The sequence below is a fragment of the Vanellus vanellus genome, assembly GCF_965231255.1.
Source record: "Vanellus vanellus genome assembly, chromosome: 1".
NCBI lineage: Eukaryota > Metazoa > Chordata > Aves > Charadriiformes > Charadriidae > Vanellus > Vanellus vanellus.
Window position 1 is genome coordinate 86,563,611 of NC_138905.1, and position 121,896 is coordinate 86,685,506.

Sequence of the window (121,896 nt, forward strand, 5' to 3'; positions counted from 1 at the left end):
CAGCTCATTAGAGTCATGCCATATTAGGAGATCTTTGATCTCTGCGATTATTGACCAGTGTGGGTGTGTGTGTATGCTCACGCTTATATGCATATGCATTAATTTGAGGTCTGTGCTTTTGTTCATGAGTATATGTTCTGATTCGGGATACTTTATAGTACGTCAGTGTGGATCTTACCATCTTTAAATCTGTAATTAAGTCACTGTTTAGTTATTTTGTTAAGTTACTCTGTAAACTTTTAAACCAGTTATTGATTGTGCCGCTAAGATTCAACCTCTTGACTTATATCAAATTATTAATACATTTTGAATTGCTGCTTAATCATAACTGTGTCAAATACTTCCTTCTGCGACAACTTGATATGTCCTGTCCATCTTATTCCCAAGCCGGACTAAAGCTTCAAGTGAGCACCACAGATCAGCAGTAAGGATGAAGGTATGTGGTGAAGCTACTGCAGGGAGGACGCCAGAATTCTTTTAGTTGGGGCTGGTTGTGAGCCCTGCACCTTCACCTGCTCACAAGCAGCAAAAGGGAGTAGATGGTCCTGTACAATTTGCAGAGAACCTCTGATTTCAAAATGTACAGTTACTCATTGTAAAGGGTTGCAAAGGGAGACAGTGGCAAAAAGCATGACTTTTCCTGTGGAAATGCTGCTGCTGTTGTAGTGTTGCCCAGGAGCTGTGCTGTTTTAAAGCAGAGGCATAACAGGAACATGTCCTTTCTGGGGGAGGTTGTCAATAATCTTTATTATTGGATGCTGCTGCTGTGTTACCTGTTCTGTCTATGACAAGAACTGGGCAGGGGGAAGGGGAATTCCTACCCCATGATGCAATTACCTACATGCTTCCACCTGTCTAGGTCCCCTGTATACAGTGCCCCAAACTTCCTAAACTTCAGTGTATGCTCTACTCCTATACAGGGTGCTGTTGCTGTGCCTTATTGTGGTGTCCTGTTGTCTTCTGGTCTGTGTCTGGTGTGGTATCCTAGTATTTTTTCACCGGCTCCAGACAGAAGCCAACTCTTCTTCCTCAAGCTAAGTCTCAATGCTGTTTCTCGATAATGGGCATGAGGAGTGGCTCAACACCAGACGCAGCAGTCCTTTAGGGCTGATCACAGGGTTGTTGCAGGCTGGTTCTTGCTGTTTGGAAGCTGTATCTGTCCAAAGGGAAAGAGTTCAGAGTGTTCTGGTCTCAGGTGGGTTTACTTCTCTGTATTTCTTTGACTCAGCTAATTCCTCCAGAACAGAGGCTGACAGAGATATCAGTGCTCAGCTCTGAGCACTGAACATATGCTTTTGCATAATGGAGAGAATGATGGGCTTGTGCTCAAGAAGTTCTCTACTACACATCCAACCTGACTGCAGAAGAATTTCTGTCCTGATCAATCAACTCCCTGCTCTGTCCATGTACCTCATGTTCAATAATTGGCTCTCTGTGATCCAAAATAATACCTTTGGTTTTGTTTCTCGTGCAATGTTTTACTTCTGCCTGACAGATGCATCATCTTGTTGTTCTAGCCTTTGGTTCATGACAAACATTTTTGAAATATAATATTCCTACTCTGCAGCCCTGCTTCCACTGTTCCAACTATGACCTCACTGCATATGCCTCTAGCAGTTGCCCAAAAGTACGAAGTGCTTGAGTTCCATCTGTCTTACTTGTCTGTCACTTCACTCCTGAGCAATGGCACCCTTGAACAGTCCGATTGCTCAAATATAGGATAGCTAAGCAATGACCTCCAGCAACAAACTGCCAATTTAATCTGACATCCTCCAAACAGCTGGTTTGCTGAGCAATTAGAAGTGCAGCTCCCTGCTTCTCTGCCCCATGCCATGCTTATCTGCCTTCCAACACCTGATCACATTTAGTTTTACAGATCTTCTGTGCGCTAGGCCTGGGATATTAAGAGCAAGTGTCCTTCTTCCTTTGTGACAACAGAGATGTAAAACTTCCTACTGCTGAAGATGCAAATATCCGTGACTTCCACACTCAGACAACTTCTATTCACAGTAGTCTACGTGCTGCAACAGCTCATTCCCATAAATAGTGACATAGATACCAGCAGGGAAAGGACAGAAGAAACCAAGACTTACAATTTTCAGCAAGCTGGCTGCAGTCACTCAGACACTGGTGTGATGGCTTTATAGTTTATTGGACAACTTTACAGTGATGAATGTAACAGGATGAAATTAAGGAAAGGATCCAGGCAGAATATCAGGCAGACGCTTACAGACGGAGAGAATTAAAGTAGTCTTCCTGAGGGTTGTGATGAAATCCTCACTAAGTGGGGCTTTGAATTAGGCTGGGCAACACACTGGGAAATATGCTGTGGGAGCAGTGTGTAGGACTGCTTAACAGGATTTTTTGATCTAACTGCCCTCTAGCAGGGCTCCCACTGGAATACTTAGCAGGAGGGAAAACTAGTCTTTGGCACTACTATGTTCAAAATATAATGTGACGCGGCCATCAAAGCACCTCAGCTGACAGAAACAGCAGAGGATCACCCACCTGGAATTGACACCATCCCATCATCCCAAGGACAAGAGCATTTCATAATTTGTTGAAGATATGATCCTTAGTTAGCTGGCTCTTGGATGGCAGTTGTGTGCATGCAGCCTTTCAGGAACAAGAAGTGACATGAAAGGGAGCTAGGATATCTTGAGAAACCCAAGTAGAATGTTGACAGCTGTGTAACATGTACTAGCAGAAAGTATGCCACGAACCACAAAGTGGGCCTCTTCTGCAGCCCCACGATTCTGCAGCCCCACAATTTCCTGATCAGAGAATGATGATTTCAATCCAGACTGGAGAACATGAACTCCTTACTAGAGGGCATTTGCAGAGAAGAAGGAATCAAGACATCCTGCCCTCACAGGCAATATTGGCAAATCAATCCTAAATAAAATGCACCGCAGAGGCTACTGGTACCCAACAGTCCTTGTCCTGGTTTGAGTGACATGGAACTAATTTCTCTTCTAATACTTGGGAAAATTGCACTTTTAGAAGAATCTAATGTCTGAATTTGTGAAAATATTTACTTTGTAGTCAGCTATGGTGTGTGGATTTCAAGTTCTCAGTGTTTTCGAGCTTGCCAGGTGCAGGGATGAGGAAGAGCAAGACCTGAGCACTTGATCCAAGCTGGCCAGAAGGATTATTTCATACCATCAACATCACATTCAATATAAATTAGAAAGTTTGCTGCAAAGATCGCTCTCTTCCTTGAGGGCTGCAATCCTGAGAACTTCTTGCCCCAGTGCTGGACCCCTGAGGCCTTCCCTTCCTCCTGAAGCCATAGCGTTTGCAGTGTCCCATGTTTACTGTCCACTGCTGAGTGCACAGCTTCCTACTGATATAATTGGCTGAGTATAATCTTTGCATATTCTGTATTGGTATCAGGATCAATATTGGTTCTTTAGTGCTATTAATGTTAATTATGTAATCTTACTCTATTAAGTCTGTTTATATTTCACCTGGCTTTCCTTGGTTTTTTCCCCAGCTGGGGAGAGGTCAAGCAAAAATTGGTTGTTGACCCAGCCTGAGCGTGCTGCTAAGAGCAAAAGCAGTGAAGAGAAAGCTTCTGTGGGAACACAGACAAGTATTACTGAGTAGGTAGATATATGAGCCATCATTTGTCTGTAAGCAGAAGGATCGGGTCTTTTCCATGGCAATCTCCTCTTGACATGGATTCTAGAGAAATGGGATGAGTTGTCCTATTGCACCTAGAAAAGCATACCTTGTGTTTCCAGACGTCACTTTTCAGTATAAATATCAGCATTCTCTTTATAGGTTCTTTTTTATGTTCAACTGATGATTGTGATCAGGGCAGTTTTAACCATTCAATAGAAGCCCGTCTTACTGCAACAGTGACCCTACCTAGTCCTCTAAGTACCTAATAATAGGACTCTGGAAACAGAAGAACTATACAATTTAATCCAAGCTCTCCATTCCAGCCTGGGAAAAAGAAGCCAAACCAAGATTTTATGCTGCAATCCAGATAACAACCTGTTTCATTTTGACTTGAGTCACATATGGGTGACTTTTCAGATCTTTGCCCCAGCAACCTTCAGAACAGCTTAAAGCAATGTGTTTCTGAAGTCAAAGAAGAAAAAAACAAAAGAAAAAGAAAGTATTTTGGGCTCTCATCTAGGACAGAAACATACAGATGTGAAATATATCGACAACACTCTAAGTCAAGCCCCTTACCAGCCCAAATATTCCCATAACCCTACAAGAATAAAATTATTATAATTAAGGGCTAATTTAAGGAATGTACAGTATTTACAGCCATTAAAACTACACAGAGGATACTAAGTAATAGGAGAACAAAGTAAAAGGAAGTAAGGGCAAAGCTAGGAGGAGGTTCTCAGGCTCTTTCCTATTGTACATAACTGATGGGTCCATTCATTTCCTCTGATAGCTTGAGTAGCAAATGGCATTCAGGGACTACCTAGATGTTCTCTTGATGACCTCTCTCCAGGGACTCCCATCACCAGCACGAGGTCAGAGAGGTTCTATCTTGTTCCACATAAAGTCTATTGCAGCTTATAAAGGGAGCTTATAGCAGCCAATGGGCCTGTCTCCCAGCTTAGCAGGAGTCAATAATGCCCTCTGTTCCCACGGATGCGGGAATTAGTCAAAAGCAGACAGTCTTCCTAGACTACATGAACAAATTTCATAAAGTAGAGTGCTTTCTGTAATATCAGAACAAGTCAAATTCAGTCCTCAGGCCAGTTTACTTCAGTTCAGGTATGAGCTGAGACGAACTAATGTCTGTTCCCAAGTTTTCATCCTCAAGACCAGGAAAGCTGATATCTAGAAGGATTTTGCTCAGACTGTCATTCATGGTGTCCAGAATCAGGCCCTCCATGAGTGACCGGTTTTCAGTAAAGCCAGAGGTTGGCAATTCAACAGAAGATTGCTTAGTATACTCATGAATAAAGGCTGGAGAGCTCGTGAGGGGGACATGCAGCACATCACTGGATTCTGTATTGAGCAGTTCCCGAGGGGACTCAAAGAGAGGATTCTTAAGGGGTGTGCTGTTAAAACCCAGCAAGTCCTGGTTCTCCTGGATGGGTGTGAACGGCAACTGAAGGGTTCTCACTGGACTGAAGTCCAGCTCCTGAGTGTCCTTGGCTAAAGATGCAGACTTCCATGAGTCAAGGCCCCCTAGTGGGGGGGTAGTAGTTGCCAAGACTTTGCTGGGAGTGGAAGAAACTGGCAATTTGCTGAACATCTCCTTGACTGGGGTTTTAAAGGGCCCCTCTTCCCCCTGAGAGCAGCTGAGCTGTGATACATTCTCAGGAGGTTGGTTTTCCTGCAGGAAGGGGCGGTCTGCCCCTGATCGGAAAGGGTCAAAGCCATTGCTTTCTGGCAAAACAAGGACAGGCTCTTCTGAGCAAGGCAGTGCTAGGTGTTGTTTCCTTCTGGATCTGCCCATTTCCCGCCTTTCCCGCCTCTTTATAACTAATGTGTCAGAAGCACTCTTAGATGGCGACTTCAGTATGGTGAATTGTTTCTTCTCCTTTGTGGATGAGACTGAGAGGAACAAGCCTGGCTCTTCCTTTACCGTTAGGGTTGAAGCAAATGGGGACAGCCAGTCATTCAGTTGGGAGCATTCTTCCTCCTTTATACAGATGCCCTCAGGGAAAGAAACAGATTCTTCATCAGGCTGGGAGCTGCCCTCTTTTAGGGAATGGGTTGGGGAAAATAAACCTTCATCACACTGACTCTCCTCCTTGACAGCAGCCATGGGTAAAGAGGATGACTCTTCTGTAGAGAGTGACATCTACAAAGAAACACAAATGATATGCAGTCAGTAAACAAGGATCTAACTCACCCAAAATCCAAATGATAGTGGAAGGAAGAAAAGAAAGACTGGCACTTAAGGACAGCATAACGGGTAAGAGGAGAATCTTCAGAAAGAATTAACTATAACAACAGATAAGAGTTTGATCTCTGTGTGAAGTAGATACAAAGAAGCCTACAGATCACATGGGAAGGATTTTAGCAAAGTGACTGGAAGTCATGCCCTTCAGAGCACTTCTGCTGTGAGCAACTTCTAGGAGTACAGGCAGAAGGACAGCTGAATATTTCTGGAAAAGTGTAACCCCCTTGATTCCTCCTTAAGCTATCTACGTGTGAAATAACAAAATGAATGAGGACAGCTTTCCCAGAAACCAAGGAAAAGAAAGGGAAAAAAAAAAATGAGGTTATCAAAAGAAAGAGCACAGAGGAAAGATAAATCATAGCAGGAGAGAACATAAAGCAACAGACGCACAAAGGAAAATAGGATTATAGTTAGACAGGAGGGAAGAAGTTAAAGTTTTATAATGTCTAAGTGTCCAAGAGCAGTCAATGAGATGCCAAGAGAAAGACCTGTTTTAATAGCAGTTTTGCTTGAGCCCAGAATAACTGAGTACTCCACAGAATTAGCAAGCAGCAGATACTGAAAACCTCTGGGAAGAGACTACATACAAATAAATGCTCTTTCAGAAGTTTCCTATGATACGTGCCTCTTCAGAGCTATCAAAAATCTAAATGTTTTAAGGGCAGAAAAAAAACATTTCTCCCATTCTTATTTCTTCACATCCAAGCAGTTAAGAAAAATTGTCTTGACCAATGCATAGAGCCCCCCCCAGTGAATTACAGTAACATCCTTATAGAAAGTCAACTAGCAGGTAACAGTCACCATAAAGACAGAAAAGGACAGCAAGGAGTGTCACTGGCTAGTTCCTTAATATGAGCTTAAAATTTCAGAGCACCTAGTAAAGATGCACAAAGGGACCATATGAAAAACAGGGTCCCTAGAAGGTAAGAGCTATAGAAAAGAAAAAAACCAAGAAAATACTCAAATAAACAAAAAACAAACAAACAACTTCCACACCTACCCCACCCCAGAAAAAAAAGAAGAACCAACCAACCAAAAAAAAAACTTCAAAAAAACCAGAAACCAACCTTTGGAGCAATACGCACACGCTTATTGCTCCGGAAAGTCTCTGAGCTGTTGAGCGATGCTCCCTGTGCCATGGATAGAGGAACCTTCACAGGAGGCTGCAAGACAAGAGGCTGACTCAAAGGAAACTGGATCGGAACCAGGTAGGAGTTGATGCGAGGAAGCAAAGGTTTCATCTTTCGGCCTGGAAGGAAAAAGAATGGACTTGATAGTCTCTTGCCTTCCTCTACTACCTCTTGAAAACCTGGCATCTAACAGGAAGTCCTTCTAAATGTCCCAAAATAAACATCCAATTGGAGACAGGGTCTCTGCTAATTTTAAGGACACAAATCCCAAGCCCGAAGGCCTGAGGAACAAGAAGAGAGTCCTTCATACAGATCCTAGCCCACAAGTTGGGGCAGGCTCTCCTCTCACTCCATTTGAGCACCCAGTCCTCTCCACCTCCCCTTCACATCCTTTCTCAGACACAGCAATACTGCCTTCAGCTCCAAATGTGACAGTAGGAAGCCTAAAAGCTGGCCAATCTGGATAACAATTTTCACTTTTATTCCTAAGGGAATCTGGGAGAGTACTCCAGATTTATGGGACTGATTCTCTTTGGCCTAGGCTGATGTAGACACTCACGTGCATTCTGGGGTTCAGTTTTGCTGCTGCTGTTGCTTCCCGTGTTCTTCTGGGGATCTGGAAGATGTCGCTTTTGCTGCTGCAGTCATTGCGATACAAGAAAGAGGAGAAGGAGAAAAGAAAGAGATTTAAAGAGAAAAATCCATCTTTATTCCGCTGTCTCATTCAGAACTGCAAATCCAGAAGCCTGTACTGCACTAATATAGAGAGAGCAGCTGTTAGCACCCAGCATTCATACTGGCTCTGTCTCTGCCACTTGCTGTTTTGCAGCCATGCCATCTCAAAGCTGTGTAGAAAAAGAGATGGCATGACAGATCTGCTCTGGCTGCAGATTCTACTGCAGAAGTGACTTGAGTTTGGTGTCCTCAGTGTTTGAGGGAAGGTGAATATGATAGCTTTATTGTATATTGGATCTCTATACAAACTATAGACCAGATCGATGTTCAAGTGGAATAGCAGAGTTAACAGAGGAATAAGAAGTCTAAGCAGATGGAAAGAAGGCCAGGGGTGTAGCCATGACGGAAAAGTGTTTGACTGGGCACTTTCAGATCTGTCATTGTTAAAACTGCTGAATGCAAGACAGACAGCAAACAGGTTTATCCTTCCGAGAGTCACAATGCTGCTGGGTTCCAAAATGAAAAAGAAGCACAGAGAGATCCTATTCTCTCTAGATCCGAGTCCCAGGACAGATTGGGACTGCTGCCAGGGAGATGAAGATTTTACCAGAAATCTCTCTCTGGCTTGTTCTCTGAAGGCTATCAGTGTCCATTGCAGCCTACTTCAGCAAGAGACTTCTAGTCACTCAAAGCTGTACAGCTCTACCAGCTGCAGAGAGAGCATATCATCTGAGGGCAATTAACCTTTTGTTCAACTCCTTTCCCCAAAAAGGATGTACATGGAGCTGTATGACTAGGTGCAGCAGCGACCCAGTACCCCTCCCCGAGCCTCTTGTCCTTTCCTTCCAGTGACTGGCAAGAGGAGAATGGAAGCCCAAGCCCCGAGCTAGAGGGCAAGTCTTACTGATTCAGAGTGCTCAGGCGATGTTGGTGACCCCAAGTCCAGCGGCTGGTGGCAGCAAGGCATTGGGAGGGAGGAAAATAAGATGAAGTTAACAACCAAAGGGAGAACAAATGGGACGTTTTAACCTTGTAGAATCTGAGCAAACAAGAGTCAATCTGCCCACCCACTGCAGCAAACACAGAAGAGCCTAAACATGTCTATACCAGACTCACAAGCTCTGTTTCTGCCACAGAATGGTACTTCCTAGAATATGTAGCTGGGATACAGCAATTTCCTCCTGTCTAATCAAACAGCGTAGGAACTCCTGGTCAACTTCAGTGGAATGGTTCTCACTAGGAATTTGAATCAGGCCCATGGAAAGAGGTTGAACAAGCTCACTATTACATTTGGCACACCACCTGAAGAATAAATGCACCCCACAGAAGCTCCAGTTCATATGCACAGCCACAACACCTTTTCTTTCAAATACAGAGTTTGTCTATTAGTCAAGAGAAGTGACTGAATCCAACTTCTACAAAAAGGCCGATATCAAATAAGCTTAACTTTCCTGTTAAAATCAGGTGCATCTGGCTAGTGTGGCATTTAGGAACTGGATAGCCTGTCCCATTTTTCTTTGCATTAGCACCTACCTTAAACACCTGGTCCAATGTTAGGCAACGATTTGCATCAGGGTGAATAGTCCAGAATGAGATTTTACCATTAGCAGATGTCTCACGGACAAACATATCATGAAGTGACAGGTTGTGCCGAATGGAGTTCTGGGGAGAAAGGAGTGAGGAGGAGGTTGAGAAGCAGTAGTTTTGTTATCAGCACGGCAAGGCCTACCTCAGACCTGACTGCACTGGAAGATGAATTACATCCCAAAGCACAGACAACATGGATCTTCATATTCACTGCATACCCAGCCAACCCTGTCATCAGTCTTTTATTCTATTTACTCTTGAGATCCCTATTCTTACTTCAGTGACCAAACAACCCATCACCTTGCCTGAGCAGAATGATAAAAGGAGTGGAAGAAGTGGAACAGGGAACTTCCGGAATGAGAGAATATTTGAGGTGGGGTGCTTAAATTAATTTCCATCTTGCTCTGCAGGCTGGGGAATAACTTTTCATTTTCATCCAGAAGGATTACAGGAATATCACCCTGTGGCCCACAGCAACTTGTGGGCCTGCTTGTTACCTTCCAACCTGGCTTAGCCACATGTTTAAAATATGGGAAGTGATCCTCAATCCAGGTATAGATGTCCTTCAGAGTCATACGCTTCTTCTCAGTGCTGTTGATGGCAAACTGGATCATGGCCATGTAAGAGTAAGGAGGTCGTTCTGATACTGAATCCTGCCACGAGGAGGATGCAGTGGCAGTGGTAGGAATAGCAGCAGCAGCAGCAGCAGAATCTTCTTCAGTCTGAGAGGCAGAAGGAATGACAGGTGAGCACTCACAAAGTTGACAAGAAGGGCCATGGAACACCCACGGGTCCTCCAGGTTCTGCTATTCAAATCAGTAAAGGTAAAACTCAGGTTACTTAGAGATGGTAATGCTTTATTCTTGCAAGTCTTCTGATCCACATGGATTACTTCCCTACCAAAAGTTTTAGCATATGCTTTGTTGTCTTCTCCTACTTACCTTGATTCTTTCCCGCAGAGGCATCTGGTTCTCTTTCTCTGTGTCTTGCTTCACAGAACAGGGACTTAGCCCATCAGATCTCATCTTCCCCAGCCACTGGATGTTAGTGAGACTATTGTCCAACACAGAGCTCATTGTCTCACCGCTGCCTGTTGGAATAACAAGCCCATAGCTCTGCTTACTCACAAGTAAACCTCTTCCCCCTTCATCTCAAGTGCCAAATAGAAGGCACACTTCTAAGAGGTATCCCTGTCTCAAGATAGGGACAAGATGGTATTATAATGCTAATGTTTCTTATGGAATTAATTCAGCCTTCAATTCCTGATTTCACATTAATCTGCTCAATTCCTGAAAAGACCTGCAGCCTTAAAAAAATTCAAACCAGACTACTTCTCTCAACCAAAATACGACAATGTTGATACAGCACTTCAAGAATTCAAGTATTTTTAGCTAAAGGATGAATCTAGTAAGTAGAGGCCATAGAAGGTGGTGAAAAACCCCAACTGAAAGACCCAAGTCAGAAGCTTAGATGTTTCCAGGTTTTTGAACTGCAGCAATGAAAACTAGCACAGTTTTGTTATATCTGGTGAGGCTGGTTGTAGCAATGCAGCTATTGCCGCTGTTTATGGGTTCCTGTCAGACAGTACTATACTGTGGAGTAAGATTTACTACAGCCCAAAAGCTACATAGTTATTTTAAGTTGCAAATACAAATTTGATCTGAACAATGCTTCAAAGTAAAATCCATCCCACTTGTAACATTTATTCAGCAGCATCATGAGACAGCCAAGGAGAAAACAGACTTGCCACTTAGTTATTAAAGGATGGGAATCACCTCATTTTCAAAGCTCTTGGCCCATGTTTGGTCAGTGACTAGGGTATTCTACATTAGTCTCGAATTCAGCCATAACCCTTTTGCTAAATGAAACTTAGTCTTTTGTTCTTCTAGGCTTGATTTCCTCAAGGCAGCCCTTCTTTTTTCCCCAGCACTAAAATTTTGCTTTGCTGTACACCGTTACATACTGTTTCTTCCACCAAAAGTGTATCCACTAAGATCCTTCAGATTTCTCTACATATGCATAGCTGTGTAGATTCTTAGAATCAAATCAATAGCTATTTCATGATTAACAAAAAAGTTTGCATTACTGCATACTGATACCCAAGCACTACACTCATTGGCCCATTTCACATCTTTTTGTCTATCTGTCAGCACAAAACAAAGGGTAAAGATTACATACTCTTGCTCTCCTGTTCCTGTCCAACCACAGGATCAATTCCTGAATGCCAGGGTGTTGTTCCTCCTGCAAGACCAGGTGTCTGCGTAACATTCTTCTCTCTTTCTTGACCATCTGCAGCCTTGGTTGCTGCACTGGGTTTCTTCTGTGATGGGAGACACTGCGATGGTGTTTGACCTGCTGAACGGGACGTGCCCCCACTGCTAATGAGAATGAACTTGTTGGGCCCGTTGCTGCCACATTCTTTTCCTTTTGCTGTCAGTGCCTCTATGATGCTCTGGATATCAGCATTTGTAGGGATGGCCACCACTTGTGTGTTGGGCATTGTAGGATGGTCAATTATCTTTATTCCTGCTGGGAATTTCTGCATGCCACGGTCCATTTTGTCTCTGTGTTGGCCGTTGTGTTGGTCCTGTTGGCTCTGCTCCTGCTTAGGAGTCTTTTCATTCTGACCACTGTTCTCATCTCTTGTTGAAGTACTAGATGTATCCTTCTGTGGGAGGGTCAGTTTTCGTCTTTTGAGAATTAAGGGCCTGCGAGGGCTGGTCCTCATTATTGGTCTGCACAGTCACTCTCCATTCAAAGGGACAAGAACAAATCCTGCAAAACAAAAGATACAACATAGGAGTGCAGAGGGCAGGAACAGCTAGGAAAGGTGCCACAAATCACCACGTGCCCCCCACAGAGCACACATTCTCAGCAACTGCTACAAAGCCAGAAACAAGGAAGGAAAATAAAAAAAAATGAAAGCATTTAATAATGTTGATGAGGCTATTAGCAAATAGTACTGTATCTCCTTTATTCACATCTTGTGTAAGCAGGACATGAGAGACATTTGCAGAGTAGATAACTTGCATCACAAGTTGGGAGCCATAGTGTATGTAATAATGAAGAAAGTATATATATGTGCTTTACAGAAAGGGAGACACAGCTGTAAAGCAACTTAAGTTGCAGCATCAGTCAGCAAGCTGGAGGGGAGAGAAGCTAGAACATAGAAATAACAGTCTCTATTCTTATATCTAATTGCTGTAATCAGCAGAGCATGTGACCTGAGAGAAAAAGGAATTTAACAGATGGTTTAAGATCTGGGAAGCAGAGATTGTTCTGAACCCTATAAAGGTACACAATAAATGCAGCAGAAGTTAGGTGCTTTAAAATAAATGTAAAGTAAATGCTTTAGTTATTCCTTTTGTATATTTGTCAAGAACCAGATAAATTCATCATTGGGCAGCATACAATTTAAATGTCAAACTTTTGGACAACAGACAGTCTAGATTACAGAGCAGAGGAGATAAAATTCAGAGGTACTGCTTTCAGGGTAAGACGCAGATGTCCCTTCTGAGAACACCACTCATAAATATTGTGCCATTCAAGAACTAGGTGGAGGCTGTCTCTTTCAGAAAACTATACTGGAACAAGAATACACAAGTTGTACTTATTGTTTATCATTTGGGATGGCTGGCAGAATAGAAGCAAGCAGCAAAAAGAGAGGCCTTTTGCATTGGCAGATTGGACTGGGCCAGCTCGTAAACAAGAGAATTGTCAGTAGGAATCACCTACATCGACACAAACCAGAAAGGGTCCAGCAGGTAAAAAAACCTAAGTTGAAGCCCTACATGCAGGTAACAGAGAGCTCTTCGACCGGGGAATTCCCAGCAGCTGGATGCCACCAATAGAAGCGTTCAGCACCACACAGGGTTGCAGCACCCAGGCACACACATGGCTCTTGGCGATCCGCTCCGCTCTCTTAAAGAGAGATGCCCGTAAGACAACGGCAGAAGAGCAACCTTTAGGCAGCCTCTAAAGGTTCCACTCTCTACAGGAGCAAACCACTCCCTAAGAAGGCCTCGGGCTGCTACCACCAACAGAGGCCCAGGAGAAACCCTGTGTACGCGTGGCCCGGGGTTGGTAACATGGGGAGCGTTAAAGGTCTCCCAGCTCCTTCTTCACCCACTCCCACCCCAGCCCTACCGCTCTCACCGGTGAGTCCGTCTGCTCTTACCGGGGCCCTCCGCCCCAGCCCGGGCCTAGGCGTCTCCCTCTCCCAGTCGCCAGACGCTCTCAGGGCGGCTCTCACTGGTTGCCGGGCCCCTGCCTCCCGCCTCCAGCCCCCGCGGGGAGGCACCGAGGAGCGGGAGGCTGCAGCGGGGGCAGATGCCCGGGGCAGGTCGCGACGCACCACCTCCCCCGGCCGGCCGGGGAGTACGGGGGGTACGGAGGGAGGCGGCAACTCCAGCGCTTCCGGACTCCACCACCGCTCCTCAGAGAGATCGTTTCCCGGTTTGAATTTGGCGCCCGGAGACTCGTTGGCATCACGTGTCGGGCTGGGCCAATGAGGTGTGGCAGGGGGCGGGGCACATCGGGCCAATCGGCTGCGGCGGCGGGGGTTACGGATGTACCCGTAGGCCGAGAAGCGTTGGGGTTGCTCAGGCGCAGGTGGGGTTGCGCCGGTCCCGGTCCCGGTCCCGGTCCCGGTCCCGGTCCCGGTCCCGGTCCCGGTCCCGGTCCCGGTCCCGGTCCCGGTCCCGGTCCCGGTCCCGGTCCCGGTCCCGGTCCCGGTCCCGGTCGCCGGGATAGCATTACCCCTCCTCGGGGAGTTTATTCAGGTGGCGCTTGAGGCGCGGGCCCTGCCTCTGGACGGCAGCCCCGGGAGCTTCTGTCAGCCGCACGGCCTCGGGCGAGGAGCTCCGCCGCGTTCCCGGGCACCGGCCGGCGGCCTCGGGTGATCCTTGGCGACGAGCCGTGGAGTTTCGCCGTGTAACGCGTGTGTCTGGCCAGGGGAGCTCGCGGGGCTCCCCGAGGAGGCAGCGCGTCAGGCTGCCACGGTCATGCGTGTTTGGTAAGAGAATGTGTTTCTTTAGAAAATATTCTCTTTAAAATTCCGCGTCTGCGCTAATCCGTTTGTGAATGGAAAATTAAAATTCAATGTCATTTCAATTAAAGCTAATTCATTCGGTTTAAAAAAAAAAAGGGAAAAAAAGCATGCAAGATATGTAGAATACGGGGGGGAAGTGTCAAGTATGTTTTGTATTTAAAAACTTAACAATTGCTGAAACTAAAAAGTATAGGTAGTTAGCAACTAGAAATTGAAAGGTTTCTGCTTATCTTGGCCCTACAATATATCTCAACATTACAAACCACTTTTACGGGTTAAATTGAAAAAAAGAAACCAGGTTTTTCTGATTTTCAATTCCTAAACCATTCTTTGTCTGTGACTAGACTAGATATTGAGCTAATGTGAAGAAATGATTTATTTAATTTTTTTTTGACGGCTGACTTGACATAGATGGTTCAGTAGGTCAACTGCTCCCATTCCATTTTTTTTTCTTCTCTCCCAGTGGTTTGAATTTCCTTAAGATTTCAGTGACCAAGTTCTGTATTTCAGTATTTTAGTCAGGCCTTATCACAGATGGATATCTTTCAAACTATTTCTAAAGTATTTTTATGAAGAAAAATGCCTATTTGACTTTGCCTGACTTGTGTATTTAAAATATGTATTTTCGTAAGAAACTAACTTTTTCCAGTAATGGGGAGTCTTGCCCAAAGGGCAGTCCAGAACACTTTTTGCAGCTGGGGCACTTATTTTGTTTGTGTCTCTGTCTCCCCCAATGTCTATCGGCTTTCATGAAGCTTTGGAGCATTTATCCATGTCGCTATGCATTTCTAAATCTACCTGAAATTCAACAGAAATTTAAAAAAATACTGGTAGGAACAGGTCTGCATAGAGGTGTGTACACTGTTCTGTTGCATAACTTTTTTACTTTAGTTAAAAACTAGATCTGAGCTTTCCAAACGAGTTTGTCTTCAAGTCCATTTACTTGCCTTCTACAGATTTGAGAGCGATTTAGCATCTCCTTGGGGTGCGTTCCTCTTTCTCCAATTGGCGCTAGCAAGCATCATGAGGTTTCTAAGAGGTTTTACCATATCTTTTGATGCCTCCGAAAAAGAAATGTACCCACAAGGCCAGGAAGGCAGAGCTGATATTCCTTGAGAGGCCGCGAGAGGGACCCGTCCATTGCTATGAAACTCCGCTACCTTCGGCCGAGAATCCAAGACGTGTTCCTACAAAACCCGTAGACCAGAACACCTCTGCTGCCTGGGTTGGTATAGATTATCTTTCCCCCTGCATCCCCCAGCAACGGTTTTCAAGTTTCTCCCGTATGTCTCAACGAAAAGCTATCTGTCCTGGACACCGAAAATTAGTAGCGCAGACCTGAATTCATTATAGCCACCTAAAGCATAAATAAATGCTTTTGAGTTGCTTCACGTTCTAACTACAACTACTAAGGTCTCGGTTATTTGAAGGCATAAAGCTGTGTGCAACGTGTACTGATTAATATGACTATTTGTCTTCTGAAAAATTAATTCTCATCAGGAAAATGCTGTTTTCTACGGCAATGGAAAACCCTGAACATAATAAATGTTAGGGGGAATTTTTTATTGGCTAGCTGCTTGAAATAACTGCTGAACTCTAAATGTTACATGTTAAAGTACTAGATTTTTTATTTAAACCTGACACTGCTATATTTAAAGAAAATAGGCTTTCACTTCAGGATTATTTGTTCTAACCTGCCCTCTTTTCCATTCTCTGTGTTTTGAATAGCTTCTCTCCATATCAGTCTTCTGATGAGCTCCTTTTCTGGTCTGAAAAAATATTCCAGGGACTATTTGCAGTTTCCTAAGATACTCCTTATATCATGTAATGTAACGCTTTTTATTTTTTTCAAGCAAATGGGTGCTGCAAAGACGGACTGTTCCTATACAACAATAGTCATCACCTAGGGGAGCTCTGTTTAAGCACTATTGCTGCTTGACTCTCTGCTCTTCACAAAGCAGGCTCAGGAAGTGTGACTTGAAACCTGCATGAAACATTACATTATTCCTGGTGACCTGGAGTTATTTTTGTGATACCTTAACCTTGCAGTAGAACATATCCACTTTTTTCCACTTTTTTCCACAATTTTTTTATATGCTTGAGGCAGTTAGCTCTATGGCTTCAGAAACATTAAGTAAAATAACTGCTGTGAAAAAACATTCTTTGTGTTTGGAAGAGGTGGAAATATCCACACCAGTACTTAGCTCTTTGATTCCAAACATCCAATGATTCTAAAATTTGTTTGAAGCTAATCAGTGCAGAAACTGTTAGATATTTTTCCATTTGAAAAGCCTGGTAGGTTTGTAAATTCTTGAAGCATCTTCTGCAGAGTTTTGTCAACTTGTTTCAGTGGCAACTGGTTTTCTGCTCCTCTGTTCTTGAGTTTATCTAAGTTGTTTGTTGTTTTTTTTTTTTTATACCTTCTTGACTGCTAGGCTTCCACACTGGTAAAGCCTACCTTACATGTTCTCAGAAGCCAGGAAGCCATATCCTCAAAGTTCACATAAATTCTTTTAAGTATCTGCCAGGATACAATTATCAGGGAATCATTTCTCTCTTTTCCTGCACAAAGGCTTTGCATTCAAACAGTTCAGCTGTACAGTGGACAATCACTATGCTTAATTAAATTGGACTTAGTTTATTGAGGGACTATGTCATAACTTATGAATGCTGAAAGGTATCTGTAGTTATCGTAGTTAGAACCAAGTTTGGTGTGCTCTCAGGGAAAGAAAATTGCAAGAAACAGAACCCTGGCTCTTTTTATTGATACCCAGGAAGATAAAGATACCGTAATAGAAAGATTTTCAAGTTTTGAGTAGAAGTCCAGAATCTTTCAAAGAAATATAGATGGTTGAGCTTTGAGCATCTTCTATCAAAAGCCAATTTAAAAGTGGCTTTTGGGTGATCTATTACTCTGGAATACAGACATTAACTATGTTTCAAAGTAAAGATGTTTTGGGGGAATATTCTGAAAGCCTTATTAACATAACAAGGTGATGGAGCTAAGTGGGCATCCTTTAAACCATTCCTTATTGCTCTCAGTTCAACCTCTACCTGTTCAGGGAGACTGAGGATGTAGTTCACTGAATCTATTCAGAGTTATAAGGCACAGAAAAAAACAGGATCCAGCTCTGAACTGTTTTAAAGCTGCAGGGGTTACAGGAGTAGACACCAGTTAAGACTTTTCTTTAAAATGCAGATCTTGAGTGCTTTGGAAGTTGTCAGAGAATACCTCACTTGCACCCCGATCCTTTTCAGAGAAGACTGGCAGAATGTGACATTGAAGTTCAGAGGTATCTCCTTGCTTAGCAGCTTGGTTAGTGACTGATTTGCTTTGCTGCAGATCAGATTACTCACTTAATGAACACGCTGAAAAAAGATGGGATAGGTGAGGGAGTAGAATCAGGTTGGCATTCCTTTGTCTGGAGAAAATTGTATTTGCGTTGTTTTGTTGTTGTTGTTTTTATTAATATGTCTTTCCCTTCAGGTGTGCCCACAATTTGAAACAACTAAGTCAGTGGTGTTGCAAACATGCAAGAAAAAGCATTGTGGTCCTCACAGACCCCAGAATCAGGATGCCAACCACAGTTGGCTTCAGGCAGGAGGAGCCTGTCGAAGAGCTATAGCCTGCAAATTTCCTCCTTTAATTTTTGAGAATCCAGAAGGATATGCAGTTCAGCCCTCAGATAGTCCGAATCGTTCAAGGAAGAACACACAGCACTCTCACAGCCAGCCCAAGAAAGGGACAGCAGCAAAAGCCAACATCCAGGTGAACAGCCCAGAGAACGGCAGAGAAAGTCCTTTGTTACCTACTCCCCAGCCTGTGGAGCCAGAAGTCTTTAGTCCACCAGATGTAGAGACTCCACAAACACCTTCCATAAGGAACTGGAGATGCAGCAGCACTCTGCCACAAAGAAGTAGCCATGCCTGGGATCCAGAAAAAGAGCTGGCATTCGGTATGGACCCCTGTGGGAAAGGGGAGTCAGCAGCGGTACTGGTTACAGATACTCCCGAGCATGAGTATGGAGTAAAGGTTACTTGGAGACGGCGGCCTCATCTGATGAAATACCTGCGGGAGAGAGGGAAGCTGAGCGCTGCTGACATACTGGTGAAGACGAACACCGAGCTCTCTAAGGAAACAGGCCAACGGCCGACCTGGTGGGAGCAGTAACTTGGTTACGTGCAAATAGACAATGTTACTTCTGAGGATGAAGAGGGGCGACAATTTAAGCTAAGCCTTGAGCTGCGGCTGGCTGATCCTCCTGAGAAACACCGCAAAAGCACGCGGGGGGGACGGGACACGTCTTCTTGGGGGTGGGAGTACGTTGGGCCGGGCTTCCTTGGGGAACGGGGTGGCTCTGAACAGAGCTTTCCAATCTACCTGCCGTCTTGTAGGGGCTGTTACCCCAACCCCGCAGGAGGTGGAGGGGCAGGAGCAGCATGGCCTGGCCCCGGCCGCCCCAGAGAGCGCCCCTCGGCCCCGACCCGGCGCTGCTGGCGGGAGAGACCCACCCCCCCCCGCCTCAGCCCGGTGGTGTGCACGGAAAGGCGGACGGGACGGGGCTCCCGCCCACCGCAAGCGGCCCTCCTCCTGCGCATGTGCGGGACTCGTCCCTCCCCCCTGAGGGGCGAACTGGCCAATGGGCGTGCCGCGTGCTGCGCCTCAGGCCAATGGCGCCGCGCTTCAGTACCGAGTTCCGTTGCCAAGGGTAGCGGCGGGGCCGGGGTTGGGCGTGGCGGCCGGGGCCCCATAGCAACGCCGGGGCCGGGCGCGGCGGCTGAGGCCGCATAGCAACGGCGGGGCTGAGGATGGAGACCGCGAGGGGCCGGGGCGGCCTCGCCGGCGGCAGGTGAGAGGGGTCCGACTCGGCCTGGCCCGGTGGGGTGGGGTGGTGGCACCGCGCGAGTGCCCGGCCAGGGCCCCGCTGTGCTGCGGGGCTATGTGCGGCTCGGCCCCGCACCTCCGTGAGGGCGGCCGGGTGCGGCGTTTCCCGGTCCAGTTCCACCTTTCGTCGGGCGGGCGCGCTTTCGGGGAGGCGGCGACTCCGCGAGCAAAACCGCCCTGGGCTGGGGCTGCCGGGCGCTGCCCTCAGCTCTGCCTCGCATCGTACCAGGAGCGGCGCCCCCGGCCGCCGAAGCGCCCCGTGGCGGGTTGAGCGGCCGCAGTGGGGCCTGGGCGGGCGGAGCCGCCGGCGGCTGTGAGCCGTCACCGCGGCTGCTTAACAGCCCCCGCGCGGCGGGGCCAGTACCCGCGTGGCAACGTCGCAGCTGCTTGGCCGGGCGCTGTGGCGACGGCGCCCCTGACAACATCCGCTTCTAGCAGGCGCGGAACAGCCGCGTACAACCCGGCTGTATTTTACGTGCTTGACTCTTCGAGGTTATATATTAACGCATCATCTAAATACTTGTAAACTAAAGTGGTTCCGCGGGGTCTCGGTCCGGCCTGCTTGTTTCTAGGCGTTGCTGTGAAGCGTTCTTGCAGTGTTCCTTTGCTCTTCCGTTCCTGATGAAGCTCTTGGGGGCATACGGTAACTCAATCCGCATGCCGTTGGCAAGGGAAGGAGAGGAATAACTGAAAGGAACTCAAGTGATGTGATAGGAGAAGCAACTGTGAACTTCGGAGGAGAGATTTTGGAAAGAGATTACGCCTGTGGCGCTTGAATAGCTCAAAAGCAAAATTATTTGAAATTAAATGTGAGGATGCAGGCGGGCAGTGAAAATGGGGTTTGACATAATTAGCGTGATTGTAGAAACACGGGAGAAAAATATCTTTTTGTGCCTCTGATGTCTGGACAGAGAAAGGAAAGGCAAGTAAAGAGAGAAACCTAAACTTTTAGTAGTTGAATTATAATGAACGCGGTGTAGAAGAGAAACAGTATTTATTTATGACATACACTTGGTAATTTTAGTTGAGGGTGAAAAGAGGCAATAGAGTTAGAAGGGATCCTGTTATCACTTGGGTCCACCAAATACACCGTGAAACATTAGAAGATTGCTTCTTTGTCCAGACCTTAAAGGCTGAGGTTTGTATACCAATTCTGGAGACAATTTTTGAAAAACTGATAACCAGATGCACGTAAATTTCCTTGCATAGATATGAGACGTTTAAGTTTGACAGAGTTGAAGCTACAGGAAATTATACAGCTTTTCTGATAAAAATTGTGCTGGCATAATTTCTTTCTGCTAAGAAACTTGGTTTGCATACTTTTATGGGTGCCTAACAGTTATGGCACTTCATGTGATAGCTGCTTCCCTCCCACCCCCAGTTTATTAAACAAACAATCCGTTTCCTTAACTTTCTTAGTCTCCATGGTTAAAGTAAGAAAACTAGAATATATGAGCTGAAATAAAAGTATGTAGTTTTAAAATAGACCCTTAAGGCCTATTATTTTTAGGAGTCTGATTCTGAACTTAGAACAATCAACAGCACTATAATAAATTGCAGAAAGATGAAAGACTGTATTCTTAAGAAGGATCATCTTTTCATGAGAAAAGAATAGTAAAGTTATCCATAAATCACTAATTTAGTCATTAAAGCTCTTGTTTGGTAAAATAATTGTTAGTTGTCCAAATGGGGTTGTATAGAAAAAGTAAATGTGATACATAAAAACTGGCAGTTTGTATCAATGAAGATACCACCTACCATCTTATAGAAGAAGGGCTCTGTAAAGTTTAAAAAAGCTGTACCTGAGAACCAGTTGGCAGTGCTTTTTTTCCTTTTTTTTTTTTCTCCTGAGGTGGAATACCTTTATTATTGAACAATATGTAAATTGCACATTATGATATCAAAAATGTTTTATTTCTGGTGGACAGAGATGGAAGGAACAAGCGAAAAATAAATGCATGTTGTTTTGTAAATGTGCTGTGGGATACTTGGTGATGGATAGATAGCTGAGGTCTTGGCTTTATCTTGGCTTTAGGCCATCGCTGAAACAGGCTGTCCCTTGAAACTATGGTGTTGTGTTAACTTATCACTTGTCCACTGACACTATCTTCCATTTGAGGTAGCTGCAGCTGAAATTGCTCAATTTCATTTTAAAGTTTGATTGACTTTCAGGTAGACATGGCACAACTATCTTAATGCTTTAGAAAATAATGTTGATAGTGCTGTTTCATGGTTTTGATAAGTGCTATACCTCCTGTTTTCATTTGGGAAAGTCCATGTTGAGACAACATGAATTTAATGTTGAATACAGTAGAAACATTCAGATAAAAGTCACTTTAAATCATTGTAAGTTTTTAAAATATTGAGAAGGGAATTTGGTTCTTACGGTAGCATGTAGTTTAGAGTCTTGGAGACTGAATTTCACCTCTTTGCACAATAATTAAACAGTATACAGGAATATTTAAAACTTCCCACATGCTACCTTCCAAATATGCTTCAGCTTCTGACTTGCAAATGTCATGTATAAAGAACATGATTTTCAAGGTACTAAAATCTTGACTGAGTCTACAGAGACTACAAAACTGGGTGTCAATTACAATGGTCCCTCCCATAATTTGGATGCTTCTTGGGTGTCTAGACATGCATGAGTTAGTGGTTTTCAGTTTGTGAACTCAGGAACTCTGGGATACTTCCTCAGTGTCTTCTAAAAATTGATGAAGAAAAAGGGCCTGTTGTCAATAAGCTCAATTTTCAAATTGAGCCAATGGACTGAAAAAGGTTCGAAAGTAATTTCATCTATTGCTGCTCATTCCATATATGAAAAACTTTAGTGTACTTGAGGTGTCAGGAATCATGGTGGCTACTGGGCTCGAGATTTTTGTATAAATGCACCTTAATTATAATTTTGGGGAAAAAAAGACAAAATGCTTTGCTAATGATTTTAGCTATATTTGTTATCCAGAGAAGTTTAAATTTCCTTTTAAAAGTCTATCAGCGTCTCTGTTAGTTCTTGGGTATTTTTATTTGGCCGTGGGTCACCTTCTTGAAATTAACAAACACTGTTTTGTAAATCCCAGGATTTATAATTCTGCAAATCTTATCCTTAGATAAAAGAGAATTGCCTTAATATCTTGTTTGTTTCATCCTTTTCAAGCCTGAACATTATAACCAAGAAATCTGTCCAAAATGAGACAAATCTGTAAATATTTTATAAATGTGGTTGAGTTGTACTCCTAGGAGTACAGTTTCAAAAGAAAAGAAAACCTTTTGTGGCTGCAATTTGATGCTGCTGCTGTCAGTGTGAATGAAGATGGAATCACCTGTTGTGGTTTAACCCCAGCCAGCAACTAAGCCCCACACAGCTTCTTGCTCACTCCCCCCAGTGGGATGGGGGAGAGAATCAGAAGAGAGAAAGTGAGGAAAAACTCATGGGTTGAGATAAAGATAATTTAATAAGTAAAGCAAAAGCCGCACATGCAAGCAAAGCAAAACAAGGAATTAATTCAGTACGTCCCATGGGCAGGCAGGTGTTCAGCCATCTCCAGGAAAGCAGGGCTCCATCACGTGAAATGGTTACTTGGGAAGACAAACACCGTAACTCCAAACGTTCCCCCTTTCCTTCTTCCCCCAGCTTTATATGCTGACTGTGACGTCATATGGCATGGAATAGCTTTTTGGTCAATTGTCCCAGCCATGTCTTCTCCCAGATTTTTGTGCACTCCCAGCCTCCTCACTGGCCGGGCGATGCGTGGAGCAGAAGAGGCCTTGACTCTGTCTAAGCACTGCTCAGCAATAACTAAAACATCCCTGTATTATCAACACCATTTCCAGCACAAATCCAAAACACAGCCCCACACTTGGTAGTATGAAGAAATTAACTACCCCAGCCAAAACCAGCACGTCACCTCACTTCCAATGATGTAGACAGCAGTGGCAACAGAGAAAAAGTAGGAACACTGTTACAGCTGTCACTAAACTTTCCAAGTACAACTTGAAATGCATCTGGTAACTGCAATTGTTAGAACAATGAAAGAGCAGTCTTAAAGTTGAACCTTGTTTCAACTGGATCTTCAGTTTCTAATAAGTTTTCTCCTATCTCTTACAATTTAGAATTTAGGTTATTGATGTCCCCTCTTTATAGACAACCATTATTTTTCTCTTCTGCTTTTTTTTTTCCCTTTTTTTTTTTTAACCACTGTTGGTATGGTATCTGTAGGAGGGACAGGTGCCCTGATTTCAACATAATTATGACTTTGTACGTATAAAAAACTTCCTGCAATCAGACTTTTGCTAGGGTAGCTCCAGACCCTTGTTTTGTCACTGAGGCACAGTTGGGTGATCTCCAAAAGAAAACTGTTGTGTTGTAATTGGGTCATGGGATGAATTCTCTTCTAAGTGGTTTTGCTGATATGCCTAGAGCTGTTGTCTTAGACTACTACTACTTACTCCTAGTATTGTTTAAAACGTATATTCTGTGGGATGTTAGAACTGTAACTGCCTGTGTTATTATTATAGAAGCCTGTGGCCACTTCTGTACTCCTTTCCCATTTAGCATTCTTGAGTGAAATCTGAGGCGAAAAAGAACCAGAGTCTAAATCTAGCAGTGGTATCTTGCAGAGTCACCTAGTTTGGGATGGAAATTAAATTTTGCTGTTTGTATCTCTTTAATGGCTTCCTCTTTTGATATTTTAAAAATAAAAAAAAAATGGACTGGGACTAAAAGTCCACAATCAGTTCTAGTGTTTCACTTCAGAAAACTTCATTTATGTTCCTTCCCTCATTTTAAGTTTGAAAGACTGTAAAACAAGTGCAATTCGTGGCATAAAGTGTGATAATGCTTATTTTGAGGGAACTTTGAATTTTGTTATCTTGTCTGGGTTAAGCATACTCTGTGCTATTTAACTGCTGACTGTTGCTAGGAGAATAGCAACTGCTTTACATTTCACTGGTTTCATGTTGTAATGGAGTATGACATCAACAAAGGTGACAGGCAAGGTTTAATAATTCACAAACAGAAGATCATAGGAGTCAGAATTCTAAGTCCCTGTGAATCTTGCTTTGCTCTTTCCTTGGGTAGAGCAATTCCTATAAATGAAATTACTTTGGGGATTTGGAGTGTGTAGCTGAGAGGAAAAGGTGGTGTTATGCTTATGGAATAGATGTCTCTTTCTTTTCCTTAACAGAAACCTAAGTTTCATGAAATTCACCTGAATAAACGTGATTTTGGAAGCGTAGCATTCTGTAGTTGTATTGGTGCTTAAGAGCTGAAAAGTCCTTACTCAAACTATATTGCGAATTTTTATCTTCCCTGTTAATGTCAGGATCACTGGGAGTCACCAGCTATGAACTCTTGAAGGAATGTGCCAGGCAGGAGATTCTTTGTCTCCCTTTTCTTACAAATATTGCAATAAATCCCCAGTTTTAAACCCCCTGTTTGGCTACACACTTAAAGAGAAGTTTATGTGCATATTCTTATTCTTATGGTTGTCTTCCTCTGTGCCACCCTCCCAGCATCTGTGATGGCTTTAGTGGTTAATGGCCTGTGTGGATTTCTGGCTTCTCTTGGCCTTTCCTCCAGGAAAAGAATGCTCCCTTCACTTTAGGTATGCTGTAATGAATTATTTGAGACTTTTCTGGCTAAGGAAAACAAGAATCTACTTTCTGTTCTCCCAGTATAGTATAGTAGAGAATGACACAGGCTTTTGTTTGCACTCTTCTGTATAGTCCAGATAGAAGATCTACTAGCTTCTGTCCAGAGAGTGCTGCTTTATTTTCATTGCTCTGTTCCCATGTTCCAAGTAGGAGGAACTAATCTTTGGTACTTAGTCGGTTTTTGAATGGCATGTGAAACAGTAAGCAGTACAGTAGTTAAAATAGTTCTGAGCTCAGAATTTAAACTTTTCATGATGCTTGTGTTCCTGTTGCATTTTCTTGTTACAGCCTGTATTCTTTATTGTCATCTAGTTTGTTCTTTCAGTCTCAGGCTCTAAACTATCTCCATTTATCTTGTGACCTCCAGAACCCAAACGAACAAAATCACAGAATCATGGAGGTTGGAAAGGGCTTCTTGAGGTCATCTGATCCAACTCCACTGCTCAAGCAGGGTCAGCTGGAGCAGGTTGCACAGGACAATGTCCAGTCAGGTTTTGAATATCTCCAAAGATATTCAACAACTCCACAACCTCCCTGGGCTACCTGTTTCAGTGTTTGACTGCTCTCCCAGTAAAAGGGTTTTTTTTTTGTGTTTGGATAGAATTTCATGTGTTTTAGTTTGCATTCATTGCCTCTTGCCCTGGCAGTATGCACTACTAGCTTCATCTCCTTTACACCTTCCCATCAGATATTTATGCACGTGGATAAGAAATCCCCTGAGACTTCTCTTCTCCAGGCTGAACAACCCCAGCTCTCTCAAGCCTGCCTTCATAGGACAGCTCCAGCCCTCTAAAGATCTCCTTGGCCCTGTTCTGGACTTGCTCCAACAGATCCATGTCTTTCTTGTACTGAGGACTCCAGAGCTGGATGCAGTGCTCCAGGTGGGGTCTCATGAGAGCGGAGTAGAGGGGCAGAATCACCTCCTTCAGCCTGCTGACCACCCTTCGTTTGATGCAGCCTAGGATACCGTTGGCCTTCTGGGCTGTGAGCGCGTATTGCTGGCTCATGCTGAGCGTCTCATCCACCAACACACCCAAGTCCTTCTCAGGGCTGCTCTCAATCCATTCTCTGCCCAGCCTGTATTTGTGCATGGGATTGCCCCGACCCATGTGCAGGACCTTGCACTCGGCCTTGTTGAATTTCATGAGGTTTGCGCAGGCCCACCTCTCCAGCCTCTCCAGGTCCCTCTGGATGGCATCCTTTCCCTCCAGTGTGTCGACTGCACCACACAGCTTGGTGTTGTCAGCAAACTTGCTGAGGGTGCACTCAATCCCCCTGTTCATGTTGCCTACAAAGATGTTAAACAGCACCGGTCCCAGTACCAACCCCTGAGGAATGCCACTCACCACTGGTCACCACTTGGACATCAAACCGTTGACCACAACTCTTTGCCAGTTCCTTATCTGAGTGGTCCATCTGTCAAATCCATATCTCTCCAATTTAGAGACCAGGATGTTATGCGGGACAGTGTCAAATGCTTTGCACAAGTCCAGGTAGATGATGTCAGTTGCTCTTCCCTTGTCTACCAGTGCTGTGACCCTGTTGTGGAAGGCGAACAAATTTATCAGATACGATATGCCCTTAGTGAAGCCATGTTGGCTGTCACCAATCACCTCCTTATTTTCCATGTGCCTTAGAAGAGTTTCCAGGAGGATCTGCTCCATGACCTTGCCAGGCACAGAGGTGAGACTGACTGGCCTGTAGTTCCCCGGTCTTCCTTTTTTCCCTTTTTGAAAATGGGCGTTATGTTTCCCTTTTTCCAGTCAGTGGGAACTCCACTGGACTGCCATGACTTCTCAAGTGTGATGGATAGTGGCTTAGCAATTTCATCCGCCAGTTCCCTCAGGACACATGGATGCATCTCATCAGGTCCCATGGACTTGTGCACATTCAGGTTCCTTAGATGGTCTTGAACCTGATCTTTCTTCACCTACAGTGGGTTGTTTTTCATTCTCCCAGTCCCTGCCTTTGCCTTTTGCGATTTGGGCAGTGTAGCTAGAGCCCTTCTCAGTGAAGATTGAGGCAAAAAAGTCATTGAGTACCTCAGCTGGGTAAGGTCTCCCATTTCCTCTATTTTCCCTAGTCTTCCTTTTATCACTGGTGTACCTATAGAAGCCATTCCTGCTTCCCTTGATGTCCCAAGCCAATTTAACTCTATCTGGCCTTTAGCTTTCCTGCCTTAATCCCTGGCCGCTTGGACAATTTCTCTGTATTCCTCCCAGGCTACCTGTCCTTGCTTCTACCCTCTGTAGGCTTTCTTTTTATTTCAGATTGTCCAGGAGCTCCTTGTTCATCCGCGCAGGCCTCCTGGCATTTTTGCCAGACTTCCTCTTTGTTGGGATGCGTTGCTTCTGAGCTTGGAGGAGGCGATCCTTAATATTAACCAGCTTTCTTGGGCCCTTCTTCCCTTCAGGGCTTTATCCCGTGGTATTCTGCCAAGCAGATCCCTAAAGAGGCCAAAATCTGCTCTCCTGAATTCCAGGGTAGCTGCTTTACTGTGCACCCTCCTCACCATCCTGAGGATCTTGAACTCCAGGAACTCATGGTCACTACAGCCAAGGCTGCCCTTGAGCTTCACATTCCCCACCAGCCCCTCCTTGTTCGTCAGAACAAGGTCCAGCATAGCACCTCTCCTTGTTGGCTCCTTTATTACTTGGAGAAGGAAGTTATTGATGATGCATTCCAGGAACCTCCTGAATTGCTTATGCCCTGCTGTGTTATCCCTCTAACGGATATTGGGGTGGTTGAAGTCCCCCATAAGGACCAGGGCTTATGAATGTGAGACTGCTTCTGTCTGTCTATAGAGGGCCTCATCCACTTGGTCTTCCTGGTCGGGTGGCCTGTATCAGACCCCCACTGTAACATCACCTGTCCCTGCCCTCCTTTTAATCCTGACCCACAAGCTCTCAGTTGGCTTCTCATCCATCCCCAGGCAGAGCTCCATAAACTCCAACTGGTCCTTGACATTGAGGGTGACACCCCCTCCTCGTCTCCCCTGCTTGTCCTTCCTGAAGAGCCTGTATCCTTCTATTCCAACACTCCAGTCATAGGAGCCATCCCACCACATCTCTGTGATGCCAATAATGTCATAGCTCTGCAAGTATGCACACGTCTTTAATTCCTCTTGTATATTCCCCATGCTACATGTGTTTGCATAGAGACATTTAAGTTGGGCCCCCAATGAAGCTGACTTTCTGGCTGGAATTCCTTTGTGCTGCACCCTGGGTACCCTCCTGCTGACTTGCAACCCTTCTCCAGGCTCTGGGCATCTATTACTGGTATTACCAGTATGGTACTGGTAGAAGTGGGGTGGATTGAGGTTCTTCTTCCCTGGCAACTTTAGTTTAACGCCCTCTTCATGAGTTTGGCAAGCCTCTGACCGAAAATGCTCTTACCCTTCTCTGACTGGTGGCCTCCAGTAGACCAGGTTTCTCACAGTGAGTTTCATGGTCTAAGTAGCCAAACCCCTGGCTGTGGCACCAACTCTGTAACCATTTTTTGATTCGCCACATCTGACTTGCCCTTTCAAACCAGTCAGTACTGGACTGCATCATTATTTACCAAGTTACATTTGACATGTGAACAATCACCACAGAATGGATGGATTTTCAAAGGAACTCCTTTAGGCTAACTGTAGTGTATTCTTGCTGAGCTGTTTTAACCTGAACAGCCTGTTACTTTCAGGTACGCTTCACTTATTATTAGGGCATTGTGCATTTAATAGCGTTATTGTGTTATGCTATATGGAGAACACGGTGCTGCAAGGATAGGTTTGGATTAAATTCACTGTTTTCTTGGCTTTAGCCAACAGAAATGATTATTAACCTGTTCATGTTTTATAACAAAAGATTTTTCTATAGAATATGTGTATCTCAGATAGTTGTTTGTTGTTTTTTTTTTTTAATTCCCTTCTTCAGCGTGGTATTCTTATTGCTGGGGAATAGGTTGGGAAGTTGTTAGGGCAGCTGTTTTGCCACAATAAAGGCAAAACATATACATGCATATGTATATGAAGAATATATATATGTGAAGAATTTTTATTTTTTTTTTCAGAGTGTCAGCCTTTTCAGATTTGAGGGAGGGTGTTTTCATTTGGGTGTTTTTGGCATGCTTCTAGTCCACGTGACTTTAAAGTAAAGTACCTGATAATTCCACAGTGAAGTCCCCTTTTTAAACTCGGAGGTAGGTAGAGGCAGAAGCTGTAAAGGACTAACTTGCCTTCGTGTTTCTTTAGGATCTTCTTTAGTAAGTTGTAAATCATTCAGATAGTTGCTGCAAATTATTGGCAGGAGCATGCAGTGTCTAGAGGATTCAGGTGTGTTTTAAAGTGGAGTAGGGCATACAGATCTAGATGCTTGTCTTTCTGCTCCCCCACCTCACCCTGGTCTGGCAGTTGAATTTATTGCTCTTATTAGTTCATTTTATACTTGTTTTCAAATATTCTGAGATAAGTTTTATTCAATCTGTATCGTATGGGAAATAATTTGTATATTAAAGCATATCCAAGACAGTCTTTATTCACAATAATATATTCACTCATTCAGAATTGCTTCCAAAATTAAGTGTTCACTGTTGCCATGTCATTGTTCCCATAATGTGTTCACGAGGTGGAAAACTTGCCAAACAAATTTTGTGAAACCTTTCTCAAAAGAGTATGCTATTGACATTAGAAATCTGTGCATGTTTCTCTGGTGGGGGAGTCAAAGGTAAAACTGGTTTCACTGGAGAAATGATTCTTTTTGTAAAAGAGCCAAACAGAGGCTAAAGCTTGCCCTTGTTGAAATACCAACTGCTTGAAAATAACTTATAACTGAAATGTTGATGCAGTTGAGCTCTGTGAAATGGGTGTGGCATTTTGTGGCTGATTCGCAGCAGATCCAGTTTACTTTGGAAGACTTACTGGTAGTTAATTTAATTATGAAGGAAAGGATATCCCGTGTTTGCAAAAAAACCCCACTTTTCTGCCTTGGGGAGGGCAGAAAACTTTGATAATCCCCACTCATATGGATGCTATGTTACTTATTTTCCCAGAAATGAACAATTACAGTTATGTCAGTTGCAAGGAAAGCAGATGAGGCTCCTCCCTTTTGTGGGTTGAAAGGTGCATTACAGTTAAATTTTGTTCCTCAGCCAGTTTCCAGAGACAGTATTGCGATTTTTGTTTGGAATGTGTCTTTTAAAAGATAATTATCTCTTTTCTACAGTTGCTGTTTTCCTTCATAGCTGTAGTTCAGATGAGGAAAACAATTCCCGGGGAAGTTCTTTGGAGAGTTAAGAGTTAAAACTTTCATACCAGCTGACTCTGCGTTTCTTACTGAAGTTGCTTTTACTTGTGCTTCTACAGCTAAAAATAAAATCTAGTGGACAAAGAATGTGCCACAAGCCACATTCTTCATATTCCCTGATTCTTAAGTTCTGGGACTATTGCTCAGACATTGCTGACAAACACTGTTCCTACCACATTAATAAATTGTCCTGCAAAAGAACAAGGAGTTATATGAGCTTTGTTAGACTCCAGATGGAAGCAGTCCTCTGTAGAGTGAGAAATGGAACGTAAGATATTGGGAAGTTTGGGACATTTGTGGAGGAAAATGGTGTCAGTTTATTGTGCCTTGGAGTTCTTTTAAAGGAAACAGAGCAATGGAAACAGTTTTAAGGATCTTAATTGTTAATGCATAGGTTCATATTCCCATCAATGTTGAAAGATTGTGTTTGTTAAAAGAAGGATTTATGTGTCAGGCTGATATAAAATATCAAGGTTGTTTGTAACGAGGCACGGTAAACTCAGAATCTAGTCTACTTTAAAATGAACTAAAACTTTCTGCTGGACGCTTTCCCTCAATCTCTCTGCCAAACTAGAGAGTATATGAATTTTTAGTATCTTCCCTAGCGCTATGCACAAACAGGTGATACTTCCTGAATTTCTCTCACCAAGAATTCAGTGCAAGTACAGTGCTAATACATGCTTTAAAGAAGCTTACAACAGTTAAAAAGCAAAACAAGCTAGCTTTCCTTCTCTTGGGTCAGATTTCCTTTTAAGGTTGGGGTGGGGTCTGTTTCTGTCAGCCAGTCTCACCTTCTGCTTAAAAGAGGCCAGAGAACCTTACTCTGTCTTTCCAGTGAATTCTAGATTATGTAGAACACTTTCTCTCTACAGGCTGCTCTTCCTGTGGCTTTTCTTGCTTCCTCAGCTTGTTGCCTCTGTCTCACCACTGCAACCAGTCAATTCTTTGCAAAACTAGTCCATAATAAAGGCAACCTTTTATTTGCCTCTTTACAGCTTCAACAGTCAGTATATAAAGGGGACTTAATGGGTCCCTTGATATAACTTGAAAGAAACAGCTCTCTCATCTGGGATAACCACCCCTGAAATCTGAGGTAGACCATAGCCTTACTCCATGGCAGCAGTTCTTAGATCAATAAAAAACCCTGTTGTTTTCTGTTAAAAATCCACAGCTCCATGACATATCCCAATGGTTAATTAATTAGTCACAGTGTTAAATAAAAAATTTATTTGCAGTCTGAATTTGTTTAGCTTCAGTTATGTATGACTGGATTTTGCTGTCTTGTCCTCTCTAATCAATAGTCATTTGTGGCCTCAAATCCGTGGAACACAGTGGAGTGTATTGATTAATTTTCTCTTGAATAAACTCTAGGATGCATTCAAATCTTGGTACGAGGTATATTTTCCAGTACTTGGTCAGCAGAAAGCTGAACCCTCTTCAGAATCCTTTCTCTTGTGTGGACCTCAGACAGAATGGGAAGACCCTTTTTAGACTGGTGGATTGCTTTCTTACCCTATTTTTTAGGTTCTCCTGTTTAATATCAGGCTTTTTCATTATTCTTAGAGTTGCATTGTAGTGTGAGTTTGTGTTTGGCTGGTTCAATGGTAATTATTGCCAAGTGCTTAGAACATAACTGGTTTAGGGTTTTTAAGTATAATATATTCAGGAACACAGAGAACTTGCAATGAAAACAAGAGCGTTAACTCTGTCTATCCATATGTATGCTTTACAACATAGTTTGTAATTCCAAACTGCAATGTGTTATTGAGTAATAACATGTCCATTCTGAAAGAACTGTCAATAGATGTAGTGTGCCTTTTTTGCAGAAATGAAAATAAGCTGCATAAAAATGAATTGCATATACGAACATCTGTTAAGTAACTTGTGAGTTATCTCGTAATTTTGGTTAGTTTGATATTCTGAAAATGATTAGGAAAGGCCAAATAAACACATCTATAATAAATTTGTTGTTCATATTCCTATTGCAACACTTAATTTGTGCTTATGATATGAAAATAAGGGTAATTCCGATTTCAGCGGGAATTTGAGGTGGTATCATTTAAAAATAAGACATTCTGCTTCGTGTTGGACTATGTTGAATCTGGAAATGGATCTGTGAGGAGAAACTGATCTGTGAACTCCTTTATGTCTCGCTGTCTTCTCCCACATTCAGACATGCTGTTTTATCTTCTTAGCTGAGTGTTTTTGTTAAATAGTTGCTTTCCCACCCTCATTTTTATGCTGTATCCTGGATAATCATTAGTCTTCACTTCTACATTACATTCTGGGTCATTTTTTCTTTCTCTGTGGCATGTGTCTGTTACCCATCATGCAGCTTTAATAGGAGAGCTGGTGGATGGTAAATGTAGCAGAGGAGTTTGGTGGGCAGAGTCTCATGTAGTCTGCTTTACGGGAACAGTTGGGAAGAGGAAGATCATTACTTGAATATTTTCAGTTCTTATTTATCAAAGGTAAATGGACGACTGGTTTGGTGGTGGGTTTTATTTTTTGTTTGTTTGTTTGGTTTTTGTTTTTCTGTTTTCAACTGTGGTGTAGCTACAGAAATGCTGCTTATTTTTCCTGTTCCTACTGGATATTTATTTCCTCTTATTGCGTGTAAACCCCTCAAATAGAAAAATAGAAAAGCATAGTGAAGAGCACAGTGGTTTTGCGTGGGCATGTCTGAAGAGCACTTAGATGTACTGCTCTGTGTAGTCAGTCCATCTGAAGGAGGATTCCTGTTGGAAGCCTGCAGCTGTATTAGCACACTACTTGCATTCCTTAGTGGTGAGCTGTGGGAGTGACTCTGGCACAACGTTTTCCTGTAAGGTCTGTAACAACACCAACCCGGCTGCGGTGGGTAGAAAAAAGTTTGAAGTGTGTGTATGTGTGGGAAGCTCTTTTTTGTCTGGTTATTATGTTACACTTTTATGATGACCAAGTGCTGGAAGGAAGGTTGCTCAGTTGCTCCGACTTTCCTTGTTAGGGTTATAGTCAGCACTGCCTGCCAGCTTGTGACTTCATTGGACATATCTGCATACCTAGACCAGACAGAGAATTTCCTGTTTAAATTGAAATTTTGGCTAGCCCTGCTTTTCTGCGTGCCATCGATAAAATATATAACGTTTGTCTGTTTCTTGTATTAAGTATCTTCTTTCTGATGCTTTCTCACTTCCAGAGAGGTCTTTGTCAAAGATGTGTACCAGGAAAAGGCACAGCTGTGGTGGGCAGAATATGTGCTTGCTTGTCAATTAAACTTTCCCCTTTGTAGTGTTAACTGCTCTAAATTGCACTTTATGTAATAATTCATTATTGTACAAAAGGAAATGCGAAGTCTGTATGGAACACAACTTGGATTGAAAAGCTGGAGTTCTTATGTAGGTTATCTATAAAACACTTATATAGTGAAATAATTATTTTTTTCTCTATAGAAATTAATATCAAGTATTGCAAATACAGATTCTCTCAGGTATTAACAGTAGTTCTGGGAAGTCTGGTAGGAGGAGAAAATGGTGTAGGTTTGACTGCAAGACAAAACCTAAAATTCTGATTTAAATTGGAATTGGGCATTTTATGAAGGAGCAGAGACTTTACTGAACTGGTGTCAACTGTGTTAAGCCTTGAGATATATTGTCTCATAGCCCACCTCAATAGCAGCTCATAATCTGTGCATCAGTAATGAAGCCTTTTTTACTTACAAAATGTTTTCAGAAAAGTTTACTAAGGTGATTGAACTACAATTTGGTTCTGTTTATGACAGAATATGAAGTATCATAGAATCATAGAATGGTTGAGGTTGGAAGGGACGTTGAAGATCATAGAATTCCAGCCCCGCTGCCATAGGCAGGGATACCTCCCACTAGACCAGGTTGCTCAAAGCCCCATCCAGCCTGGCCTTGAACACCTCCAGGGATGGGGCTTCCACAGCTTCTCTGGGCAACGTGTTCCAGTGCCTTACCATCCTTAAAGTGAAAAATTTCTTCCTATTTTTTAATGCCTTGTAACTTGGTCTTCTCATGGGATAGAAATTATGTCTTACAGTTGTTTTAAAGTCTTGATGGTGAAGTTATAGTCTGTGAATATCTTGTGGTCTTATAATGCAAACTATTTGCTAGCAATAATTAATTTGTTTCTTTTCCTTTCCTAGCATCTTTGAGGATGAAAGCATGAAACTACGACAGCTGAAACTAGAGAATCAGGTAAATGATAGTCCTGAAGTTGGTAAAAATAAGTATAGGAAAACAAGCATTAGCCATCTTATTGTAGGAAAGCAGGAGGTAAAAGCGTTTGTGTTTCCTCTTTCTCTTCCCTTTCCTGTCCCCTAAGTTTTTTTCATCATGGCCTGGCTTCTTTTTTTCATCTACTTTGTGATTCATTGCCCAGAGCTACATAAGGTATATTGCAACAGTGAATCCGGCCCACATTCTTTGACTTCTGTTCTGATATGCAATGTCAGGGAGACTTGACAAATGGGGGTGAAGTGCTAAAAATGCTTGGTCTAAAGAATACCAAGAAGAACTCATTGCTAACATTTTTCTTTAAAGATCTTCATGGCTTTCATTAGTTTAAGTCAAACTTGCTATGGCTTGTAGGCTTGGTTTCTTCGATACATTTATTTTTCATATGTCCTACTCATTTCATTGGGGTTGAGTCACCACAATGCAGGAATGAATGAAAAGAGAGGAAAACTGCAAGGAGTTATCCATTTTAAGCGTCAAAGGCAAAGAAAAACTTTCCCTGAGCTACAGAAAGATCTGCTTAATACTGCTGCTGAGAAAAATTTCTAGCATCTTTTGACTTTTGTTTCATACAAATAAAACGTTTACAGCCAAGCATTTGTCAAATATTAGGTTATAGGTCTCTGTTTTTAAAGGGCTGTTTGCTGGATGCTTACATCACCATATTGTTCAAAGCAATAAAGTATCCATCCTTAATATTCTTCCTCTGTGAAATTTTAAGTACTTATAAATAGATTAGAAGACATGAGATTATTATGATTGTCTAGCTGGCCATTTCACATGGACCACAAATCACTGTCTTGCATTAAATTCACCTGTGTTCAAATTAAAGTATATTTTTTAGAAAAGCACGCATTCAGCTGAGGATCTTTAAATCCAGACATAACAGTCTTCAGGGAACTGTTGCAGTGGATAATAACCCTCTTTACCAGAACTTGTTCATTATTTCTATTTCTAGTCTGAGTTTGCTTAGCTTTGACTTCAGACAGTGGATTTATTACCAACTTTATCTGTGTGTATACAGGCACTTATCTGAAATGCTTCAGAGTCAAAGAGTAAAATTTATCTTTGGTCATATTTGTGGAAGCTGAGACAATCCTTTTACCTGTAGGCTATTCAGTAACAATGTGGTTTTGTTGTTTGTTTTTTTCTTAAAAAAAAAAAAAAAAAGCATTAGATTAGTTCAAGTAATTGGTAAAAGAGCATTTAGTGCCAAATGCCACTCAGTAAGAAGTTCCAAAACTAAGGATGGTCTGACTGCTCGGTGATGAACCTCAGTGTTTGTTTCAGGACTGTTGACGTTAGTCATAAACCAATGAGTAACCACTGGCTCCTAGTGCTAGGCACTGTGGTCAATGTATGCCTAGTTTCAGACCTTGACATGGGTATCCATTGCTTTTCCACCAAAACAAAGCTGCTGTCAGTTGAATCATGAAGAGGTGAATTTAAAAGAATTCATACCCTTTTGCAATTTTGTTTCAGACTTTCTTGGATTTGGTTGAGATTGCAATAATCTGCAAAACTAACGGCTGGAAAACGTCACTAAAATATGTTTTAACCTCACCGTCCCCCTCCTTGCAAATGAGATTTGCTGAGAAATGCCAAGTCTCTAATTTAGGATTCTATATTTAGGTTTGAATATTAACTTTGAAAATCTGCTTTTAACTTTTACATGAATAGTACCATGCTTTCTGAAGAAATAGAAGTCAATAGGAGATCATTGTCAGACATGATGGACTCATTGATGGTTGCAGCTGATGCACCACTTGATTAAGTTGTCCTAGACATTTACAGGAATTGGGTTAAAAAATGCAAAATTTCTAATCCAGCAGGATCATGTTTAGAACTTTTGGCCATACAGAGAATCTGGAATAAGCATTAGCCACAGCAAAGACATATGCCCGTCACCCATCTTTATGATGTGCTTGGAAACCCCGTAATTGCAGTAAAATATTATTTATAATAATGCATGACATCGGGTTCCATCTGTGGACCAATTCTGCCTGCTAGGATGCTTTTAGCTAGACTACTGCCTTTTTCTTGAGGAGAGTGTGTGTGACTGCTCAGGCTGTCCTTAATTCACCAGCAGTAGATGTTACCGTGTCTTTTGAGGCACCTGCAGCTCAAAGTGCAATGCTGCCATCTCCCTGTGGGTGGAGAGCATGAAGCTGAAGGCATATTTCTGAATGCACCTGGTACGGTACTTATTCTTGATAAGAAGTTCGATTAATGCCATCATTACTGCCATTGTCACTGCTGCCTCAGCATGAACTAAGGAGGAGCTGGAAGAGTGGAGAGGATGCTTCAGAGCTAGGATCCATCCCACATGGCCTACTAAGATAGGACTATGCCAAATAATTAGTATGGTATTGCACCTTCAAGGGTGTAGTGGCTAGAACCTTCATGTATACCATCTTCCTGTTCATCACAGTTGTAGAAAGAATACTAAACTACTTGTCTTATTAGTCTGCTATGATATATTCATCTGACACATCTGACTTCTTAGCTTGGTGGAAACTCATTAGAACTGGAGTCGGTGGTTTGTGATCCTTTAATCATCCTGTATTCTGATGTTCTGCTTTTCTGTGGTGCAAAGAAAATGTTTTTGAAAGTATTTAGTACATGGAGTTCACAAAATCCTGAACAAATCAGGATAATCTGTATCTGTTATTTATTTAAGGGGTTGTGTGTTCTGGTATCCTATTCATGAACTATATACATTTTTTGTTGTAATATTATATGAATTTTTACTGTAACACAGAGCTGGAGGAAGTGGCTAGTTAGTGGACAAAATGAAACAAAATACAGATTCCTTTTTTCTACTTCATCTTAGTGAAATAAGTCTGAGAATACATAGTACTTACTGAAGGTAGGGCTGCTCTGCCACCTTATGTAGAGAAAATAAACTGCTACTATCTGTCCTGTAAGTGGGTTTGTAAATTTCTTCCATCTCAATAAGAGAAGCAGTAGAGATAAACCTTTTTAAAACAAATTAAATTGCTATCAGGTTTTGTCACTTTGATTATCCTGAAGTTCTTGCAAGAAGAAGGTTGCTCACATCTACCAGCAGTAAAGTATATGTTTCAATATAAACCAATATCATCCCATTGGATTGGTGAGTCCTAGAAACGCTTTCATGAAACAGAATGTACTAGAACAACAAAAAATAAATTTTTAGACTGGTGAGCAGTGAAAAGTTTAAAAAAAACCTCATTGAATAAAATAATCACTTAAGTAGCTCTGAAAGTTATTATATCCTATATTGAGCCCAAATTCAATTTCCCATTCTAGCAGTAGCTGTGTACTTTCTTACTGCCTTCAGGATGTGTCTGTTTTATTTTTTTTCTTGTCTGTCTATTTGTCAGGTCGCCTTGCCTACAATTTTTCTCAAATCCTTTTTTGGAGTACCTTGGTTTGATTCTTGTTTTCCCTCTCTCCTTTTATTTAAACTATTAGAGATTTATAAACTGTAATAAATTTTTTTACTTTTCCTCATCATTAATTTAAAAAGTAAACAAACAACACAAACTAATATAAATTCTTCTGGAGGGTCTGACTACCTTTCTAGAAAACAAATTTTATCTGTAATTAATATTTTCTAAGAATTTGACTTCTACTGCTTATTTTCTTTTTTTCTTTTAGACCAATGTGATAATCTCTTTGGAATTCTGTGCAATTTTTGCCCTGCAGGACAATCCTTGCAAATAATTCTGCAGTAACAAACACTACCTGCATTGCAGTCTAGTCTTCAAAGTATAATTATGAGTTTAAATAAAAAAGGTCATTTTGGTTTGGTATTTTGTTGTTCTTTGGTTGTTGTTTTTTTTTTTGTTGTTGCTTTTTTTTTTAAATTTAAGATAACTGGTTAAAAAGCAGAAAGAATAAAGGATCAAGGGCTGAGTTTTGTTGGAATTCCTCAGGGAGAGGTTGCCTGAGAAACTAACCTCACTTGAGATAAAAAGCCTAATAGGAGAGGAAAGAATCAACAAGAGAGACAAAAAGCATAACAGGAGAGGAAAAAGTTCCAAAGACATCTATGTCTCAAGTGGATTGAATTGTTGGTACTGTTTATCTGGTAGATCCTTGGAGACTGAAAAGAATTTGATGGAGAAAGGGTTTCTATCATCAAGAACAACTTTCAGGGTGTGTTCAGGTACCCAAGAAGCAGGCATGGATAAACTGTATCTGCGGAAAGGGGCTTGCACATTGTTTGCATTGTGGTGCATTACAGAATATTAGAATATGATTTTTCCCTCTTCTTCATACATTACCTTAACTTTTAAGGATTAAGTGTGACTGTCTTTAAAATGGTGAACTGTGAAATGTCCCCATTTGCCTTGATTTAAGTCTAGAAGTTGTTTCTATTCTCATTTAGAAGGAAATCAAAAACATTAGATGTATATGTATCATCTCAGGAAAGTAATGGTTTATTTTTTAACATTTGGATTTACCATTCTTTCCTTTCAATCCTGAATTGCATACAAAAATTTTGTAAGGTAGATCAATTTTCCTTTCATTGGACCAGTCTTATTTTAATGACTGTAATTTTATTTTTCCCCCCTCTAGGTCTTATCTCCCAACATTGGTTTCTGGGAACAATTTGTTTTGAGTTCTCCTTATTAGATGATAGCTTTTGAGACAAAAACTTTTTCCTTTGCAAGCCCTAACTTGCTTTTGCTGCATTGTGACAGCATTTGTAACAGCAGTGCAAAGTGAGCCCTGATTAAGGATTTTCAGAAATGTTATGCTAATACAGTAAAAGACCTAATTGCCATGTAGTGCATAGGACAAGGGCTCTCATCTTTACTCTGGCATTTTCAGGCAGTCTTGGAGATAGTTCTCTTAATAGAAAGTTAGCTTAGTTGTACAAAACAGGAAAGAACGGGAAGTTGTTGTGCTAAACAATGTAATGTTTAGTCCAATCATGACTGCAGTAGAAAGAGCGGAGAGTCCTGGTGAGCTGTTTTGTCTGCTCTGTCAGCTTAAGTAAGTAGGATGCATGGAGTAACAAAACTGCATGTGAACATGCTGTGTTGGATTATAAATGACTGCAAAATTTGTCTATATTATATTAAGGATTGCTGCAGTTTAGACTTTTAACTCCTTTCAGGAGTTAAAATTATCTGCTGACAGTCTCAGGATAGATCAAAAAATAAGAAGGTGTCCACATCACCCATCACTGACGGAGAATCAAAGGCAATGTCTCACTCCAAAGACACACTAATATCTGTGTCTAGGATTTTTGTAAGAGATTACAGGAGTATCTCAGGTTTATTGGAGATCCTGATCAGTGACATGTCATTGCCAATGGCCAAGGCATGTTTTCTGCCTCTCTGGATGTATTACTCATCCTTATTTCATGCTTTTTCTTAATTTCACAGAGAGCTCTTCTAGAGAAGAAGCAGAGGAGGAAACGGCTTGATCCGTTGATGGTACAGCCAAATCCTGAGGCAAAACTGCGTAGGTCAAAGACCAAAGGGTGTGAGGAGCAGACTCCTTTAGTAGAAACTCCTGCCCCTTTCCACAGTGATGTTATGTTACATGGTAAGTAATCAACTTGATTGCAACAGTGTTCCACTAAATGCCAGTACATGCATTTTATGTCAGAGATGGGCACCTGCATTGCTGTGACAGTGATCAAGTGATAAACAAGGTTGATTACACACCTTTCTACGTACAATAATAGAATGCCATGAAGGCACATGAAGATTCTCAGCTGTCACAAAATTCAAGGTAAGGTTTTTGTTTGTTTTGACAGTTCAGTATTGCTCAACTATACTGTACTACAATTCTACTTTTGTACATAAAAAGGTGTGTAATCAACCGTGTTTATCACTTTGAGTAATCTCTCCCTTGTGTTAGGCTAAGAAGAACTGTAGAAATGGGTTAGGAACTTCTATAAAGGTAAGAAGATACAAATCCAAAGTAAGAGACTCTTCTGAAGCTGTAGGATAAAGAAAAGCAAATAATCCAGTAGTGATTGCCTGTACTTTTCTTCATGGTATCATGGTATACTCCACCTCAAGATTGTGTGTGACTGAATGATAAAGTAGCCAAGAGCAAGACAAAAGTCTTACGAATATTAGGTTCTTGCTGATTTCTACCTCATCTGTTGTTTTCTGTGGGCTTCAGGGAGATAACTGAAACATAACAAACAAGCTATAGTGGTCCAGAAAGTCACAAGCACAAAGTGATATCAGAGCCAAAGGCATTATCTCAGTGGTCTCAAAACATTAAAGTGAAATAGTGACCATTCTGTTAAGAGTGAAAAGAAATACAGTAGTGAGAGCCTTAAAACTTCTGTGTCATAAGGAGGGGAAAAAAAAGAGCAGCAATGAAACCCCAACATTCCAGTGGAAGTGTCAGGAAGTAGTTTATGAGAGCCAGGATCCCATCAGCCTATCAGGAAAGTAACAGGAAACATCCTAGGGCTTTGAGATGCATGCTATTGCGGGATGTTATAATACCACCTTTACATTAATAGGGAATTAATGTCCAGAGTAGAATTTTAAAAACCCAAACAAACCAGTGTTACCTGGTTTTAAGATCACATTTGGAACTATGTTATCCCCTGTCTTTTGAATGTTTTTCTTGCTCTCCACATGTCTTTCAGGATCATAGCATGGGGAGGAGAGTAGTGATGTGGATGGTAGCATTTATGTGTTTAAAATCAGGTGGGAGAAATTTTCTGTTAAAAGACACTTTTAAATCAAAAAGAGAGTGAGAGAAAAGATTGATATAACTTCTGAGTTAGGAGGCTTCAGTAGTACTGAAACTACAAGAGACTAAAATGAAAACTAACTGCTCCCTCACTAGCTTCCGTAGTTCTGAAGCTTCCTCAGTACAAACAAATCCTGTTAAGTGATAACAGCAGTAACATGTCAGAAATCTAATGACTAGATAAAGCAGTAAAGTTTGAAGAACGAAAACAGTGGGAAAGCAAGACATCCAAAGCTGGAACTACACTTACATATTGTGTGCGACACAAACATTATTAAGTATTATGCCAGACCCTGACACCAAGACATCTCCACCAATTACGAAGTGCAGTGCACAGCTGTGTTGCATGTTTAAAAGTGGAATTTTCATTTCTACAAAAAAGATAGAGGGCATCCATTTACAGTTTTTTCTGCCTGTGGCTGTAGATATTTTTATCAAATTGATTTGTGTTGTTCACTGTAGAGCACGCACTCACTGGCACAGGAGCAAACAAGGAACCTGAAGGAAAAGAAAATCAGGTAGTTGCCCATAAATAAATTGAAGGATATCAATGTGAATGATAAATACAACTCATTTTAATTGCTTAAGCCCATGTAAGAAAGTAGATGCAATCACTATATTTATAAATGGAGAAACTGATCCCTGTTATGTTAAAAATAATAGGCAGTCTGTACCAGAGTCAGGACTGACTCCTCCCAAGTCTTCTGGCAAAAGTTCAACAAGTATATGTCAGTACTTAAAGGGATGCTTGAGCAAGGGAAGATGAAAAGAAGAACTATCCTGGGATGCGTCTTTAGACATGAAAAATAGACTTTAGCATTCTGTTTCATTTTGGCCTTTAGGCATCGATGGACCAGCTGCTTTCCTGAAATTGGAAGTGCAAGATTTGGGGACCAAGCTCCAAACTCTGTCTGCTGGATCTTCCAAAACAGGAGACAATGCAGATCAGGAAAATGATGGAGAGGCTCTAACAGACCCAGCAAGCAAGCCAGATCTGCAAGAAATCTTACAGAAACGAGGTAAGAGTTGATAATGGGCAAAGGTCTTTTTCAAGGTTCTTCTACTTGTCTTAATTTTTTTTTCAGTAGCATTAAAAAAACCTAAAAAAATCTGAGGATTCATGCAACAAGTGTCTAGGATATTACTTTTAAATTTTGAAATCCAGAACTGCAGTTCCTTCTTCTAATATTAATTAGAACATACCAGTTATGTTTTAAAGGTTTCTCAATATGCTGTGTAATTTCTGGCCCTTCCAAGGAAGTTGGTGACATAGTATGGTTGGTGACTACTATACTTCACTTTTCGCTAAAATTTGGGGTATTTTTATTCCATATATATTATATTACATTATGCTTGAATATTTTCACAACAGGAGAACCCTCTATAGCCAGAAAATGCTGTAATTTAACTGTTTAGGAGACTAACAGGAAAGGTGTTCTTCCTGAGTCAGAGGCTGTCACAATCAGCAGTTTTATATTCAACAGTTATATCCCATTGAGTAGTTTCCCAGTGGAGTGTCCATCTCTGTCTGCCAAGTACCTTATGTTGCTGCTAGCACCACAGGAAACCTTTTTTGTTGCATGCAGCCTAAGCACTGTGCAGCAAAATAATGGGTAGTGTTTAATATGGTACACAGCATGTTTTTATTTTGCAGACCCTGTCTCCCAGAATGTTTCCAGTACACTTTATGTATTAAGATACTACCCTATGTAGAAATACTTCCATTCAGTTGTCAGATGCAACAGCTGCTTACCTATGGATAGCAACATTACACAGAGTTAGGAAAGGAAGCAAGAGATAATATCCAGAAACTTCAGGGGAAATTAGTGGAGGTAGAATATAAACAGTGAATTTTGAAATTGGCTGGAGTACTAGGGTTAACGCCTTTCCTCTTTCCAAATGTGCTTTGGGAAGTTTACTGACAGGTTGTTAAGACTACATTTTTCTGTTTCATCTGAGACAAAGAACTCCTAGCAATGCCCCTTCCATGCAGTGCCCTGTTGGACCATTGTTAAAGTATTGGCTCTCAGAAAATAATTCAGCTTAGCAGGCTGAGTGTGTTCATTTTCTATAGTGCTTTAGGTGCTTTTCCATTCTACAGCCAAATTTAAGAATGGAATCACGGAACAAAATGATGTAGTTCCAAGTAGAAGGAAATGCCAAACAGTGATGTGTACAGAAGCTCTTTATAAATGTCTTTATCCAGAGTTATTTTAGTTATATACCCACAATCATCTCTACATAACTGTACTTAGGTTAAGATTAAATAAGTAAGTCTTGGAACTACTCAGTCTGTGCTTCTGTTTTAAAAATCAAATCATTAGTAGTATTCAGGAGACCTGAGTTATTGCTACTGATGTAAGAATAGGAGGGGCCCTTACTGAAAAATTGTCATACTCCAATTCAGTGTGTATAAGACTTAAGGGGAAATGGCAAAGCATGTAAACTGTACAGAGTCCAACTTATAGGATAGATGTCAGCATTTGATCTGGATTTCCATTTTTTTTTGTTCTTCAGACAGGGAAAGCTTTTTGCATGAAAATAGGCAAAATTAATTGAATGACAGCATATACTATACAATATGTTACATCATGAAATATCATGTAAAATATATATATTAATAAAAGCCTGACAGCTGCTTAATCATCTGCACAGTGACAGCTGCAAAATGTCACTAGAGGTTTGAATTACAAGGTTCAGGAAGCAATATAGCACATGAAGAAAATCAGTAGTTGAAACAACAGAAATTAGTTAAAAGAGCGAGAGCAGAATAGCTATGCAAGAGTCACATATGAAATAGCGATGTCATGAACTCATGAAACTTTTGTTCAGAGGTTACCTGCTTGATCCCATATTCTGACAGGAATTTCAGGCAGTTTGAATTTTGATGAGGAGGACACAGAAGAGGAAGAAGCTATTAAGAGTCCAGCATCTCATTCAACGTGTCCTGAATCTGAGAGGCCTAGTTCTGCAACCAGTGAGAAATCTTTTGCAGTAAGTGTCTTGAAATCCATTTCTGATAAGGGCTGAGCACATGCTTGATTTTTGTACTAACCTCTTGAGCACTGGGTTAAATATAGTAGTTGCAACTACAGTAGCTAGTGTGTTAATCCCTGAAGGCAGAGGAAGGCCATGACTGTCAGGTTATCTGACTGAAGGGCCATTGAGTTAAACACAAGACCTAGTAACGATCAAAAGAACAATGGTGGGTGGAGGAACCCAAGTAGCTTAATCAGTGAAGCACAATGAATCAGCTACTTCTATGACCCTCAAAGGAGACATGTTAGGCCTTTGTCTCTGATGTAAAATCCACCAAGATGACTCAGAGGAACTCTGAAATGTCATGCAAATTTAAGAGGGACCACTGCCTGAAGGTTTATAGCATTTATTGTGGGATGCAAGGAGAACAGAATTTTGGGATGGAACAGAGAACGCTGGGATTGGACAAAACTGTTTTTCCGGCGTTTAGGGGAAGGGACTCAAGAGGGAAAAGAAAGGGGCCAAGGTAGATCAGGGAGTAATAGGCGTGGAAAAACATGGAGTAAAGGAGGTAAAAGGCACCAGATACATGTAAACATCTGCAAGATGCAAGACAGTATGCAAGCCTTGTGCCTGACTACTGCAGTGTGTCCTACCATCTTCTAAAACCCTGTTTCTAACTATTTTCTGTGCGAATGTGTTCTTGTATGTGTGTGAGAAAGGTACATACATATATATGCTGACAAACTAGATGCTGGACTAGCCAGCGAGTTGGAAGAGACCAGCATCAGGAAGACCCAGGGTCTGAATTAGTGACCAGATAAAAGGCATAGGGTTTGGGCATGGATGTTGGTCAGCCTTGGAAGTCCATGCTACTATTCAAAAGATCCATGTGACTATATTTGTGAGGTGACAGTGTGTATGTTGTGCAACACTAGTGGGTGAGTAGTAGAAGAGGTCTGGGTGTTAGCTACTTGGGAGGCTGGGCTGTGGGTGCCCACTGCTGGAGATATCAGGGCGGGGGTGCTGGAGAGGGGACAGGTGACAGCCACTAATGAATTTCAAGTCTCTGTATGCTCAGACTTCCTATGGGATGTATCTGAGTGTTGTGGTTTGGCCTCAGCCAGCAACAAAGAACAATGCGGCAGCTTGCTCACCCCCCCACAGCTGCGGGGGAGAATTGGAAGAAAAAAGCAAAATTCGTGGGTTGAGAGGAAGGCAGTTTAACAGAACAGCAAAGGAAAGAGGGAAACAACAACAATAATACTGATAGAGGAATGTACAAGAAACGATTACTGTACCACTGGATTACTGTACCACTGCTCGCTGACCGGACCAGGGAAGCCCCAGCCCGCTCCCCCAGGGCAACTTCCTGCCCCTTCCCCCAGCCAGCTCCACTGCTATGTACTGGGCATGGCATCACATGTTATGAAATACCTGTGTCCCATATCTGTGCCAGATCCTTGGGAAAATTAACCCTATTCCCACTGGAACCAGAACACTGGGAATGGAGATAAACCAGCAGGCTCATCTCCAAGGACCAGTAAGGGAGGAATCTCCTAGGTTCTACAATCCACAGGATTCAGCTGCCTCTAAGAAAAAATTACTTTAATATGATGTATACCAGTTTTCCATCAGAATTCCAGTTCCTTTGGTGACCATAACTTGTATCCTGACTGTACACATTGTTTTAAGGTTCTTACGGAATTTAGTTGAGATGGTTCTACCATCAGCTTACTCCATTTCTGTTACTGTTCCAAACTACCATAACCTCAGCAACTCATTTCAGTCACAAAAATCCCAGCCCGTCTTACTGCAGCATCCATCAGTCCAGTTTATCATGCTGCGTTATTTCCCACAGCATGTTTGAAGTTCTAAAAGCACAGATGCTCTTTGCTTAGAATATTTACAGTGTTTTCCCCTTCCTAGCAATTCACTCATCTCTGGTTAATGGGTACTTTGTCTCACCTCTCCTTGGAGGGATAGTTTTTTCTCAGAGTCAAAGTCTTCAACCACTTTCTTCAGAGAAGCACTGGTGGTCTCTCTTTCCCAAATATTTTCTGGAGACATGAGATCTTCTTTTTCGAAAGGCCTTTTTTTTTCTTGGGGAATACCAGAGCCTCTGATCTGATACTAATTCGCTAATATGATGGTTCTTCCCACAGGAAACAGGTGCTTCCTGCAGTCCATCCGCTCAGGCAGATGCACAGCTGGGAGATGTAGAGAACTTGGAGGATTTTGCATTACGCCCTGCACCTCGTGGTATTACAGTCAAGTGTCGAATCACTAGAGATAAGAAGGGACTGGACCGGGGCCTCTTCCCTACTTATTACATGCATCTGGAAAGGGATGACAACAGAAAGGTACTGGAAGCATCACACAGTATCTTGGCTATTGTACTCCTACCACAGAACATTTTTGGTGTAAGGGGGAACTTCTGTTAAGAAACCAGAAGCTGAGGGGAGCCAGCATGCAGATGGAGGACAGCTTATGTTTGGCCAAGGCACTAAGGAGGGAATTAGCAGATTTAAAAGCCATAATACAATGAAAGATTAAATTAAAAAAGCATAAAAATATCAGGAATAAAGAAGACCTGCTCCAGAAGAAAAGGAGGAAAGACTAGAAAGGACAGTTACATTAAATCTAGACTGCCAAGTGAGCTGGTTGGAGGAATAGGATTTCAGGGTGTGCACTTGTGGAAGCGGTCAAAATTGTGGAGACAGCAATAATAGCACAGAACAAAAAAAGGGAATGGGTATGGGAAATGGAGAGATAACAGTTTGGATAACAATGCCTCTGCATTCTTGCAAAACTCTAGTCTTAATCAAATTTTTGTATTTCCAGACGTTCCTTCTTGCAGGGAGAAAACGAAAAAAGAGCAAAACATCCAATTACCTCATATCTGTTGACCCAACTGATTTATCCCGGGAAGGGGAAAGTTTCATTGGAAAACTCAGGTGAGAACTACAGATGAAAACTACAGACAGGAGAGATTGAATTTTAATTTTAGTTGAGTTGGAGTTATAAATAGCAATCTGGTATTAGTTCAGAGGGAATGAACTTGCATTGTCCATTCAGAGAAAATGAACTTGCATTGTCCTGCTTAATGTAATCTGCATTCACCTGGGTTGGCAACCTTTCTTCAGCATTACTATTCACTGTGGCAATTCAGACAGGAAATCTGCCTTGCTCATTTTCCAGGATAGGTTACAGGCTCTGTTCACCACAGGCACTTTGCAGAAGCTCCTTACTGAGCTGGCAATAGAAAGATTCAGATGGCAGGAGACGTCTATTTTCACTTTGCTGTACGAACACCTTCAGAAGATGATAAAACTTTCCATTGATGCCTCTCTCTTTCTTTGTCTTTCCATAACCTGACATTAGGTCAAACCTCATGGGAACTAAATTTACAGTCTATGACCATGGAGTTAGCCCAGTCAAGGCACGACGTCTAATGGAAAAGGCTGATATGAGACAGGAGCTTGCAGCTATTTGTTATGTAAGTAGTGCCTCTCCCCTTTTGCCCCTTTCTTTTTTGTTGCCTGGATACCGAGGAAACAGGGCTTACAAAATCATGCTGCCTGGCAGCCTTCCCCACTTAACTTTGGAACCAACTAAGCAGTTTCAACCAGATACAACAAAGGGCAGAGGCCTCAAAGATAAGTTCTTGCAAGTTTAATGAAAAAAAAAAATAAAGTCAATGCCAAGTGAGGGAGAGATACCCAAACTAACATCCTGATGACCATCGTTCAGCTTGTGGCCAGTCAGCAGATCTTTTACATGAAGCCAGCCACAGCATGAACTGCCTTTTGCCCATCTGGTATCTGGTGGACATGAAGAAGGAACTGGGAGTACCCTGTGAAGTAGAGTTATTTTTGTGCAGAACCAAAGACATTTTGGTGGATTGGAAGAGCTGATATTGTTTCAGTAGCAGCTTGTTGGTGGTAAGGATATGGTTCCAGGGGAAATCGTGATTCGCTAGCTCTGTCCTAGAGATGTGTTCCTCTTCTGGTCTTGTGGATCATCTTGGTATAGCCTTCAGAGTGAGGCGGCACTTGTGGCTGCTCTAGAATTATGCAAGGGTTCTCATGTCACATTGTTTCATATTGTAGTCCTAAAGTTTAAAATGAATACAGCAGATAATATAAAGCCAGCTTTTCAGATTTCTGAACTTTTATCTACAAGAAGTTTATAAAGTGAATATGAATAAAATCAGTACCCTTATTCTCATGTGTGCCCCTAGATTTTCTGAACTGAAATAATAGAGGTTGCAACTCCAAAGACTTTTGTTCTGTGTCTGCAAAATGCACTAGCACGTTCGGCGGAGCTGCATCACTTCTATTAATCCAGTATTTCTAAAGATTCTGGTTTTTTAATTGGTCTTTGGGAATTTTAAAGGTTATCACTGACATTGTTACAGAATACTTTAGATGAACCCTTGTATTTTGGTTGACATTATTAAATGGATGGTTTGAGAATGCCAAGACTTTTTTCCTTTGCTTTTTTATACTCAATCTACTTTGAGCAGTCTCCTGCAGTACTCTGGAAAAATCTGCTTGTCTTAAGATTGAAGCTTGGACAGACGCTGGGTACTTTGCCTTCTGGGTCTGTTCTTAGTCATTTATATAAGAGCATGATTTGAGAGAAAACTGTAGGTATGCTCTTAAACACAAATAACAACACCTGAAGAGGAATGTTATTCATTTGTTATGAACTTTCTAGCCTAAGTTGTGATATATAGATAACATAGACTCGGGTCAAAAATATTTGCCTTTGAACATACTTAAGGCTTGTTCACTAGCAAGATTTTAGCACGTTTTTGCCTCAGATGCAAAAGCTTATGCCTGAAAATTGCACTATCTGAGTTTGTTATAAATGTTTTGGTAGGATAACGAATGTGCTCTAAATTAGGTATTACTATGTATGTCTTTTAACGTGGTTCTCAAAATGGGAGATAAGGCTATTCTCAGTGATTAAACACAGTTGCAGTTAGACAATTGCTACTACAGTTGTAGCTAGCAAGTCTCTAAAATTCGATATAAATGTGGATTCAAGTTCTGTGTTGCTCTTTCCTTCTTTGAGATGAAGTGTCTCATATACTGAAAATAATGTCTTTCCTTGTCTTTCAGGAAACCAATGTGTTAGGATTCAAGGGTCCCAGAAAAATGTCTGTGATCATTCCAGGAATGAATATGAATCATAAGCGAATTCCAATCCGTCCACGTAATGTGAGTTACAGAGTTTGGTCATATTACAGACTGAAGGAAGAGGTTAAAACTCATAGAGGTCTGGGTGTTACTGACAGTCACGGTTTTTGGAGCGAGGTTGTTAATACTCAGGGCTTTAGCAAGTCTCATGGAGGGTAAATACAATGTAGCCTAAAGGTGTTGATTAAGTTGTTCTTGCCTTTTACTTAATTTGTAGCCTTCTGAGTAGTGTTTGTGTCCTTACTTGTCCTTTGGTCAGCTTAAAAATTGTTTAGTTAGCTATTGCAATGGCTAGTGTGTTGTTGCTGTTGCACCTACAACCCGTCCTCATGGGTGGGACTCTTATGCTGAGAGTTGGATGAACACAGAACAAACTTGTTTCTCCCAGGAGCTTACATTCTTAGACAGTATATGAATTACAACAGATAGATAATAAATAGATAAGGTGGTATTCTGGTGTAGTAGCAAGAGAGTATATACATTTTTGATCAGAATGTTGTCAGTCTCTTTGTAGGAATCGCAGAAAAGGAAGATTCTTTAAGGAGAAAGTGGGATAAGGAGAAGAATGGAGTTTTCTGGTGACTATTTAGCGAGGATTTCTCATACGTATGGGGAACGCTAGCTAAAAGCTTACAGAACTGTATCTGAGGATATATTTAAGGTGTATGATGAAAATCATTCAGTTCACTTAATGTGGGTTTTATATTTGGTGTGATAGAAGGCCAAAAGACAGAAAGGACAAGTGCCAACTGAAAGACTCAGTCAGTGTTTTAAGCTAGAAAATAGTATTTGCAGCCATGTTGTGAGTAGATATGAGCATGACAAGGGTGTATTTGTTGAGGTCAGACAAAAAAAAATCTTTAAGAGTGGAAATTCAGTATCATGAGCCTGGAAAAGAGGTTTAATTTTGTGAATGGGCAGGAAAATTGTATCTGGAGGTGGTAATTTACTCTTCTTCTTTCAATATGTATTGCCATCTCCCCCATCAGTACATGATTCCATGGCCCTGCCTTCATTTTTCTCCCCTATTTTCCCAACTGTTTTTCTAACGGGCAAGCATACTGACAGTGGACAAGGCTAAAACACAAAGCTGTTCTGAAAAGTTGGCAAAGCTTTCAGGGTAGGGGACTTGACTCTTTTTGTCTTCCTTCTCTGTAGTGTGATGCCTCCAATTAAGCAATACTGCCCCCACTTTATAAGAGGAAAAAATGCATCTAAATGCACTTTGTTGGTGCCAATTCTCAAAGTTCTGTTTGGATCTTTAAAAAAGTAAAGAAAGATAAAAATAAGGTATAAAGTAACTAGATTAAACTGAACAGTAAGTTTTATTTAGATTATCCTCAAAAATAAACTATCATATCTGTATACAATACTAAAACAGTTACTATAGCTGGTACTTGCAGAAAATTTTCAGTAGGACTGAGTTTAAGTGCTGCCATTGTGTTTCATTAAACAGGGAATGACCTTCAAGTGACAGAGTGCACACACATGAGCGGCAGTACTCAAAAGCAGACCCAGTACAAATCTGATAAATATATTTCTTTTTTCTGAACAGGAACAGGAGAGTCTGCTGTCAAAATGGCAAACCAAAACTTTAGAGAACCTCATTGAGTTGCACAACAAGGCTCCAGTCTGGAATGATGATACGCAATCCTATGTTTTGAACTTCCATGGGAGAGTCACTCAGGCCTCAGTGAAGAACTTCCAGATTGTCCATGACAATGACCGTAAGAGTCTGGTGGAGAGTGTTTGGGGCTTATTCAAACAGGGAGAACCCAATTTATTTCATGAGGTTTGGGAGGAATAGGCCATTTTTCCTGGAGAAGGGAGTCAGGGCGGGGGGAATTCAGCTCAGGATTACTGAGGACTTCTCAGCTGTCAAGGAAATTATATAAGGCCTCGCTTTTTCTGGGGTGGGTGCAGAAACTGCTCTCCGTAGCTGCAGCAAAAGAAGGGGTAAATGCAAGCTTCCTGAAGGGAAAGAAAGGGATTAATATGGCACCTTCAGCCCAGCAAAAGAGTGGTTTGAGCTTTGGTTCTGAGAAGAAAGGTAACCTCTAGAATAACACAGTCACTCTAGAGAACAGACTTCAAGGCCGCTCTGGTGAGAAAGAATGGATACACCTACCACATGTATTTGGGACTGCCAGACGTGTGGGCTTTTGTTTGTGGTTGTTTTCGTTTGGTGTTTTTTAATTTGCTTCACTATGAAATTGTTAGTTTCTGAATTTTTCTTTTCTCCCCAGCTGACTACATTGTGATGCAGTTTGGTCGTGTAGCAGAAGATGTGTTCACTCTGGACTATAATTATCCTCTCTGTGCTCTTCAGGCCTTTGCTATTGGACTCTCCAGCTTTGATAGTAAATTGGCCTGTGAATGAGAGACAACAGACTTGAAACATGGAACTCACTCCCATCCCATCTTGTTGTAAGAGTTCCAGGTGGAGTAATGAAAAGTATGTTGGGGATGGAAGAGAACTGGAGGACAGACTTCTGCAGGCTTATTAGAAAACAAATACCAGGCCTTGGAGCATTATGTTAGTTGACAGTAGACCATCTTAGGAGACTGTCCCAAGACTGAGCAGTCTCTGTATGCATTGTGGAAGAACAGGGAATATGGGTGATCTTTTTGTCATTGGTGTTGATTCTGCTTTCAGAATCCTTGTAAAAGGTGATGCATGAGAATGAGCTAAGGAATTTAGCCCACTAATTGGAACCTCTTGCAGCTAGGATTAGAAAAATACTGGTTTAGTGTTCATATACCTTGGAACTCCCACAGTGCCCCTGGAGATGACTCTTGAGCTCCTGATCAGATGAATTCAGAAAAAAGGAGGACAGTTATTGGCATGTATTCTCTTTTGCCATGTGTAGCATGTTGCTGTCTGTTATAACAGTCAGACACAGAAGGATTCAGACTATGGCTCTGTGCAACCACAGGTAATAATCAACAAATGCAGAAGTGGAATGAGACATTGGCTCCAATAAAACACGTTTCTCTTACTTCGTAGGATGATTATCTGTTAAGGCTGATTGTCCAGTTCTCTTTCATTATTCTAATTGCTCCATATCCCTTGACAGTTATTTTGCCAAATAAAGAACAATCAAAATTCAAATGCTTCCTTTTTAGTTGGTGATATTATATCCATTGCTGTTTCTGTTAGTCTTGACCATGTGAAAAATGAGACTGAACAGATTATGGAATCTGACTGAATTTGGCAGAAGGTAGTATTGTAACAATATACAATACTATTCCTGAAAGGCAGTGTTCTGATTGATTGAATATAGACTATAAACTGATCAGAAATATTTTTTCATTTGTCCATTTTCCGTAAAATTTGCTACATTTTTAGGAATAAGTTAGTGACTGATTTCATTTTTTTTAAGTGAGATTATCTCAAGTCATGACATATTAAAGTAGATACTATATAAATAATTTTAACCTGACTGTAAGAAGGAGTTACCTCAAAAAGAGACTACAGATGTTTTCAAAGGCATCAATAAGTTTAAAAAAAGTTAATAAATGTATCACGGGGCTTTGCAATGTGTCCTTCCAGTGTTCCATTTTTAATGCTGGGTGTACAATATGGAGACTGTAGGTCACAGCGTGGAATGCTCCTTGATAAATATGGCCTTGATTCATCAGAGTGAATTGCTGCACACTGTGACGTGTAAGCCTCGTAGTGTACACAACTGCTGAGTACTAAAGCAGAGAACAGTTACTATCTTGCCTGTGTCACGGCTGTTATACATATTCGTGATGATCCTGGAAAACTCTATCCCCCTATTGAGACAAGAATAAGTGTTCTCCAGCTTTGGATATCATCTCTGTTTCAAGCTCCAAAGAGCCAGATTTATTGCTCTTGGTCTCTGGAGTCTCTGCAGTGGTAGATACCACTTGCTGTTTCAAAATAATGAAACTTTGTGAAGACATTTTCTGATACTGCCAGGAAAAAAAAAAAAAAAAAAAAAAAGATGGTAATCGTGCAAACTCTGTATTTAACTGTAAATTATGAATTGATATTGACAACTCCAGCTCTCGCACCTCTCAGATGCTCATTCTGCATTATCTGGTGAGCTGTTGTCTTGAGATGATCTCACCAGCAGAGCAGTCAGCGAAGAGAACTTGAATCGTGGATCTCTTTTGTGCCTTCATGTACTTCCTGCTCATCAGGCTGGGGACAAGACCTGGCAGTGTTTTCCAATTGTGCCCTTCTGAGTTCTTGGCTCATGGCTCTGCATTCCATTTACCCATACATAAAAAGAAGTCGATCTGTTACCTGTCTGATTACTTTTCTGACTAGGACTGTGAAAGAAATTGCCTTATGTTAGTTTGGGGTGACCTGAAGGTAGACTGCTAATTTCCAATTCAAGATTATTTTCTCTATGCTCAGGCGGCCACGGTAGCATCCCTTTACTCACCCTTTCAGTTAGGCTGGTCAGCAGTGGCTCTTCAATCTATTTGTTGACATCAAATGATCCTAGCGGCGTCAGGGCCTCTGGGTCTCAGTCAAATTACGCAGACAGATGAACTGATAAAGTGCTCTTTTATCAGCTACTGTTTTACATGAGTTGTATTTATAACTTTTATATCTAAATGAAAATAAACTAATTTATATATTGAAAAAATCCTTAATTCTAAATGAGTTTTTTTGCACAATTTTGCTGTCACTTGTGGGTGTTCTTTGTTCCTCCTGTACTAGATACTACTTCAGTTTTCTTCCTGTCATCTTGTATCTTATCTCTCTTCTTACTCCCCCTTTTCCTTTTTAATTCTTAATTCTCTTTGTGGTGTTTTTTCCATACACTTTTCTAAGTCTGGAAATAAATGTAAGGTTAGTCTCTCTAATACTTTTTTTTTTTCCCATCAGCAGGTCTTCCTGCAAAGTTCTTGGTTCTCATTTGATTCCAAAGTTCTTGGTTCCCATTTGACTCTTCAAGCTAGTTGCACTTCTCTGCCCTGTGTTTTTAATGTTTCTCTCAGCGTTCAGTTAGGGCTTTTGAGATGGTTCCTTATGCATTTTCCTACTGTCCATGTGAACCTATTCTCTGTTGAAGAACAATATATTCCTGAATCAAGAACCGAAATAATACAAGGCTAAAAGGAGTACTGAGTTGAAGTGGTTATTTTTTCCTGTTTCCACTGGGTGCTGTATGAACCTCACTATGAGGAGATGTGGTGGTTCTGGTAATCAGAAACTGACACAGCTCTCCATGTGCAGGCCCTATTCTTCACACTGGCTGCTTGTCACCTCTTTTTTTCCACTATTTCCATCTGAGCCAGATTAGGGTTAGTTGGGAGAGAAAACTGAGCATGAAATACTACTGGGCATTTGTTCTTAGTACAGTAATATTAGTTGCATACATGCAAATGTAACATCCTTGAAATCCCAAAGATATCTTAAAACAAAGAAGGAAGCATATTAAACTATTAAATATGACTCCTAAAGGCAGGCCCAGCAGACTAAAACAGCTCCTAGATTGCTATAAGCTCCTTGGCTCACAAACATAAAAGACCGTGAATAATTTGTTGCTGGTTTAGGGCCCAGCCCCACTCTCATTGGTTTTGCTGCTGAATTTGGTAGCAGTAGGACAGGGGTTGTTACTGTTGGCATAATAATTATATTATACTTCGTGTGCTCCTCTATTTGCTGGTATTAACAGCTCTGTAAACCTCTCAGTTGTCATTGTATTAAGTTTCCTGTCCCTGGTACAGAAGGCAAGCAAAGCCTTCCCTGTGATTTACAGGCCAAGAGCTAAGAGTTTGCGCGAAGTCTCGTCAAACTGAACTATGGACAGATTCCTTCTTTGACAGAGTCAGGAATCTCATCTTCTCTGCCACAATGTCAAACTGGTGTAGAGAACTGCAGTTTGGAACTACTACAGCTGAAACCTAGAACTAAGACAGACACTTAAGGCGTCCTAGGGCCAAGGGGTTTGGCCCAGCATATAGTTCTGAAGACGAGTAGAAAAGCAACACTGGCGTAAGGGCTTCCTTACTAACAGGGGAAACAGCCTGCTACAGCTGTGAAGTGATAAGAATTGAAAGCCCTGCCATGAAAGAAGGCAGAGACCCTGTACCCACTGTTGTTTTTGTAGCTCTTGAACTGTAGAGTCTATAGAGCTTTTGTCTTCTCGTTCTGTCGCTTAACGTGTTCTATATGGAAATATTCTTTCCCCACTGGAAGCTGGAGGTCACTTCTTTGATCCCAAAATGGGAGAAAAATCCACAAGCAAACTTAACTTCACCAAAATGCGTTAAGGTGAAGGCTATTATAACTGTAAACTACTCTGGTAATTTAACACTTAATTTAAAGAATACATAAATGGGTGAATGTATTCTAGAGGATGGAATTGGTGATCATTTACTTTGATTAACATTTCCAAGCAAAGTGAACATTGCACTGTCTGTAACAAAACAGCTTAAAATTATGAAGAAAACAAAGGATTGATTTTTTTTTAATGCTTAATTGAATTGAGCACTTTATTTATTAAAGGGCAAGTAATACTATTTTACTGTGAAAAATGACTTTATTTTAAAAGCTGCATATCAAAATCATTCAGACAGAGTACAGAGAGGGTTGGGGAATTAAGTCTGATCAGCTTGCCCAACTCCCTGGGCCTTCTGTTCTAAGCAGAATAGTTTACTTTCACATGACCACCAGTAAAAAATAATAAAAAAAACCCAACAAAACACCAACAAACCCCCTCTTGAGTGGGTTTCCAACTGTAATTCACTGGAGTCCTGCAAACAATTTGTGTGATGATTCACAGGAAGGAATAGGTTTCAATTCCTTCTCTTTGAGCTGTGTTGATTCTGCAGGGAAATGGGAGCAAAACAATAGGTTAGTCACATAATCATGAGACCTGGCCTAGAATTCATGGTGAGCATATGTGACAAGAAGTGAGATACCTTTAACATATATTTGTTTTTCATTAAACGACATGTTTTTAAATATGGCTTAGTAGAAGCAGTGGCTGAATGAGATCATTACAGGGCTTTGTATAGCAAACCTCCCCAAATAATTTCACTGAATTTTGTAAGTTCATCTTATTTATATTGTATGTACTCTCAATTCCTACAGTTGTATCGGAAAACATTTTTCTTAAGTATTTATAACATAAAATGATTGCTGCATTGCCTTACAAAGACAAGTAATTGTAAGTGTATTAAAAAGGATTATCAATATCAGTTATTTTCAGCACTGTCAAACTAAAAAAATAATTAAAAAAAAAAAAAAAGGAAGTGAAGAAGTGGAGTTGGCCTTCCAAATCCCAAGACTAAGTTTTTGAAGGTGATGGGTTTTGCCATCGGATTTCTGAAGCCTTAGGACACATTTGGGTCCTGGTTTCAGCCTTTTCTCTGCAACTGAAAGACTTATGAACTTTTTTAGCTTTGGTTTCTTACCAAAAGCTGAGATTTTTCTTAATCCATTTCTTCAATATAGGAGTTTTAAACAAAGCCAACTGTGTCATAACTCCACCACAGGCAGTTATGCACACACCAGGCATCTGTGACAAAGTCACCTGCTGGAGACAGGAAAAAGTTTCTTTTGCTGATGTAGCTGCACAGCCCAGAGCTGCTAATAGAATGTTGTTCAATTACTAAACTTGCTGGTTTACTACTGCTGTTGTTTTGGGGATGTGGCTTGCCAACCTTAGTGCTGCTCTCAGTCTTGTATCAGCATTTTCTAGTGCAGCTTGTTGGCATTCCTGTGCTGGTCATTTTTTTTCTAGTATATACACACCTTGGGAAAGATAATTTTTGATACTTTAGGTGGTTTCTGTAGGTAAAGTGGTTAAAACTCTGTAGTATGCATGCACTTAAAAGTGTAATAGGCTTTGTACCATTATGCTTCTTTTTTCAAGTCAGCATTATTACTTATTTACTGGTATTACTTGGGTCTGGGCCCCTTGTGCTATGTGGCAGAAAACGATCAATTCTCCCTCAAAATTTTCTAAATAAGTTGAAGACAAGAGAACACAGAGGCAGACAAGCAGGGAAAACGCGTTGCAATGCTGATTAGTATGATACTCTGCATTTTAGCACAACAGCCTAAGAGTAAAGTTTTCTCTAGGTCTCATGATATGCAAAAAGAATTTTGAAGTAAATAATCAAATGAAATTATTTTCATTTCAATGAAATAATTGAATTATTAAGATTATAACATTAATTTAAATTATTGAAAGGTACACAGGCAGGGAAAAGCGCTCACAGTTACAGTGCTCCAAATAGAAATGGCTGAATTCCCTGGGCTTGTTTTTGACTATGGTGATGCTTTCTCGGGTGTTCATGATGATTAATTTCCAAATGTAACAAGAGCAAAGGAGAAAGAATGCAAATGAAAATTAAACAGGAGGAACACAGTGGAAGACTGACCAGAGGTGACTATTGAAAAAGAGATAGTAGGAAAAGATCACGAAAGACCTTTGGCACTTAACAGAGAAGATACGCTGTCTATTTGTTGCTATGATGAAGAGAGGGATGGTGACTGCAAAGTGTGGGGAGACGTGATAAAACAGACATCCAGGAAAACAACCTGGTGGCCATCTTCTCGATTGCTGTGGGCGCAGTAGGCCAGGTAAGAGGATTGGTGTTTTGGGAACAAATGTGGTACAGAGAAGGTTAGCTGAGAGCTGAAGCTGTATGAACGGACAGGGAAAGAGCAGCTTCATAGTGAACCAGATCAGTGATCAGAACTCGTTCGAACTAACCTGCCACAAGGCAAGTCTGACCGGTGCGGGAGAATAAAGGATTGCCACCAGTCTGGAACTGCCCACTTTGGTGGCCGTGCCAGTTTTGTGCCAGTGTGCTGGGAGCCACAGTGTGCTGTCAACATAGTCATGGGCCATGGAACACGCTTTGCAGATGAGGATGGGGAAGAGAAAGCAGAGGGGGAGGAGGGATGTGTGGAGCCTCCACAGAAAAAGGCAGCCAGTTTTAAGGTTGATTACCTGCAGAGCGATTGAGGAAAGCCACAGAGGACATCCCCGTGCCGTTAGGTGAGTAGTTCACTTTCTGGGATGCTCTCGGGACTATTAAACTGTTATAACCAGCTCTGCGGTGTTGGGGTTGGTTTGTTTTGGGGTGGCTCAGCTGCGCTGGGTGGAAATCACACCGCACATCCCCGAGGGGCTTCGAAGAGGTGTTGTCCGGGGGCCGGCCCGGCTCGGAGGGGTTACCCAGAGGAGCCGTGTCTCGGTGCCGGGCGGGGCAGCGGGTTTCGGGGCAGCGGAGCCGAATCCGAGGCCGCCACCGAATCCCCGCGGCGCCGCAGTCCCGCCCCCGGGAAAGCACCGGGCAAGCGGCGCCGCTTCCAGGGCTCTCCCCCCTCTTCCCGCCGGCTGAGGCCGTCCCGTCCCGGCCGCGGACTCCCAACTTCTGCCGCGCACCGCCGCGCCGATTCCTGCAGGCGGCGACCGGGACACCGCCGCCCCCTTCCCCCGCACCCCCGTGGAGTTTCCTTCCTCCGCTCCCCCCCGTGCGGGGCGGCCTTCCCCCGCCCCCTCAGGCCCCCTCTTCCGGCCATTGCCCGCCTTCCCTCCGCCCCGGTCACACACAGCCCCCGGCCGGGGAGCGCCCGGCCCCGACGAGTTTTGTTCCCAACTCCGCCTCGGCCCTTCTCTCGCCTTCCCCCCCCCTCCCCGCCAGTCCCCTCCCCATCCCCGTCCCAGCCCCTGCGTGCGCCGGCAGTCCCCTCCCTCGGCCGCGTTCGTTTCATACCAAACTCTCATTCCTCGCATTCCTCACTTCCTCCTTTCAAACTCCAAGGGGAAATAAAAACCCTTCCCTTTTCCTCCCCAACTCCTGCCCGGCCGCGGCTGCCGCCGCCTCCGCCTCCTCCTCCTCCTCCTCCTCTTCCTCCTCCTCCTCCCGGGCTCGCCGTCCCGCTCCGCGCTCCTCAGGTGAGTGAGTGTGCGCTTTGTGTCTCCGCTCCCGCCGGCCCCCGGGCTGCCCACCCTGTCCCCGGCCCCGCTCCGCTCCCCGGCCCGGCGTTGTTCGCGCCGTCCCCGCCGCTGTGGGACCGGGGGAAGGGGGACACCTCCCCCCCCCCCCCCACCCCCCCGAGGGCCCACCCGGGAGCCGCCCCGAGGGCAGCCGCGGCTCCCCGGCAACTTTTATTTTATTTTATTTTATTTTATTTTTTTATCCCTCTCCGGCGCTGGCGATGCTGAGGGAGAAGCCGCCCCGCCCGCTGTCCCCGTCCGAGCCCCCGCTCCCACCCCTGCGGGCCCGGGGGTGGGGATATCGGGCGGGAGCGAGGGGCAGGCGCGCAGTAATCGGCCCCCGTCTGCGCTTTTGGCAGCACGTCCTGGAGCAGAAGGAGGATTTGGAGCCGGTGGCCGCTGCCCCCGCGGAACCGCAGCCGCTCCTGCCACGCTCAGGTCAGGACGCGCTGTTTCGCCGCGGGGTTTTCGCGCGGGGCGAAGGGGCGCCGGTGGCCGCGGCGGAGGGGGTACGAGGGGAGGGTTTGGAGCCGCTCGTGTGCGACAGGGGAGGCACAGGCGTACAAAGGGAAGCGATGGGAATATCCCCAATGGAGGCTCCCGGCGGCTTCCCCCGTCGGGAAGGGGCTACCGGCGCTGGGACTTGGGGAACTCGGTCCCTCGTCGCGTCGGCAGAAAACTGCGAGCGCTTTTGATGGGGAAAACATAGGATTCTGTACCGTTTGTAGAGATGTTCTTAAGGGAAGGTGGGGAGGAGGGTCAGTGCTTTCTATAGTAGTTTTTTAATGTTAATTGTAGAAGACGTTCTGGGGAAAAATAAAACAAACAAACAAAAAAAATCATAAGCAAATCCATCCGTGAGAAGGCACGTGGGTTGTTACAGGGCATTTACCAAAAGATGAGGGAATACTGTTTCCCCAATTCAGTTATTCTAAAGTTAGAATTGAGTTTTGTTGGCGTGCCCCCGGAAAGGGTTTAAATTAAAAAAACAAACAAAAAAACCAAAACAAAACAAACAAACAAACAAACAAAAAAAAAACCAAAAAAAAACCCAACCCAAAACATACAAACAAAAATCAACCAAAAAGAGCCCAAAAAGCTTTCCCGAGTAATCTTTTATTTTATGTAGATAATTTCGTTCAAACCATTCCTTGCGTGGGTTGCTAAAGAGGGGGCTTTTTTTGTAGAACGGGGAAAGAGCATAACCCAACGTATTTTAAGGACTTCTGTAAAGTACTGTACAGTGAATGGTCATATATAAGTAAAAAAAACCAAACTAACCAAACCAAGAAACAACCACAATTAGCCTACCAAGTTTTTTTTTTGCTTTTGTTTAACTTGAAGTTACATTCATGTTACTTTCTAACCTCAAGAGTTGACTTCTGCGAATCCTCTACAAATAAACAACGTAAAATACTTTTCAAATGCAGGGGGCTGGGTGGGAGGGAAGGATTTTTTTTTTGTTTTTTTTTGTCTTGTTTCCTATTGCTTGGAACAGATCGGCTTCCCTTAGACTTGATTGCTCTGTCTGCGTGCGAAGTGAGTGGAGCATTCGTTCACCTGTCTGTCCATCTGTCTGTGTAGATGTAAGAGGTCTTATTGTTTCTTCTCGTACAGAAGGCAGCGGGCAGTAGGACGGGGCATAGAGTAACGGGGAGGAGCGAGAGGAACAGAACAAGGGGGAAAGCAGACTAAGTACATAACAAGTGGTAGGGCCGGGTTGAAGCTGCTGTGCCATCACCTGTGGAGTTAAAGCCTTTTGGTCAGAGAAAGACGCTGGATCGTGTTGTAATGAATAGAATCGTAGAATCGTAGATCAATACAGAGGGGCTTCTTTATTAGGGCTGTTGGATGCTGAGGGACTCTGCTTCTCTTTGGAACTTGGGTTGGCAGAGAGAAGGGCAGTCAGACAGTGGGTGCAGTCACCTTGTGGGTTTTTCCTAAATCCCGGTCTGGATGGGTCCCTCAAACTCAAGCATGCGACAAAGTTTATCATCTCTAAACTGGAGTATCGGCTCATTGTTCGCATCCTCTTGAGGGGATCTTGGGAGCAATTAGTGTGCATGAGAATGGTTGTTAGGAATTGCTACACTCTCTTGGTTCCTGCTACATCTTTTGGATTTTTCAATTAATTTTACCGATGGCTTTAAAACATCACAGTAATAGGCTAAAATACTTTAATGTTAGTGTATTACAGAACATCTGTGGGAAAACAGTATGAAAATAGTACTGCCAAGCTCTTAATAGAAAAAGGGCTCCATGGTGCTCAATCTTGCTTGTGGTTCAAAAGAAAATCACAGTTGCTGTTGGGTTTTCTTGCTCAGATAATTGTTTCACAGAACTCGAATACAGTAAGTAGAGTTTTGAGAAGGTTACTGAAAAGTACAGTTTCCAATAGATGCTGCTTGCATCGTTCTTTGGAGCGATATTATATTCATTCACAGCTTTCCTTCCTTAGTATTATATGTGTTTTTCTGATTGTATCTTTCAGCTCTTGGTTCCATCACAACGGAACTCAAGCAGTGGGTCCACAGACTTTAGGCTGGCACTGCTGTAGACAGAACCTGTCCACGCAGCCATAAGCTGTCCATTTCTGTACTTGTCACACCTCTTTCCTTTGTCACGGGCATGGTCACTGCTGTTCACTGACCCAGGCCAGGGGGCTGATCCAGATGAAAAGTAACACCCTCTTTTAGCAAGTTAGTTTTCAGCCACATCTGTTCTCCAGTCCAGTTCATCATATGGTCACATAAACACTGGTGTTCCTGCAGAATGGGGGGGGGGGTTACTAGGACGTGGGCAGTGGGGGAAGAATGAGGATATTTTCTTAGCAACATTGCCATCTTTTCCCACCTTAAGCTGTTCCTTGGACCACGTCTACAGTTGCTCCTGTGATAGTGAAATGATTTTCTGTCTTATCTGGCCACAACTGTATCTCAACAAAGCAAAAATTCATTGTTATCTTTTTTTAAAAGATCTATTATACTTTCCCGATAGCTCAGATTTGTCCTTTTGTTGTATTGTTTTGTTGTTGCGTGCTATGCAATGGATCTTCCACTAATTTTCTTGGGCAACTTTTTCATTGCCCAATGTACTTTAATGTCAGAAAAGTTTTCTTACTCTACTGCAACAGTTTTTGCCTTGGTATGTATTTCTGTGAAATGACTGCCTATTCTCTCTGCATCTGCACCTTCTAAGTACTTACAAGCTGCTAATGAGACAAAACTTTAAATATTTTTCAACGTCTTTTTTTTTAGTGTCTAATAATTGTTTTTTATACTCTTCACTTTCTTCAATTTATCCGTGTTCCTTTTGCAGAGTGAGATCTGATATTCCACGTGTTGGAGGTGATTCATCTCTCTCTCTGTTGCCTGAAGTGATATCTGAGCACAAGCAGACAAATCTTACTTTTTGTAGAAGCATTTGCTTTGCAGACAATTCACTCATTTTGTTCAGCATTCTCACTCTTGCATGTCTTCATCTCCTGCTTTTGGCAGGGCTTTTTCCTTGATTTACCTTTTTTTTTTTTTTTTTTTTTCCCCCATTGTCGTTTCTGCAGTTTCTTTGCATTACTTTTTCCACATAGTCTTATTTGTCCCCCCTGCTGCTCTTGTTTGTTTTTGAGCTGTCTGAATCCTTTTGAGTTGTTGCTATCCACTGGTGTTTGTAAACTTCATTCTGTATCACCTGCAAGTTTTGTTAACATTCCCTTTATTCAGTCTTAGATATCTAATTAAGATGTCAAAGAAATCTGGAGTGGCAAAAATCCCTACGGCAACCCAGCAGATGCCCCCTGTACCTGTCGGTTCCGTTGGTATAGATCATTACACTTAGTTTTGAAGCCGTTAGTTAATTTTCTAATAATGCGAGCAGTACTCTCCAAAGCCAATTTGAAGTAATTTTTCAGCTGCGATTTCCTCGGAGAGCAGCAAATGCTATTCTAAATCTAAACCTGTTACGTTACGCACTGTATTCTTTTCATTCCCTGACTTCGTGGCAATTCCATCCTCCTTTGAAGAGCAATCAAGTTTATCAAGATTTACAGTAGCGTATGCTCTTCTCTCTCTCTCTCTCTCTCTCTCCAACTTCTTCATTATGCCCACCACCGTGCTAAATAAATGCCCAACATGTTCCTTTGTAGAGCCTTGTAAAAAGTCAGGCGTTTGCATGCATGGAGCTCACTACAAGTTCTGAGGCTAGATTATTATTACAAAGAGTTCTTTGGGGTTTGGAGGTGGTGTTTTGGGTTCTTGGGGTTTTCTTGTTTGTGTGTTGTGTTTTTTTTTTTTTTCGGGGTGGGTTTTTGTTAGTTGTTTTTCCTGCCCCTTGGGTCCTCCTTTTTCTGGAGATGATGCAGTCACTCCCCTTTGTTTTTAACACCATATGAATTAGACGTTTTCCTGCTAGGGAGGGGCAGGTTTTCCAGTTCCCGGTGCCACTGGCTGAGTCACTGGCTCTGTTTTTCTGTTCCGTTGTAGGTTTATAATTACCTTGTTCTTACCTTTGTTAGAATATGATTGCCAAAGGGTAGGTGTTTTGCTTTGCTCGACTTCTAAGATGTGAGTGCCAGTGGCTTCCAGAGCCTGGAAACAAGCCTTTGAAGCATCTGCTTTGCTATTGCCAAAGAGAAAATAAACCAGCATAGTCCTCAAAGTGCATCCCTTCAAATAGCACGGTAACCATTAATGACAGATGTCCAGACAAAATCTAATCTCTTGTTACCAGGACTGCTTTAACTGAAGGAGGAAAAGTCAAGAGAGCACTGAGCATGTGGATACTGAAATGGAAAGGGAGGATTTGCTGATGTGTTTTGAGTTCATCTTACCTGGTTGTACTTCTCCGCAGCAGGTCCTTGAAAGAAAGCCCACTGATACCAGACTAGCAGGATTTAGAAAGGCTCTCTTGGTTTGAAAATCTTGTCAGCTTAGGGGAAAAAAAAAAAAAAAAAGGTGTAAGAGAGAGGTTTGCATAAGATTTTCTCCAAGTACATTTACTGCTCTTTGAGTTATATTTCTAAAAATAAATAAATAAAATCCTATTTATTTCCCTGCCCCTTTTTTGTGGTTTGTGTTTGTTTTTTTTTTTTTTTTTAATTGTGAAGGATCAGTGCGAAGAGAAGAAAACAGGAGAAACAACGTAAATCTCTGTTTCTATCCACCTAGTAAGCAAACTGCAAAATACAGAAGCAGCGTCTGTTTCCACTGTTTATGGCCACAGGTTTTATTTCTAAGAACATGTTTTAAAAATGAGTCAAGTTTGTGGTTGGCCGTGTCCCTTTAAGAACCTAGTTTTGCTTGGCTAGCTGCCCTTGTTCTCCTGTAGATTAATCCAGCAGAAGGTATATAACCTGTTGACCTTCCTGGTGAGAAGGGTCTGGAAGGGCAAAGAGATAAATCAGAAGGTTCGTGCTTTCCTGTAATATCTGGGGGCAAGCTTAACTTGTGTTTTCCAGCTTTTGGCATTTTTTTTTTTTTTTTTTTTTTTTTTTCCCTTAGAGATTCTCATTTGAGGGTTGGGGTTGTACTTACAGGTTCTCATGATTTTCACTGGCTTTCTGTGAAATCCCTATATGTTCAGCAGTTTGGAAATGACAGTGTGTTTATGCCACAATTGAGAGGGAGGAGTTCTGAGCTCAAAATTACACTAGTTCAAGTTGAAGATGGCTCTACCGTCTCTTGTGTCAAAGTGGTAGGAGAACTGGAATCCGGCTAAAATGGCTGGTGTCTGTCTGTCTGCCAGGAAATTGCAGACTCTCTTACAGAAAACCAAATGGGGTGGACTTTCCTCAGTGTCAGCCCTCAAGAAGTGATCATCTTAGCTTGTAAGCACTGAATGTTCGTTCAGCTGCTGCATGTACTCCAAAACTGAGCTGAGGTGGCTTCCGAATACCCCAAGAGAGTGCGGCTTCGTTGGTAGCCGTGAGTAGGGTTCAAAAATATGACGCAGATGTTTCGTGGCTGTTCTTTACTTTACTTAGGCATTGGTTTATCAAAAGTATCAAATACCTTTAAGCTCCCGTCTAACTACTACTAAAATCAAGGTATACACTCAATTGGTTGACTGAATTGAGGTCCCATTTTATATACTTGTTCTGCCTGTTTGTGGTTTGCTTTTGTTGGGAGGCTTTAGTAAAGGGCTTAGCCCTGGCCGGACAGGTCGTGCCTGCAGCACAGACCGCCTGCAAGCACTGCAGATGCAGAAGAAATTCGACTGTGTTCATGGGTTGTGTGGTCAGTGCTTCTGCCTGTTCTGTTGTAAGCCCCTTAGCCCAGGTTCAGCCACTTCTTTTCTTGGAGAGCGGCTACAGTTTTGGAGCTAAACGTTTTCACTGCTTTGGATAAGATTTGCAAACGTCTGTCTCCTGTCTGAGTTCATGTGAAATTCTGCCACTAGCGTCGTGGAAGCTGAGTATGTCACAGTTGTGAGGTTTTTTTGAGACGTCTACCCTTGAGTCCTAGACAAGAGGTTGAGAGATGTCATGAACGGGAGGCAGGATTAGGAAATAAGAATTCGATTTAGATATCATAAAATGGACATCACGAGTCTCTCAATTTCGTGTTACTTGTCAGGAAAAAACTCAGAAGAGTCTGGATTTTGCCCCCCCCCCAGTCTGATTTTGTCATTGGGTGGTTCACTTAGGTCTTTGTGGTATGTTTTTTTTCCATAGGCAAATCGGGTGCTTTTGAGTCTGATCGTGAAATTTTCAGGACAACTAACTTTCAGTGGGTTTAGGAGCCAGGCTTTTTTTAGGTTGCCATTAAGGGTTCCTTATACTTTAATAATTAAGTGAATAATACTCTTTGGGAAAATGTTAAGCATGATTTATTTCTGTCTCTAGCTTGGTTTGGTAAGACTCAAATAGTTTTTATCAGTCCACGTCTGCACTTGTCTATACTTGAAGGGACAGTTGTGATTTAAACGTGCTCAGTTAACACTACTGGTGATTCTGCGACAGAAAAGGGACACGATTATTGGACTTCCTCCTGGCTCATTGCTTTCTAACCAAGAGCTCTGTGCTCTTTGGGAATGACTCCTGGCGACCGCTGCTGCTAGCACGAGCGTGGCTAACCATTTTCACCCTGCCACAACCTTCATCTGTTTGGGAAGCTGCGAAACACATGCCACATGTCTTGGAAAGTCAGGGAGAATGGGAGCTCTGGGAACAGTTCCTGCATGGGAAATAACAGTGACTCCCCAGGAATTGCACTGTTGCTTTGAGGGCTGGGGCCAGCCCAGTGCGTGGCTCAATCCCAGGGCAACCTGGCAGTGTCAATCTCTGCTGCCCTTGCTGGCTCATTTTTCTGTCCCAGTTGACATGTAAATCACGCCGCAGTCATTTTGTCAGGCCAAGGCTGGTGGCCTTGCGATGCGCCCTGTACATGGGAGCTGTGCGTGAGTTGCCTGTGGCTCAGGATCAATCCGCAAGTTGACCACCCCTGGACTAGTGGGAGCAGAAGCCAGCCTTTGAGTTTTGTTGTTGTTAGGTTGTGTATTTTTTTTTCCCCTCCCCTCTTTGGGGCAGCAAGGCTCTGTCTTCTGTTTCCTTTATCACAAATGTGACTGATTGGATGGTGTGCAAGGCCACACACAGCCTTATCTCATCACATCCTGTTTGACTGAATTATCCAGGGCTGCACTGATACAAGTTCTCCTCTCTCCTTGTTTTGATTTATATCACCGTGCTGGACACTACATCCTCTCTCTGTTTCAGCCAGAGCTCAGCCTCTGCAATAATTTAAGAGCGTTGTTTTGCTTTGCTCAGGAAGTCAGGTGCCTTTTGAACAGCAGTTGCTGCAGGCGGTTTCAGTGCAGCGAGCAAACCAAGCTTGATTTTGTGCTAGGCAGTGTGATAAGCATTCAGCTGGAGCCCAAGCTTACCTTGGATGTGATCTGAGGCTAGTAGTGCTTGTTCCTTTGCAAACCAGCCTTATTAAGGGGTGAGACAGACAAAAATCTCACGATGCAGCCTGTAGATGTAATGATGGTATTACTTTGCCCAAAACATAGAGGGAAATCTCAGTTCTCTTTTCTTCCTTGCCTGGTGCTGCTGCCTGTTAGGAGCTTTTTCTTCACCAACAGCAAGTAACACTTACCTTAACTGGTTTTATCCACAGGATTAGGCAGCGTTACTCTGGTGCCCTGGGTGGACAGGGATATTCACAGGGAACAGCCAGCATTGCTCAGGGATTGCAGGAGGCCCGGGGAGAAAGGCGAGATTGTAGCCAGGCTCACCGCTTGCTCGAGTTGTTATGGAGTGCTTGAGTGGAGCCCCCCTCAAAAGGTCCAGTGAGCTGCGCCCACCCGTCTCCACTGCCACTGGATCTTCTGCTGACACCGAGTGGCTCTGGCTCCAGGCCGATTTCATGACTGGAGTGCAGCTCCTGAGGAGCCTGAGCAACTGGTTTCTGGCCAGTGCTGCACAAGTGCTGTTATCATCCTGGATATGGTTCGGTGCTAGTAGTTGGTCTTGCAACAGTTTCGCCTTTATTTTTCTCTGTAGAGACCCTGTAAACGTATTCATGATTTCTGCCCTCTTCCGCCTGCAAGCTTTGACAAACCTTAGTTATTGTTGAATAGCTAGCCGCTTTCCCACCTTTTCCTGTACTTTTTTTTTTTTTTCCCTGCAGTCTTTGAGTTGCACCCCCATGGAGCTACTCATCTACTGATTGCACTCATTCTTTTCTTTCAGAGGAACTGAGCTATTATTGTAGTCTCCTGTAGAATTTCCCAGCCTCCTTCCTCTGGTAAGTTTGAATGCCATCTTCCATTTTACCTCGTGCAATAGATTTCATAGTATTCCAAACTGTTACTTTCCTAAACCCAAATCTCCTTGTATGACTGCATTGTATTAGCTCATTTGTTAGCGTGTCCTGGGTGGAAGTAACTGACTGGTTGTTGCTGTTTCCAGGCTTTATTATTGTTATAAACTACTCTAAAGTTATAGTTTGAGCAGCAGGACATCTCTTCTGGCTGAACTCCTTCTTTCTTTGAAATTCTCTGTTTGACTGCTGATCAGATATGAAAACGTTGTGGTCCAGGTCCTCGATAGTGGCAGTATTTGGCTCATGTTATCAAGGTAGCGAATACTGGAATTGTCTGTTTTCATTTGCATTACAACGACATGGAGGGATACCTGTAAGGGGAAGCAGTCCCTGCCCCCGCAGCTTGCAGTTCCATGAAATGAGCCCGAGGATGAAGGGATGTCCCTGGTGAAATGAAGTGGCTCGCTCAGAAGCAGGAGTGGAACCAGTCAGGCTGCGCGCGGCGGTGCTGGGAGGGGTGAGTGAACAGGGACGCCTCTGGTTAGTCTGCTGTGCTCCACGCCGATTCCAGCAGGGAAAAGGGGTGGCCGTGGAGTCAGGGGGGAGTCTTTTGGACAGAGCAGCTCTAAGAAATCTGAACAACTGGAGACAGCTGGCTGCAATTTTTCGGATCCTCAGGAAAGTATGATTTTGTGTTGAGCAGCTGCCACAAACGCTTAAGAGGGAGCTGTTACCAACAGTAATGACTGAGGGATTGATATTACGAAGCAGATGTGTCAGACTACAGAGTCTGTTAAAGATGTGCTCCCTGTCAATGAGACCTCGTTGAAGGGCTCTTGGCAGCTGTCTCGCCCGGCAGGATCTCTGAATCTCAATGAGATACCATGTGCGAAAGGAAAGAGAGTTGGTGTTGAAATTACCAGCATCAGAACAATTAAACCAAAGCTGCTGGAGCTGAAAGATTTTTGTGCTTTTTTTTCCCATGGTGTTGCTTTCCTCTGACCCAAAAGCCTGTCTTTGTGAGTGACTCATTAAGAGATGGGCCATGGCAGAAAGAAGACCAGGGACCAAGGGTGAATAAGAAACAGTATTTGGACAGAGGGAAGCATAAGGAAGAAGTAGAGATAGTGAGGAGGTGGAGGTGCTGTGAAGTCCCTGTGGTTTTGATCCTGGGAGGGAATCCACGACTGCACCCCACAAAGAAAGGTAGTTAATAATCTGTCAGAAAAATAAGAGTGGGATCACAATAAGAACAACTCTAAGGTACAATATGAGAAACATGAGAGCCAAGGAGGGGAGTCGAAGTTCAAACTGAGGGAATCTGAAGAGAACAAACACCCAAGCCTGGGACCTCTGGCAAAACTTCCTGTTATGAGAATGGGACAACATCCTCTGACTCCTCTGATGCTAAGAACTGTGCCTGGGGAGGGGGTTCAGGTGGGGAAGGAATTGTCTGAGCATGCATGTCAACTGGGATGTCTGTTTAGTGATTTTAGGATCAAATTCCCTCCGTATCAGAAGGAAGCTTTGTGATTACAAGCTCTTCTACAAGCAGAACTTAAAAAAAAAATAAAAAAAATTTACAAGTAATAAAATATTTAGTGATACTAGAACACTCAGTAATACATTAAATACACCAGTAACACATTAAATAAACCATTAAAGTTACCAAGCTTTATGTGAATAGTTACTATTGATTGAATGGGGAAACAGAAGCAAACTGAAAGCTAGATGTTAACGGAAACGTTTGTATTTTGTTAAAGTAGTTTCTAATAAGTATTATTCAAACCTCTCTTATAAATAACACATTCAACATTAGCATCTTTCTGAAAAATGCTCTGGTGATTCCACTGACAGTTCCACTTGCCATACTAATAAAGCCATTTATGATACAATTTAGCCCCCAGCTTCTCTACAGTTTGCTTTGCTTGGTTTAATAAATGGCCACTTTGGCCACGAGTGAGTTCAGAGTTCAGATCGACAGTGCAGGAAACAGGAGGCCTCAAGCGTTCAGCCAAAGAAGAGACCCACAGACCAGATAGCACCCGACCAGGACTCCTTATATTACTGTTTATTGCCTCTGAGCACAGAGTATCACCTGGGATCGCACGTGGAGCTTATTATTTAAGCAACGTTATTTAAGAAAACTTTGCAGGCCCTTTAAACCCTCGGCATCTTACAGAACGAGAGACACATAAGGATTTCCATGGTCATTTCAGTCTGTGGAATTTCTTCATAAATTATGAAAAAGGCCAATTGGTGTTAGTGTCTGGGTGGTTACTGAGGTTTCAGCTGGAGATGGCCAAACACCTTGATTTTATAGTCTGTACAATTCCACTTTTCTCATCACCCACCAGGAATAGTTTTAGTGTGAAGAAGGAAAAGCAGAATCAGGCCCCAAGGTGTAGAAAAGTTGGGATTAGCCACGATGGCACATTTCGGTGCCTGCTGACCTACCTGTAGCTTGGGATAGGACTACATTGCTGGTCAAGGCACAAAAAGAAAGATGCATTGGGGGGAAAGAAAGAAAAAAGTATCTAGTTACTTCAAGATTTATATCATTTATTATCTCATTGCTCTTGTGTTCCACATCTCCCTTGATTTAGACCAATGTGAGAAAAGGTTCGCACATTCTATCTCTCGCTTTGCGGACTTCCCTGAATATACAAGTGACAACTGCTCAAGTTGGCGCAACTTTTCTTTTGTGTTTGGAGAAAAGAGTCTTGGCAGTTGACACTGAACCAAACATGGCGTGTTTTCTCCTCCACTTACTCCAGAGCATGGATCAGAAAGGACCCAGAGTTTCCTTTGTCACCAAAGGCACTCGGTGCAGATGTGAAGCCTCGTAAAACACGAAACAATCAGGCAACAACTGCTAGGGTGTGGATGTGGAGCGGGGAGGGGGGAAGTTATGTTTCTGATGTATTTGTTTATTTTCCAACATGAGTGTGCCATGCTGAAATCGCCTCCTAGGTATTCATCTGTGTCTGCACAGGAGATGAAAATAACTAGATTCAAAGTAGGTGCTTTTTATGGTTATGATGGGCATACATTCCCTGGGAAGATGACTTAGTCTACTTCTATGCGTTGCTAGGGGGTTTGGCTTGATAGCAGAGGTTGTAGTTTCCAGTGGCCGTGGCTTTGGGAGTCATACAGTTGGGCAGTTAGAGTATGATTTCACTTGGTGTGGAGCCTCCTGGCTGTTATGAGACCTGCAGTTCCAAGCGCAGGTGGTACTGTGAATACACTCGCTGTCACACCTTAGGCTTCTTTCTGTACCCCTCCATTTCTCAGTCTGTCAGCCTAAGTTAAAACTAGCCCATACCTTGTGTTTGTGGAGATTGCAATGTGTATTAAATACAGAGGGTCTTGACAGTCTCCAGGGACTAGGGATGCTTGGGGAAATATCAAAAGAAGAACAGCTGGAAGAGAGAGCTTCTGTTCCTCTGTCAGAGTCCACCTGTGAAAAGCTTAGTCCTCTACACTGATTCCCCAGCAGGACAATCTCTTGAAGGCCCATGTCATTTTTTTTTTTTTTTATTGAGTATCTGACAGTGAAAGGGGATTTACTGGTGATAGGTGCTTGGTGAGGGAAGCAACTCTTACTATTCGTTTCAGGGTCTCTTAAAGTCACATTGCCTGCTCTGGTGCCACTCATGGTGTCTGTCCCAGTGATAAAAGCCAAGTGCGAGTTCCCCTTTCTGCGCTCCTCACCTCCTATTTTATTCTTTCTTCCCGTGCTCTGAAAATGTACAGCGTGGTCAAGAGGATTGAAATAATCTAAGGTGAAATGGATGAATGGACAGTGGTAGGCCAATCTAATGGTTCACGTGTTCCAAAGATTGTCATGGAAATAAATTGTCTACTAGGTTTTCCAAATGTCTATGAGAACAACTTGTTAAAATGCTGCTGTAAAAAGTATACTGTGTCTAGAAATTATTCAAATGCCCAGTATCGTCTTATTTCTTTCCTGAACTTTAGGTGGGTTATGGAGATGGGAAATAGGTATCTGCTGTGTCTAAAGTCATTAAGGAGCAGCAAAACCTCCTGAGAGCCTGTGTTGTCGACTCTTTTTACAACTTCAGCTTTTAAAATGATAAAATTCTTATGAATTTCAGCTTTTATTAAAAAAAAAAAATCTAGTCATTATGGTCTTGGAGAAGATTTTCTAAACTTGAAATCTAAAGAGGTAAGAAACCAAAGAGAGAATTACAAAGGAGTGTATGATGTAATGTTTTTTTTTTAAGTTGGTGTCAGAAAAGTTTCTGGAGCCATGCACCCTAAATTTTTGAACTTCTGAATGAATGAATGGACCTGCTTTTCCATTTACCAACTAAGGCACAGCATAACTGCACAAATTTTGTTCTAGCTTATTTTGGACATAGGCCATGCCCAAATATCCCCTCTGTTCTCCTTTACATTATCAGTGTGATATTTCTGAGCTAGTCTGACTTGGTATGTGAGAGCTCTCTCCTTACTCTCTTGTTCAGTACAGGTTTGATGATTCTGTTGCTCTTGCAAAAAAAAGCCTTGTTCTGATTTTCTTGCTACCCAGCTCCATGTGGTGATACGCAGGGAAGTTTTGAACTCTAATTTAACGGCATTCTTTGTAGCTCAGATAACAAAACCATTAAAAAGGTAAACGAACAGCCTTGGGACTAAGGCAGGGGAATTAGCTGTGTTTTTAGAAGCCATTTGTATTGTGTACAGTTGACTGGAAGTGTCTGTATGGCCTGAAGTTGCTTTCTGAGTGAGTGTTTTAGCAGCTCCGCTGAATGACTTCAGCCTCTACTGTAGGTGTTTGTAAGTAGACTTCTATAGTATATGTGTATAAGTAGAGTATAATTTATTGTAGTTTTCAGGAGCCAGCAGCTGTCTGCTTAGGTTCAATGAGAAACCAGTTTCTGCTCCCGCCCAGTGGCAAATCTAGTAGCCTGAGACTGGTAAAGGATGAGGGAGCAGAGAGGCACAGAGAACTGGAGTGCATTTGCCCAAGGTCGCTCTGAAGATGAGCAGTAGATACAGGGTAAGCACCTAGGATTCTTGACCTGCAACCTTGTGCCTTTATCCTTTTACTCATGGTGCCTTCTTCTCCTGCCAGGATATAGCGCCGAGATTTGGGAGGCATTGCATTAAACTGTCTGGCTCCAGGAATTGCTTATTAGAAGTGCAGCTGATCCTTGAGAAGAAGAAATGTCAGTGTTAAAAATGACACCGAGTACTAACTCTGATCCAGTGAAACAGTATCTAAGAAAATTTCAACCCCAGTGCTCGGTGATGACTAGATAATTCATCACTGCTTCATTTTGTATAGTCTTTCACATGGACTGAATCCCTGTATGTGTTCTTCAGAAAGTTACACAGATAATGACAACAGAGGGAGAAAGAAATTAGGAGACAAAGGTACAGGCAAGAAGACAGCATCTGAGGAGAATTGGGAAGTGCTAAAGAGTTAATGGACCAAAGAGATATGGGAGCAAGCTGTTTTGTCAGAAGGATTTGTAGAAAAGGTTTTAATCTGAATATTAATAGAAATCAAGCATGTGGTTGAGTTACCATTTAAGGTAATCTTGAAGTTTAAATCTTCCTCACTGAGTGTTTGGGTTTTTTTGGTGTTTTGTTTTTTTTTTTTTTTTTTACACTTTCTTTTTCTTTAGTATCTCCTCATTTTCCTAGAGAAGAGGGCTTCTAACTGACAGAGGGGATGTGTTTGTCATCACAGGTTCTGAGTCTGCTTCTCCGCGTGGCACCTTGGAGTTTCTAGCTGGCACCATTACCTCCAACGAGTGGAGTTCTCCCACCTCCCCTGAGGGGAGCAACGACTCAGGGGGCAGCGAGGCCTTGGACAAACCCATTGACAATGACGCTGAGGGTGTGTGGAGTCCGGACATTGAGCAGAGCTTCCAGGAAGCGCTAGCCATCTACCCACCATGTGGACGCCGGAAGATTATCTTGTCAGACGAAGGCAAGATGTATGGTAAGGAGAAAGAAAGGGCACATCTCAACACTCCAAACAACCTGCCCTGTGCAGGCCACTTGCCTTGTACCAAATGATGTTCCTAATGAAGTAGTTTCTCTCAGGTGATCCCAAGTTGATGCAGTTGGTTGCTTCGAGTTGTATTTAGGAAAATCGGTGAAGATTTTAACATTCACAGATCAGAAAGAATTACAGATGTCTTTTCAGGGGAGTATTAATAATGCGGATACCAGAGTTGAGGGTGCCACTGAACTAATCTTTAGATAGGTATCATGTAATGGCTTCATGGTGTGACTAAGTCTATCTTCTATGGTATCTCTCGCTGCTGTCTCCAACATTCTTGTTATCCTAACAGGTGCCTCTGGTGCTAAAGGGCAGAAGGTCAGCCCCTGAACCCCCGAATGGCTCTGCCAGTGATATGCAAACACCTAGTGTTAACTAGCTACACTTTTCAGATCTTAAGAAGGGCAGAAAACAGATCTCTGGCTGCTCCCTTTCATTGTAGTTTGCCTTCTTATAACCCTGGCATGAGTGTCTTTCACCTGTGGATTCTTCTCAGCTAGATACCCAGCCCTGAATGCAGAGAAGCACTGGCTGGCATCTGCAACAGAGGTCAACTTTTTAGGTGGTAGGCATGATTTTGAATTGGATTTTTGACCTATTCCACAGTTAACGTTTCTCTCTTGATTTTTGTCCAGAAGAAAAGCTGGTATGGGCTGGATGCTTTAGCTCAGTATTGGAAGAAACCACCTGGTGCTTCTGTGACTAAAAAGCAAAGGCTGAGAGCGCACAATATTTGGTTAAAAGTCCCAAGGTGCTAAAACTGTTTCTCAAAGCACTGGCAAGGATCTTATGGAGAGTTGCCCTCTTCCTACCCAGTCAGTGTTTGCTTTTTTCACTTTACATTGGATCTGAGTGACTGCAGGCCCCATCATGGGAGCACCTTGCCCTGAAGCATAGGGAGCACTTCACAAGTCGTTCTGCAGGTTTCTGTCCACCCGCGGGGCCATTGTTCCCTGAGCTAAGGAATAGATTGCTCTCACTATGGGGGCATGGGTGGGGTCTTGTTTACAGAGCCTTATCTGCAATGGATGGTTTTACTGGGTACGTACATCACTGTATCTGTACAGAGCAATATATATTGGGTAAGGCTGATCGCCCTGAGGCTCGGCAAGTGTCAATGTTCTGATGTAGACATCAATCCCTGCTCTATGCTGGCACAAACCTTTTTGTGGTTGTGCTGTAGAACCGACCAGGGAACTGATCCAGCTTAAAACTAACACAGCCAGAAAGGGGTAAAAAAGTGAATTTTAATTTGGATATGTCCCCTAATTTGTTTCACTGCACAGCTGCTTGCACTGCTACTTAGAGAAAGGATGATGAGACTAGGAATGAGCAGCCATGGTTGAGGTGAGGGTAGGACTGCTTCTTTTAGAAGAAATGCTTGCTTAAAATGTTATTCAAACTAAAATATTACTTGAAAATCCACCCTGTGTTTATTAAGCATAGATTAGTGACATGCTCCTTGCCACTGTAAGTCTGCACTAGTTTTCATGACAGGTGTCTTAAAATTACTGGTGAAAAATGACAGTTGTGTTTTAAGACTGCCTTCATTTACTAATCATTCTGCATAGTCCCTGAAATACTTCAGTTTTGGAGTTAATGTGTCAGAACCAAGAGCGAAACGGGCCAGAAAAGAAATAAGAGTGGGAGCAAAAGTAAAACTGAAGTAGAATAGGTTACAGAAACCAACAAGACTTAGCTGGGGTCTTACTGGTGTTTAGTGGAAAGTCTCTAGTTAACTACATTGGTGAGCTGCAGGAGGTGAATAACCTGCTTGCAGGGTGAAAAGTATACGCTAGGCTCTGGAAGATGACATGAACAGCTCTTCTGCAAGTCCCCCCCCATTACTCCAAATGGGACAGTGTCCCTGCTTGCCTTCCGTGCACCTGTTCCCAGCGCGGATGGTTGGTTCAATGTGCTCCTGACAGAACCTGAGGCACTGATTTATGCCCTCCTTTGCTTACTAGACTCCAGGATCCATGCCAAGGAAGCAGGACCCCGCCTGGGAGCTATAGAAAGATACGACTGGGCAGGGAGAGTAAATATAGTCCCTGATTTCATCTTCACTGCTTATGAGCCAGCTCACGGAACAGGACAAGCTGTATGTGGAGCCGGCCCTGCCTCCAAAGGACGGGTGTTCAGCTGTCCCGTGACTGACTTGCACAGAACTCATTGAACCAAGGGGCGAGGTGTTACAGAGAGCTCTATATGCCCCTTTCCCTTCACAAAAGGAGAACTATTTCACTGTTTCCCACTGAGGAGTGGTTCCTGCAGTACTATTCTTTCAGGCACGACATTCCAGGTCCCGGGTTCTCTTCTATGTGTAGTTGGTATACTTCTCACCTCTTGTAAGGCAACCTGTTATTGGTTTAAAGTTAGTAGTTTTTACCAGCAATCTGAAGTGCACCAAGCCAGTATGAAGAACTTGCACTGTTTTGTTTGCATACATTTAAAATTGCAGAGGGAGGTGCGTTTCAGGCTATACAGAGGCCTCGTGCTCACGTTCCCTAGCCTCTGCCGAGCCGGCTTGCTTCTTACAGTTCTTTAGATGACACTGTACTGATTGCTGAGTGGACATGATTCCTACTTCACCTAGAAGTCAGCCAAGCTCTTCTCTGCATGTTGACGATCTGTGTCTCGATGCCTTTGCTGCCTTCTTTCTGTTTCACTACCTTTTCCCCTCCTAGACGTGTTCCATTACTAGAGGCAGCAGCATCCTGACTGAATAAGCTCATACCACAGCGCTGCTCTGGGTACAAGCCCTCACTGTCCTCTCCAGCAGTCTCTGCTTGCCACCTGCTCAAGGCACGAAAAGCTGTCTTGTCTGATGTGGGATGCTCTCTTTTCACAGAATCACAGAATTTTCAGAGTTGGAAGGGACCTCTAGAGATCATCTAGTCCAACTCCCCTGCTAAAGCAGGATTGCCTAGAGCACATTACTCAGGACTGCATCCAGGCGGGTCTGGAAAATCTCCAGAGAAGGGGACTCCACAACCTCCCTGGGCAGCCTGTGCCAGTGCTCTGTCACCCTCACCGTAAAGAAGTTTTTCCGTGTATTTGAACGGAACTTCCTGTGTTCTAACTTGTGCCCATTGCCCCTCGTCCTGTTACTTGGAACCATTGAAAAGAGCCTGGCTCCATCCTCCTTCAACCCACCCTTTAGATACTTGTACGCCATAATAAGGTCTCCCCTCAGCCTTCTCTTCTCCAGGCTAAAGAGTCCCAGCTCTCTCAGCCTTTCCTCATAAGGCAGATGCTCCAAGCCCTTAATCATCTTAGTTGCCCTTCGCTGGACTCTCTCCAGCAGTTCGCTGTCCCTCTTGAACTGGGGAGCCCAAAACTGGACACAGTATTCCAGTTGTGTTTTCTCCTAATCATTGTGTTGACATTAGAATCGGTGAGTCTAGGGCACCATTAATTTACTGATCTGGTGCCTTCTGGTACCACTAAGGTCCCACAGGATCATTTTTATAAGTGTTGCCTGCTAGAATACTGTGGGGGTACTGTATTAGAAATCTAGCTCTTAAATTTTCCAACTGTGTATTTCCATGGGAAAAATAATACCTGTAGCATTTGTACCAAATAAGCAATCACAGAATTCGGTGTTATAGTCACTATCTCCTGGTGTCTTCAGTACTGGTCTAGAGAAAGGAGAGGGAGAAAGCTTAGTACCTTTGTGTGATTTGCGTGGAGACGTTATACAGAGCAAGTCTCCCAATGCTACTGAGGACAAAGAAATACAAATTAGTAACTAGCAAAGTGATACTTATTTTGACAAAACGGTGCTGGGGCCTTTGTTTACAAGTGTGGAAGTAAGAGCTTGGAAGAACTGAGCTACTGCCTCAGCTGTCCAGTGTTCCCTTCTGCTGCACGAGCATCTGGCTTGGAGCACCTTTTCTAAGAGGAGCTAGATTTGGCGGCTGTTTTTGGGTTGCTGCTCTGTAGGAGGCAGTAGTTTAGCAGCTGGTTTACAAACAGCTCAGCCATTTCTGTGCTGAGCCAGGAGAGGGGGGGTGGGATGCGCAGACAGAGGGGGGCAGGAAATACTTAAAAATGTCCAAAAGCTTAGAGGCTGAGTGATAGAAGGATAGTTTAACCATGTTACTAGTTAAAACCCAGAGCAGGCAGTGAACTGCAAAAACTTAAGCTAGCAACGTGAACTAAGCTGGCATAAAAGGTCCCTCTGATGCCGAAAACTACCGCGTCACGGGTGGTCCTTCCCACCCCTGTTCTGAAGTGACTAGGTAAATTTGCAGGATATTGGCTTCATCTCAAAGGGTTGTGTTATCGGTTAATGTTTTCCCCAACCTCAAAAAGTCACTAAAAGTAAAGCTGAAAAGCAAACAAATAAACTCAGCACAAAAAAAAGAAGCACAAGACATGTGACGCCTGTACCACTTGATAAACCCTATTTCCCCTTGAGGGGAGGGAAAAGCATGGTACTAATTACAACTGTGAAAACCTTCAAGGTGTCAGTCTTCAAATGCTTTCTTCTGTGTCTAGTTTAGCATCTCACCTGATGATGTTTCAGTCAAAGCAATTGGAACATGCTGAAAATGTGCTCAGTTGACACCCAACTGGCTGGCCCAAGTAATTGCAAAATTTGGATTTCAGCTGTGATAGCTCTCAGATACTTCTGCAGTTCCTGTCCCTTCCGTTATTGTGACCTAGTGAACCATAGAACAGCCCTTTATCCCACAGTTTGGGTAACAAAAATTAATCTCCCATTTTAAACACTAGAAGTCAGATGAAACTTAGATTTGTGGACAGTCGGTCAGGATACAGACTTTTCCCTCATCTCCTTTTCCTGGTGGTAGGTGTGATGTTCTTGGAGTTGCTCAATATCAAGGTTTTGTTTCACTGAGTCAGTTTTCAACTTTGCTTTTGTGTGGCTAGTTCTTTGTCGTCGACTAGATGAAGCCAGATTTCTGGAGACCTTTGCAACAGCTGGAGTTGGTCAAGTTGTTTTTTTTCCATCTCCTTTGTACGTCAAGTTTAGGGTTGTTCATGTTAAACCGTATGGCAGTTTAATTGGTGCTTTCTCCATGCAAACATAAAAAGAAATATTTTTCCATGAGTTCCAAGCATTTACTAAATATTGAGGAATTTACCACTTCTGAAATGCCAACCAACCAGGAAATTGCTTACTGTTGCAGTTAATAGTACTGGCTGTGCCATCTTTCCTTAACGTATTTAGAACTGAACAGAAATATATTAGCAGTTTTACCGTGTATTACATGTTATCAAAATTATTGTGACTAATTTTGGGGGGGCTTTATTCTATTGTTTCTCTAAAGGGTACATGCTTTTTCCTGTCCATTTTGATTTTTAGCCGCTTTGTAGTCCTATTTTTATCTGTCAGGCTTAAAACCAAGTGTGTTGTGCAGGGTTATGTTTTTCTCACTGTGTATGTCTGCAGCCAGAGCTATCATAGTGTTCAGGTAACTTCCTTCATTAGGTACGTTACATTACCCTTTTGGCTCTTTCTCTGACTTTTATAATTTCTGGATTTCAAATGTTCAATAGTTCTCCAAGATGGACTTAATCTGTAGTGGTATATTGTCAGCAAGGCACTTGTTATGATTTTTTTTGGCATTGTAAATAACACAGCCATTTAAATTGATTTCTCATTTAGTAAGCCAGTTTTATGCTTTGTAGCTGTATCCACTCATCTACCTTGTACCTGAGAGATTGTCTCAGTTTAATTTGTCAACCTTTTCCCTTGTTGCAAGTCATTGCTTTGCTTCTGCTGTGCTTCTGAATAACTTTACATGTTTCCATTTTTTTCTGAAAAGTTTAGTAAAAAAGCCTTAGTGGTGGGTTTTGGTTTTTGGGTTGTTTTTTGTTTGTTTGTTTGTTTGTTTTTTTGTTTTCATTTTGAAAAACACTGCATACTTTCACAATTGGATCCAAATATTTCCAGTTACTAATCTGATCTTGAATATACAAAACGTTCATTTACATTTAAAATTTCAGATTTAATTAAAAACCTGAGAGAAAAAAATAATCAGATATCGAAAATGAAAATTATTAATGTCTACTGGCTTGGGTTTCTTTTTTTCTTGAAACAAACATATGTAGAGCTCTCTTCTGGACGGGTTTTTGCTAACACATTACCAGAAAGATCTCAAAAACATTGAGCGAGTTCTGAGAAGAGCAACAAGCATACCAGACCTAACATTGAGCTCTGGGAGTTGAAGGGACTGATTTAGGAGGAAAGATTAAAGTAGCTAAATATACATAGCTTGGCGAAGCGATGACTGAAAGGTGGAGGGTGGGGGGGACACATAATAACGGTCTAAAAATATTTGAAGGGTGTTAACATTTAGGAGGGAGAGGGATTTTATGTGGAACATGTGAGCATGACTAGGATTAATGGGAGAGAAAGAAGGAATATAGGATGGATATCAGCAGAAGCTCCCTGACAGCATGGTGCTCAGTGCTGAGGTATCTCTCTTCTATAAGGAGTTAGACTGGAAATGATGTTGTTTGGGACTTTATAAATTGTATCAGACAAAACTATAAGGAACGTATTTGTAAAATTAGTCCCACGTAATAGGGGGTGCGTATGTGTGTTTTGTATGTGAGGTGGATTCTAGATTAGACGTACTATGATTTTAAACAGGAAACTGAGAACAGTGGGTATTAGGTGGTGACTGAATATTGCTTTCAACTGTGAATATATGCATTTTTTTTTCAAAATTGTTAGTATTATGATTTATACTATGCGTGTTTTTGTGACATGAACAAGTTTATTGGACTGATGGACACAGGCCCTTTCTCAGGTCTGAAACAGAAAGAGCAAACTTCAAGATAAATACAAGGAGTGCTTTCTCAGAATTTGTCTTAATTCTGTTGATTAGTCAGACATTGGGTAGAGAAGAGTGATAGCATTTCTCGAGCAAGGGGCTGCACATATACAGAGGGAGCTGATAAGTGTCAATATGGAGATTCCGTGGAGACCTGGCATAGGAAAAAAGGAGCTTTCTAATTTCTACAGTGCAAATAAGCAAAGCCTATCGCATGAACTCTCTTTTAAAGTATCTTTCAAAGGCATGCCGTATTGCTGGAGGGCATGTATGAAATATAACTTAGCAGAACTTTAATAAAGTACCCCTACACATGTGTTAAGCAAAACCAGTTCAAGACAATATAACCTTTTTGGGTTCTCGTGCCTTAAGGGGTGCCCCAAAGTGAAGGAAGGCTGCTTGATCAAAAAAAAAAAAAAGACAACTTTTTTGATCAAGAAGAGGCAATATTCTCGTTCATGTTGGATCCAGCTAATGAGCACAGGAGAACTAGGACTGTCTCTTGGTTTAAACAGTTGCTCATTAGCTAATCCGTAACAAGCCCTGTATTGTCTGTGTATGGTGAAGATCTGGGCAGCAGAACTGGGAAGGCTGTGTGCAGTTTGTGCCCGGACAGATGGTCTTGTAAGTCTGTCGGTCACTGGCAGAGCTGACTTAAACCTCTGGGGCCTGGGTACACCTGCTGCTGAAGGGTGAATAGCCAGCAGCTGTCCCTCATTGCTGTCACCTTGAACTTGTGACCCATCTTCTGGGTACTCCTTCAGCTTCTCTGAGGCTCACTGCATGCACATATAGAGGCACGGTCTTGCTCGGCCTCTGGCTTCTTGAACAGGAAATGACATCGTTTTCACCAAAAAGTCTTCGTGCGAAATGTTTTTGGAATCACTCGTCTTTGTGATTTGTACGGTAATTGCAAAGCCCTTTTCAGGAGCTCACACTGGAGTCTGTGGACTGGAGCACCAGGACCGTACCCAGTGCTTAAGATAACCCAGTAGGAATGACCCACGTTGTTGCCTGCAAGTGGCTGTAGACGTAGGCCTATTTCTAACCCTGACAATATTACAGGGAAACACACGTGCGTATGTGGTATTCAGCGCAATGTTGCCTTCGCCCTTGACCAGGGATTATGAGCGTTACCGCATATGAAAACTGCACCATCATCTTTAGTTGTAGATTCATAGGAAATAGTGCTGGGAGGGACCTTCATCAAAGGTCATCTCATCTGTTCCTGTGCCCGGAGGCAGCGCCAGCTGTACTTAAACTGTTCATGTCTAGTCTGATCCCGTATGGCTAAGACTGGAGGAAAGGATTTGACAATTCTAGATATAGTAGCTTTTGTCTATAAGGTAGTGGAAGCACCTAGATATCTGCAAATTTTCTTCTGGATCCATATGCATTTTTAGGTATTGCTGCAGCTTAAATGGTTTTGTCATCCTCTTGTTCCTGCTCTCTTATCTATCGGATTTATGCTGTAAACTCAGTCAGGGAACAGATGTTTAAAGAATGTAGAGCAGAGTTGCTCCAGTGTTAGGAGCAGAAAGAAAGCAGGGGGGAAATACGAGAAACCACTGTAAGGATTTTTTATGAGCTTGGCAGAATTCAGCTATTACCCAGACCAGTTCCCGGGTAGTCACCCACTTAGGAACCTTGCGTTTCTGCTAGGCTTTTCTGTCCACCTTCTTTTTTCCACCTGTTACAGAATATGACATCGTCAACAACTATTTTTGCTGGCGCTGGGATGGTGTAAAACTGTTCTGTGTTGAGACCAAGAGTACATTTCCATCAGAAACAGTGAGATGATCTAATAGTTCACTGCAGAAGAGGAGAGGGAGTTGCCACTCGTGTTTCCTTGCTCCCCTGCTCTGCTCCCGGTTTTGTGCTCCCACTCTTTATGCTAGCTTTAGTTTCCAGCAGACTCCTTGCTCTGATCTATTTTAGTTTGCTAAACCAATAGCAAACCACTTTGGAAAAATGAGCTGGACAGATTTCTGCCAGATTAGAGAGGTGAACTGACCTGTGGATCAATTTGGTGAGAGGGAGTTAGGAGAAAAAAGCAAACACTTTTTTAGCAGTAGCCAGCTGTTCATTTAAGCTGAAACTATAACTTGATGGTTTAAAGTAATCGTGGACAATGACTGCACTGTAAATTATTATGGTAAAAGCTGAAGGTGGGTGAAGTGGCAGCCACTCCACTGTACAAAATCAGTATCCATTTATTTGTACAATGCAAGAACAGTCTCTGGGTTCTTTTGCTCTCCTTGAAGCTGCAGCATAGTTTTCAGCCAGTTGGCTGGGGATGGGTCCTGGTGTAGTCTTACACGTCAAGTGTAGAAGTCACAACTCTCACAGGACTGAGCCAGACCAGGCCAGATGCCTCGAGAACCGCATGGTTCTCTGCTGGTCATGCAGCAAGTGGCTGCATGGATCTCATGGACCCCTTTTACCTCCGATTTCTGTGATAGATGAAGCTTTGAGTACTTGGTCAGTCTGTCATCTGGGCACGTGCACAAGATTAGCACTTGGGCAGAAATCTGCAAGAAACGGTGTACTATTGGTGCCAGCAGAGGCAGCTGACTGCAAAATGAGGAGGAGGAGAGGTGCTGAAGTTCTTGCTATCCTTTGAGGCAACATCACTGAAGCGCTACTGAGAGTTGCTTTCGGATACCTTGCAGCTATTGGAAGTTATTGAAACAAGCAGACAAGGTGTTTATTGACCTAAGGAAGAATTTAGCAGGTGTCTGGGTCTGTTATGTAGAACTCGGACTCGTGGGAACTGGCAGATGTTGTTATAGTTAAGCATTAGTTTCAGTGCTACCCTCGGATGTCATATTTTTCTGAACCTGGGCCTTAGTGAGTAAAATATGTTTGTGCCTGTATAACATTGTCATTCTCAGAAGTCCTAAGAGACTGTAAGCTGTTTGATGTGCCTTTCCATGTAGGATTGTTATTGGCTGTTTCAGGTGTTATCTGATACACTCTCTGGCTATGAAGGACTCATTACTATATGGAGCTGCTTTGGTGTGATTGTGGGATTCCCCAGCCAAACTGAATCTGAACAATCTCTATAAGATTCTCATCAGCCTTACTCTGGGAAGCGCCAGGACAAGTCCCAGCTCTGTTCTGTTGCAGCCCTTAATGTGTACATGGAGGAGTACTTACTGGATGGATTATCTTACATTTCTATGGCCTGAGGTGATAATGTGGGAAAACACAGCTGATGAGGACATTCAATTCGTGCACTGAAAAACTGTATTAAAGGCTGAGGGGTGGCGAAGAGCCGCGTAGCCTGGAGCTTGCCATTAGGCTGATAGCGAGGGATTGCTGCATGCATGCGTACATTGTTGTACCTTAGCAAAAGTTCATCGTTACAAGGAATAACTCCACATGTCTTTGGGGCAGTAATTAGGAGCTGCTTTAACTCTGTCTAGCCTTTAGACAAATGATGCAAGCAAAGGAAGAGCCTTGCCTGTTGTCTTACCTGTCTGTATGTGTGCGAGGGTTAGGTGGAGTACACTGACAGGCTACAGTTTCTCTGGTGGTAAAAGTGGTTTAAAAAGTTCTGCTCCGATTCTCTGTTCTCTCTGCTGTGCCAATGCCGTGGTTAATGTGGTCACAAAATGAACTAGTTCACCAATCCAATTAAAAATAGGGTGATTGGGAAAAACAAAACAAAACCAACAACAAAATCCAAATTGGAGGGGCTTATTTTTGAATTTTTGGTAATTAGAGTGGTGCATGTCAGTCTTTACCCCCGACCTCCCCTCGCCCTCTTCCAGCAATTTCGTTGTTACAGCTGCACACAGGAGTTGATGGAATAGTGCAGGAAGAGAATGACCAGCTGAGGAGAAGGGAACCTCTTCAGGTTGTTTTGTTAGTGAAGAATTTGTTGGTGTAACTACACCCATAGTGACTGACTTTTCACTTGTCTCCACTCCTTGTTTGGAACCAATAAGGAGCTTCCCAAAACCTGCAGGGTCTGCTATTATTATCCCTCAGTTGTGCACCTTGTGTGAAGTGTCTTAAATTGGCCATCAAGAAACAGCAGTTTCTAAATGGGGATAGCACTTTTTGTGTTTCTAGGTGTGAATTTAGGTTATACAGTGGAAAAGGAGAGGAACGACTTTTCCAGTAAAAGGTCTTTTACGCAAGATGGGGTTTCAGTGTTTTGACCAGTTAGCAAATGAGACGACTTGAGTTTTATGACCTCAGACAGACCAGTCACCTGACTGCCATTTCACCATGTGAGGTGCATGACTGGCATGTTCTGCCCAGCAAATAAAGCTTCTACTTCTTTGTCATTTCAGAAGAGGAAGGAGCTCAGCACTTGCATTGTCAAATGATGACAACAGGTATGCCGGGGAAGAGCTGATGATGTGTTGGTGCTCATCACTTCAATATCGTATTTTCAGGGACCTGACTGTTTTGGTTGTGGTTTGTTGGTTTTTTTTTTCGGTTTGCTTTTTTTTTTTTTTCCCAGAAGTACTGGCTCAGCTTTCATCAAGTCTTCATCTCAAAATCCCCTTATTGTAGGGACTGCATAAGCTCAGGGAATCTTCTTGTGGAAGGTTAATACTGAGCAAATTCAAGAATGGAATAAGTGATCAGAATGAGGAAACTTTCTTCTCACAGCTGAGTATAAAATTCTCTGGTATGTGTAACTGTGCTATGGGAATTCGAACCTGACTATTAAGCACCGACGTTCTGCATTGGTGGGGGGAGAGATGTCTTTGTAGGATAGGCCAGTGCAGTAAAATGCAGTATGGTTTTCTATTGTCTCTTTCATGGGAAGTTATCCCAGTATGATGGTCACAGTGGTGTATTAAGTTCTTGTATTGCCTCCTGAATACAGTTCTCTGGATTCAGTGTAGAAGTTAGGAATAAAAATACAGGTTGTTTTAAAAAAAAAAAAGCCTCAAAAGGAGCTTGATCAGAGTGAACTTCGTCATTGATTCTGTATCAGTTAAAGAGTTGTCTCCTAACTAAAACTAAACATGCTCCTCCTGAGATTGTCCGCTGCACTTGAGGCTTCTTCCCCCACACAGGAATTTGCCACACCTGCAGCCCAGATAAATGGGAAAAACAAGACACCATGCTGCATTACGTGCTCAGTATGTTTAGTTTATTGGTACCAACAAAGACTGAAGGGTAGTGAAGAGAAAACAACAGAATTTAGACATTAATGGTGGGGGAGTGAGGATGGAGGTGGAAATGAGAGGTGGAAAGATAGGGATGAACGAGGAGATGGCTATTGCAGAATTTTTATTGACTTTGGGGATAGCCTCCACTCAGGTAGTGGAATTAATAGTAAAAGTAGGAGCTGAAACAGGGAGGGAGGGAAGGACTGAGCCTTTGAAAGAATTTGGGTGCTGAACATCATCACTGTATTATAAAAGTTGTATACCAAGAAAAAGCTCAGAAAAAGGGGGAGAAGGACCTATAGGAGAGATAGAGGCCAAAGTCTAAAACTTCATAAACAAATTTCCTTGAAAAGAGATTTTAAGATTGAAAGCAAGCATGATAAGTAATCAAGAAAGATGTGATGTTAATGATTGCCAAAAGACAAGGAAGATAGTAAGGGATGAAGGGAACCCAGGCCAGAGAAGGAAATGTCACGTACTGCATTTTCTCTTGCCTTGAAAAAGCTGGGCTGGGAAATTAGGAAGCTAGCAGAATTTTCTCACCAAGGCTTTGGTAATAAAAGATGGTTTGTGGTGAAGGGAAAGTCTAATAAAGATAGCATTAAAACTAATGTTAAGGATTATATCAGTCGAGTGTCTGTGCATCTTCATGAGAAGATGGGATTAGCCTTCAGAAAGACAAAAATGTGGTTTCTGACATATGCAGCCCTGTTTCTGGAAAAGGTGATGCCTGGGAAGGCATTTCATGTATCTGGGAGGAGGAAGCAGAAGAATGAGAGATGGAAAGCAAGGCTGTGCAGGGAGGTATGGAGCGGGGCAGACCCCAGTGGCAGTTGGTTCCATAGTGTACATGCACGTGCGAACATAACACACGCTGCTTTTGCCTTAAGTGTCATTCTGGTAAGACTTGCTTGGCAGTTAGTTTTGCTTTGTACGCATAGAGAAAGATTGACGTTTGGTGGGCAGCTGAGGTGTCCTTAAATTCCCTCTCGAGTCTAGATCTATTTGTCGTGCTGTCTGATGCACACAGTTCATTATGTTGGTTGATTCTAATAAATGTTTAACTAAATGCTTAGCAAGTTCAGGAGACAGCCATGTCCCAGGACCTATCATTATATGGCACAAAGAGATTGAAACGATAGTTGAGATGGCTTCCTCAACCTTGCTTTGATTAACCTTTCACTGGATACAGCTGGGTAGTTGCTTCTGTAGTTCTCTTATCTTTGCTGCACTTCACAGGTAGGCGCATTTGTTTGCTTTGGGTACAGAAAAGTTAGCGCTACCAAGAAGCAGATATTTTCATGCGGTTTCCCACTGGAAGTATTTTGCAGAAATCATTGAGTTCTTTGCTCTCACTCATCAAGAATACAGGCTTTTGGTTCTTCTACTTTCTTTGGCAGCAGGTGTGTGAGGAAGTATAAGGCTTAAAGAGATGCTTGATCTGCCTCTTGTACAAGCAGTAATATAGCATTACTAGCAGAGAGGCAGCACGAAGCTTTGAGGTAGGACTGGGAAATGCTGTGGGGAATTTCCTTGATTTTTTTTTTTTTTTTTTTTTTTTTTTCCACCCTTCCTTACAGGCAGACACTTCTGTCCTCTTCTATTGAAAGAAGCACAGGTGTAGAATGGAAAATCAAAAAGCCTCTTTATTCATTTCTCTTAGCAACACCTTCCCAGATAACTACTGAATGCAAAATTTTGCAATTTAGTGTAAGACGGAGTGGGAGCTACATTTATGCCCTTGGAAATTTATGTTAGGAGTGAGAGGTAAAGAACATAAGAGAGTATCTCTTCGCTCCTTTTTTCATGCCATGCTTCCAAGGGGAAGGCTACAGGGAGGATAAAGAGCTTTCGGGGGCTGCGCTGCAGTTGGTATGTTGGCTAGAGCTGCGTGAAACCCAATGCGCAATTTCAACAGAGGAGGCACAACTGTTGGCAGGTTCTGGTGACCATGGCAGGCCTCAGCAGGAGTTATTCTAAGAGCACAACATATGATCAGATTACCGAGGGACACTTTACATGGCTCTAAAAAATGAACCGTCCGATGGTTTATGACAGCTCTGCCTGTTCCAGCCAAGTGAGGAGCGCTAGTCTTTGCTGACCCTGCAGCCGGGGTTGTGAAACAAAGAAACTGCTTTCCAGAGGCTGCAAACCTACAGGCTTCCAGCAGCGTAATACCTGCTTACATCTAACTTTTGATAAGATAAACAAAAGACATTTAGGACTTGCTTCTCTTGCAGTTTTGATTCGTGGTTCTTGTTGCAGAGCTTGGCAGAGCTTGTTACTGGGCTTGGCAATTTGCATAGTTCTATATTTAGTAATCCCTGCGATGCTAATGTCTTTGTAGAGTGGTCTGGGGTTTTTTGCTACCAGTATCTTTACTAGCTTAATGTACCCTGTCACCTTTCTGTTTTTTTCCTGGCTCTGTGGGGACACAATTCAGGAAGAGGAAGGCCGTATGAGGAGTGGTGGCAAGTGGGAAGTGAATTCTTAAACTGGAAATTCTGAGGATCCGCATTTGAATACTCTCTCTAGAGAATTTCTATACCAGCTTCTAATGTGCGCAATTTATGCAAGCGTTTCCCCTCCCTCTAGTCTTCTCCAGTGAAGTACATGGCCTAAGAGAGCTCTGCAATTTTTGCTGATGTTGTCAAAGACAGACAGTTAAACACACACTTAGGGAAGCACCTCCCACTTTCCCAGGCTCAGCTACAGTTTATTGTCTCTCCTCTCAGCCTTCCTTGTTTTGTTCTCTATAACACTCAGTCCCTCCTAATTCCTTTGAGATGCTGGGTAGCTCAGGAGGTTTGGGGTCACTGTGTAAAGGTTTCTTTCTGCCACTCCTCGCTTTTTAGTTTTTTCCTCTGCTGCTTCTTGCAGCTCCTCTGCTCCTACATGAGTTCTTGAGGGGCTGCAGTCCTTTCAGGGTTGTCCCTGCTCTGCATGGGTCCTCCGTGGGCTGCAGATACCTCAAAGTGTACTTCTGCCACAGAGCACCTCTTTCCAAGAGTACTTTTCCAGCCACGTCCCCAACAATGTCCCCTACCACGTGTCTCCTTTTCTTGTTCCTTTCCTCCAAATGTGTCTTTTTACATATCTTGCATTTCTCTTCCTGTGCATCTTCACGTGTCTCCTTTTTGTGGTTCCTTTTGTGTGTCTCCTCACATGTCTCCTGCCCCTTTCCAAAATATGTTTGAGCAAAGGTAGCTTGTGCTCTGACTGGTTGAGGTTTTGATGGATTGTTGTTTTCATCCTTTTTGGAGATGGCTGGCATTGATTGTGACAAGCATGGGGCTCTTCATGGCATCCTCTAACACAGATTCCCCCTGCAGCCCTCTACTGCTGAAGCAGAATAGTGCTTTGTCAGAGTGCTTAGTCTGTATAATTTCTTGACTTTCATGGAAACACAACAAAGCTAAATTTGCTCCGCAGCATTTATTACATCTGGTTGAGAATCCAGTGAAATCAGTTTTGCAAGGATGACCCATATTTGAGCCACTGTCTGGAAAGTTTCCATGTGTTCAAATTGTCAGTATAGCCCAATATGCACCCTTTAAAAATTTGCCTGAAATTCTCCACATCCACTTCTTCTCAAGGCTAGCTTTTCCTCTCTCTTCCATTAACTCATTCCCCTTGCCCCTCAAAGGGTCATCTTGGTGTATATAAATTTCTTTCTTGTTTCCTTATAGATAATGGTGTTTGGGCACCTTGTTTTGCTCTGCACGTTTTCCACTTCTGACGTGTGTCGAACTGTCTTTCTGAAATTTCGTACATGTCAGCATCTGTGCAAGAAGTATCGCTTCTGTTGTTTCTTACCTTTCAACTCAGATCCATGTCCAACAGTTGGAGGCTTTGAAAAGCCATAAATATTACTCTTGGCAATAGAAAAAGGTGGTGTGGGTATGCATCGCAGGTAATTGGTCTTGGCTTTGTATAAATGGTTACATTGGTTGGAAAAGCAGCCAGGTGGAAGGTAGCATAACAACATCTGCTCCCATCAGACTCTCCTGGGCATGTCACCGTGCTCATGCTGAAACCGTGGGAACTGAAGAAGTCAGTGGTTATGTGCTGGGCGCTCTGTTTCTGGGACAAGAAATAGTTCCCAATATGTGTATAGAGGAGCTGTTTTCTTTTCTCAGCTACAGACCTGATTCTTCTAGGGGAATAAGGAGAGCTTCTGTAATGACACCATTAGCAAAAGATTAAGATCTGTAAACATAAAATGCTTTCCCATCCCTGTGTGTGCTTTGGTTATGTTTCATGAACAGGGCTTAAATGCAGTCATGGACACTTACATTCTTCTGTTTCAGAAATAGATGGAATTAGGAGCTTCCCCAACCCTTCCCTAAAGAGTTGGGTGGTCCGTGTCTAGCATAGTCCTTCCTTGCAATCATTTTGTTCGGGGTTGAGTTAAATGGGTTTAAAATACAAACAAGTGACAACTTTTTCATGGAATATTAAACTACTGGAATAAATATTGCACCTATTTCACTGCTTGCCTTTTTGACTTCTGTGGTGTCCTAATGTAAAAGTTCTCCATTCATCCCGTAAACTTTCCACAGAAAATACATGTTTTTATATAATTTTGTTATAATAAATTTCACAAAAGCTATGGCTTTGCTTCCCAGTTTCTTCCTGCTTCATTCCTCAAACACTTGCAACCAGATGTCTCACAGCCTGGCACTTCCCACTCCCAACTTTGTATTGAGGTACTGTATCACTACTAGTGTGGTCACCACAAATGTATTATTTCGCAAAGCCTGTGCTCTCTGTCATGTTTTCTGCCTTAAATCAGCCTAGATCAGAAGTGTAGCTGCTGCTTTTCTGTTACTGCTCTTTATTCCTCCATCTCCAGGAAGAGAATAAAATCTGTGTGTCTGCTTAGGTTTGATACATGGAGCCAGTGTATGGAACCTGTGTAGTCTGCCTCATGTCTTACTGTCCACTCTCAAACAGTACCGTGATGCTAGCGGTCAATCAGGTCTAAGCTTGCCTCTTCTGTTCACTGCTGAAGTTGTCAGTAGCTCAGCCTTCTGTGCTTCTCTTTCTGATTTTTAAATCCTGGATACGAAACGTCTGCAGTTTCCTGCTCTCGTTCTAAGCAATTTCAAATTCTGTATGAGTGACCCTGTAGCTTCACATTTCATTGGCCATTTCATTCACGTTGCTGTTACTGCCATTTGCCTCACCTGTCACTATGACAGTGTTTTCTTTCTCTCTCTGCATTGGCCTCTCCTCTCCTATTGAACATAAAGCTACTTGTCTTCATTTCTCTTGGCCCTGAGGGGCCTAATCTCACTGTGTCATGTCTTAAAATCAAGGTGTAAAACATAAGTCTTCAGCCTGCAATGGATGCTTGTTCCATAATCGGACGCGACTTCACCTCTTCCAGCCAGTGCCCCACCTTCCTGTTTATGGGAGCTCCCCAAACCTTCCACAAAGCTAAGCCTCCTTCTCTATATCTCTTGTGAGGAATGCTCCTTTTTTGGGATGCCTGCAAGAGCCTGAAAACACTTTTAATTCACTGTATCATGTCACACTGATAAATTCCGTGTTACTATCTCCATGTACTTCCCCATTGTTATTTATTTTCTCATGCTTAGGGTCACAGAATGACAGACTCATTTAGGTTGGAAGGGATTTCTTCAGATTGTCTAGTTAGGCCCTACTGCTCAAGCAAGTTTCCCAGGATCGTGTTCAGTCAAGTTTTGAGTATCTCCAAGGATGGGGACTCGGCAACCTTTCTGGGCAGCCTGTGCTAGCGTTTGACCACCCTTACAGTAAAAAAGTTTCATGTTTGGTTTTTTTTTTTTTTCTTTTTCTTGTTTTCAGATGGAATTTCACGTGTTTTAGTTTGTGCCTGTTGTTTCTTGTCCTCTCACTGGGTGCTATTGAGGGGAGGCTGGCTCCATCTTCTTCGTTGCCTCCTATCTCCCATTTGTCAATGTGCATTGATAAAACTCCCCCTGAATCTTCTCCATGCTGGACAGTCCCAGCTCTCTGAACTTCTCCTTGCATGAAAGATTCTCCAGTCCCTTAATCATTTTTGTTGACTTTTTGCTGGACTCAGTCCAGTATGTCTACATCTTTCTCATGCTGAGGAGCCCAGAACTCGATGCAGTACTCCAAGATGTTGCCTCAACAGTGCAGAGTAGAGATGAAGAATAACCTCCCTTAACCTGTTGGGAGCAATCCTTGTAATGCAGCCTGGGATGCTGTTGGCTGCCTTTGCCACGAGAATCACACAAAATCACAGAATCACAGAATTTGAGAGTTGGAAGGGACCTCTAGAGATCATCTAGTCCAACTCCCCTGCTAAAGCAGGATTGCCTAGAGCACATTACTCAGGACTGCATCCAGGCGGATCTTGAAAATCTCCAGGGAAGGGGACTCCACAACCTCCCTGGGCAGCCTGTGCCAGTGCTCTGTCACCCTCACCGTAAAGAAGTTTTTCCGTGTATTTGAACGGAACTTCCTGTGTGCTAACTTGTGCCCATTGCCCCTCATCCTGTCACTTGGAACCATTGAAAAGAGCCTGGGTCCATCCTCCTTCAACCCACCCTTTAGATACTTGTACGCCATAATAAGGTCTCCCCTCAGCCTTCTCTTCTCCAGGCTAAAGAGTCCCAGCTCTCTCAGCCTTTCCTCATAAGGGAGATGCTCCAAGACCTTAATCATCTTAGTTGCCCTTTGCTGGACTCTCTCCAGCAGTTCCCTGTCCCTCTTGAACTGGGGAGCCCAAAACTGGACACAGTATTCCAGTTGTGGCCTCACCTGTGCAGAGTAGAGGGGGAGAATGACCTCCTTTGACCTACTGGCCACACACTTCCCTATGCAGCCCAGGATTCCATTGGCCTTTTTGGCAACAAGGGCACATTGCTGGGCCGTGGATAATTTACTGTCTACCACAACCCCCAGATCCTTCTCCTCAGAGCTACTTCCCAGCAGGTCCGCCCCTAACCTGTACTGGTGCCTAGCATTCTTCCTCCCCAGGTGCAGGACCTTACACTTGGTTTTGTTGAACCTCATTAGGTTCTTCTCTGCCCAGCTCTCCAGCCTGTCCAGGTCACGCTGGATGGCAGCACGGCCCTCTGGGGTGTCAGCCACCCCACCCAGTTTGGTATCATCAGCAAACTTGCTGAGGATACACTCTGTCCCCTCATCCAGGTCATTAATGAATATATTAAACAAAATTGGACCGAGTATTGACCCCTGGGGGACACCGCTGGTTACAGGCCTCCAACTAGACTCTGTGCCGCTGATCACAACCCTCTGAGTCCTGTCCCGCAGCCAACTCTCAATCCACCTCACTGTCACCTCATCTAGCCCATACTTCCTCAGCTTCCTAATGAGGATGTCATGGGAGACAGTGTCAAAATCCTTGCTAAAGTCAAGGTAGATGACATCCACGACTCTCCCCTCATCCAGCCAACCAGTTATAACATCATAGAAAGCTATCAGATTGGTCAAGCATGATTTACCCTTGGTAAATCCATGTTGACCACTTCCAATAACTTCCTGTTCCTCAACGTGTTTGGAGATGATATCCAGAATGAGTTGCTCCATTACCTTCCCAGGGTCCATTGCTGGCTCATTGTCAGCTTGTTGTCAACCAGGACCCCCAAGTCCTTTTCTGCAGAGCTGCTTTCCAAGTGGTCAGCCCCCTGCATATACTCGTGCTTGAGGTTATTTTTCCCCAGGTGCGGGACTTTGCATTTTCCTTTGTTGAACTTCATGAGTTTCCTGTCAGCAATGGCAGCATACCCACCAGCTTCTTCACAGTTTTGTATCATGTGTGAACTGGCTGAGGGTGCGCTATGTCCAGGTTATTCATGAAGATGTTGAACAGTATTTGCCTCAGTACACCCCTAGAGACTTGCCTCTAACTGTTCTTTTTGCCATTAATTAAAGCCCTCTGGGCCATCCATTCAGCCAGTTTTCAATCAACCTCCTTGTCTGATTACCTAACCCATACTTTGTTAGATTGCCTATGAGGATGTTATGGGAGACAATGTCAAAAGCCTTACTAGAGTGACAGTATATACAGCTCTGTACTTATCCACCAAGATAGTCACCTCACTGTAGAAACTCATGTTGATCAAGTATGATTTCCCATTGGTAAATCCATGTGGACTACTTCTAATCACCTTTTTGTCCTTCATGTATGTGGAAATGGTTTCCAGGATTACGTGCTCCATCACCTCCCAGGGACTGAGGTGAAGCTGACTGGCCTGTTGTTTCCTGGATCTTTCTTCTTGCCTTTCTGAATGTTTTAGGAACAGTGGCTTTCCTTTTTCTTCTTTGTACTGGTGATGTTGATCCATATTTACAGCTTCTACACACTGTGGTAATGTAATTATTAAGCAAAGCATATTTTTCTCCTTTTTATTGGTAATTTTAAGCTATACAGATGTAAACTGGGAAGTAGAATTTGCAGCCCAAAGATCTGGTCCTAAAACTCAGACCTCTACTATGTGAACTAACGAGTACCTTTCTAAGAGAGAAAGTAGTGTGACAGAGTATCACCCCACTGCTGATTTCTATAGAAGTAATTCCATTGTGCAGTTTTTTCCCTGCAGCCATAGGTTTCTAAACTTTTATTTGCATTATTTCTCTGTTTCAGGCCGAAATGAGCTGATTGCCCGCTATATTAAGCTGAGAACAGGGAAAACACGCACAAGGAAACAGGTAAGTGTAAAGTTTTCCCTGTAAACATTAGCTTCTTTTGACTACTAGACATGATGATGGCTTATAAGAACAAATCCTGTGCTGTTTCTGGCATTGCTGGAAAGAGGTAGTTGTGCTGAGTTGGTTAATAAGAATGGTGGGAAGAGTCGGCTCAGGCATTTTACAGTAGAACTGCAATGCTCATGTCTCCCAGCCACATCATGATGCACAAATTTTTCTACTGTTAAACAGTGTGTGTTTTTATTTGTTTGGTCTTATAAATGAATGTTTTGGTGAACATCAGTGGTCCTCTATTTGAAGATTCTTTGTTCAGCCCAGACAGATGGACAGCAATTGTGATTTCGAAAACACCTGGCACACGGGATGGAAAACTTCATAATTTGGGAATAACAGTCCAGACTATGCTGGACAAAGCACTGAGCAACCTAGACCTGCTTTGGGTAGGGAGTTGGTGGATGACATCCAGAAGTTCCTTCCAACCTAAATCATTCCATGATGCGTTTCAACCCACATTAGATATGAGGAAGTTCTGAGAATCGTTATATAGCCACCAGAGATATGGAGCATGGGTTTCCCTTCTCCCAAGAGGAGGCCAAGATGGGGGAGCAAAGAGATCAGAACTCTCAGTCTCTAGCTTTAAGAATGGGTTCTTTAGTTTTAGAGGAGGCCTCTAACTTGATAAAGCCATTTGAATTGGAAAAGACCTTAATGGCCCATCTTTGCTGGTCTCCCACCTCATTTCATGACACCTACGTTATGTTCAGAAAAGCTTCTCATTGCTACCTCAACCCCCCTCCCCTTAACCCTAAATAACTCCGTATTGCACAAGGTGCCTAAAGTATGCTTAGTTCTGCAAGTAGCTACTAGGTAGTCCCCTGGAATAAAGATGGATTTTGTCTTTCAATCCAGGTATCTAGTCACATCCAGGTCCTGGCAAGGCGGAAAGCTAGAGAGATCCAAGCCAAGCTCAAGGTATGATGGGTATCCTTTAACATATCATGCAAGCCCCCTGAGTCATCCATTCCCTCATCCATTCCCTATTTGAATAGCCTTAAAAAAGGGTGAGATAAGTCTCTGAACTGTAGTAAGCTGGGGAGGAAAAGGTACTTCCCAGGAAGTGTTGTGCAAACACTTGTATTGTTGTAGCTCTGTGACGCCTGGAGCAATTCTATTTAAAGAATAAAGAAACAATAACTTTAATTTTTATGTGTCTGGTTTCTACCTCCGGTTTATGCTGCCGCCATCCAAGTCTGAAAGACCCTTAGACTTGGGAATATGCAAAGAGTGTTTACCTGAGAAGGAGCGGTTTATGGTTACAAATATGGACAAGTAATCAGTCCCTGGTGTTGTAGTTGCCTTGGGAAAGGGTAGCTTTACTGTTACTGCTGTGCTAGCTCTACCTGCACTAGTGGTAGTGATGTGGAGTTGTCCGTAAGAAAGCGTTCTGAGTTGGCATAACCACTGAGAGGAAGCAATAAAGCCAGCTGGCATCTTCTCGGGTTAAATGGTGCCAGCTGAATAGACTTTGCCCCTTGGTTAATTCAGACCTAATTTGAAGAGGCCTGGGCTAATGAGAAAGAAAATAGTTGTCTACTTGCTTGAGCAAATCTGTGTTTTCCTTTCTATAGGAAAAGCTCTGAGATCACGCTAATGAACTGATACCTCTTGACATTTATTTCCACTCAGATTTGAAGCAGGGAGATGGTTTTTGTGCTCAGACTGAATTGCCAGAAATGTCAAGAAGGTTAAGTTTATGGGTGACAATGGCACAAGAGGGTGTCCCCTGTTGGAATGTGAGCCATCCAGAAAGGGCTTGCCGAGCAGGATGTGAGGTCTGGTCCTCCTTACGTATCACTGAGACAGCCAGAGAAGGAAGGTACATGCTGACCTTTCTGATTTGGCATGGCAATGAGTGGAAGGAAGGAAGTGTGTTTGCTTCCCTGGTCTTCCATGCTTCAGGTGATGATGAGGATCTTCACAGCTCAGTCCAGCCCAGACTCCTGAGTGGATGGCTGTCAGTGCTTCCTCTTGGCTGTTTGGGCAACTCCTCCCTGGGCACCAGAAGTGGACTGTCTGCGAGCGAACTGCTGGCACTCAGTCTTGACCAGTGCTAAAGTGCATGCATCTCTATTGCAAGCAGTGATTGCCTTTAAGTCATGACTGCACCCCCCACATCCCACCTCCAGGTCCATTTTGGAAAATGGTGTCGTATCTGTCATTAGCCTGTTGTGTTTCCAGCTGCTCTGATAAAGAGAAGGAGCCACAAATTACAACTACCTAATTCAGTGCTTCTAGGTAGGGCTGCCTGAGCTTGAAACCTGTGGTGCCGTTAAGTGGTCAATTCAGGTGGAGGCCTGCTTGAGAGGCAAGTCAGAGCGAGTAGGAAACAACAACTGCCCGGGGTGTTAAAAGATTTACTGCTGCTTATATCTGTAACCTTGATTCCGTTCCTTGCATGTCACAGCTCTGGGATTTGGCATGATTGAAAAGCCGGTCAGCCGAGCCTGTTTCCACTTAGCACACAGGAGCTGGCCGTTTTTGTTCTCAGGGAACGAAGGTTTCTCGGGGAGCTCCATGGAGCCATTGGTTGTTCTCCTTTTACACCACCCTAGGCCATGCTGTGAGCTCTGCCCAGCTGCCTGCAGTGAACCATTCCCCAGTACCAGACTGTTCCTTTCTGCCTGCAGAGGCAAGTCTGTAGCACTGATTCAACTCATTTACTTCTTTGCTTTCGCTAGTCATTTTCATAGAGCAAGGAAATGAAATCACAAAAGCTGCTGCCCTTCTTCCAGGTTCCTGCTGATAGCTGTGTGTTCTATCACTGTTCATTTTCCATAGCGAGTATACGTTTTCATATTTATATCCTGGAGATCAGAGCAGCTACACACTAACTTCTCAGAGCAATTACTATAATACTAATGTCTCCACACACATTGGGTGTCTTCTCTAAGTATGCATTATGCCTATAACAGATAGAGCTGGCAAAGTAGGGTAAAGCTTGGAGAAAAGTCTGTTCCCAGAAGTCAGTAGTTTTCCATGTCCGTTGTGGCTAACAGAGATCACCTATACTAAGGAAAAAGAGCGAAATTGTAGGGGTATTATTATGTGTTTTGAAAATAATAAAAGAAAGTACAAACATTGCAAATGTTTGGTAAAAGTTTTTGTTGCTTAATTTTATTTTTTTTTTTGTACTGGAAACGTGATACAAATGAACACAGAACTGTTAGCTGAAAGAAAGGAGATCTCTTTTACAAAACATGCCTTTTCCAGCAGTCTCGGGCATTTAAACAAAACAGAAAAACACAACAGGGTTAATAAATAAAAACTTTTCCCTTCTTAATTGCTCTTTTTTTTTTTTTTTTTTTTTTACTTTAATACTTCCACAAGTAAATGCTTCTTCCCTATAAACTCATGTGTAAACTCAGGTAGACAAATATGATTTTTCCAGTAAGAAAGTAAGGGGAGGAAAAAAAATCCTTTTCTGCAGTGGCAACTGGGAAATGGTCCTTATGTATGTCACGAAAAAACAGAAAAGAATCCTTACCCTTAAATTTTGCAGGTAATCCTTAAAGTATTCCTTAAAGCATCACTTAAACTGAATTCTGAAAAACCTTCCCATAGCTTTGGAGAATCTTAGGAACTTTCTCAGCGATTAAAATGTTTCCCTTCCATTCACTTGAATCATACTAATAGGAGTCACAGATACTATAAAAAAGAAGATATGTAAGTTTTGCCCATTCCTACTGATCATTCCACTTAAATCTCATCATTTATTCTTGAGCTTTTGTTATGATGCCTCCTCCAAATGTTTTTGTGTTAGATACATCAGAATCCTTGGGCTTTGAACTTTAAAAAACCTAGGAGAAAGTGGGGTGGTTAGAGAGAATGGAGACCCAAGGGTGAGGAGTTACTGCAGATGAATGAATGCAAGTGGGAAGTGAGAATTCCTGAAGAAAACAGCAAGAGCTTGCCTCTTTCAACAGTTTCTCCAAGCCATGAATTCATCTGTGGCATTGCCATTACGATTATAATGTCACAGATAAATGTGGAGTGTTTGAAGGATGAAGATTAATTGTAGCGGATGTAGGAGGAAAGGCAGAATGTGGGGAAGTGCTTCTGTTTGTCTATTTATTCCTTGGAAGAAGAAATGAAGAACGCTATTTGTTTCAAACACACATCAGACCCCCTAGTCATTGCCTTATAAAATATGTGCAATTCCACAGCTCTGTTAAAGGAATGTCCTTGCATATGTGCCCTGGGAGGTTATTAAGATTTCCTGTTTCCCCAGGGATGGGGATAAAATTATCAGCTCTACCCTGGGACTAATGCAGTCTCAAATTGAGATAGTCTTTTTGCAGTGATGAAAACAAACTCCTTTTGTGAGTTTGTTTTTAGAGGGTTTTTTTTTATAAGCAAGAGCCTTTCCCATTGAATATTTGTACCAATGATTGTAACACAAGAGTCAATTAGGGTTGTACTTTCCATAACAAAACATTTCAGCTGTGCGGCTGAAAGCCTGCAGACAGAAAGGATAAACACTTAGCAGTCTCTAAACCAGTCATCCCAGTATTTCAGAAATGATGATTAATCACATCTGAAGCTATAGTAATGGGTGAAAGACATGCTTTGAAGAGTTCACAGGACAGTTATTGACAAGTCTGCTGCCCAGGTTTTCAGAGATGCTTGTTCCCTACAAAGAAGCTGATGAGAATCCTGGTTATGCAGCATTACACCAGGCAACTTGTTTATCATTATAATAATTCTGTTTTTTCTGTGTCTACTCTTGCCCGTAGGATCAGGCAGCTAAAGATAAAGCCATGCAGAGTATGGCTACAATGTCATCTGCCCAGATTATCTCTGCAACTGCCTTCCATAGTAAAATGGCCTTGCCTGGTCTCCCACGACCAGCCTACCCTGCTGTCTCTGGGGTGAGTGAACCAGTGTCATGGAGGAGTTGGGGTGAAGACACTCGAGTATTTGGAAGGGTGTTGGGGCCTGCTCAGGAAAACCCTGAGGACATCAGAAAGAATAGGCCAAAAGGCATTGTCCTTGTAGAGCAAATCTGTCATACAGCTTCAACAGTTTGGGTCTGATTCTTAGCTCACTCTGACGTGAAACAATAGAATTTCACTATATGCTTTTTTAAAAATGACACAAGCGAGAGAACAATCAGATCCTTTGGGTTTTTAGCTGCCTGAAATACTATTAGCTGTCTGTATCACTTTCTTAGTCCAGGGTCTTGTTGGATTAAAGCAGTTGGGGCCGTCCTGACCCTTTCTCAAGTTTATCATTCCCAAGTTCATCCTGACTGCTTAGATCACAAATATGTGGCCCTTATGTAGAATCCTTAACAGAGGAGGCCATCAGTCAGCATCTCCTAACCTTTGAGTTGGGCTTAGTGACCTTTTGTCTGCCAAAATACTCCTGTGGAGCTCTCCTGAGGAAAATGGTCCCTCCAAGAGAGTGAGCATCATCAAAGCTTTGGAGATAGAAGAATAAGGTGCATACATAGTATTTAACATTAAAAACCACTATCGGTTGCTTGCATGTCACTAGTAGCAGTGTGTAGAAAGAAAACAAAGACCAGTCAGCATCTCCACAAGGATGAAATGAGTAAGGCAGAAAGAAGAGATATAGCTCAGTCACATCTTTTAAAAGTCTGTGAGGTTGCAGTTTCTTTCCTCAGAAAGGAACAATTCTTGCTTTTCACTTCTGTCCTAAGCGGTGACTTTTGCTTATATGTTGTTCTCTTGCAGTTTTGGCAAGGAGCTTTGCCAGGCCAAGCTGGATCTTCCCAAGAGTGAGTATTCTTTCATGTGAGCATCCAAAGCAGGTGCTTGTGCTGCTTCCTCTGTGGTGCCCGAGGAATGCCATGAGCTATTACAAGATTTATAAAATGCTAAGATAATGTAGTCTTTGCTTGCAGACAGATTCCTTGACCATGGATCTGAGACTTGAGGCCCATGGTTGAACACAAACTGAGAGTCACGAGAGAATCTTAAATAGATAAAACCCTATGTCTTCATATGGTACCTTCAACATGGATTACACCCCTTTAATAGGGGTTATTTTAGGGAGCTGCTGAACTTAGCAGCCTGATAGAGGCAAGGCTGCTGTAGCTCCATGCTCCCAAGTTCAACCAGTAGCGAGGCTGAGCGTGTATTCCTGGTGGGCGCACACACGAAAATGCATATACATTGCACGCGCACACACATAAACACACGGCTGGCCACACCAGTGAGTGCTCCGCACTCACACAGCTACAAACAGCACCACCAGCCTCATCCTGTCCCTGCCCCTGGCTCGATGAGGGTGCAGGTGTGTTAGTGGGGAATACACACGCACTGTGGATCCATCCAGTAGCTGCCCTGGGATCCCTTGTCTCCCTGTGTGCTGGCACCCCGGCAGGTGAGCCCCCAAGGCCACAGCCCCTCGCTAGTTGCTGGTGCAGGCCCCTCACGCACACACACACACAAACACACATGCGTGTACACAAACGCACACACGCTGTGAGTCTCCGCCGTGACTGGGCTTAGATACACCGTTCACCCAGTAGCTGGGTCTTCGCTTTCCCCGGTTTACCTCCCACAGAGATAAAGACACACACACAAACTCATCTTTCAGTTCACCTCCAGACTCGGCAGTCTCTCTGTCATTTGGCCTGAACCTCTTGGCCCCTCCGAAAGCATCCTTACCCCTGGAGACACACACAGCTGGCTCCCAAGCCATCTACTTGCTGGCTAGTCTGCCTTAACAGTCGCTAGTGGTCACACCCTCCCTTGCTCCTGCCACTCCAGAAGCAAACACACACGCAGCACTGATTGCTGCTCGGGCAGGAAAACAATTAGAAATAGAATTTAGTGAGAAGATGGGACAGACTGCACTGACAAGGTGCGGGGCATGGACAGACAACTGTACTGACCTTCTTAAATGTGACTGGCACCTTTTATCACCGTATTCTCCCTAAACATGCCCATAATAAATTTTGTGCAATTGCCAAATGCTCTTCCCTTGCATTTCATGATGTGTCATGTACCATGGAGGCAGTAACCCCCTCAGTTTGTAAGGTGACTGGCTTGTAAGACTCTCCAGGTGGCCCGCTGGGCTGGTTTCACACCTGGACAAATGAGACTGATGGGTCTCCTGTGACATCCCTGGGAGGGGCCGGAAGAGTGCCATTGTTCCTCTGTGCTTCTTTCTTTGTATGGAGACACACGTTTTATCATATAACCTAACAGGAGCAATTTAAGCCAACTTAAGGACAAGCAGCTGGAAGGGAGTATGCTCTTCACCCAAGCCATGTGTTCCTGCTCTCTTGTGGTGCTATTGCTAATATTTGTGGAGCAGATCAGGGAACAGATACTATTAAAATGTCTTCTGGGGAAAAACGGCTAGTAAAAGAATGGAAGGCATCCTATAAGAAATAAAAAGTAGATTTTATGCCTCTAGCTTGAAAGCGGACGAGAAAGTGTCAATGTGAGAGGTTCTTTTAGAAGCTTGAAGTTGCTATCCCTGATGTCAGATGATGTCTCCAGATTCTGATTTTTCTTACAGTGGTGTTAAAACGGAGCTGAGCTTTCTTGAAAGCTAGGTTCGGTTGTGGGTGTGGAACATCTCTGAATCTGGGCCTAAAAGCCTGAGAGGCATCCAGCTCAGACCTATATCCACTTGCATAAATTTAAATATCTGTGTGGTTGAAAGAAAAAGATAAACCAATGGCCACCAGTGTATTCATGGGCTGATAAGGATCTCTGAATAACAAGTCTGCAGGGAGAGCCTGCTGATCACCTGCAAGGAAATCTTATTCAGTCCAGTCCTGGCCCTTTATTGCTTTTTGAGTCTTTCTCCATGACGCTCTCTTGCCCACACAGAAAGATGATTTCCCAAGGCCACTTCTGCCATTTTCTCCCTCAGGGGAAATACTTGATCTAATCTGCACAAACAGTTGGTCAAGAGTCTTTGTTTCTTTTGGTTTTTTTTTTTGTTAACCATCTTTCTTTGTGTACTTCTGTAGGGTGAAACCTTTTTCTCAACAACCTTATGCTGTACAGCCTCCTCTGCCATTACCAGGTAGGTAAGGAAATGTAGTTCCTTGCTTTGAAATTATATTCCAACTTCAAAAATAGCCAATGCTTTAAAAAGTTTAAAAATTATTTTTTTAAATATTTTTACATATTGAACTATTTCAGTGACCCCAAAATTGATTTTTATATGATTTTCCGTTATCACCAGTTCCCATTCTTTTAATGAGAGTGCTAAAGCTTTTAAATTTTGTTTTATTAAAAAAAAAAATAAAATTCCTGGTTTAGGTAAGTTTTTTGGGGGGTTCTTTTCCTCGTGGCTCAGCAGAAAATAAAAGTTTACCTCTCTCTACAGTTCTTCGACCATGCTGCATGTACTAGAACACTGTATTACATCATAACGTGATTGCCTTTCCAATTTCTCATTAAGTGGAACAATAAATGTCTTTTCCTTCTCAGTTTCCCCATTTTGAGAGGTTAACGGTTGTGTTAATGGTGATGCTTCATTCTGATACCAAAGCAATGTATTTCAGTGTTCATTTAGGGCTCAATCTAGGTCCTCTTAAAGTTGCTGAACATGTTTTCTCTGGTGTCAAAACCAGGTAGATTGTCTTTTACATCATTACCAACCCTTACAGTGCTGTCTTAGCAGAGGGTAACTGATAAGCCATTTAGAGCACAGGTATAGTGAGAACCTTTTGAATGATATATTTGCATGATGATTGATGTCACAAGAAAATGTAATTAGTCAGCTTTGACAACAGGTGCTCTACTGGAAAGCTATTACCAACTTTTCTCTTTCTGAATTTTGTTATATAAATCCTGTGTGCTCAGGGTTTGAGTCTCCTACTGGCCTCTCGCCTTCCCCATCAGCACCAGCTTGGCAAGGACGAAGGGTTGCTAGCTCCAAACTTTGGATGTTAGAATTCTCTGCATTCTTGGAACAACAACAAGACCAAGACACAGTAAGATATACACTTGACTTCCACCCCTCGTTAATTTGGTCTTCAGGTAGCTTCTGTTCATCTTGGATATGTTATGCTACTATATGTTTATGGCAATACTTGCTTCATTGCTCTACTAAGAATTGAAAGCCATCTTCCGGAAACACAACATATCCTTCTCTTAGAGGGTAGAATTACCTATAATGATATAGCCAGCTCTGTGCCATGTGCTTTTGGCCTCCCTTTCCAGGGTCATGGATGTTCACATACCAGAGCTCAAGGCACTGAGGTCATAAGACAGTGGGTACAGCCCCTGCTGGGCTATGCTAGCTGTCCCGTTCAGCCTTGGAGGATAGACCCAGAATCAGATGATGGTAAGATCACATGAAGCCACATATTTCTCTGGTGTACTGGGAACTTAAATCTGGGGGCAACTGGGATGAATTTGCATCAACGTGTTTCCATGGTGCCACCTATAAAATGGAAGTAGCAAGATTTGCCTCACTAAACCTTGTGATACTGCATCTTGAGACGTACACTGGTGATGGGCCAGTTACATTTCCTCTGTCTGAGACAGGGAAGTTCAGAAAAGATGATATTATTTGGCTGGTACCTTGCTGTGGGATTCCAGCAGCTCTTCATAGGGCAGGAACATTGATGTTTGACTGCGTGACCTGTGACATGTAACAATCTGTATCTCAGGTTATTTCAGACTACATAGCAGCAGCACGAGGCAATGGTTTAGGAGTGAATATAGGAAAAAAACCTAGCCATAATGTTTCAGAAGAAGCAAGAAGCATGGATGTATTGACAGGAAAGAAATATCAGCATGAGCTGGTATTAGCAAAGCTATTTCTGGTAATACTTCTGATCTTTTAGAAAGTGCTATCAAACCTTCAATGACTTCCAGTAGTCTTCCGTGAAGAACCATGAATGTTCAGTATGTACTGAACAGTACTGAATGATTTCCTAATTCCATGTTTTTCCTCTTCTTGCAGTATAACAAACACCTGTTTGTGCACATTGGGCAGTCAAGCCCCAGCTACAATGACCCCTACCTCGAGGCAGTGGATATCCGGCAAATCTATGACAAGTTCCCTGAGAAAAAAGGGGGCCTGAAGGAGCTCTTTGAAAAGGGGCCAGCTAATGCCTTCTTCCTTGTCAAATTCTGGGTAAGGGAAGGACCCTTTGTAGGGTACCCATTTGCTATGAAGTTCTCACTTTAAAAGCAGTGGCCTCGCTAGCTGTTAGAAGACTGCTGCCTCCCAACAAATTTTCCCTATGCAGGCAACTTAACGTCACTGGAGATCTTCCCTTGACTGCACAAGGCCCTCACTCTGGCCTGGAGCAAGACGTACCTTTCACAACGTCATTTGTAGAGTTGTTCTTGACTAGTGTCTGGAGATTTTATTTGCTAATGGTGACGTGGGCCCTTTAAAATTTTTATTTATGTACAAAGGAAGAATTCAGAGGAAATTATTCCCTGCATACTCTTATATGTTCACTTCTCTCAGTGTTGAGTGACTTCTCAATCAGAGGCAACATTTTTCCATCTCTTCTCCTATCTCATTAACTGCATTTTTGTTATCCAAGTACTAATAATTTGCAGATGCATATTTACTGCAGGCACAAGGACAGACAAAAAGAAAAGAGACACATATAATGAAATTGGATTATGCTGATAATATATTACTGAAATAACTTCTGGTAAGTTGGCAGAAATCAGCCTGGCAAAAGCCTATTGACTCAATTTGGATTTTTGTGAGTTAGCTGAAATTTGCAAAGACCATGCCATTGTGCTTCAGGGTACAAACAAAATAGTTTTGGTGATTGATATTATCATAGGTATTACAAGATTAAAAATAATAGCAGCTTGAGGCAGTTGCATGCTAGATGGCTGAGGGAATGTGTAATGGGATTTGGAACCTTTCACCTTGAGTTTACCTCTTATAATTCAACCCCAGGTCAGGAGTGAGATGAGGAGAAATGAGCTTTCATATCTCATACTGTTCATACAAACTGGCACTAGAAAACCTCTTAACTGGTGCTTTCAGGAGAAGAAAGAGTTAACTTAAGTGCCTTGAGATGCAACTTCCCAGCTGTCCCATGCCTAGCCTTTCTAGAACTGAATTGGAGAATGTTGGTTGGGAGTCTGCCGTTCAAGCCTGGTGCTTAGAGCATTAGTTACTGGTGATTCCTGGAGACACATAATTTTACTACCCACAGACTGTGCTACTGAGCTGGGCGCCTCATGGGATTAGCCTCTGTCAGAGTACAACAAAGCCTGCTTAGGAAGGTTGAACCAAAAAGACCAGCCCTGTTCTGGTGGAAGAGAAATACTTGGGACAGACAGCTGCACCTTTCTGAGAAGGACAAAATCTGCGTAGTGATTGCCCTACTAAGAACTGTCTGGAAAAGGAAACAGAAGTCTGCTGTGACAAAATAAAGGAAAAAGAGTAAGAGAGAATAGCTTCTAAGAAATGGTCTTTGGAAACGTAGGAGCTGCGAGAGCTGCTTCTTGCTGTGGGGTAGGGATCCCAGGAAAGTCTTCATGTCAAGGTGAAGAGCACTGGCTCTGGTGTGGTATCGCTCTGAAGTGCTTTGGAAGTTTCAGGAACCAAAAGGAATTGCTTAGAGGGAGACGTTATGTAGAGGGAATAAAACACTTTGTATTCCTTGGGTTAAGGAGAGAGAAATCATAATGAAATTGTGATCTAGTGCAACTGTGATTTTATTGATCAAAACTCAATAGTGTGTTTTTGTGCTTGTGGAGTTGGGTTTGAGCATCTGTGTGCATGTTTTTTAATAGCAGAAGGATAAATGTGGCCTATGCATCATGTTAGACCAACCTCAGTTAGGCTTTTGAAGGATTTATGTGGTGGGATGTCACTAAGTTGGACTCCTGGGACCACATAAGGTGTCTGGTGTTCAGAGGGCAGCAACTCACTGAAATTTGGCTTGCATAAAGAGGTATGACATAGGATTTGAAATACCATTTGAAATACCTTTACTCCAACGTATGCATGAGGTCATGGGGCTCTGCATCTGTACACTTATAATGACAATGATATTTCTGGCCTTGGTGTAACATTTTGACTTTCTGATTCTTTTTTTGGTACCTTTGCATTGTTGAATCCCATCTGGAGTTAATATCAGGTTTTATTTGCGAAACACCACAGGCTGTCACTTACAAATATGCTAATTTTACAAGTCAAGTGATTGACTGAATGGAAGCTTCTAAGGCTTTTAAGAAGTAAATCCTTCAGTTTTGTATTTGTTTCTCAGTGTAGGCAGTAGTAGGGGGATGAAAACACCGTTCCTGATGCCATATTCTGGGTGAGAAAGGATTGGGGCACTTTTATGATTTGTGCTGTGTTTCACAGGTGTACTTATATTAATCCTGTTGTAAGATTTCAGCCAGGATCTCTAAGGCAATATAACTAAAGCAGTTCAAAAAAACTTTTGCTCCAGAAAATTTGGAGTTTTTTGAGGAAAGCTCCATTTAAGGAAAACTCCAAACCTTTTTGTTGCAAAACTTTGTATTCAACATGCCTGAAATATTGTGGCAATGCAGTCTTATACTTAAAAAGGCACGTGAACCATACCCGTAATACACCACGGTACATGTGTCATGGGACTTCCTGAGCGTGGTGTATTGCAATAGATGTGTATAGTGCAACCCCCCAACCAATAACACTTTTCACAGATAAGGCCATGTGATTTAAAAAAATAGATTAACAGAAGAAAAATAGATTTCTGCTGAGATTTTTATACCCCTCTGCGTTTTTATACCTCTGCAACAGTATATGCTAGGGTGCTTTTTCATTTTGCTGCCTGATTCCTCTGGACAGCTATACAAATATACTGTTGCAAAGGTGGGCTGGATACAGCAATTACCACACTGCTGAATTTATAGCATCATTTTAGGATAAAAGTATTATCCAAAAGCAAATTACTGATAACTTTGAACTTGGTGAGTAGAGTTAAATACTTGAAATGGTGTTTTAAGACATGAAATAGGATTGATTTTTCAAAGGTTCTGGATTGAAGTGGTGGTTGCAGGTGACAAAGACTTAAAAAATCAAGGTATCGGATAAGTTGATATGTATATATGTAGTTTTAAGCTTGAAGAACCTGAGGCAGGAACCTGCCATTACTGCACTAAGCATTCAGTATACCATATGTTCTCTTGTGCGCCAGAAGCCTAACTCAAAACACCAGGACTGGGGTTTCTTGACATCACTGATAGCACTTAGGATCTAGTGTGACTGAGAAAGAGACGTTCACATTTGTTCAATGGTGTTTTAAACTATTTATACAACAGCTAAGAGTTAAAAGTCGATTAATTTGAAACACGAGCAGTGTTTGCAATTCTTCCTTGATTTTGGCATTGGGAGTCCGGTACAATGAACCAACTCTTGGACTTGGATTGGCAGGTTGTGTATGACATCTGTGTGACATTTCTCTGTGCTCCAAGTGCATTCTAGCACATGACAATGAATGTGAGACATTAGCCTCCCACCACATGGGGAGTGGCAGCTCTGCTCTTTTCCAGTGTAATATTATCTCTACCACCTGTTACTTGGTTCTCCCCATGAACTTCTTCTATACGCATCATTATTAATAGTTTGGGGAAGAACTGTTTTCAGGGCTTTGCACATTAGTAGAACGGTGCACTTGCATCTTAAAGCTTTCAGAAGTTGCGAGAGTCTGGGTGGAAGACAGAAGGAAAATGACAAACCAGAAATTCAGGACAAGCAGTACTTTTTCCAGAGCAGCCATCTGCAGAGGGGTGGATCAGGGGAATTGCTTGGGAGACCTTTCCTGCCAATGATGAATATATGTAGTAATTTCTTCTCGGTGATAGGCAAGGTGAACCAGCCACATCACAGAGTGTTTTCTTTCCAGTAAATGAGTTATACTTTTGTTGAAGGAGCTGAAGGGATGGGCTGGAGACTGCTGTCCTGCATTTGGCTTCTCTCCTGTACCAAGCAAATCCAGTCAAAACAGCAGCAGTGCAAATTCCCCTTGGCACCCTGCCCTGCCCACTGTATGCCCTCAATCCTGACCTGGCAGAAACTGCCTGCAGAGCAAGGAGATGGTAATTTGGTCTCCATGTCCATTCTGTCCTTGGCCCTTCTGAGGCAGCAAACAAGGCAGCAGCTAGCAACAGAGATTTTTATAGAATCATAGAATGGTTTGGGTTGGAAGGGACCTTAAAGATCATTGAGTTCCAACCCCCCTGCCATGGGCAGGGGCACCTCCCACTAGACCAGGTTGTTCAAAGCCCCATCCAATCTGGAACACTTCTAGGGAGGAGGCATCCACAACTTCCCTGGGCAACCTGTTCCAGTGTCTCATCACCCTCAGAGTAAAGAACTTCTTCCTAATATCTAATCTAAATCTACCCTCTTTCAGTTTAAAATTGTTACCCCTCACCCTATCACTACACCCCCTCATAAAGAGTCTCTCCCCATCTTTTCCATGGGTCCCCTTTAGGTCCTGGAAGGCCACTACTAGGTCTCCCCAGAGCCTTCTCTTCTCCAGGCTGAACAACCCCAACTCTCTCAGCCTGGCTTCATAAGGGAGGTACTCCATCCCTCTTATCATCTTTGTGGCTCTCCTCTGGACTCACTCCAACAGGTCCATGTCCTTCTTATATTAGGGGCTCCAGAACTGGATGCAGTTCTACAGGTGGGGTCTCACGAGAGAGTGGAGTAGAGGGGCAGAATCACCTCCCTCGACTTGCTGGCCCCACTTCTTTTGATGCAGTCCAGGATGCAGTTGGCTTTCTGGGCTGCAATTGCACGTAGCTGGCTCATGTTGATCTTGATTTGTGTTATGATCTTTGCACATTTTTTCTGAGAATGGATCTGACAGCCCATTAATTTCACCTGCAGTCACCAGCACCACCTCCTACCAGATGGTGCCTTATGAAGAGGACTCTCAATGGCCCTTCTTTCACCAAAGTTATTCCCCAGTGTTCAACAGTGTAGAGATTGTTGGCAGCAAAAAGCAGATTGAAAGACTGAATTGCTGTGGGAAGCTGTCTGCTGGGTGTCCAAATAACACAGTCCTGGTGGGCTTTCTAGGTTGCAGCTACCCATAACATTGGCAATGCCTTCTGCTATCTTTGGCTAGCTCAGAAACTCTTCCCTTTCCCCTTTCACAGAATCACAGAATGGTCAGGGTTGGAAGGGACCTCTGGAGATCATCTAGTCCAACCCCCCTGCCAGAGCAGGGTCACCTACAGAAAGTTGCACAGGATGGTGTCCAGGCGGGTTTTGAATGTCTCCAGAGTGGGAGATTCCACCACCTCTCTGGGCAGCCTGTTCCAGTGCTCTGCCACCCTCAAAGTAAAGAAGTTCCTCCTCATGTTAAGATGGAACTTCCTATGTCTTTCTTGGAGGCTGAGGCTGCAGTGGCACAAGTTTTGGACTGTTCTTAAAGAATTGTTCAGCATACGCCTTTCCATTGACCACATGGGACCTGTGTGCAAGATATCATCAAGCTATGGTTTCTCATGGTATTTAATGCCATTTGGACTCTTGTGCAGTCATTGCTTTTCAAAGCCTCAGATACGCTGAAGACTGATTCTCAGAGGTCACATTTCTTTCTGTGAACAGTTTCAGAAAAATTTTGATTCACAGCTTCATCCTAGTGGGAATGAAGCCTTTCTTGGTAATCAGTTGTAAAACTCACTCACACCAAAGATCAGACAAAAATCTTGGCTTAGTATATGGTTAGAACAGTGCACAGTGCCAACTCTTCTGTATTTCTTTCTTGGGGTTGCAGAAGTTGAGTGATACACTCAAGCTCATGAGAGCTGTTTTCAGGAGAGCTGCTAAGAGACTCAGACCACCAATATGATTTAAAAAAAAAAAAAAGTAATACTAGCTTTTTGAGGGTTACTATGCCCTTCCCTGAACATATAACCTTCTTTTCCATCTTGAAATCTTGTAGGTATTTAAATATTCTGCTTGCTTCTCTGGAAAGGAGGACATTTTTGCATGCAATATTTTGCAGGCAATACAAAGACCTGAGATGTAGACCACAGATACCTCAGTGATCATAGTTTCAGCATGTTTGGAAGTTGTCAGGCAAGCTATGGACAAGTACGTCATCCATATTGAGCTTGCACAGTGAGTTGAATGCATCCCAGACACATCAGTTTGATGTTATGCTAGACTGTGCACAGCTTTTTGCATCTAGAACGTCTTGGGAGAGAAAGCAAGAACCCTGACTTTGTTAGATAAAGAAGTATGATCCAGTTGGTGGCTCATGACTCAGATTTAGCTTGTAATATGCCTCATCTATTTGATCTTCTACCTTTGCCCTTGAAGGGATGGAGAACAGCTGTTTTAAGTGCTGGACCCCACCAGCTGAATGCTGCTGCTGCCCCTGCTGCAGTCCCACCCTGTTGCTGGCAGTGGCTAGTAGGACCCTGGGAGCCAAGGCAACTTAGCCCATTGGCTATGGACATTCCTAAATCCTGACTGTGCCTCCTTTGGCTGCCTAGGCTGGAGTAAGGAATGTATTCAAGAGTTATCTCACTTGTTGTTGGACATACTAGTGCCAGTGAGGAGCTGAGGCACCTAGGTTCTAGTCTCCAGGTCTGAATCACATTCAGTTATGTATTCAACAAGTCCATGCATTCCCAGACTATAAAGCGAAGATTAACCTTACTGGTTGATGAAGTGCTGAGAAGATGAATTTCCTTTAAGTCATCATAGTCACTATTATTCCCTTGCATCTTTGTGGGTGGAATGTACTGGACAGAGTAAAGCAGACCTTTCTCTGCTCGCCTTGGGTGCTCATCCCAGGATTGGGTGTGCTTTGACACAAGGTTTTCTTTAGAAAAAGAAACTCTGAAAGTGAGGAGAAAGGAAGAGTCCTTTCTCCAAAGCAGCAATGTGGTTTCTAGTCCTGATGGCCTGGATGTTGTAAGGAGCTCATAGGCATGGAGGCCGTAGCATTTTTAGATGTTAAGTTAAAAGCAGTAGCTTTTTTGGCCATTAAAGATCCCATGATGTGCAGCATGACTTTGTCCTGATGCAATTATGGGAAGTTTAACTGCTTATGTTAGTGATTTACCTCCGTGTCCAGTTGACATTTAGAAGTTAATTTGGCTACGGCAGATAACAGCGTTTTTCCTCAGTTTTCTGCCTTGTGTCTCTTCAGGAGCTAAACATCTCCATAGCAGGGAAAGCTACCAGATTGGAGTTCCACTCTTAAGCAGTTCTTTGGTCTCATTGTCATGTACACCATTGCCATTTTCAATTTACATGAATAAACCAGGTTGCAGATAATTCAAGAGCAGATATGTGTAAGCTAAATAATCTCTGGTACGGGGGCAGTAACTTCCACAAGAGGGTAGGAACCAGCAGCTGTAAATAAATAAGCTGTAACTGTAAGGCCAGCAGTATCTGAGGTGCTGCAGCTCCATTCTCCTGCAAACGAGAACTGAAGCCCTCAGCTAGCTGCTACTGTCGTTCCCTGGAGTTGCAGGAATTCCGTGTGTGTACATTAATGAGCTGAGATTTTCAGAGGTGACACAAGGAGATGGGTGTACAGCTCTTGTTGACTGACCACCCTAGGACATGCCTGACAGTCCTAGCCCGTAATATGGGACATACTTTAGAATAAAAGGTGCAGTGTAAATGTCAGGGAGTTCCAACGTGACCCCGTTGCTTCACTGCAACAGGGTTTGAGGAACCTGATTGTACATAATGTTAGTGAATGGCAATGACGGCTTAATTCAAATAGTATTGCCATAATTTTTCCTACTGCCAAATATTTTAATGTTGATTAATTAGATGTTAACTAGCTGTGAAATTTTACAGTCTGGTCATTTGATGGGAGTCTTGCCAAATTGTGGAGGCAGCTAGAGTGGCTTCTTAGAGCTAGTGAAGCTTTTCTTATGAAGTGGAACTAGCATCTCTCTGCTTTGTCTTATATTGACAGCACTTATTTTTTAATTCGCCATTAAGAGTTTAGGGGAATGTAACCTTAACTTTACTAGTGAGACCCTGAAAATGTTTGTCTGGTTCTGCAGTGAGGGCCTCTGCTATGTTTATGTAGCAGTGGTCAGACCAAGCTTTTGCAGCCTTGACCTTTTGTTCTTTTGACTCAGTGGGACAATTTCTTTGGAAAAGTGGAATTGGGTCCATACATTGTGTTTATCACCCCCAAGGGAAATAGCTGAAAAATATTGTGAAGGACTCCTAGTCTAGTTCCTCTTTGGAGAAGGGAAGGAATTAATCTTTATTCAGACAGTTGGAGTATGGGTCAAATAAACAATACAGTTAGTTGCATTGACATGTAAATGAGCATTACAGTAACTCAGTAAAAAACCTAAACCAGAATACAGTAGCACTGCTACTCTCTAATACATGTATATTTGTGGTGCAAACAAAGTAGCTGCCTAAGTATAGTGGAGAAAATTTGATAGCAAGGACTTCAGCATGACCATAATAATTCATTTGGCAACCCAAATTATGATTAAGTCTGTAATGCCTGTGCCTTGTTCCTATTAATACCTGTGCTACCAGGTTAAAGCTAGCCTGGATTTGCCCACATATGCTATTCCAGTGTAGACAAACCATCAGAGCATAAGACTTCATTACAGTAATTTAGGTGGTCATGACAATGTAGAAGCTTCCAGTCTTCTTCCAGCTGTTGTTTTCAAGTATTGTACAAAAGTTATCACTACCTCAGTGGTGCAAATGTGAATGATGTAAAGGGATTTTTAAAAAGGTTTTAAACCTAAATTGTTTTACTGTTATATTTTGACACGTGTGCCCAAATCTGTTTTCAGCTCAGTGAGGAGACAGAAAACTATGGGAGCAAAAAGGGATAAGTTGTTAAGAGAAGTCAGGAATCTATTCAGCTGGATAAATTGTTTTGTGAAGCTATCTTCTGAGGAGAAGCAAACAAGAGAATAAAATAATTGCCAGCTTTGTACAACTATCTCCTGGTAAATCAGAGGATGCTTTTTAATATACAGTATGCAGGAGATGACAAATTTAGGAAAACATAAAGGGATGAGTGCACAGCTGGTGTAAACCCCTATGAATTTGTATTACACATTTATGGCCAAGCATATTCACAAGGGCTCAATATCTGTTGCCACTTCAGAGGGAGGGATTCTACTTAAAAGGGGGAGTCATAGAGACAAAGGCAAGCCATTCTGACAAGTGGACTTTCTTTCACCCATAATCTGTGGTGAAGACAGTACAACTGTTAAGGATTTTTGTAGAAACTGTGGGAAACAACAGTCATTTTGAAGAGTGATTTACGATCATGTATTTAAATACCGTGCTGTTATGCTTTCCATTAACAGCAGGGTGAAGGCTGTATGTCCATCCCTAATGCTGCCAATATTGATGCGAACATTGGAACATTCTGTCATCTTGCCTGGACTGAACCTTTGTCCCACTAGAATTATCTGAATGCTACAACTGCTAGTCTAGGAGATACCCCAGGTGATGCATTGCCCACTGTACTTCATTAAAAACCCATCCTAAATCTATCTTTCACTTGCTTCTGAGTTTGTACTTAAAAAAAAAAATCACAGTGACTGGATTTTATTGGTTTGTTTGCTTGGATCTTCTGTTGCATTATTTATCTAATGCAGATGGTAGTTCTTCTCTAGGTGGTAATATGTGTGCACAATGGCAGAGCGGCAGCAATGCCCCAGTGTTGTGCTAAGTGGAAAATGGAACTGGGTCTTCTGAAATAAATGGGGCGATGGTTTATTTCATTTCCTTTACCACCTCCTCCTTCACCCAGCTGAAGTGGCAAGTTGAATGGCCATGGGAACTGGATTGAATGGAAATAAAGCACATTATTACATGTCTGCTTTTCCTGCTAGTGCTTTTGGCATCCCTGTTGGCAAAATGATGAATTCTTCTGTGGCAGTAACTCTGTGTGATGGGAGCTGCTGGTGAGTGTTGTGGTACAGAGATGGCCCAGGTCAACTGTCTAGGAGCAAAACTCTTAACTTGAAAGGAATGACAACAAAGTGTGGCTTCTAGCAGGTTACTAGGTACTGCTGTAGTTACTCCAACCCAGCATTCACTAGAAGAAGCAGTCCTGCCTTCTGCTTTCCCCATTGCTGCCCGTCCTCCCAACGCGTGTTCTTTGTCTGAACACAGACACAAGTACTTCTAAATCAGGTCAGGGAACTGATCCCACTGAGAACTAGCTGAGCAATTCCTCAGTGAGTCTTGTAATACAACTGCAGAAACATTTGTGCCAGTACAGGAGGAATGAGGAGGCAAAAACCGCTCTGGGACAGTAAGACTGCTCTCTCTGGATGTCAGGACCAGCCTAGTGTTATCAAGCTACAACTTCGAGGTGCAGTTTCCCAAGAGGCTCAAGCCAACCTGAGAATGTGTTGCAACCAAAATAGGCATTTTTTGTGCCCTCAGCTTTTGTGAGTGTTCTCACCTCTTCTAGCTCTTGCAGCTTTGTGGGGATCCAAGTGAGCTTTCTTGTCTACTGAAAACTAACCTAAAACCACCAACAAAAATAGTTTTGGCTGGGGTGAGCTCTCTCATCTGGCTAACCACAGAATCGTACAATTGCTAATGGTGGCATAAAGGCAGCAGCGTGCTTGTGTGGCTACAGATGGGGAGAAGGCTGGACTGGCACTTTCTAGATTGACTTAAACCTCTTGTGAAATTGCTACTTAAGAGAAGTAAGCTAACAGTATCATCTCATGGCAGAGGAGAGACAGGTATTTTGTACGGAATAGAAAATTCATTATTGAGGTGGTCTGGTTCCAAGGCTAGCATTGCTTGTCCTGAGCGCTGCTCTAGATCTCAGATAAAAACCCTTCACTGACATCGGATAAGAAAACCGTGCTAGAGTGGCATCTAATGCAGCCCTAGTCACACTGTATCCACTGTAACAGGAATACACTTTATTCAGTTTCCTGTTTCCCTCAGCGCAGCAGGAAGAATAGAATAGTCTGAAGTAGCCTATGGGAACTGACCATTGCTTTTCTGCTGATGTAAGCTCGCACCTGGGCTTGTGGGATACAGAGAAGCTCTACCCTTTTCGTTTCGAAAGGCAGGAAGCTGATCTGGGCATTCCCACACAACTTTTGTGTTTTCAGAGTTTAAGGGAACCGCCTCTCCTTTTCATAAGTGTGGTTTGAATGACCCCTGGTGGAAGCTTCAGACAACCAGGATTTTTAGGAGTTGGATCCCAATAAGAGGTTTCAGTTGGTCAACCTTAGGCACCCACATTTGAAAACTGTGGCTGCTAACGGAGATGGGTTTGTATTCGGGTGGAACTCAGCTGGATCCACCAGCAACCTACATTGCTTATGTTGCATCCTGTCTACTTACATTCTTCATATCACAGTACCTGAGCCTAATGAGTGTATGTACTCACACATTCCTTCTCTCTGTTCTGTCTCTTACCTGCCTATCCAGGGTGCAAAAGCTTTATTACAGTGCTGTACCCTTATTTTTCCTCCTTAGTGAGGCAGACCAGTCTACCCTATCTGTTGCATTGTTCTGTCTCTATAGTGCCTTCCCATCTGCACTCCACGTGCTTTGTGAGTACCTCCATGCTGTCATGGCACTGTTCAGTTATGGTAAATACCAGCTAAGGCAAGGTGCTGTGTTATATGTTTTTAATGCGAGGAGGATATGCCACCAGATTTCCCCAATGTATATGCAAATCCCTGCCACCATTTTCTGAAGCGGGAACTGAATTTCAGTGCATACCCTTGAGCTTTCCCCTGCTTGCTTGATGCACATGGATCTGCTTAAGGAGCTTTGGACACTCCAATACCTTGAAGTCTTGGCTACACAAGACCCCTTTAGGTAATGGTGAAAAAACACCACAACCGTCTATTGATAACCATCTCTTTTTCTTGCCTTTTTCTTTTTTTTGGCAGGCTGATTTGAACACCAATATTGAAGATGAATCCAGATCTTTCTATGGCGTTTCCAGCCAATATGAGAGCCCAGAAAACATGGTCATTACCTGTTCCACCAAAGTATGTTCCTTTGGAAAGCAGGTCGTGGAGAAAGTGGAGGTAGGGAGCAGATATTGGGCGCAAGGTTCTCTCTGGCTGCTGTCTTGTCACTTCAAGTATTTGCATCTTGCGTGTATCTCAAGGCAAAATATATCCCATGCTTGTTGTCAGGGAAATGGATGCCACAGATTATTATTTCTGAGACACGCAACTGTAAGTTTGCTCGAGCCTGCAACACGGCCTTGTCTCAGGACTTCATTGAAGGTCTGGTAGTGCTTGCTTTATTTTTCATTAAATCTCAGTTGCTGAAGACATGAATATGTAAGACTCTCAGCTTTGGTGATTCTCTGGGGTTTTTTGGGGGAAGCAAAGAAAAGCTAGGAAGCCTGGACCCTTATTTTGTGGTCCAGAAATGTGAAAGCAAATAGGCAACACCTCACTCTCATAAGTGCTTTTAAACAGATTGTTTAAAGATTATAGCTATTAATTAATAGACTGTAATAGTTTACAGACTATAATCTTATGATGTTATGAGGCTTATCTTAGTGCTTGCACACTTACAGCTGAAGCAACAGTGGAGCTGCATAATTGTGCATATATCTGGCACTGAAGAAATTCTTCCTGATGCCACATTAAGCTTCTAAGAGAGCTTCTCCGACCTGCTTCCTACTGTTCTGTTTCTCAAGGAGCCTTTAGATGCTGGAGAAGTGGCTGTGTGCAGAACACCAGGTGTTCTCGTGTCAGCAAGTTCAAGCCACATCCTTCTCCCAGACTTGTCTCTAGTCATATGATAGTCATGCCTGAAGTCTGGTTATGTATTTGCATGATGGGATAGATAGACCAAAGAAAGGTGTCAGGGCGCACAGGAAAGGAGACCAAGCTCTTGAGGTGAAAGGAGGTAATGGGCATTTAAAGGTCTGCAGTGAAATAATAGAATCAGCTTCAGCAGGAGGATGAAATATGTAGGAGCTGAGATGTAGATTTGAACAAAAAAATCCTTCTGTGTAACATCGGCCAGACCCTCTCCTAAGGGGGAGCAGAGATACTATGTTCTCTCTCACAGGTACCAGGAGGCTTTGATCCTTTCCAGCTGTGAAGCATATGATTACCATCATTACAAGGAGATTCCTGATCTTGCTAAAGCAGCAGTTTTTACCTTGTTCAGTTTATCCACACCTAGTATTTTTCCAGTAGAGATACAGACCATGGTATAGCTGACAATTGGTCTACTCCTCTTAGTTACCTTTCACAGCTCCTTGGCAGTTTGCCACTCGTAAGCTGGAACCCACTGTTCTAAAGAAAAAAGAAATCAAGACAAAGAAATTAGAGGGCTCAAGGAGACTGACCTTGGTGCATAGTACTGTAGAGGAATGATTAATCAGCCCATTACTGTTAGTAAAATGACTTGAAAATTACACTGTAATTTTTCTGTTCTGAATCCCTTTATGTGATTAATGCTACTAATGTGACGTTAGTCCCATATGCCCTTTTATGTTTTACATTGCAGACAGAGTATGCACGCTATGAAAATGGACACTATTCCTATCGCATTCACCGTTCCCCTCTCTGCGAATACATGATAAACTTCATTCATAAACTCAAGCACCTTCCTGAGAAGTATATGATGAACAGTGTGCTGGAGAACTTTACTATCTTACAGGTGGGACTTTCAACTGTTTTCATTGGAGCTTGGAAACATGTAAGCCCCATGCAGGAGTTCACTGCTGTGACTCAAAGCAGATTTCCTTTTACAGCTCAGCATCTAATTGAATTTAGTAACTCTCATATGTCTATTGCACCTCAAGACCATTTATGGAGCTCTAGAGATAGTAACTCATGCAGAGAAGCAGCAGAAGAATTTGAGAGATCTGACTAAGAAAGAGAAAAAAAGAAAGATAAAGGGAGAAGTCACAAGGCAGAGAGAAAGGACAAAGATGCCAAAGTCAGTGAAGGAAATGTTCATTCCACTATTGGACAAATATTGAGGTCTTTTCTGTGCCCTGGCCCTTTTTGCAAGGTAAAAAAAACCCAAGAGCACTGTTAAATGGTTATACAATTTTGTCATGGGAAGAGTTCTTCACTGACCAGGGAGGGAAAAAAAAAAGTTTTTTCCTCAGAACAATCCTGAACCTGGAAAGAATATGGAGGCACATAAAGGAAGGGACGTGTTGGGGGAAGCTCTGTGACACCTTCATGAATCACTGCAATCTCCAGGTAGGGCAGTACTGCAAGGCTACAGGAATTTTATTTGCATTAGTGTCTATGTTACACCAGGAGCCTTTCCAGGCTCAGATGCAGCCTAAATTTGGGAAGAGAGCAAAGACAGCTTAAAAGGTGGATTTTCCTAATAGACTGAGTTCTGTGCTTGCCTCTACAAGACGCCTCACAGATCTTTGTCCAGAGAACTTGAGGTTGGATAAGTAGAAGAAATGCTAGAGGCTGTATGAAAGAATGGAAATCAAGTGGTCTTCATTCCATCCTCTGGAAATCTTGTGGGACTTCACGCAACTCATTTCGCTGCTCTGTGGCTCAGGTACCTCAGCTATAAAACACAATGTTAATAATGTACCTCACAGGGCTTTAGGAGGCTTTACTCTTTCATGTTTGTACTATGATCTAAGAAAAGAGGAGTATAAATGCTGAGAGATTTTCAGATGAGCAAAAGCATGAAGGGAGCAGGGACAGAGAGACGGATGGCCTGCACGCTGTAATCCATACTGAGGAACACTGTAACTGCTTTCTGCATGTTTCATTCCTCAGTTAGGCCAGCGCTTGCTATAAATTATATGAACAAAGTTGTCATATAGTTAAACATGACAAAAAAAAACCCTTTGGGGCTTTATGTTTTGAGTAATCTCATGTCCGTCCCTTCCTCCTGTCAGACAGAGGCATGTCTCATGTAGGTGCTGGCACAGCCTTTTATATATTGCCTTGCAGTCCTGCTCCCTGAGCAGCAGGCTGAGCATTTTCAATCCTCCTGGTCCCCAATGGGAACCTGAAAAATGCTTATGCTTAATGCAAGGCATGCTGCTAGTCCTCAGTCCCCACTACCAACTTCTGAGGCAAGTCTAATTATTATATTTTTTCTAGACCCTTTCATGAGCTTAGATACCCCTAATCTTACAAGCATGATTTATCTTGCTTTGCGCATCGCTCTGGGTCTAGCCCTCTAAGATTTCAGAGCCCATTTTTCAGAAAAGGTTCTGTTACTTTACCACGCCTGGATGTGTATAACTCACAACAGCCTGCCAAAGAAAGAAGAAGCGTTAGCTCAGCTACAAACCCAATCATGAAGTAAGAAAACAGACTAGACCAAAATTAGTCTGGTAAAATTACTAAGCAAGTCTGAAAACAGCTATTTTCTTTCTGTTTTCACAAGAGTGGTTGGGCTTTGGTACTTCAAGCCTCCAGCAGGTATGTTTCTCTTCTGCATTTGAGTCGATGCAACTGCTGATAAAAATGTATCTCCTCCTGCAGCAGAGAACTGCTTGAAGCTTTAGCTATGGCACAAACTCAGATGACAAGAATGTGCAAAGTTTTGCAGTGACAGGGAGGGGGAAGCTGAGCTAGGAGCTCTGGGTGCAGCATTTCGCTTGTCCCTGCTGTGCAGTGTAGGCAGTGCGTGCTTCTGAAACTAGGACAACACTGTTCCAGCACCATGCTGCTGACACTGAGTCACATTGCAGAGAAGCTAAGGTTCCTGAGGGACCATAGAAAAAGAAATGGGGAAAAAAGGGCTTCTGTAAGAATGCATGAGTGTAGCAGCCATCTTTCTCCTGGTATCTACAGTGTCTGGAATGGGAGGTGTAACAGAGTCAAACCTGGAAGTCTCCTGTAAAATAAGTTATATTCTATAATCCTCATGGCCTGTGTCTACCACTGACAAGCAAGAAGCAGATGGAGGGAAAGAACTGTGCATGGCTGTGATATATCAACACATACGTGAGCAGGAGTGGATGTGCCACAGGAGGTGGCCTCTCTACCCAACAAACAGAGCAAAAAGATTTTCTGTGAAACACCTTCTCCCTGCTGAAATCTGCAAAACCAGGGGGTGGGGAGTAGAGGACCTAGTGGACCTGCTTCCACTTAGGTGGTCACTAACTTGGTCACAGCTTTCTTTTCTCCACAGTGGACGCTGCTTACCTCCCTGTCTCTTCACTGCGTTGTAGTCTTGATGCTATGGAAGTGCTTTGCTTGGGCGTGTGTGGGCACGCAAGCTGGGGGTTGTGGTGGCCAAGCTGTGTATCATTCCTGTGCTTCTCTGTTCTTTGCCTATTACTGAGTTTTTGCTCTATGTTAAATGTGTTGGAATATGTAAGCAGAGAAACAGCAGATGCCATCTCAGCTTATTCTCCTTTTCTGTCTAGGTTGTGACAAACAGGGACACACAGGAGACCTTGCTGTGCATAGCATATGTTTTTGAGGTGTCAACTAGTGACCATGGTGCCCAGCATCACATCTACCGACTGGTGAAGGACTAGAGACTCTGCCCTGAGTCGTCCACGGGATGCATGTCTAAGAAAAAAGCCTGTGCTTGAACAACCCCTGCCCCCTCATACCAAACTGAAAAATAAACTACAGATATTGTGTATTTTCAGAAAAGCACCTCTGAGCTGTTTTGTGATTGACCAAGGTCAAATAAGTTTGTATCTCTAGGTTTGTGCAAATGGGGAAAAGACTTGGACTCAAAGAAACCAGCAAATAACTGCTTAAGGGTTTCACCACAAACAGCATCCTCTGCAACGTATTTCCCACAGAGCGCACACGGGGTGTGATCATACACATGAAAGAAGTGGTATGCACCTGAGCGTATAGGTAGGGCAATGGCAACAGCTTCCACAAGTTTGACCACACATGAACAGGTTGAAAATGTTCATGCTACATCTGACCTGAGTGTGTGCATTCATGTATGTTCATTTGTAGGTCAACACATGCACATACATGCTCACCATACATTTATATAGATGTCAGTTAGACGTGTGATTCCGTGATTCCGTGATTCCGTGTGTGGGCACATGCATGTGTATAGAGATTGCATGTATAACCTACATATCTGCCTGTCTAGCTGTCTATTTCAGCAGGTGTGCAGTCACAGACTCCTTCAACCTTCCTCCTGTTAGAAGCTGGATACTGTTTCCCTCTCTCCTGCACATGATAGTAAGAGACCAACATTTCTTTTGTCTTTTAAATTAAGTTATGCTTAGAAAATTGGGTATGTTAAATCACGTTTTCTTGCCCAAAAGATTTCTTCCATGTATCAG

At 42.7% G+C, this 121,896-nt stretch overlaps 4 protein-coding genes across 5 annotated transcripts; 3 read left to right on the forward strand and 1 right to left on the reverse strand.

Moving 5' to 3' along the window:
• Nucleotides 1-4,732: 4,732 nt before the first annotated feature.
• FOXM1 (forkhead box M1) lies at nucleotides 4,733-12,007 on the reverse strand (the record flags this gene model as incomplete). Its single annotated transcript, XM_082498718.1, has 8 exons — nucleotides 4,733-5,785; nucleotides 6,955-7,136; nucleotides 7,577-7,655; nucleotides 8,597-8,641; nucleotides 9,226-9,354; nucleotides 9,777-10,001; nucleotides 10,221-10,369; nucleotides 11,458-12,007. 8 exons carry the CDS (start codon nucleotides 12,005-12,007, stop codon nucleotides 4,733-4,735), a joined length of 2,412 nt encoding a protein of 803 aa, XP_082354844.1.
• A 3,379-nt stretch (nucleotides 12,008-15,386) lies between these two features.
• Nucleotides 15,387-18,500, forward strand: RHNO1 (RAD9-HUS1-RAD1 interacting nuclear orphan 1; the record flags this gene model as incomplete). Its single annotated transcript, XM_082483898.1, has 2 exons — nucleotides 15,387-15,554; nucleotides 17,817-18,500. The coding sequence occupies 2 exons, from the start codon at nucleotides 15,387-15,389 to the stop codon at nucleotides 18,498-18,500; spliced, it is 852 nt and encodes a 283-aa protein (XP_082340024.1).
• Nucleotides 18,501-19,138: 638 nt separating this feature from the next.
• Nucleotides 19,139-52,086, forward strand: TULP3 (TUB like protein 3; the record flags this gene model as incomplete). Its single annotated transcript, XM_082494591.1, has 11 exons — nucleotides 19,139-19,179; nucleotides 34,299-34,350; nucleotides 39,771-39,933; nucleotides 41,952-42,128; nucleotides 43,973-44,103; nucleotides 46,254-46,451; nucleotides 46,933-47,045; nucleotides 47,473-47,587; nucleotides 49,218-49,316; nucleotides 50,851-51,022; nucleotides 51,542-52,086. The coding sequence occupies 11 exons, from the start codon at nucleotides 19,139-19,141 to the stop codon at nucleotides 51,673-51,675; spliced, it is 1,395 nt and encodes a 464-aa protein (XP_082350717.1). The 3' UTR covers nucleotides 51,676-52,086.
• A 7,536-nt stretch (nucleotides 52,087-59,622) lies between these two features.
• Nucleotides 59,623-121,231, forward strand: TEAD4 (TEA domain transcription factor 4). 2 transcript variants are annotated; one of them, XM_082498178.1, is made up of 11 exons: nucleotides 59,623-59,677; nucleotides 94,612-94,676; nucleotides 95,586-95,648; nucleotides 99,470-99,604; nucleotides 100,433-100,476; nucleotides 102,691-102,746; nucleotides 103,532-103,662; nucleotides 104,640-104,813; nucleotides 116,555-116,695; nucleotides 118,143-118,295; nucleotides 121,003-121,231. In XM_082498178.1, exons 4-11 carry the CDS (start codon nucleotides 99,494-99,496, stop codon nucleotides 121,114-121,116), a joined length of 924 nt encoding a protein of 307 aa, XP_082354304.1. In that variant the 5' UTR covers nucleotides 59,623-59,677; nucleotides 94,612-94,676; nucleotides 95,586-95,648; nucleotides 99,470-99,493; the 3' UTR covers nucleotides 121,117-121,231. The 2 variants fall into 2 exon arrangements, with proteins under 2 accessions (XP_082354304.1, XP_082354303.1); XM_082498177.1 differs by lacking the exon at nucleotides 59,623-59,677 and adding an exon at nucleotides 85,160-85,199.
• The last annotated feature ends 665 nt before the right edge of the window (nucleotides 121,232-121,896 follow it).

Excerpts from the sequence above, each read along its gene's own strand:
- TEAD4 (XM_082498177.1), top strand. Across the intron at positions 95,649-99,469 it reads AGATCCAAGCCAAGCTCAAG|GATCAGGCAGCTAAAGATAA; the intron begins GTATGATGGGTA and ends TCTTGCCCGTAG. Across the intron at positions 116,696-118,142 it reads AGGTCGTGGAGAAAGTGGAG|ACAGAGTATGCACGCTATGA; the intron begins GTAGGGAGCAGA and ends TTTACATTGCAG.